Source organism: Hippopotamus amphibius, chromosome 12 (genome assembly GCF_030028045.1).
Source record: "Hippopotamus amphibius kiboko isolate mHipAmp2 chromosome 12, mHipAmp2.hap2, whole genome shotgun sequence".
NCBI classification, from domain to species: Eukaryota; Metazoa; Chordata; class Mammalia; order Artiodactyla; family Hippopotamidae; genus Hippopotamus; species Hippopotamus amphibius.
In genome coordinates this window covers 11,302,881-11,446,632 of record NC_080197.1, presented here as the reverse complement: position 1 = coordinate 11,446,632, position 143,752 = coordinate 11,302,881, and the positions used below count along the sequence as shown (strand labels likewise).

Here is a 143,752-nt window from a genome sequence, read left to right as displayed (position 1 = left end):
GGAGGCAGTGGCTGTTTTCTGAGAGGTTGTTTTCTGATCCACAGGAAACAAATGTTGCATAGGCAAGCTAAAAGATCCCCACTGCAGAAATCTTCCTGGAGAAGTTGACTTGTAATCCGAAAACTCAAGGATCAACTGGAATATGCTGGGTGACAGGGAGGAAAGGAGCAGAAAGGGTACTCTTGACAGAGGTAACAGTATGTACGAATGTCTGGGCAGCACTGCTTGTTCCAGAAAGTGTGAGAGATTTACCCTGACTGAAGCTTGCTGTAGGAGGCGGGAGAGGAAGAGATGAGATCAGAGAGAAAGGAAGGATGCCTTTAGGGAACTGCGATTTTATCCAGCCCCCTCCTACTCCTTCCCCTACCTCCCCAACCCCACCCACTCCAGGGACCATGACTCAAGTCATGGGGTTTTCACACACTCCTGCTTCAAGCTTGGCAGTATTTATATTTAAGGAGATGTGTCATTCATCAGCAGATCGTGTCACCCCACTGAAACACTCTGTGGGTGCCCGAATGTCAGTTGATCATCAACAATTAGACCACAAATCTTCCAGGGTTTCACAAGGCGAAGGAATTTCAGCTTGAAAATCAAGGGAGTGTTGATACATACAATACAGTCCGGTGCATAGCACACAGATGTGCAGGCGAGTTTTACTCGACTGGGAAGAGGGAATCACATTGTAACCAGGTCTATAGTCACCTTTTATTGAGTGTGTCCTGTCTTTAGCAGCCGCGCCTCCTTTCCTCCTCAGAAGAACCCTGTGAAGGAAATGCTTCTGCGATCCCCATTTCACAGATGAGCACTGAGGCCCAGAACTTAAGAGATCTGCCCTAAATTTCATACACATGATCCCTTTTTAATCTTCACAATGGTCTATCCCCATTCCAAAGATGGAAGACTCAGGCCCAGAGAAATGAAACGGCTTGTCAGAGTTACACAGAAAAAGTAAGGAGGGGAAGTGGGGGTTCATAACAGCTGGTGGGAATGTTAAATGGTACAGCCATTTGGAAAACAGTTTGGCAGTTCCTCAAAAGGTTAAACACATAAAAAGGAATGAAATAATGCCTTTGCAGCAACATGGATGGACCTAGAGTGGAGTAAGAAAGACAAATATCGTATAATATCACATATGTGGAATCTAGAGAAATGGCACAGATGAACTTATTGGCAAAGCAGAAATAGAGTCACAGATGTAGAAAACAAACTTATGGTTATGGGGCGGGGGGTGGGATGAAATGGGAGATTGAGATTGACATATATACAGTACCTTATACATTGGGTTGGCCAAAATTTTGTTCAGTGAATGAATACATTGTTCAATAAAGTTCTTGGTGAAAATGAAAAATGTGTCTTTTATTTTTACTTAAAACCAAATGAACTTTTTAAAAAATATTTATTTATTTATTTATTTATTTATTTGGTTGCGCCAGGTCTTAGTTGCAGCAGGCGGGCTCTTTAGTTGTGGCTCACAGGCTCCTCAGTTGTGGCATGAGAACACTTAGTTAGGGATCTAGTTCCCTAACCAGGGATTGAACCTGGGCCCCCTGCATTGGGAGCTCGGAGTCTTAACCACTGCACCACCAGGAAAGTCCCCAAACGAACTTTTTGGCCTACGCAATAAAATGGATAATTAATGAGAACCTACTGTATAGCACAGAGAACTCTACTCAGTGCTCTGTGGTGACCTAAATGGGAAGGGAATCTAAAAAAGAGTGGATATATGTATATGTATAACTGATTCTCTTTGCTGTACAGCAGAAACTAACACAACATTGTAAAGCAACTATTCTCCAATAAAAATTAATAATAAAAAAAGATTAAACATAGCATTACCATATCATCCTGAGGCAGGTTAATAACAAAAGCAGGAAAGGACAAGGCAAACATAAGAGAATGCAAGCCCCAGGGAATAAGTAACTTATGGCCTCTTTCACAAGGTCCTGCCATGGGCAGCGCAGACATCTGAGTCAAGGAGATAAGGAAAAACCTAACGTATGTACTCTGGCTTCTGTACCTTGCTCCTGCATAGATAAGCATAGCTATAGGCTCCCAAAAAGCGCGGGAACTGGTCTATAAAAGGAGAAAATTTCCTTTGGTTCGGGGCTCAGTCTTTGGATGTGAATCCACTCGGCCTGTACCGGTACAATACACATTGCTTCCTGTATTGTAAACCTCGGTGTCCTGCCTACCTCTACCGATCCCTCCAACAATCCAGCCATTCCACTCCCAGGAGTACACCCAAGAATGGAAAACATACAACCACACAAAAACATGTGCACATAGGTTTATAGCAGCACTATTTATTGCAGCCAAGAGTAGAAACAAGCCAAATGCTCAACAACTGATGACTGGACAAATCAAATGTGATAGAGCCTTACAAGGGAGTCTTAGCAATAAAAAGGAAGAAAGCAGTGGCACATGCTTCAGCATGAATGAACCCTGAAAATGTGCTAAGTGAAAGACACAAAGGAGCGCATAGTATATGATCTCATTTACATAAAATGTCCAGAATGGGCAAATGTATAGAAAAGAAGTTAGATTAGTGGTTGCCTAGGTCTGGGGTGGGGGTGGGGGAATTGGAAGGAAACAAGTAGTGGCTAATAACGGATAAGAGATTTCTTTTTTTTAAAATAATTAATCAATTAATTTATTGGCTGTGTTGAGTCTTTGTTTTTGCGCGTGGGCTTTCTCTAGTTACAGTGAGCAGGGGCTACGCTTTGTTGTGGTGCAAGGGCTTCTCATTGTGGTGGCTTCTTTTGTTGCGGGGCACAGGCTCTAGATGCACAGGCTTCAGTAGCTGTGGCCCTCGGGCTCTAGAGCACAGGATCAGTAGTTGTGGCTCACGGGCTTAGTTGCTCTGCAGCATGTGGGATCCTCCCGGAGCAGGGCTCGAACCCCTGTCCCCTGCATTGGCAGGCAGATTCTTAAACACTGAGCCACCAGGAAAGTCCTAAGATTTCTTTTTAGGGTGATAAAAATATTCTAAAATTGTGGAGATGGCAACATGGCTCTGAATATATTAAAAACCATTGAACTGGACACCTTATATGGATGAATTATGTGGTACATGAATTATATCTCAATAAAGCTGTTAAAAAAATTAAAAAAAAAAAAAGAGGATGGACCTGTGGACTGTGACCGAAACCACCACTGCTGTTTGAACGTCTGCTCCTACTATGTGCTTAACTTGCCTGAACCAACAAAAGAGGGAAAGGAGACAGAATATAATGGAAAAGTCCACAGGCATTTCAGGTATGGCTGGATCCAGGATTCAAGTAATGTCAGTGGGGCTTTGTCACACTCAGCTGTCAGGCCTGTATTGCCTTCCTTCCCAAGCAGGTGACAAAGATGGTCTCAGTAGCTCTAGGCTTCTTGGCTCTTATCAACCCCACCACCCTGGGGAGTACTTTTTTCTACGTAGTTTTAATAAAGGTTTGAGGAAGGGTTCTCATTGACCTGGCTGGGGTCATCTTTGAATTAACCACCATGGCTAGCTCTGATGGGCCAGGACTACTGACATGACCTACCCCAGAGCCAAGGGGCCTGGTAAGCTTCACCCAAACCACATGGTCGAAAGTGGAAGTGGGTAAATCCCCAAAGGAAAGTTGGGATTCAAGGCAAGTGCAGGCCACAGATGCCCACAGCTTTGGAGCACCATCGCTACGCTGCCCAAGTTTGATTCCTGCTTCCTCCGTGTGCCACTGTGACCTTGGCAAAGTTCTTAACCTTTCCTTGACTCAATGCCTTCATCTATAAAATGGAGATAATAGTGTAACCCTCATGGGACTGCTCTGAGGCTCTGAGGCTTAAATGAGATGAATTCAGTAAATTTATACTTGGGGGTGTCTCGCACACAGTGTTCATTACATTATCTAATGCTATCACACACGTGCTATAGAGCCATCGCAAGTTACCCGTGTCACTTTTGAGACAGCAAGAAAGTAGATGATAAAAATAGCAATTGCTGGTCAAATAGGAGTTTGGGGGCAACTATGAGGAGATGGCAAAGGCAGCCTGGGGACTTCTGAGGGACCGGATCAGAGCATCCGCAACAGTGTTGTAATGGCTCAACACCCACGCCCCACCCCCCAGACTGTGAGCTCCCTCTTTGATTTTTAGTGGTTATGGGTTTTGAAGTTCATGCAGCTTTAGAAAAAGAACACAAACTATAAATATGAGATAGGTAAGGAAGTATTTGTTGACACAAAAAATAACTTATCTCAAATTATTGGATACTTGGAGAGTCCAGACCCCTTTTTCTGAAACCTCTTTCGGCAGTTTACACAGAAATGCTTCCCAGTTGTACCCTGGCTGCCCCTCACTCACCCCGGAACACTCAAGAACTAATACCTCCCAGTACTCGTAAATCATGGTCAATCTGCCTTTGAACCCAATAAAGATTTTTCAATAAATGTTTGTTGAATGACTAATGTGTCACACTGCTACACCCCTGATTAGTCTTCACAATGGACAATCCACCCCACACAGTAAGAGTCAGATGCTTTTTTTCTTCTTTTAAACAATAGAGATCCTGCCAAACTGACTTTGAGGCCTCTGAGATGAGACTGACCTGGGTTAATTCCTGGTTCGTGGTTCTGCCTTGGGTGAATCACCTCCCTTCTTCGAGACTAAGTTTTCTCCTCTGTGCGCAATGGGCATAGTGGAGAGGAATAAATGAGAATTGTCTGGAGTGTGTAAGTAGTAACACAGTTCCTAGAACAGGTGACTAGTAAATGAACTTTATTTTTCACTTTTTAGTTATTTATTTGACCAGGTAATACTTCCAAAAAGTACAGAAGAGTGAGTCTCCTTTCTCCCTATTCCTTCCTCCACCCCAGACGCAACCACAATTACAGGTTGCAGGATAGCTTCAAATTTATAGAAATATTGCAAGAATAATTCAGAAAATTCCAGTACGCCCTTTAGCCACATTCACCAATTTTTAATATTTTGCCACATTTGTTTTATCATCTTCTCTTTCTTCACATGAATAAATTTAGTTATTACTAACATTTATTTTTTGAAACCATTTGAGAATAGATTACATACATCATACCCCATTTACCCCTTAATATTTCAACGTATCTTTCCTAAGAACAGGATATTACTTTATGTAACTAAGCATGGTTACCAAATCACGAAATTTACCTTGATATAATACTTTAATCTACCATCCATATTCCACCATATTCCAATTTTGTCAATTGTTACAATAACATCCTTTATAGCATGCTGTTTTCCAAGTACAGGATGCAGTTCAAAACCATGCTTTGCATTTAGTTATTATGTCTCTTTAGTTTTCTTTAATTTGGAATGATTCCTTAGCTTTTCTTTGTCTGTTTTGACATTAACACTTTTGAAGAAAGCAGGCCAGTTATTGCATAGAATGCTCCTCACTTGAGATTTTTCTGCTTAACATTGCTGTGTAACAAATTACCCCAAATTCTGACGGGACAGGAGTTCAGAAAGGGGGTAGAGGGGAAGACTTGTATCTGCTTATATCTGGGCCCTCAGCTGGAAAACTCAAAGGTGAGAGGCTGGAATTATCTGAAAGCTCATTCACTCATGTATCCGGCAGTTGATGCTGGCTGCTGGCTGGGGTTTAGCTGGGGCTGTTTGTTAGAACATCTACACGGGGCCTCTCCATGTGCCCTGAACTTCCTCACCATAAGCTGGCTGGGATAGAAGGGCAGGCACCCAAGCAAGAGACAGAGAGAATGGAGGAAGCCATGTTGCCTTTTTTTTCTTTTTTTAATTTCTTGGCTGTGTTAGGTCTTCATTGCTGCTCATGGGCTTTTCTCTAGTTGTGGCGAGCAGGGGCCACTCTTCCTTGTGGTGCGAGGGCTTCTCATTGCAGTGGCTTCTCTTATTGCAGAGCAGGGCTCTAGGCACTCAGGCTTCAGTAGTTGCAGTGCACAGGCTTGGTTGTTCTGTAGCATGTGGGATCTTCCTGGACCAGATCGAACCCATGTCCCCTGCACTGGCAGGAGGATTCTTTTTTCCTTTTTTTTTTGTTGGATTTAATCTTTTTTTTTTTTTTTTTTTAATTTTGGCAGGAGGATTCTTAACCACTGTGCCACCAGGGAAGTCCCATATTGTCTTATATGACCTGGCCTTGGAGGTCATGCAGTGGCACCTTCACTGAATTCTATTAGCTTAGGAAGTTACAACGTTCTGCCCAGGTTCAAGGCCAAGGAACGTGAACTCTACCTCTAGATGAGACACGTCGATGTCACTTCATTAGAAAAGTATTTGAGATGGGACACATACTGGTGTGACCATCTTTGGAAAATACAGTCTGCCCCAGTGTGATTTAGGTTATGCATCCATGGCTGAGATATGATTTAAGTGACGTTGTATCTTTCTCAAGATATCATATTTGGAGAGACATGATGTCCATCTGCCCCTCCTTAGTGATGTTGACTATGATTTCCTGCTGAAGGTATACTAGTTCTCCTTGAAACTAATAAGTAATCCACTGGAGGGACACGTGAAGACCAATGAAATATTTCATTCCTCATACATTTCTCTGAGGCTTCAGATTAGCATTCATTGATGATTTTTGCCTAAACCAATCTATGGTGGTTTTTAAATACTATATATATTTTTATGCACATAAGTATATACATTTCTGCACTTCGGATTTGTTTGTTTTATTTTTTTGTAAAAATTTAGCTTGGAGTGCATTCCATCTGGATACAATCTTTTCCAAGTGCAGTTATTATTTCAGTAACGATGAGTCAATTTTATCTTCACAACAGTTGCTCTTGCTCAGTTCCTTTGGTGGTTTTCTCCTTGTCTCTCTGACCTTGACCGTGTTGGATGTGCCCCACAGCTTAGTCCTCAGATACCTTCTCTCATCTAATCTCCTGCCTTAAAATACCATCTAAACACTGACTTGCCTGAATGGATGGCTTCAGCCCAGACCTCTGTCCTGAACCTCAGAGCTTAATCTCCATCTGCCCCTTCCACATATCCACTTAGAGATCTGACAGCCTTCTCAAAATGAACATGCCCCAAATCCAGCTCCTGACTTTGTCCTCACCCAAACTGCCCCATCATGGTTCTTACCATCCTAATGTCTCCTTCATCCCTCTATTTGCTCAGGCCAAATATCTGAGCACCATCTTGGATTTCTTTCTGTCTTTCACCCCTCACATCCAATCATCAGCAATCTTTTTTTCTGGCCACCCCAAGCAGCTCGTGGGATTTTATTTAGTTCCCTGACCAGGGATCGAAGTGGGGCCCTTGGCAGTGAGAGTGTGGAGTCCCAAGCACTGGACTGCCAGGTAATTCCCCATCAGCCATCTTTTTGGCATCACTTTCAAAATACATCCAGAATCCAGACTTCTCTGTTGACACCATCTCAGGCCAAGCTACCAGCATCTCTCACCTGGATTATTGCAGCAGCCTCCTCACTTGTCTCCTTGCTTTCATCTTTTTTCTCAATAAGTTATTCTTAAAACAGCAGCCAACGTTAAGGTAGAATCAGATCATGTCCCTTCTCTGCTCAAATCACCCCAGTGGCTTCTTTCTCACTTGGAGTAAAAGTCAAATCCTTATCCTGACCGCCAAGGCCCTGAGGGATCTTGTTTCCTGCAATTTCTCTGAGCTCAGCTCCCTACTCTCCTCTCTGGCTGGGATGTTCTTTCCTCACATCCTCACCTAGCCTACTCCCTCTTCTTCAAGTCTTTGCTTAAATGTCTCCTTCTCAGGGAGGCACTCCCTGAACATTCTGTTTAAAAAAAAATTTTTTTTTTAATGTGTCAGTATCTTATTTTATGATCTAGCTAGTCAATAAGCTTTCATCACTTAATTTAATGCAACTCTAGAATTTCAAGTTACTAGAATCTGGAGAGACTATTTTAGGTAGACATTCCTAAAGCATAATTCTTCTTAATAGAGTTTATCTAAAAACCTCTTATCTCATTTACATTTTCTTTCCTTAGAAGTTTCTTTACATCAAGTTACTTTCCTTGCTGACAAATATATAACAGATATAACAAGATTTTATTTAGCTTATAGTACACCTAGGCACAATAATATATATATATAAAATTATACTTAATGTTGATGACTCTAAAACATGCCTATATTAAACCAACAAGCTTAAGCCACCTTCAATACCAGATATAAGTTTAGTATTGAATTTTTCAGATGTCACGAACCTGAAATTCATTCTGGCCAGATTATTTTCTATTTCTGAGCATTTAACAAGCGCTTAATTAATTTTTTAAAGCAAATTTTTTTAAAACCAATTTTAGAGCTCTTTTATGAATTCGTTTTTGCCAATGCCATACACCTACAACACACATGTAGATACATGTGAACACACAGACAAACAGAGAGGCCTCATAGTTCCCATTCCAAAATATCAGCACTGAGTCAGGTACAACATAAAAGCCATCAGTTACAAGGGGGTGGATTCAAATTGGCTTCTAGCAGATGGAACAAATCAAAGTCACCTGTCTAGATGCTAAACCCTTTTTACTACTGTTGATAGAAAAGACATTTAGGATTTCTATTTATCCTCGACAAGTCAAGTTGTAAATTACCTTTTTTTCAAATCTGCATTTAAAAAGAGCAGAGATAAGGGTTCCTTAGAGGACCAGATAAGATATTTGCATCCCAAAGGTACAAGCAAATTCCTCCTAAAATGACTTTGTTTCCCCTTTGTTTAATAGTTATAAGCATCTTAAGATAAATGGGGAAGGTTCTGGGAGTGGTAAAAGAATCAGTGGGCTTTGGATTATTTTGGGAGCCACAATTAGATCAACAAACAAACCTTAATACCAGGTGTTAATTTGATACTGAATGTCCCAGTTCACGTAAACCTGAAATTTATTTAGCTTAATTTCTCTTCTACTTAGAATTGTTCCATCTGTAAGCATCTATTTTTCCTTAAGCCAATCAAAGAGATCATTTACAAATTAACCTCAGCAACAATATCCAAAGACAAAGACACACCCTGAGACATACTTTTACCCAGACAGACACAAGAGATCTCAAAGCTTCATTTTCTAAACTTAGTCATGAATTAGATATCACAAAATAAAAACTCACTAGTTTATAAACAGTTGGAATAAGAAAAATTTTAAAGGGCGGTTTCCAGTTTTTTCTCTTTTTCAATCTCAGGAATTAGAGATGGTTTGGATAAGATATTTGTTCCTGAGAACTCTGGTCTCAAGGCGGAGGGAGAGAAAATCAGGTTCTCCTTAGTAGAACTTATTCCCTTAGGGTCAGAATTCTGCAGAGAATTTTTTTTTCTTCAAGTTAGCTTCTTCTACTGGTTGGGAATTAAATGCAGGTCGATTAAACCTTCGACTGGCATTGTGTACTTAATTCATGCAATTGAAGTTTCATAATTTTCATAGATACCCCCTCCTTTCCTTTTTTTTAAAAATGGTTTCGAAAAGCTGGTCTGATGTAGTTTCAAGTAATTAATTGCTGGTTTCCTACAAAGAAGTCACTCTATGATTTCCTCTTTTAAAAGCTTCTAGATACTGAAACCATGCACCTCAGATTGGAACTTGAACCCGCATGCCAGGACTCGAACCCAGCCTAAATCCAGATTGGGACTCGAACCCAGCCAAAACCCTGATTGGGGCTTGAACCCATGAGACCGGGACTCAAACCTGGCCAAAACCCAAGGTCTTCCAATTGAGATCACACACCTGGTTTCAGAACTTAATGAAGCTCAGGTTATTGATGTCTCACCACAGAAAGAATTCAGTGAGAGACAAAATGATAGGTAAGAAGTTTATTTAGAGAGAAATACACTCCACAGACAGAGTGTGGGCCATCTCAGAAGGTGAGAAAGGCACTAGGGTATGGGGGTTGTCAGTTTTTGTAAGGGTGGGTAATTTCATAGGCTAATTAGTGGGCAGAGTGTTCCAGAATTGGGCCACCACCCACTTTTTCATCCTCATTGTGGAACTGTAGCGGCACCTGGAAGTTGACTTGTCCACCATCTTGGACCCATTTGGGTCTAATCAGTTTATGTCCTGTCCTCAGGCTATGTCATTCTTTCAAAGGTTGTGCCCTGCCCCCTTCCCTCCTGTTTCAATACCAAAGTAAGCATTCCATTCAGTCAGTTTGATCTTATGGCCAGCTTTTTTTTTTTTTCTGTGCTTGCAAAAATATTTTTTGGAATATCAAAAGAACCCCAATTTTGTCATTTTAGGTTGAGATCTCCCTTAATATAACTTTCCCAATTAAATAGGTACTTGCAAGTATAAGTTTTTGTATGTACATAAACCTGGCTGGGGTGTTAGAAAGAGGCTGGCCTTCTGACGCCCCATGTTTCTGTGAGAGGCTCTACTTGCCATTTTAAAGTTGAATTTGTCTGGGATAAAACACACTAGTGAAATTGTGTGGTGGGCCAGTGTGCTGCCTGTGAGCTTATCTCCTCTAGGCATCACCCCAGAGTCATTTCAGCTCTCTTACACACTTCTATTTCTCCCTTCGGTAGTCTAAGACCATCACCAGTGCTCGGGTCGCTGAATGGCCAATTCTTATTGTGGCCCCCGGAGGGCAAGTGTTTTAATTAATGAGTGGGTTTCCCAATGGGACCACTGCACGGGTGTGAGGACTGTGCCTCCACCACTCCCGTAAATCTCTCAGTTGCCTGAGAGAGACGTACTGGCCAGGAGGAGTTCTTGTCCCTTGTCTTCCGAGCAAAGCTCTCATGTAATATCTTCACTTTTATCCTGACAAATTCTATTAAGGCAGCCGAACTGAAGAAAAGCGTCAGGTCAGCCTCTTACCTAACCACTCAGTGCAGACCACTCAGTCTCCTACAACGGAGCAAACCCTGGTATTTTTCAAACAGGCTCCCCCAGGATCTTTCACCCTGTGGGTATTCCTCAGTATCTTTCAATGGAGAGCCCCACCCAGTATTTTTCCACTGGGTGGATATTTCCCTGATATCTTTCAACCAGCCGCCCCTACCCCACCCCCGCACAAAGTATCTTTCAACTGGGAGGAGGCAGGCACCTGCTACAACCCCAGATAAAACTCAGGGTCATCAACAAATACGGGAGATCCGAGAACCAGGAGACACTTACCCAAATTCATCTGGACTCTCCGAGGAGGCAGATGGGCTCAAGGGGCCTCTGCTGGTACCAAAGCTCTGGTTCCTCGTAGAGTTCAGGCGAAGGAGAGACGTCCACTCTGGGTCCCTTATTCGTGGTCGCCAAAACTGTCGATTTAAAAAAAAAAAGCATAATGTGAGAGCTGCGAGTTGAGTTTATTTGGGGCAAAATGAGGACTGCAGCCCGGGAGACAGCATCCCAGGTAGCTCTGAGAAACGGTTACCACTCTGTTAAAAATTGCAACCCCCGCCCCCCCCCCCAAAACTTGTCTTACATTCTGTATCTCCATCTCTTCTTAGTTTTTCTCCAGAGCATCCATCACCATCTCACATACTGTATCTTTATTTATGTATTGTCTATCTCCTTCCACTAATAAGTCAGCCCCAGGAAAGCAGGGACCATGTCTGTTTTCTACGCAGACGCAGCCCCACTACCTAGCACAGTACCTGGTGGGTGCTCAATTAACATTTATTGCATGAATGAATCAAATATCTTTGTACCAACCACAAACCCTGTCGAGAGCTACATAGGTGGTGTCTGGATTCATGAAATGAAGACTGAACAGCACGAATCCCCCTTGTAAGATCAGTGAAATGAGGCTGCTGTTCCGGGTGGCTTATTGAAGTTCCCCTGTCTAAACAAGTCTCTCCCACAGTCCAGGAGCTGATAACATGGGCGGTCAGGCTGGCTGGCACCAGACTAGACCCGGATGTGGTGATCAGGCCACATCACAGGGGAAGGGGAGCTTTGTGGCCAGAGGCTCCAGGGGTAGGCGCCAAGCTGAGCATTTGGAGGGGAAGTGGAGGCCTGTACCTCTAGCTGAAACAGAAACTGTGGTGGCTGGCAAGGAAGGATGCCCCGGCCTGTGGCCCCTCCGCCACTGCCGGCTTCTAATAGACCACAAATATTTTGGGGGGGGGAATTTTTTATTGAAGTGTAACATACATAGAGAAAAGTGCACACACACAAGTGACAGCTCAATAAATTTTCACAAATGCAACGCGCTAGGGTAACAACCCCCCAGAGCAAAGAACAGAACTTTTCCCATGCCCTAGAAGCCCCCTTCTAGTCTCTATTGCCATCTCGAATGGTAACCATTACCCTGCTATCCAACACCGATGATTATTTTTACCTATTTTTGAACGTTATGTGTTAGCATAATACAGCACTGATTCTTTCATGTATGACTTCTTTGTACAACATTAGGTTTTTCAGCACCAGCCTTTTGACCCTGCCTCTTCCTTCACAAGCTCAGAGTGGGAAAGGGGACCTAATAATAACTCACTTTGCTGCTGGTTTCAATGTGCCAGCAATTCCTTGGAGCCTGAAACCCATCTAGTGGGCTGGAACTGTTACTGCTTGCATTTCACAGATGAGGGGCCTGAGGCACAGCCAAGTTAAATAATTATTTTCCCAGCTAGTAAGTAGAAGAGTTTACATTTGAACCCAGGTCTGTCTGATCTCTGAGCTCATGTTCTTATCTATCGTATACATTTCTTATCAATAAAATGACCGTTTATTGAGCACCCACTTTGGGCTAGACATTGTGCTTGACCTTTACATTCATTGATTTCCCAGTCCCGGCATGAGTAATATGCCTTTATCCCTGCTTGACAGATGATGAAAGCAGGATTCAGAGAGGTCACACAGCCTAGGAAGGCACAAAAATTAAACCACACTGTATCGATTCCAAAGTCCAGTTCAGGGTGGTATCAGTACCCAGTATTTACGCGCTTCTTTCAAATATACCTACTGAGGTTTTCAAAGAAGAGACAACAACAATAGCAGTTATCTTTTGTAGAGCTTCTGTGAGCCAGATGCTTTGGGCAAAGATTATGAATGATCCCCCCCAATATCTGTCCCTGCCCCCTCTTTCCTAGTAAGAGAACACCTGATTCTTAGCTGGATACACAGCTTCCCACAGCTTGACCACATATCCCAGGCTTCTTTACAGTGAGGTGGAGTCATGTGACTAAGTTACAGCTAATGGAAAGCTCCTCCCCTGCATATCCCCTGGAGCCACTTCTGGGTCCTGCCCTCCACGAGGAATAGGCAATGTTCTTCCCTTCACTGTTCCCTTCCAGCTGGCTGAAATGACAGACATCGGTGTTAGGGAGCCACCTTGGACCATGTGGACAAGGATGCCTCTCTAGCGATGGAGGAGAAACAAGGTAGATGGAGCCAGGCCCCCCACTCCATGGAGCCATGGCATCCTAGCCCTTCAGCACTCATACCCACTCAGATCCAAGACAGACTTAAAAAAGAAATTAAAAACTGCTCTTTTCACTGAAGGATACATTTTTAAATGATTAAAATGGTGAATTTTGCATTATGTGTATTTTATCTCGATTACAAAAACAACTTTTCCCTTGTAAGCCGTGGTTATTTTGGGTCTCTAGTTTGTACTCTAATATATAATACCTTATATTTATAATCTTTATTTCTCAGATCAGCCTCAAGAGAAAGGGAGTATGGTCTTTCCTTCATGGTTGAGGGACTGAGGCTCAGAGCCAAAGGGATTGGCTCTAGATCAGCACCAGAGCCCACCCTCTGTTACCTGTTCTTTCATACTAGGGACTGGCAAACTGTGGCCTGTTGGCCCCTGCAGCTGAAAATGGTTTTAACATTTTTAAAGGGCTGAAGAAATGAGAAGGAAGAGGTAGAGAAGAAGGAAGAGGAGGAGGAGGAGGAGAGGCATATGAAACAGAGACCTTAAGTGGCCTGCAAAGTCTAAAATATTTACTATTTGAGCCCTTACAGGAAAAGCTTGCTAACCCCTGAATTAACACCATTTTTAACAGACTCTTAGTTTCTCTGCCTGGGAAGTGGGAGATGAAATATGTATTTAACAAAAGCAGGAAGATATGTGTTAGAGTCACACAGGCCATGGATTGAAAGAAGAAGCTAGGAAGGGAGGATCTAAAGGGTTTGCACTGGATAAACCAACCCTGTTTATTAAGAGGCCACAGGCTCCTGATGGAAAGATGCTGGGTTAAGACAGGAAGCTAGGTTGCTGCTGTCTAACTGAATGTCCCTGGGCAAGTCCCTTCCTCCATGTGGGTGCTAATTCTCATCTGCACGTGGAGAGTTTGGACTACCTCTGTCCTCTTGGTTTGGATACCTACTCAGTATCCAATTCCCCATCCTCTGGTAACACATTTCCCTGGGACCCCCCTTCCTTACTCCCTGTCCATATGAAGCATATGGGGCTAATTCCATCCTTGGCTCCAGGGAAGGCCAAATGCCCTAAAGCAGCCAATCAACACCTCATCCCTCTGCCCACAGGGACGGGTTCAGGGATGGGCATGTGCCCCAAGTGGACCAATGAGTCAATCCTCAGGTTTTTTATGGAGTCATTGGGAAAGCATTGTTTTCTTTCTGCTGTGCTAGACCAATATGAAGAGAGTCTGAAGCTCAAAGGTGGCCACTATTGAGAGAGTAAGAGAGAGACAGAGTCCTGATAACTCATGAGCCCCTGAATTTAGCTGTACGTGAAGCCAGCGTATCCCGCGACATGTTATCCTCCATGAGCCAATTGCTTTGGTTTGTTTCAGTTTTTGTTTTTTGGGGTTTTTTTTTTTTTTTGGTATAAGGCACTGTAGCAGATGCCGTTGATCCTCTGCCCGTATCCCCTTGGTTGGCAATCATTGTTTGGAGGCTCAACGACCTTATGGCTTCCAATGCCCAGCCCCTACACTCTCTGTCTGAGGGCTTTGTCCCCCGTGAGCATTTAGTACAAACAGACTGAGACTGCTGGGGGGTTCACCCTCCCCAACGACTGACGGGAGTTAGTGGATAAATACCCCGACTCCCTTGCCCACTGAGTGGGCAGTTCTGAAGTATGTTCTACTCTGTGTCCCAGGGTCCCATGGTGGGGTTGAGCCTCCCCTGCTCAAAGTGAACACTTGCTCAGTAACTCACCTTATATTGGCTTCTTTCCCTTCCTTGTCTCAGTTGCCACGTCCCCCACCAGCACTTCCCAGAATCATCTCCCAAATGAACTACTTGCACACAAACGCTTGTCTCAGATCTGCTTCTGCAGGAACCCAACCCAAGCATTTCCTAAGATCAGTTTTCTGTCACTCACAGCCAAAGATGCTCTGGCTGACATGTAGTTTAAGCCTTCTTAGAAAATATCTGGCTCATAGCTATAGTTTTCTAACATGCTTTTCAGCTGAAAAGCAGTACATGCACTGACCTATGGTGGCCCCCAATAAGAGAACCCCTGCCCCAATGGCCCTGGAACAGCTTGGTGATACCCCCTGCTCGCTCCCTCTTCCTCACACATCATCCTTTCCCCGAGCCCAATCATTCCGAGGCTCCTGGCAGCTTCCCTGGCAGTCCTAGGAGACAGCCGCAGTTCTCTTCCTACAGCTCCCTTTCATCTACGAGGTTTGCCAGTGATAAGACATTCCACGTCATCTTCCTGTCCCTGACCTTTGAAAGAAAGGTAACCATCTAGGGCTTGTGACGTTACTACTTGGGGATAAAAGCAGTGGGAACAGGGAGGTTCCTAAGAGGTCAGCACTCATTCAACCAATATTTATTGAGTGCTTGCGCAAGGCACTCCAAATTGCAAACAGCAGAACCAACTAGAACCAGCTTAAGCAACAAGGGATTTATTAAAGGTATTAGGTGGTACCACAGATGCTAAACAATCCCCGTATAGCCAGCAGTATCAAAGCCAGGAGAAATAAACAACTTCACTGCTGAATTTTTCTAACAGAAACATCTCTGCTGCCTCTGCCACCTCTGCTCAGAACTTAGGGAGCTATGGGCTGGCAGCTAGAACTCCTCTATGATTCCCTAGAAAGTCCAGATATCTCACCATTGTGCTTGCCTAAAGAGTCCACCACTTGGCATCCCCACAGCTTTTTTCTGCCTCTAAGGCTTACCAGGGGAACCTGGGCCACATGAATCACTCCTGCTTCAAGAAAGTCTGGGAAATCTAGTTTTTCACTTTCTAGCTGTTACAGTGCAAGAAGCCACATTACAGGGGGATTGGGACAAGTGTTGAGGGAGCCAGTCTGTAATGCCTGCCACAGGCCACCAACAGTGATAAAGTCAGAAAAGTTCCCTGCTTTCCAAGAGCTCACTGTTGAGAGGGGGAGACCAACACTAAAGAATCAATTCCAGGAAGGATAAGCATTACTTAAGGGATATATATTTTTTTAAGTTATGATAACATAGACCAGGGGAACCTAACCTGTTCTAACAGGGCCTCCTGAAAGAGGTGTCATTGTACATGATTGTGAAGGTGTTTAGAGGCCAGCCAGGTAAAATAAGAGTAGGAGGAAACAGCATTTCAGGCAAGGAAAAGACGTGCAAAGGCCCAGAGGCAGGGAAGGTGAGGGGTATGGGAGGAGTTGAGAGAAGACTAGTTGACTGGAGAACAGAGAACAAGGGGAAACAGAGGAATGAGATAGAGGGGGGTGGGAAGGGAAGAGACCATGAGCTTGTCGCCCATGTTGAGGAGTTCAAACTGTCTCCTAAGGGCAATGGTGAACCACTGAAGACTTCTGAGCAGGGCAATGACATAATAACTTAATATTTATTGAGCACTTATTCAGTGCTAGACCTTTTCCTAAGCTTTCAACATGTATCATTTATTGCATATTTGCAATAATCCTATAGGTTAAGTTCTATAGACCATCAGCAAGTTTGTCGGCCCCTCTATGCCTCAGTTTCCACATATACACAATGGGAGTAATAGTAGAATTTACCACAAACAGTTACTGTGAGGATTATGATGAGGGTTTAGCACATGGGACACTGTGTATGTGTTAGCTTTTGCAACACATGTTACAGATGAAGAAGCTGATGCCCAGAGAGATTAAACAACTTGCCTGACATCACACAGCTAATGAGCGATAGGATGGACAGCACAGGGGTGGAGAGGCTGGGAGAGGCTATTGAGCGTGGAGAAGCCACTTCCGGACCACCCGCTGGGGCCCACAAGGTCAGCCTCTGTTCTGATCGGTTGGCGCCTGGGTCCTATTTCAGTGTCACCCCTGCTATTACTATACATATAAGGTTGTTTTGTGACTTTAATATTTACATAAATGGTATCACATTGAGTGCTACCATTTATGTAAATGGGAGTTTCTTTTCTCATTCAACATTATATGTTTAAGACCCCTTTAGATATAGTTTACTCACTTTTACTGCTCCCTGGTATTCCTTTATGGGGATATGTCACAGTTTATTATACCCACCCAGCCACTGACACCTATACTGTCAATACCACTTCTGGCCTATTATGGGTGAAGCTACCACACCCATCCTCACGGGTGTGAGAGCTTCTCTAGGGTGGATACCTGGAAGTGTGATGGCTGGTCACAGGGTGCATGCCTTTCAAATGCCAGGCAGCAGTGTATGGAAGTTTCTGTTTCCCACTTCCTCACCAGTAATAATACCACCATCACATACAGCACTAAGAATATGCCAAACACCTTTCTCAACATTAACATGAAATAACTCACGTAACCTGCTACGAAACTTTGAGTTAAAGACAATTATCATCCCCACCTGACAGAGAGAGAAATGGAGGCACAGAGAGGTGAAGTGACTAGCCCCAAGTCACCCAGTTAGGTATGGCAGAACATGGTACGAACCCAGAGAGGCTGGTTCCAGAGCCTGAGCTGTTAACCATTCCTCTACAATTGGGTGGATTTTGCTTTTCAAATTGTTGCCAGGCCACAGCTGTGAAATGTCTCGAAGTGTTTTAACCTGCATCACCTGCTTTGGAGAGACTTTGAGGCTCTTGCCATGGATTCGTTGGTTAGTCAGGTATCCCCTTTGGAAAAATGACTCTTTATAGACTTGACTGCCCCTGAATTTCTGATCTTCAAAGCAAGTGTTCCTGGAAGCCAGAACTCCAGGCAGGGCCTGGCATAGATTGGATGCTTGGTAAAAATGCTCCAACTAACTGGCAGTATCTCTCACCTGCCCTTCCTCCCAGAAGCCTGATGCTAATTAATAAAGTTTCTGCTTGGATTACTGGCTGATCATCTGCGTTTTGGGCACATGGGCAGCTCCCTGTCCCCAAACCCACTTCCCCCTCTGTAATCTGACTCTAGTCTACCTCCCTGACCTCAATCTCCTTCGACTCCCCTTCCTTTGCTCCTCATGAACCCCACTGACCATCGTCCTATCCCTTCGGTCAGCCAACTTCACTCCCACCTCAGGGCCTTTGCATATGCTATTCCCTCTGCCGGGAACACTCTTCCAGTGGTGGCTCCATCTCATCCTTCTTGCCTCGGCTCAAATGCTATCTCCTCAGAAAGGCTTTCCAGACTCCTGTGTAGAGGTAATAGAGGTACGAAGGGACTAAGCATAATTGTCAACAATTATACAGCTGGAGTAGTGGTAAGATTTTAAAATTATGTTATCTTACTATGTGCCTATATTTCCATTTTTTTTTTCTAAAATGGTGATATATTCCCTACGTGAATTTTTTTAACCCAAATTTAAAATTAATTAACAGCCAATCTTGAAAGGACAGATGAGTTTCTGGGGCTCTATTTCCCAATTCTCCTGGCCCAATACTTCGTTAGGGTTGAAATAAGATCTTAGCATTTTGCAGCCTCAGGATTTCCTTACTCCTTAATCTCACTCCTTTCCTCTTCCACTTGACTATTATTTGCCCTTGGCTCTGAATCATAACCCTGAAAGGAAAGTCTCAGATCCAAAAGCCTCTCTGCTAAACAATTTCCCCTCCCTTCTGGATCTGCAAAATGGGGATAATAAAAGCACTTACTTCACAGGGTAGTTACGAGGATTCAGCGTCATGGTGCTTAAAAAAATATCTAGCAAAAGAACGGGTGCTACTGTGTGGAAATCACACTATGAGATGAGATTGGAATCGGACAAACCTTGGATTAAAGCCTGGGTTGCTGCGTGACCTTGAGCAACTCACTTGATCTCTCTGAGCTTCAGTTTCCCCATCTGTGAAATATTTAAAAATCCATGCTAAGTCCATTAGCATGCCTTTTGCTAGAAAGAAGAAGCCAATAAAACTCAAACTGGCTTAACTAGAACAGGCTATCCTGCTTCCCTCGCAGGATGTGCAGGTCAGGGCAACTGTAGGACAGAGGTAGTTCTAGCAACCTAATGATGTCATCAAGGACTCAGATTCTTTCCATCTCTCTGTTCTGACGTCCACAGTTTCGGCCTAAGGCTGGTTCTCCTTGTCATCATAGGATGACTGCCAAGAGCTATCAGGGCTACAGGCATCCTTTCATGTCAAGTGGGAAAAAGAGGGTCACTTCCAGACCATCTCCCCAGAGAGTGAGGAAGAACTTTCCAAGAAACTTCTGGCAAACGTCTCCTCACTTCTCATTGGCCAGACTTGGGTCACATGTCCATTTCCAAACCAATCTCTGGTAAGGGGATGCAATTCTCATGATTGGCTTACATTAATTGGGTCCCAGGCCTGTGGCTGGGCTGAAATGGATATCAAGCAGTCAGCTACAGCTGTCTACTACACCTGCCTCATAAGGGTTGCAGGGGGATTGAAATGAGATCGTGCTTGGAAAACCTAGCACAGAGTAGGTGCTCAGCTAATAGTAGTTCTTATTTATAAGTGATACTATTATAATTATCAGCATCATGATCATCATTTGGGGCTTTTGCATCAGACAGACTTCAATTAAACACCAGTTCCTCCGCTTCTTAGCTGTGTGGTCTTGTGAAAGCTGTTAGGCTTCAAATCTGCTCTGTAAAATGGAAATGGTAAGTGTTCCTATCCCGTGTCATTACTGTGTGGCAGAAAGTTAATGTTCAATCTGTGCTGATAATGCTGTGTTTTTTTTTGTCCTTCCCAGTAGCAACTTGGGTGGTCTTTCCCTTCCTCAGTAGATGTGGTCCAGGTGAGGGAGACTCTCCCTTTTGGCTCCAGGAGTGGATGTGTTATCCTCACCTGGATTCCTGCATCCCTTAGGCCAATGTGATTGGCTCAGGGAAAGCATGTGATCCAAACTGAACCAATGATAGGCAGCTCCAGAACTTTGCTGGTGTTGCCAGGGGAAGGGGTGTTCTTCTCTCCCTACGATCACTGAGCTGGGAGGACAGAAGCTGAAGATGTCTCGGTCACCTCATGGGAAGAGCCTGCCTGAGAGTGAAGCCAACACAAGGGAAAGCAGAGATGGGAGATTAAGGGAGGTGGAGGCTTGCTAACACTGTTTAGCTCCTGAAAAGTTCCAATTATATCACTGAACTTTTCCTTACGTGAGCCAATAAATTCTCCTTTAAACTAGTTCGAGGCTCCGATACTTGCAATGATGAGTTTGGAGTCCAGCCCAGTTCAGCTGATGTGGGGAATCAGAAAAGGAGATAGTCCTCTGAGGGCAGGACCATACCTGCCTGAATCAGCTTAGTGTCCTGAGAATTTTTCCCAGGCCAATGCGTAGAATAGAACTCTAGAAATACCTAGAGTAAAAAAGCAAAAACAGTCTGATGAGCATCTCTCTGGACTTCTTCTCTGTGCTTATAGTAAACAGATGCACAAACACACACAGAGGAGTATGTTTTACAGAAGTGGAATCACACTGTATGTCTTCAACTCAAACACCACCTCCTTAGAGAGGCCCTTCATGACTGCCCCATCTAAGTAGCTCCGCCTCCCTCCCACTCTTGCATTGAAACTGTGCTCCTTAGATTGGGACTTGAACCCACACGGCAGGGGCGGTGGCGGGGGGGACTCAAATCCAGCCAAAACACACGGTCTTTTACTGAGATCACATGCCTGGTTTCAGGACTTGGTGAAGCTCAGGTTCTTTTTTTATTTTATTTTTTTTAAGAACTTTTATTGAGATACAATTGACATACAATAAACTGCATATATTTAAAGTGTACAATTTGATAATTTTTTTCTTGTTAGTAATGTATGTATAGCAATCCCAATCTCCCAATTCATCCCACCCCAACACCCCCCACTTTCCCCACTCGGTATCCATATGTTTGTTCTCTACATCTGGGTCTCCATTTCTGCCTTGCAAACTGGTTGATTTGTACCATTTCTCTATATTCTACACATATGTAATATACGATATTTGTTTTTCTCCTTCTGACTCACTTCACTCTGTATGATAGTCTCTAGGTCCACCCATATCTCTACAAATGTCTCAATTTCATTCCTTTTTACAGCTGAGTAGTATTCCGTTGTATACATGTACCACATCTTCTTTATCCATTCATCTGTTGATGGACATTTAGGTTGCTTCCATGTCCTGGCTATTGTAAATAGTGCTGCAATGAACATTGGAGTGCATGTGTCTTTTTGAATAATGGTGTTCTCTGGATATATGCCCAGCAGTGGGATTGCTGGGTCATATGGTAACTCTGTTTTTAGTTTTTCAAGGCACCTTCATACTGTTCTCCATAGTGGCTATGTCAATTTATATTCCCACCAACAGTGTAAGAGCGTTCCCTTTTCTCCACACCCTCTCCAGCATTTACTGATTGTAGATTTTCTGATGATGCCCAATCTAACCGTGTGAGGTGATATCTCATTGTAGTTTTGATTTGCATTTCTCTAATAATTAGTGATGTTGAGCAGCTTTTCATGTGCCTCTTGGCCATTCGTATGTCTTCTTTGGAGAAATGCCTATTTAGGTCTTCTGCCCATTTTTTGATTGGGCTGTTTGTTTTTTTGATATTGAGCTGAATGAACTGTTTATATATTTTGGAGATTAATCCTTTGTCTGTTGATTCATTTGCAAATATTTTCTCCCATTCTGAGGGTTGTCTTTTCGTCTTGCTTATAGTTTCCTTGAAGCTCAGGTTCTTGATGTCTCATCGCAGAAAGAATTCAGTGAGTGACAAAGTGATAGGTAAGAAGTGGATTTATTTAGAGAGAAACACACTCTACAACAGAGATTGGACCATATCAGAAGATGGGAGTGGCACCCAAGTATGCCATTGTCAGATTTTATAGGGGTGGGCAATTTCATAGGGTTATGAATGGGAGGATTATTCCAGCTATTTTGGGAAAGGGGTGGGCGTTTCCAGGAATTGGGCCACTGCCCACTTTTTTTTTAAGTTCTTTATTGGAATATAATTGCTTTACACTCTTGTACCACCTTTTGAGGTACACCAAAGTGAATCAGTTGTATTTATACATATATCCCCATATCCCCTCCCTCCTGTGACTCCCTGTCCTGGCCCTCTAAGGCATTACCCATCATCGAGTTGATCTCCCTTTGGACATGGAAGCAACCTAAATGCCCATCAACAGATGAATGGATAAAGAAGATGTGGCATATATATACCAATGGAATATTACTCAGCCATAAAAAGGAATGAAATAGAGCTTTATGTAATGAGGTGGGTAGACCCAGAGTCTGTCATACAGAGTGAAGTAAGCCAGAAAGAGAAAAACAAATATTGTATACTGCCCACTTTTTGACCTTTATGGTCAGCCTTGGAATCATCATGGTACCTCTGGGTGTGTCCTTTAGCTGATGTGTTATAATGAGCATACACTGAGGCTCAAGGTCTAGTGGAAGTCAACTTGACCACCATCTTGGACCTATTTGGTTCTAATCAGTTTATGTCCTGTCCTTGGGCTATGTCATTCTTTTAAAGGTTGTGCCCTGCCTCCTTCCCTCCTGTTTCAGCATCATAGCAATTTTCATTACCTAAATTAACTTACTTTGTTTTCTTGTGCTCTCTTTCTCTTCTTCCAGAATTTCTCCTCTGCAAGGACAGGGGTTTTTCTCTGCTCACCACTGGTACTTCCCTAGTGCCTTGAACAGAGTGGCTAAGTATTCGATACCTACTTGCTGAATGAATATCATTCTGTAGTTGGTTTGTTTATTTTCACTGAGTGGTATAATCACAAACATCTTCCCAGGGTAATAGATATGAATCTGTCTTGATCTTTGAGACAAATGCATGGAATTCTGTTGACTGGATGGGCCATGCTTGTTTCCCAACCTTGTTGAATGACTGTGAGTAAAGTAAATGGCCAGATGAAGCAGAGGATGCGTATGAGTCAGTACCTCCTCCCCTGCAACAGAGTCAGGCAGGGGGAAGGAGAACCCACCCAGCCTTTAACAGGCTGATTCACAGGGAGAGAAGTTAAGCAAACAAGGGTAACTTCGTGTTCTATCAAGAATTTCCCAGGCAAAAACAGTCCTCAAACACAAAAGGCGAGGACAGGCAAATAACTCGTTGACTGCCGCTGCAGTGGAGGATGGAGTTGTTTATTGTTCCCCACCCCCGAATGGAATTAAGTTAAATTTTTTTCTGGTTACAAAAGTAGTATTGGCTTATTATTATTAAATTTTTCAGACAATATAGCAAAGCATGAAGAAGAGAGTGAAAAACAGTTATAATTTTAAAGCAGTTTATAAATTATCTCATAGATTTTTCTCAATGCACAGAAATAATGTTTAAATCTGAAAGTCCCTTTGTGCTAATTTTTTTTTATTAAACAGTAATAGCTAAGGCTCATCGAGTACTTACAATGCTTGTGCTAGTTGCTCTCTGTGTATTACTTCATTTTATCCTAACAATAGTTCTGTATGATAAGCGCTATTATTAACCCTACCTTACAGATGGGGAAACGGAGACCCAGAGACGTAAGTGTTTCAGCCAGCCTCACACAGCTATAGGTAGTCAGGCTGGGATTATACACAGGTAGCTGGCTTCATAGCCCATGACCTTAACCACTACACTACATTGCCAAGGCAGAGCACAGACCCTTTCCTAAGTTAACGTCCACAGATGTGAGTCATGATTTTCTGTGTCTGCATTACTCTTCTGTTGATGAACAACTGGGATGTTTCTACTTTTCACCTATTAGGAAACAGAGGAATTTCCCTTTTGGTCTTTAAATGAGGTTAAAACAAACAAACAAACAAAACTGTGGTTACATGTCACAACAACCAGTATTTCCAACTCAGGAGAAGCAAAAAAAGGGGTGCAGGACTTCCCTGGTGGCACAGTGGATAAGAATCCTCCTGCCAGTGCAAGGGACAAGGGTTCCATCCCTGCTCCAGGAAGATCCCATGTGCCACGGAGCAAATAAGCCCGTGCACCACAACTACTGAGCCTGTGCTTTAGAGCTCGTGAGCCCAAGTGCTGCACACCTGAAGCCCGTGTGCCTAGAGCCTGTGCTCTGCAACAAGAGAAGCCACCACAATGAGAAGCCCGTGCACCGCAATGAAGAGTAGCCCCTGCTTGCCACGACTAGAAGAAGCCTGTGCACAGCAACGAAGACCCACAGCCAATCAATCAATTAATTAATTTTTTAAAAAAGGAGCACAGCATCACTTGGAAGCAGTCACCCCATTAGGCACACATATATTATCGGGGGGGGGGGCATTACTTCTATTTCAGAAACATCCAAATATGTACCTGGCATGGTTCTAAGACTTCATGAATTAGTTCATTTAAATATAATGAACTAGTTAACATTATTTTTGGATGAACTAACTATATAATTAGTTTCTAAAAATAATACTCTGAAATGCATACTGGGGAAACTGAGGCATGGGGAGGGTAACTTGCCCAAGGAGACAGAGGTAGTAAGTGGCAGTGCTGGGGTTTGGACTCTGGAAATTTGACTCCAGCATCTGGTTTCTTAACTCCTATTCTAACGGGTCTCTCAGTCTACCCACTGGCCCAAGTGATCCAACCAGCCCTGGGGTCCTCATAGCAAGCCTGCATTTAGCAGGGCATTGTAGGCAGCAAGGTGAATATCTTTTTTTTTTCTTTTTTTTTTTTCTTTTAAACTATATCTAGCTCAGAGTTCTTAGGTCCTAAGTCCATGCAGGCTCTGCTGTGTTCCATTCTCAAGGTCTCACAGGCTGAAGTCTAGATGGCAGCTGAACTGCATCCTTATCTGGAGGCTCTGGGAAGAATCCACTTCCAGGCTCATTTAGGTTGTTGGCAGAATTCAGTTCCTTGTGGTTGTAGGACTAAGGTCCTGATTTCCTTGCTTGTTAGTCAAGGAGGCTATTCTCTGTGCAACCCGATGCCTCTCGTATTCCTTGTCCCATGGTCCCTTCCACTTTTTATTTAAGGTGATATCTTAATTGTCCCATAGATTTGTCTTGAATAAGAACCAAAGGGACAGGGAAACCCCTTAGAAACAGGTGCTCAGTTGGGACTTTTGGTTCAGTATTGGTTGGGGCCCCTGTGCTGGTGTGAAGTGTCCCTTTCTGGAAAGAGCTGGATCATGTCTGCTGGGCCAAGTAGGGGGAGACTTCCCCAAACCAGCCCACTAAGTCATGGCCCATCACCCTCCTTGGGGATGCATGAGGGGAGACTTGAAGGCTACTTAGGAAAAAAATAAAGATTGGAGAGAGTTTCCTTGGAGAGGATTTTTTGTGCTACTGTGTGCATAACACAAAATAGGTGCTTAATCCATATGTAATGACTTATACCAGCACTATTCTAGGTTTTAGAGCTTCTGAGAGTCTAAAGGGGATGACAGATAATAGGGAAGCAAATGCTTAAAAGAAACAGAATATTATGCTAAGTAAAAGAAGCCAGACACAAAAGGGCCACATATATGATTGTATGTATATGAAATGTTCAGAATAGTTAATCCATAGAGACAGAAAGTAGATTAGTTTCTACTGCCAGGGGATGGTGGGGAGGGGAGAATGACTGCTAACAGGTGCAAAGTTCCTCGTTGGGGTGATGGAAACGTTCAGGAATCAGACAGTGGTGATGGCTGTACAACATAATCAATATATTAAAAGCTATTGAACTGTATGCTTTTGAATGCTGAAGTTTATGTTATATGAATTGTATCTCAACAATAATTTTAAAACATTTTAAAAAGAGAAAAACAGGATAATTTCACGCAGTGATATGTGCATTGAAAACAAGAAAGTAAAATGTTGCAAGAGATAGTAGCTGGTTGGGGCAAATGGGCAGAGTGATTCCTGTAGGCCTCTCAGGGGAAGTGACATTTGTGATGGAACCTGAATTATGACAAGGAGGCACTATATAATTATGCAGAAGAAAGAAGGTGAAGGGTCAGCATGTACAAAGGCCCTGAGGTGGGGATGAGCTTGGCACATTCGATGGGCTAAAACCCACTGAGCTGAGGTGCAAAGGAAAAAGTACAAGAGAAGGTCAGAGACCCCTGCAGGGGCAGGAAGCAGACCAAAGTGGGCACTGTAGATAACTAAGAGGACTTTGGGTTTTGTTCACAGTAAAATGGCGAGCCTTGGGATGGTTCTGAGCAAAAAGGTAACGTCATCTGATGAATGCTTAAAAAGGACCACTTGGACTGCCACGTAAAGTAAATAGCAGGTGAGTAAAAGTAGAAGCATAAAATGTATCAATAAGTAAAGCCCTCTGACACTGTGCTGTGACTAGGAACACTCAGTAACTGCCAGTCATCTTTCATAAACTAGAAATATGCCAGCTTGTCATATTTATTTAAAAACAGGAAGTCAAGGCCATGGTTATTTGATATTTCTGGCTATGACATTACTTCACCTCCCCATTCTATGAGTCATCAAGCTCTGTCAATTATTCCTCCCCCGCCCCACTCCCCTTCACCTTTGTATCCTTTTCATTGTCCCCACTTTGAGACTGGTGACAGATGGAAACACTGGTTTCCAGGCTGCCCCCGGGCAGACCTTTTTTTCTTTCTCCCTTTAAAAAAATATCATATTTTTTCTTACTTCATGCCATATGTCATTTGCAGACAAAAAAATATTAAAATAATAAGTAAGGAAAAGGGGGAAAAATACCCATGGTCCACAATGCAGAGACAACCATTACCAAAACAACATTGTAATATATGGTATGCCTGTCCTTTTTTATTTTTTGGTTTTAGATTTTATTTTATCAAGGTTATACATGCACATGAATTGAAGAACCAAATTTTCTAAAAACAGAAGTCCCCACTGCACGTTTTCCTCCCATTTCCCCCTCCCAAAGGCAATGACTTTGACTGCTTTTAGCTAAATTTTTTATGTTTAATTCCATGTCTCTAAATGACATGCTTCTATTGATTACCACTTCTAAATTTTTCAGTTTTCAGAATAATCTGCTTTCCCAGTAATCTGCTTTCCCAGTCTAGGATATGAGGGTTCTGCTCTCTTTCCTTCCTTACACTTGGCCCTAGCACATACGTATATACTCTTCCCACTCCTCCATCCTCTCATGATAGGTATATAGTAATTTTGATGAGATCAATATTTACTATTTACATAATTGTGACTATGTAAATGCCATTCACCAATGAGCACATTCACCAATGAGTAAATTATGAGCCATTCACCAATGAGCACATTCACCAATGAGTAAATTATGATGTTCTTTTGCTTTTACCCACAGCATTTTTTTTTTTTTTTAAGGCACATGGGCTTAGTTGCTCTGCAGCATGTGGGATCTTCCTGGAGGTGGGATCGAACCCGTGACCTCTGCATTGGCAGGCGGATTCTTAACCACTGCGCCACCTAGGAAGCCCTACCCACAGCATTTTTTTTTAGGTTGATTACTATCTTATTCTCTGTCCCTGCCCCAAGATGACCTAATTTTCTCAGTATTTGTTATCAGTTCAACTCCAAACTCTTTGTTACTGGTCCAAGTATCCTCTCAACTCCTTCCAATGGATCAAAAACTCCATGTGGGGACTTCTCTGGTGGCACAGTGGTTAAGAATCCACCTGCCAATGCAGGGGACACAGGTTCGAGCCCTAGTCTGGGAAGATCCCACATGCCGCAGAGCAACTAAGCCTGTGTGCCACTACTGAAGCCCATGTGCCTAGAGCCCATGCTTAGCAACAAGAGAAGCCACCACAATGAGAAGCCCTCGCACTGCAAAAAAAGAGTAGCCCCCGCTCGCCGCAGCTAGAGAAAGCCTGCACACAGCAACAAGACCCAACGCAGCCTAAATAAATAAATAAATAAATAATAAATACATAAATAAATAATAAATAAATAAATAAGAAAAAATCAAAAACTATAAGAAACTCTATGTTTTCACTTTCTTAAAGCTCTCCCTGGAGCCCTCAGACCTGCTGGAATCCAGACCTTTACCCCCTCTGGTGTACAGCTGTCATCCTAGGATGTCCCTTCACCATCATCTGGGGATTCTGTCTGCTTTTCCCTTGTGCTGGGTTTCTGTTTCCTGGGTCCTGTGTCTTATTCTTCCTTGTCTGACCACACACACACACACACACACACACATCCACACACCCACACCCATCCTTTTGGTGTAGCCAAAAAGTACAGCCTCCAGTAAATCCCTGAGAAAGGGTGTGGGAAGTAGAAAGTTTTTGACTTCCTATATCTGAAAATGGTTTTATTCTATCTGCTCCCTTAATGATTGTTTCGCTGGGTATAGAATTCCAGGTTGGAAATCATTTTCCCTCAGAATTTTGAAGGCATTAATCCACTGCCTTCTTATGTCTGCATTTTGGTGGACAAGTCCAAAGTTATTCTGCTCTTGATACTTTAAAGTGACCTATTTCCCCTTCTCTTTGCAAGTTTGTTCTTGGTATTTCAACATTTCACAATGATGTTCCTTGCTATGGACCTATTTTTATCCAATGTGCTGGGCACTCAGCAAACACTTTCAGTCTAGAAACACATGTCCTTTAGTTCTGAAGAATTTTTGTGAATTATTTTATTGATGATCCCTCCCCCTCTGTTTCTCTTCTTTCTTGATAAAATGCCTGTTTTTCAGATGTGGGATTTTTCAGACTGGTCCCCTAAACAACTTATCTGTTCTCTCCTATTTTCCATCTTTGTCTTTTTGTCCTACTTTCTGAGACAAACCCTCACATTTATCTTCCATCTCTTTTATTAAATTTTTAATATCTCTGCTTTTAATTTCCAAGAAGCCCTCTTTGTTCTCAAAATATTCCTTTTTTTTAATAGCATCTTGTTCTTGCTTCGGGGTAACGCTCTGAAAAGTTGTTTTTGACTTTTTTTTCCCTCTTCCTGCATTGTCTCTGTTTCCTCTACTTTTTTTTGGGGGGGGGGTACACCAAGTTCAATCATCTGTTTTTATACACATATCCCCGTATTCCCTCCCTTCCTCGACTCCCCCACCTTGAGTCCCCCCCACCCTCCCCGTCCCAGTCCTCTAAGGCATCTTCCATCCTTGAGTTGAACACCCTTTGTTATACAACAACTTCCCACTGACTATCTGTTTTACAATTGGTAGTATATATATGTCTGTGCTACTCTCTCACTTCGTCTCAGCTTCCCCTTCACCCCCCGCCCCCCCCAAACCTCGAGTTCTCCAGTCCATTCTCTGTATCTGCGTCCTTGTTCTTGTCACTGAGTTCATCAGTACCATTTTTAGATTCCGTATATGAGTTAGCATACAATATTTGTCTTTCTCTTTCTGACTGACTTCACTTTGTATGACAGACTCTAGGTCTATCCACCTCATGACATACAGCTCCATCTCATCCCTTTTTATAGCTGAGTAATATTCCATTGTATATATATGCCACATCTTCTTTATCCATTCATTTGTTGATGGGCATTTCGGTTGCTTCCATGTCCTGGCTATTGTAAATAGTGCTGCAATAAACATTATGGTACAAGTTTCTTTTGGGATTATGGTTTTCTTTGGGTATATGCCCAGTAGTGGGATTACTGGATCATATGGTAGTTCTATTTGTAGTTTTTTAAGGATCCTCCAAACTGTTTTCCATAGTGGCTGTACCAACTTACATTCCCACCAGCAGTGCAGGAGAGTTCCCTTTTCTCCACACCCTCTCCAACATTTGTGGTTTCCAGATTTTGTGATGATCCTCTAGTTACTTTTATCTATATGTTTTGGTCCCAATTTTTTGTTTAAGAGGGTATCCGCTGATGTCTGATATTTCTTGATTTTCTGTTCTTAGTTAAGATTAGGGGATCAAGAAGCTGATCATTGTGGTAAGTGGGCTGTTGCCATTGAACTGGGCCATTTGTTGGGAACCCCCTGATGTTAAAACACCTTTAGGTGATTCCTCTGAGTCTAGCCAGATTTTCTGGAGAAGACTCTTCCAGTCTCCTACCTGGAATAGAATGGCGTGGGAAAGACCACTAAATGCAATTTGCCTGGCCCCTGGATGTGAGCAATGGGGCCAGCTCTGCAGATGTGGCAAAGGGCTGGAACAGGGTATCTCAGCATGCAGGCCCCAAAATGGCCCCCCAAAACATATCCATGTTAAATTCCTGGAATCTGTGAATGTTACCTCCTTTGTGAAAAAGGGTCTTTGCAGGTGTGATTAAGTTAAGGCTCTTGAGGAGATAGTTCTGGTTCTGGGTTATTCAGGTGGACCCTAAGTGCCATCACAAGTGTCCTTATGAGAGAGAGGCAGAGGGAGATGGGAAGCTTGGAGGAGAAGACAGTGTGAAGATGGAGCAGAAAGAGATATGGCCACAAGCCAAGGAATGCCAACAAGACACCAAAAGCGGGAAGAGACAAGGGTGGATCCTCTCCCAGAGCCTCTGGAAGGAGGAGGGCCCTGCTGACACTTTGATTCCAGCCTTCCTGCCTCCAGCACAGTGAGAGAATACACTTCTATTGTTTGAAGCCACACAGTTGGTGATAATTTGTTACGGTAGTTCCAGGAAACGAAGACACAAGATTTCACTTAATCCTCCTATTTTCTTCTTTTTTTTTTTAAGCTCTTTATTGGAATATAATTGCTTTACGCTCTTGTACCAGTTTTTGAGGTACACTAAAGTCAATCAGCTGTATTTATACACATATCCCCATATCCCCTCCCTCCCGCGACTCCCCCCCACCCTCCCCGTCCCGGCCCTCTAAGGCATCACCCATCATCGAGGTGATCTCCCTTTGTTATACAGCAACTTCCCACTAATCCTCCTGTTTTCAATATAGTACCTCTGCCCTAAAATGTGCCGGGGTCCCCAAGTCCAGACCCACTCTTCTACAGTCTCCAAAGAATAAACCTCCAGGCTTTTGCCAAGGTAGATGCCCAGTTACCTAGAGTCAGGTTGGGGCTGGGAGGATCCACAAATCTGACTGCTCCTCAAACAGACTTTGAGGCAATTTCCTTTATTTCACAGCCTCCTTTCTGCTGCCCACTTCCCTCCCCAATTTTACTTTCAGGCGTACCTGGTGCCACCAATTCCTGAGCCTTTGGGAGGGATTTTGGGGATAAACCAGGTTGGCCTTGACTTGCCCCACTGCTGCCTGAAGACTGGGTTTTCTCAGTTCTGCTGATTAACCCATCTGCTTTCTTTTCTCCAAAATGTTCTCACTATTGTCTCTTCTTCTGTTCTCTAGTCCTTAAGAGTTTATGCCTAAAAAAAAAAAAAAATCCCTTTATTGTCAACCTAGTGGAGCCAAAGGGTATAACAAAAGTAGAAGTCCAAGTTTCACTGGCGCTGTTTTCCCAGAAGTCTCAATGGGCTAATCTTAAAATGACGCTCTTTACATCTGCTGAAATTCCACATCCTCCTTCCCTAGAGGTCCACGCCTGACACATCTCTCCATTCCCCATGCCAGGAATGGGGCCTGCCACATGGTAAGCATGGGGATTATTTTTTTAATAGGATCATCCTCAGCAGTTGTTACCAAGTGTGATTACCATACAAAATTCTTTTTTTTTTTCCCAGGCCACACTGAGTGGCATGCGGGATCTTAATTCCCTGACCAGGGATCGAAACTGTGCCCCTTGCAGTGGAAGTACAGTCTTAACCACTGAACCACCAGGGAAGTCCCTACCATAAGAAATTCTTGAAGGGAGTAGCTTAGTTTGCCCAGATGCAGAAGTGGAGAATTAAGACAGGGAAGACAGAAAAGTTAGCACAGGTTATGTTATCTGTCAATTATATCTCAATTTTTAAATTGAGAACATAAACAGTCTTTTATATATATATTTTATATATATATATATTTAAAGAGAACATAAACAGTCAATTTCAGGACTGAAATCAATATGTTGTAAACGTCACAGACACAGAAAACAAACTTGTGGTTACCGAAGGGGCGGGGGGAGGGATAAATTAGGAGTATGGCATTGACAGATACGCACCACTATATATAAAATAGATAGGAGGGACTTCCCTGGTGGCCCAGTGGTTAAGAATCTGCCTGCCAATGCAGGGGACAAGGGTTGGATCCCTGGTCCAGGAAGATCCCACATGCTGCGGAGCAACTAAGACCGTGCGCCACAACTACTGAGCCTGTGCTCTACAGCCCATGAGCCACAACTGTTGAGCCCATGTGCCACAACTACTGAAGTCCATGTGCCTAGAGCCTGTGCTCTGCAACGAGAGAAGCCACGACAATGAGAAGCCCAGGGCACTGCAACAAAGAGTAGCCCTCACTTGCCGCAATTAGAGAAAGCCCTCGCGCAGCAACAAAGGTCCAATGCAGCCAATAAATAAATTAATTAATTAATTAAAAAATAAAATAAAATAAAATAGATAGGAAACAGGATTTAGTGTACAGCACAGGGAAGTATATTCAATATCTTGTAATAACCTATAATGGAGAATAATCTGAAAAAAATTTATGTATAACTGAATCACTTTGCTGTATACCTGAAACTACCACAATATTTATATTAACTACACTTCAATTAAAGTATGATTGTAAACTTGTTCAGAGTTTCATTTATAAACTATATTTTAAGAGTACGTATTTTTTATTAAAATACAATTAGGAAGAAAGTTATTTTTGGCATTGTCTATTGTACAGAATGTTAACGTTTATCAAAGGTATTCTTTCATTTCCTGTGTATGCAAAGCCTCCTACAATCTTTACAGCAAATTAAATGTATATAGAATTTAAATAATATACGTAAGAGTTAATATATAAACAACAATATTTATACTCTAAAAATTAAAAATAAACTTTTCCAATTCTCCCTGTACTTCACGAAAATTATTCATGAATTAGACAATGAAGTAAATCTCTGTAAAGTCATAAAAGCATAAAATGTTTAGTATATACTACCAGGTAAAAATATAATAAAATTGGAAACAAATAACAACGATTACATTAACACTGAACAACTAGGAAATTCTAAAATACTCCCTAAGTAAATCTTATCTCAAAGAAGAAACTACAATGGGTCAAAATTCATGAGATACCTTCAAAGCAGATTTTCAAAACAAAGTTAAACTCCTGAATGTTTATATCATCCAAGAATAAATACATAAACACACACACACACACACACAGAGTCCTCCCTTGGTATCCTTGGAGCGTTGGTTCCAGGACCCCTCATGGATACCAAAATCCATAGATGCTCAAGTCCCTTATATAAAATGGTGTAACATCTGCATATAACCCAGCACATCCTCTGGTATGCTTTAAATCCTCTCCAGATTACTTTAATACCTAACACAATGTAAATACTGTGTAAATAGTTGCCAGTGCACCACAAATTCAAGTTTTGCTTTTAGCAAATTTCTGGAATTTTTTTTTCAAATATTTTCAACCTTCAATTGGTTGAATCCAAGGATGTAACCCAAGGATATGAAGGGCTGGCTCTGTGTATGTGTGTGTGTGTGTGTTTTCAAGTGGGTCACCGTTGTGGACAGCTGAAGCTTAATCTCACTGGGGGTTCTGGGAAACTTGTCCCACCCAAGGGACAGAAGAGTGGGGGTGTTTATGCTCCAACTCTTTCCAGTCACTGGTTGAGGGCTGTTCTGGGAGGAGTATCGCCTCCCCAGCACAGCTGGCTTGTTGTGCTGAGAGGAAGCCCTCAGGCAGCAGGAAGACCCTCCAAAACATTATGAGCAGGCACCAGCAGAGTTTGGTAAGGGTAGGGGAGAGCAAGAATAAATTCAGATTCCCAGGCCTCATGCCCAAGATCCAGTAGGTCTGTGATAGGACTGGAATCTGTATTTTTTTCACAAAATCTCTCAGGTGTCCTGTTGCACCTGACTCCACTGAATTCTACAAGCCCAATATTTTCATTTGTGCCTGGTAACTCTAGTGCCTATTACCTGCTAAACAGCCAGGGCCAGATTAAAACATTATCTCAACAGGCTTTAAAAAATTATCCCCAACTATCCCCCATGTATAAATGAATATGAAACAACCTAAATGATAACAACAAAAAAATACAGGGAAAGCCAACACAGGACTTATTTTTCCATGGCACGGTAGGCAGAACAGTGCCTCCCAAAGACATCCACGTGCTGATCCCTGGACCCTGTGAATATATTATGTCACATGACAAGGGGCAATTAAGATTGCTAATCATTTGACCTGGAGTTGGGGAGATCCTTCTGGATTATCTGGGTGGGCTCAATGTAATCACAAGACTCCTTATAAAGGAAAGAAGGCAGGAGGGTCAGAGTCAGAGATGAAGTGATGACCAAAGCAGAGGCTGGAGCGATGTCACTGCTGGCTTTGAAGATACAGGATGGGACCACAAGCCATGGAAAGTGTGCAGCCTCTTAGAAGCTGGAAAAGGCAAGGAAACACATTCTCCCCTAGAGCCTCCGAAAGAATGTACCGCTGCTGACACCTCGAGTTTAGCCCCATGACACTTCTAACCTACAGAATTAGAATAAATCTGTACTGTTTGGGGAAAATTCCTTGCAATAAATCCCTTAATAAATATCTCCTATTGGTTCTGTTTCTCTGATTGAAACTTCACTGATAACCACTTGGTGGTTATCACTTCGATTCCCTTTTTTTAAAAAAAATATGAAATACCAAATTTGTTCAAAAGTTTTCATTGGTACCTATTTTGCTGACAGCTTCAGCATTTTCTAAACTCTGGGAACAGAATGATGAACAAGATGTCAAGTTTCCACATGTGTGAAATTAGGCTAATCAGTGTACCTCATCAGGTTATTAAAAGGATTAAATAAATTACTAGCATAACGCAGTTGGAATAATGCCTGGTACAGAGTAAGTGTTCAAGAAATGCTCAAAGAGATAAAGGACAGAAGAAAGACAGGAGAAAGAGAGAGAGACAAGCTCCCTGCTTTCAAGGAGCTTATATCCTAGAGGGGGAAATGGATGATAAATTCAGGAAGGAAGGGAAGGAAGGAGGAAGTGAAGGCAAAAAATATCTGATAGTTATAAGTCTCAGAAACACATTTAAGACTAGACCGGGATTTGGCAGCCCGCGGCAGGCCAGACCCAGATTGCCAACTGTTTTCATATGGCCCGTGAGCTAAGAATGGTTTCTACATTTTTAAATGGTTGAAAAAACAAAAAAAGAACACTTCATGACATGTGAAAATCATAAGAAATTCAAACTTCAATATCCAGAGAGTGTTACTGGAACACAGCCACGCCTATTTAAATTGCTGATGGTTGCTTTCCCACTGCAGTGGCAGAGCTGAGCTGTTGCCACAGATCAGAATGCCTACAGGGTCTGAAGTATTTACTGTCTGGCTCTTTACAAAAAGAGTTTGCTGACCCCTGCTTTAGACTGAGTGGTCAGGGAGGGCCTCCCTGAGGAGGTGACATCTAAGCTGAGACCTGAATGGCAGGAAAGAGGAAGATTAGGGGTAAGAGGGCAGAGAACAGAGAACTAAGGCAAGAGCTTTCTCTCTAACCTTACAACAGCCTTCTAAAAGAGGGGATCTCTCAAAACTGTGATGGGGCCCTGAGGCTCTGAGGGTGCTGTGGTGTCCCAGGGTCAGAGCCCACAGGTCCCGAGTCGGGGTAGAGAGCAGGACTGCCTGGCACCAGAGGCTGCCCAGCCTGGCATGGCGCACGAACCCAGGAACTGCATGTTGAAAGGCTTTATTTGCCTTCCTGGGGGCAATGTCCAGGGATTTTAGATTGTTCCCAGGAATAGGTGAGACGGGCCTGGGCTTGGCCCACAGTCCCGAAAGCAGGTGTTCTACAGCCCCCTGGTTGGCAGCAGGTCCTCGACTGGCACAAAGCCCAGATTTGGCCCTGAGAGCAGGATCTGTGGCAAGGGCAGTGGGTGGCATGGCAAGTAGAACGGGGCAGCCCTCAATGAATTCAGAGCCCTGCTCTCATCCTGACTGGCCCACAGCCTGCAGTCCGATGCAAGGAAGCCTACCCCCAGCCCCTGGGAACCCAACTCCAGCCAGGTGGGGTTTTCTGCAGCTGGAAGAAGAGTGACAGCCTCAAGCTCTCAGTTAATAAATGTGGCTCAGGGAGAACCCAGTTCTCAATCCTTTATGTGCCAGTTCATTCCTGCTAGGCTCTGTGCTAAGGGAGCAAAGTAAGCTGTTAGTCCCATTTTGGAGCCAGAGAAATTAAGGCAAATTGAAGAGCAACAGGGGGTACTGGTTAAAAACTAAGACTCTGTACCTGAACCCCAGCCTCAGTATTTTCCAGCTGTGTGACTTCAAGCAAGTGGCTTGACATCTCTGTGCTTTAGTTTACCACTGACGATAATCTCTGCCTGAAAGAAATATAAGGAATTAAGGAAACAATAGCCCGGCACCACACCCACAGGAAGGACGACAAACATCGGCTGATTCTGAGCCCGTTCTCTCAGTTCTGACAACAGCTTTAAGAGGTGTTGGCTTGGCAGAGGACTCTGTCTTTGAGCCAGACAGATCTCTTCTCCACCCAGTTCCTCAAGGGCCAAACCTTGACATCATCCTTGACTTCTCTCTTTCTTTTACATGCCACAGTCTATCAGCAAATCTTGCCTTCAATACCCACCCACAGTCCAACCGTTCCTGCCATATTCATGGTATCAGCTTAATCCAAAGCGCCATCAGCCCTCACCCAGATTATTGCGAAGTCCTCCTAGCTGCTCTGAGATCTTCCATCCTTGCCCCCGCCCCCAACTCTCCACAGCACTCCTCTTTTCAAAAGCCTTCTGTTTCCTAACACTTCTGGAGTTAACTAACAACTTTTTTTAATTTTTACTTTTATTGGAGTCTAGTTGATTTACAATGTTGTGTTAGTTTCAGGTGTACAGCAAAGTGAATCAGTTATGCATATACATATATATACTTTCTTTTTTTTAGATTCTTTTCCCATATAGGCCATTACAGAGTATTGAGTAGAGTTCCCTGTGCTATAGAGCAGGTTCTTGTTAGTTATATATTTTATAGATAGTAGTGTGTCTATGTCAATCCCAATTTCCCAACGTATCCCTCCACTCCTTATCCCCTGGTGACCAGAAGTTTGTTTTCTTCATCCATGACTCTACTTCTGTTTTGTGAGTTCATTTCCACCCTTTTTTAAGATTCCACATATAAGTGATATATTTGTTTTTATGTGTCTGACTTACTTCACTCAGTATGACAATCTCCAGGTCCATCCACGTTGCTGCAAATGGCATTATTTTCTTCTTTTTTATGGCTGAGTAATATTCCATTGTATATATGTGCCACATCTTCTTTATTCACTCTTCTGTTGATGGACATTTAGGTTGATTCCACGTCCTGCCTATTGTAAATAGTGCTGCAATGAACATTGGGGTGCAGGTATCTTTTTGAATTATGGTTTTCTCCCGGTATATGCCCAGAAGTGAGATTGCTGGGTCACATGGTAGTTTTATTTTTCGTTTTTTAAGGAACCTCCATAGTGTTTTCCATAGTGGCTGTACCAATTTATGTTCCCACCAACAGTGTAGGCGAGTTCTCTTTTTTCTACACCCTCTCCAGCATTTATTGTTTATAGATTTTTTTGATGATAGCTATTCTGACTGGTGTGAGGTGATACTTCATTGTACTTTTGATCTGCATTTCTATAATAATAGTCATGTGCAGCACCTTTTCATGTGCTTTTTGGCCATTCGTATGTCTTCTTTGGAGAAACGTCTATCTAGATCTTCCGCCCATTTTTTAATTGGTTGTTTTTTTGATATTGAGCTGCATGAACTGCATGAGATTAATCCCCTGTCAGCTACTTCATTAGCAAATATTTTCTCCCATCTGAGAATGAAATTAGAACACTCCCTAACACCATACACAAAAATAAACTCAAAATGGATTATTTATTCAAGGATCATTTTACTCTTGAGTACTTACTATATGCCAGGTACTATTCTAGGCATTGGAGATAAAACAGAGAACAAAATTTCTGCATTCAGAAGTTTACATTCAGAAGGAGAATAAATGAATATATAATCAAAACATAATGTTAATATGTTTGGTGTTATGGAGGGAAATAACGTAGGGAAGGGGAGAGGGCTTGGATTTTATTTTTTATGTTTTTTAAATTTATTTATTTATCTATTTATTTATTGGCTGCATTAGGTCTTTGTTGCTGTGTGCAGGTTTTCTCTAGTTGCAGCAAGTAGGGGCTACTCTTCGTTGTGGTGCATGGGATTCTCGGTGTGGTGGTTTCTCCTGATGCGGGGCAAAGGCTCTAGGTGCACAGGTTTCAGTACTTGCAGTGTGTGGGATCAGTAGTTGTGGGTCTTGGGCTCTAGAGCACAGGCTCAGTAGTTATGGCGCACAGGCTTAGTTGCTCTGTGGCATGTGGTATCTTCCCAGACCAGGGATTGAACCCTTGTCCCCTGCACTGGCAGGCAGATTCTCAACCACTGTGCCACTAGGGAAGTCTCGAGGACTTGGATTTTAGATAGGGTGGTCCGGGAAGGCATAGTGGACAAGGAAAGGGCAAACAAAAAGCCCGGAAGAGGGAAAGGTAGGAGCCAAGGGGCAACTTAAGGGATGAGTATTCTTGACTAAGGGCTCAGCAAATACAGAGGTGGAAGTGTTCCTGGTGTGTTTCTGGTACCCCAAGGCAGCCACTGTGACCATAGTGGAAAGTGTGTAGGGGAAAGAGAGGGGATTGACTTCATAAGGGTAAAAGCGGCTGGGCTGAGTCTTGCAGGTTCTCCAAGTTTTTTTGGTCTGATTGAGATTGGAAGCCAGTGCACATTTTGAGCAGCACAGTGACTAGAGTTTAAAAGGATCACTGGGGCCACGGTGTGGAAACGCTTAAGAGACTACAGCAGAGTCAGAAAAGGGGTATAAGCAGCTACCACAGCTGCTGAGATACGATGATTTCCACCAGGAAGGGAGCTAGCAGCTGAGGTGGTGTTAAATCCAAAGGCCTCATAATAGGGAACCAGCTGCCCGATGGGGTCCTCCCTACCCCTCCAACCTCACCCTCGTACCTTCCTGTATCCCCAACCACAAAGACCACTGCTAAGCACATACAAGCGTCTAAGGAGTATTTGTTGAGACAACACAAGCAAATGATCTATCCCTATACCACCATCATCTATTTTAACAACAGGCATAAAGTCAGAACTCAGTAAATCTTTACAGATAGAATACCGCACAACTCTGCAAAACCCAGGTGGCTAGTCCTCTTCACAGCTGGGGAAAAATGAGACTGGGTAACTACACCCCTAGAGTCGCTCTGCGCAGCTCACGCTAGAAGCTTCTTTCCCAATTTTAGCGCGGTGAGTTCCTGGACACTGAAGGAGCCTGCTTTCAGGGTGAGTCACAGCGACCTCACAGGACTTTCCCCCAAAACGTCCCTACCCCGTGGAAGTGAAAAGCTGGATCCTCGTAGGGTCAGAGAGCCAAAAGACATAGGCCACACACACATCTCGAGGGTTCCCGGGGTTCCTCCCACGCGTCTCCTCCCACCCTCGGGCCATAGAGACGAAGGGACAGAAGTGCCGCCCTCGCGCAGCCAAGACCCCGCCCCCCGTTCGTCGGCCCGCCCGCGCCTCCAGCGGAAGCCGGAAGCAAAAGCAGGCCCCACTAGCCCCGCGGCTCGGTGGTCTCGGAGGCCTCGCAGGATTGGGGAGAAGATGGCGGAAGAGGAGTGAGTGGGCTTTTCGCGGGCGGCGGAGGCGGCAGGGCTGGGCCCCATCGGGTGACGGCGAGCATCTCAGGCAGCCCTCCTGCCCCAGAAGGCGGAGCTCCTTGTGCTGGTTGGCCAGGACTGACCATGCTGGCGCCTGCGAGGAGGGCGGGAGGGAAGGGCCTGGGCCGTGCAGCCTCCTTGAGGTTGGACCCTCTGGCTAGGGATCCGCCGCCCAGCGTAGATCTCGAAAGCCGTCTTGCAGAAACCACAACCCAAATTTCACTTTCCCAGTTTTCGGTCATCTGCTGATTACGCAGCGCTCCGCCGCCTCCAGAAAGTCCGCCCCTACCCCACCCCCGTTACGCAGCCAGTCACATCCTCCATTGTAACGACCGTTTTTCATGTTTCCTTCACTGTGTTTCATTTATTTATTAACTGGTGGCCATCTGCTTCAGGCCCTGGCCACATGGTAGTGAAGGAGGCCGACCAGGGCCGCTCTCAGGGAGCTTCCATTCTAGTGGAAAAAGACCATAAATAGACAAGATGATTTCAGTGCTCTGAAGGAAGCGGAATGGTGTTGGGGTAAGGGGAGGCTTCTTGGGAAGAGGTGACGTGCCACGTGAAACCTCAGTGACCAGAAGGAGGGATAGGAGAGGAAACAGCAGGTGCAAAAGGCCAGAAGCAAGAAGGAGCTTAGTTCCTTTTTGAGGGACAGAGAGAAAGGCTGGAGTGTGGAGAGCAAGGGAACTAGCCGTATAAGATGAGATAAAGGGGGTGGTGGTGTCTCTGTCTTCCAGGTGCTTCAGGGGAAGGACCGTTCTTAGTCCATCTACATACCTGCCAGGCAACAGCATGTTATAATGCACCATCTATGTTTGTGGAATGAGTGTGTAAAAATTAAGGAAACAACCCCGTGGTTGAAATTTGACTTTCTCTCCTGACAACTTTTCATATATGTCTTTGGCCTGGTGGTCATTTCGTTTAGTCAGCTTACTTATTGAGGATCTTCTCTGTCCCAGACGCTAAACTGGGCCTCAGCAGCGCAAAGTAAAAGAGGTGGTATAGCCTGGTGATTTCAAGTTTGGACTCAAAGCTTGATTCTGCCACTGGCTAACTGAGATGTGCAAGTTTTGCAACCTCTCTGAGCTTGTTATTCATAGGTTAAAAAAGAGAAAGTAGTGTCTACCTCAGGCTTGTTATGCCTATTCAGTGAGAATTTGTATGTTACCTGGAATGAAGCGGTACTCAAAACACATTAGCTGTTATAATCACAGTAACAATGATTATTATGTCAATATTACGCTAGTTTACAGTCCCAACACAATGCAAGGAGATAGCTGTGAGGAACACAACCATGAGCTGGAAGGGAGTATTACAGAGGGGATTACGTTTGGGCCTTTTGAACTCAGAGGAGGTTTTTGTAAAGTAAGGTAGGGCATTCTGACCAGATCAACAATTGGGCAAATTCAGTGGCTCCTTCAGCTTGCAGATCAATCCAAAGAAAAGAATGTGAACTGAAGGAATAAAGGTGCTTAGTAAATAGTGTTGGAATGTGATGAGACTCCAGTGTGCCTCCCTATAAATCCCGCATTAAGTGCCACAGAGCACGCAGCTTATGGTTCTACACGGGCCTGATTCCCCCTTGTCCCTCTCCTCTAAGTGGTTGTGTTCAGAATACCTGAGGTCACTGGTACCATCGTGCTGCCTGCAGGCAGGAATTTGCTTAATCAGTTTCTTCCGGAGGCCTGCCTCTTGCTTGCAAGACTTGTGAATCCCATACAGCTCTGTGCCAAGTTCTCGTGTGTGTGTGTGTGTGTGTGTGTGTGTGTGTGTGTGTGTGTGTGTGTGTGTTGATAATTTGGGGCCCTTTTTCCTCTATCTAATTCTGCTGCTTTTTATGTTCTCCAACAGGTTCCCCAATACAACTCATGAAGGTTTCAATGTCACCCTTCACACCACCCTGGTGGTCACGACGAAGCTGGTGCTGCCGACCCCCGCCAAGCCCATCCTCCCGGTGCAGACGGGGGAGCAGGCTCAGCAGGAGGAGCAGTCGAGCGGCATGACCATTTTCTTCAGCCTCCTCGTCCTCGGTGAGTGCAGGGCCTCGGGGGATGCGTGCGGGACACCACCCTCTGGCATCCTGAGTGTCTGTATGCGCTGTCTGTGTGGTTAGCCCTGTGTCAACCGCTGTGGACTTTGTCAGTCTTCCTCCCGTTTGGTTTTCACTTCAGACGCTGAAGGTCAGTGATCAGTCAGTTCAACGTCATAACAGGGTACTCCTTTTTCTTTATAAAATCATTGAGCTTAGCACTTCTGAAGAGCCCTTTATATAATATCTTAGACATCCTTTGGAAGAATTAGAGAATTTTTGATCTAGAAAGAAACCTTGAGTTTAGTGTATTTCAGACTCTGCTCATGAGAGTCTGTGTGTGTGTGTGTTTCTGTGTAGGCGCTGGTGGTGGTGGTGGGGGGGCGGGGGGTTCAAATGGAAGAGCATCCAGCTTTCTGACCAGAGCAGCATTTTGTCTCCTACCCATTAGACCTCCATGTAGTTAAGAGAAGTAGGCGGGCCTAGTTGCCCTGAGGCATGTGGGATCTTAGTTCCCTGACCAGGGGCTGAACCTGAGTCCCTTGCAGTGGAAGGCAGATTCTTAACCACCGGACTAGCAGGGAAGTCCCTACTTAGTTAAGAGTTTTGCTGTGAGTAAAAGATCAGACACCCTAGCCCTAGCACACTGTTTTCCTTAACTTCCGTCACTCCCATTAACCATGGTCGTGACTTTTGCCATCTGTGTACCACCAGTGCTGTTGTTAACTTATGTAATATTTTTCTTTAAACGGATTCACGCTCACAAACTTAAAATCTCATTTTACTCAACCTCCTCCTTTAATAGGTAAGGAAATTTAGGCTCAGAGAGGTTAAATTATTGACACATCTGGTTTGGGGGAGACTAGAGACTAATATCCAGGTTGCCAGACATCAGCCAAGAAGTTTAGATAAAAGGCAGTAACTTAGTCTCCCAGTGACTATGGACATTAGACAACTATGTGAGACCAGAAAACCCAGTTGAAACTGCACAACCGTTTTGGGTCAGCTAAGGAAGAAATAGCTTCGAATACGACCCTCCAAACTCTTGTTTGAAGAGTGAAGTTGGCACATTGACATTTTCTGCTCCTCTTTAATGATACCAAGTCATATTTCTAATTAGATCTTTTGAGAAGAATGGAAGGTACAAAAAATGGAAAAGTGCAGAGTATTTCTCTCATGGCTACTGGGACTGCTTTTTGGGAGGGGGGCTGTTTGTTTTTTGGTGTTTTTTTTTTTGAGGAAAAGTGTAACTTCTCTCACGTTTCTATTCAGACTCTCTTAATTAAGTGATTTTAATAAGATAGTAATTTTATTTAAAATCCCAGGACTCATCCATGTCTTTCATAGTTTTTAAAAACCTTTTAAAAGTTGAATACTGAAAAAGTATACAAACCACAAGTGTACAATGTTCATTTAGATTTCATATCCCCAAGTAATTTTTTATTCTGTCAATGTAATTGAATTCTATTTCTAGGGGATTACTTCAACAATCAAGGACTCTTGTTTTCTTTTTTTTTTCCCTTTTGTTATAATAGTTGAATACAAAGAAGAAAAGCAGTTCTTTCCTTGATCAAGAAGTCTTTAGAACCTGAACCCTTAATTTTGAAAGAGTATTATTAGTCTATTTACATTGTTGGCAGCATGATATGTAAAAGGCAAGTTTTCGGAAAAAAAATTTCTGGTTTGTAATCAGTTTTTTCACAGGAGGGTGAAAAAGATAAGACTTTCAAAGTAACTTTCAGGGTGTGGAGCTTCTAGGATTAGCTTGTGCGGGAGATCACAAAACAGATTTTTATAATGCGCTTTTTAATCCAGACAAGATCCTGCCCAGTGTTAGTACATCTTTGAGGCCAAAAAGGGCTGAACTGTGTTTAGTTGCACTGCATTTTTCTCTTGGATTGTCTTTTCAAACAGATCATAAACCTATACTTTAGAGTCACACTAATGTCAGATGGTTTCTGTTTTCACCTAATCAGTTGATGAGTTGGTCAGCATGCTTCAGCAGAATGGAATGCTTCCTAAGTAAATTTGAAGGCATTTTCCCCTCTGTTCTTGTATGTCAACAAATTATTATGTATCTTGTATATTTATTCCTGGTTAGATGTCCAAACATGTTGTGGCCTGTGTCTAAACCTAATAAAGAAAAAAAGTGGCTGTTAATAGGTACCTTGCCAGCTCACTAAATACATAGACTAGTGAATTGAGGGAAATGGTCCACAGATTATTCTAGACTTCAGGAACTCCTAACCTGGAATAGATTTACTGCTTTCGTTTACTATTTTAGCCAAGCCAACTTTTGTGTAGAAAGGATGCCAAAACTGCAGTTACTTTTGACTTTTAGAAGCTTGAAATCAGTTGACTTAACCCTTGCTGATCTTTGACTCCACAGAGACAATGGTGCGTCATTGTTATTGACTTAGAGTGAACTATTAGCATCATTTGACACATTTTATGGGCCACTAAATTTAATGGAGTCGTTAAAATTGACATGTCTACATTTCAATATATTTTCCATACTTAAAACTTTTGACAAGAAAAAGTGGAAACAGATTAACTTGTAGTACTGGTACCCTCCATATCACACAGAAGTCTTTGTCCCTTCTTGCTCTGTTTTTTTCCCAAGTGTACTTGAAAACATGCACTTGTATGTGTATATGTACATGTGTATATTCATAAGCACACACACACCAACAGGCACGTATAGTTTGGAGTTTGTTTTAATATAAGTGCGGTCCTATAACTTGCCTTTTCATCTCACAGAATGTCATGAATATCTTTCCATGTTAGTGCTTTTTGTATCTACCTCGTTCTTTTTTTTTTTAAGAAAAAGGATGCGTATGTGGTAAAAGAAACATAAAATTTACCATTTTAAAGTGTACAGTTTAGTAGCATTTAGTATATTTAGAGTCCTGGGCAGCCATCACTTTAACTAGTTCTAGAACATTTTCATCAGCCCAAAAGGAAACCCAGTTCCTATTAAAAGCAGTCGCTCCCCATTCTCCCTCCCTTCAGTCTCTGGTAAACACTGTTCTGCTGTCTGTAGGAATTTGCCTATTCAGAATATTTCATACAATTAGAATCATACAATATGTGGCCTTTTATGTCTGGCTTCTTTCACTTGGCATAATGTCTTCAAGGTTCGTCCATGTTGTGGCCTGTGTCAGAATTCCTTTCTTTTTTATGGCTGAATAATATTCCACGTGATGTTTATCCATTCATCAGCTGATGGGCATTTGGGTTATTTCCACCTTTTGGCTATTGTGAGTCGTGCTGCTGTGAACATTTTGTACAGGTTTTTATGTGGGCATATGTTTTTATTTCTCTTGGATACATACTTAGGAGTGGAATTGCTAGGTTAAGTGGTTACTCTGTGGGTAACTTTCTCAGAAACTGCAGAACTTTCCCACAGAGGCTGCACCATTTTACATTCCCACCAGCAATGCACAGGGTTCCAGTTTCTCTCCATCCTTGTCAACACTTGTTAGGGTTAATTATAGCCATCCTGTAATTGGGTATGAAGTTGTAGCTCATTGTGGTTTTGATTTGCATTTTTCTAATGATTAATGATGGTGAACATCTTTTCATGTGCTTATTGTCCATTTGCATATCTTTAGAGAAATGTCTATTTAAGTCTCTTGCCCATTTTAAAATTGTGGTGTCTTTTTGTCTTTGAGTTGTAAGAGTTCTTTATACGCTCTGGACCCTAGACCTTTGTCAGACGTATGACTTACAGATATTTTCTCCCATTCTATGGCTTGTCTTTGAAGATCTTTTTAGCTGAAGACCATTCCCTGATGTTGATCATCCTTACATGTAGCTCTCTGCATTGATAGACAGTTTTCTCTTTTGCTCTTAAAGCTGCAAATAGTTGTGTGATTTATGAGAATAAACTGTAAAAATTTTTCAGTTGGTGCAAAGAAAGAGTAGAAACTGATTCCACTCCTTAGATCTATTTTCTGTCTACCTGTGTGTTCATGGGCCTGCCTTTTTAGACAGTAGGCGTTCTCACTGGTTACAAGTTGTGCTTCTGCACTGGAACTTTTTTCTTGCTGTTAGTATTTAGTATAGGATTTTTCTAACTAGGCTAAATATTTATAATAAAATAACACCACAGATTGATAGTTTAAAGCACAGAATGAAAGGAGGACAGAATTTCTATATTTACAACTGTTTCCTTTCTCCTGCCACCTGGTGCTTTTTGGTGGGACTAAAGATAATCTAATTTGTCAGTGTGGGCTCTGAGGGTGGCCAATTCACAGCTGTGTAGATTGTTTAACATTTCCTTTTACCAAAAAAAAAAAAGCCAAAACATGTATTTTCAGTACTAGCAAGATAATACTGTGGTTGATGAGATGGCATACCGCCTAGGTGCCTAGTACAAGAAAAAGACATGCACACTAACATTTGGGCCTCGGAATTACATTTAGGAGTTATCTATGTGAAAGTATGCTTTTTTTTTTTTTTGGTCCAGAAATACGTTTTTCTTTCAAATAGTTTTGCATCTTTTTGTTTCTTTTCTTTCATGACAGTGCGCCTCTGAGGAAAGTCAGACATTCTTATTTTGCCGATTGAGGAATGAAGGCAGCGGGGAGGGAAGGTGGTAGGTGCCCAGGATTAAGGGCACAGGGTAGGAATCAAGCTCAACTCTGAGGCGCCCACCAGTGGTAGGACCTCTCTAAGCCTCTGCTTTCTCATCTTTAATCAAAGGAGGCAGTGGTGATAACAGCTCGTTCAGAGCGGGTGTTGAGGGTCAAATGAGACAGCGTTTGGAAAGTGCTCAGTGCAGTGCCTGGCTCATGGGGAGCCCTTGACCAGTGGGAGCTCCAGGACCCAGCTGGGGAGCAAGCACCCCATCTTTAGGTCTCTGATGTTATCACCAAACTCGTATGAACTTTGTCCTGTTTTTTAAAACACCCTCACCTGCTTGTTAAAAGAGAACTGATCACGTGGTGGCAAAATACTTGTGTCAACACATGTTCTGTTGCAGCTCTATTCATATAAAAGTGATTGATTTCGTTGACTTCCTCCTCACCATTGAGGACCATTTCTCAGAATCAGGGAAATGTGAATAACTTTAAATGGTTGTATAAGGTTTAACAGCTTAGCATAGAGGTAGATGTCTGTTGCTCTTTCAACAACCAGAAAACAAACTAGTTCAGGCATATAAAGAAATATGGAGAAAATGTAGTGAACACCATGCATCTACCTCCAGGTTAAGAAATAAGAAATTGAAAATACAGCTGAAGTTTACTGTATCATTGCCAGTTGTCCATCTCCCTGGTGGCCTGCCAGAAATGACTGCTGCCTTGGACTTGGTGTTTTGTTGTTCATAGTTGGGCTGTTTTAACAATGTCTTATTTTTTCCCACAGCTATCTGCATCATATTGGTGCATTTACTGATCCGATACAGATTACATTTCTTGCCGGAGAGTGTTGCTGTTGTCTCTTTAGGTAAGTGCTTACTGGTGATCCTATAATGAAAGCAGTAACAATACCATTTTTTGAGTGCCTCCAAAGTGTTAGGAACCACAAGAGACATGGTGTATAGCTGAGCTTATTTCACCGTCACTGCACGCTGCCATGAGGGTGTTATGATCCCATTTTACAGATGACGACACTGGGGGCTCAGAGAGGAGTGATGACCTCCTAAAGGTCATGTAGAAGCCTCTCTATACAGCTTGAGAGCCCTTTCTACTTTTAGAACCACCCTCAGGGCACATCCAAGGCTTTCATCTGTTTATTATGTTGTAGTTACTTTATTTCTAGTTTCCAGTTGCCTACCAATGGGATTTAATTTTTTATCACCACTGCTTTATAAGTTAATTTTATATATAAAATTATATATACTTTGTAAGTTTTCTTTGCCTTGTACATCTGGTTTAGTATATTTAGAAAGTCTTTCCCAAGATAGTGATGGTTTAGGCTAGGTTTGGAAATGAACATTCGCGCTGTTCATTCTAAGGTCTACTACTAGGCTGTGTTGTCACTCGACTAAGGCAAGTAATTGACCGTTAATTCATAGAATCACTGAATTTTACAGCTGGAAGAGACTCTCACTTTAAGGTTTAGGATGGAGAAATGACTCACTTTAACGTCAGTCAGATCTAAAGTCTTCAGAGAGTGTTCCATTCTACCTCACTTGTATATCCCTCTTTTGTTTCCTGTGGCAACTAACTGTTAAGATAATTAGCCTCTATTTAGAGTGTATGAATCACAGTTATAACAGTCGAGCTCACATGCAAGTTCATTGAAGTGGTTAACGAAGGAAGAAGCAGGGACCTTACTTTTCAGTAAGTATTAAAATCAAGATGTGGGTGGGAAAGTTTAAGGGATAGTAAATAGGGTTTCACTAAGGTCAGCTAAAGCTTTCATCAGCTTATTATATTGTCGTTATTTTTACTAGTTTCCACTTGCCTACTGATGATATTTAATTTTTCCTTATCACCACTGGTGCTTTTTAAGTTAATTTCCTTTGCCTTGGATCTGATTTAGTATAGTATTTAGTATTTTTCACAATATAGCGATGGTTTAGGTTAACTTCAGACATGAATGATCAGACTCTGTTCATTCTCCTTCCCCCCGCCCCCAGCGCCAGCATTCCTACTACTCTCGTTCAGCCCCTCCTGTATTTTCCCTGGATTTCACAGTACTACTCAGTGCCAGGTTCTGGCCTATGAGCTTTCACGTTGCCATCTCATTTAAGCCCCATAACCCCCAGTGATGCCGTATTTTAAGCAGGACATACCACTGGATAGTTTTATCTTCAGTAAAGAGTTGGGAATCAGTTTTACTCAGAGTTCCTGTTCTCTATTGAGCAGGCTCTTCAGCTGTACCTTCTGGTAGATTCTAACAAATTTACCTAACAAGAGCCTTAGTGCTCTAAGAAGAGGAGAATCATTCAGTAACATTCCTTTCCTGATATTAGGCACGTTGAAAATAACCTATATAGCTAATACGTATTCTTCTGGGGCATTCAGCAAAGACTTAAAAAACCACTCCATGGGGCTTCCCTGGTGGTCAAGTGATTAAGAATCCACCTTGCAATTCAGGGGACGCTGGTTCAACCCTGGTAGGGGAACTAGGATACCACATGCCGTGAAGTAACTAAACCCATGTGCCGCAACTAGAGCCCAAGTGCTGCAAAGAAAGATCCCATGTGCTGCAACTAGGACGTGATGCAGCAAATAAACGTTAAAAAAAAAAAACTCCAAGGAAGTTATAGTTTTGTGGTCAGTTTACATAGTTTCTTAAGAATAAGAACTATAGTTGGTATATATTTAGGTATTGTGCACATGGAAATTAAAGTGGTGGTTCTTACAATGTGGTTTGGAATGTCAAGTTCCTCACTGTCTCTCTCTCTTTTTTTTTTTTTTGCTTGCTTAAAAAATCAGATTTTTAATAGAGGTAATTTTGATTAGATGGGTGAAAATAAAAGCTGCCAAACTAGAGTCAATGTAGAACCTCACTGTCTCTTGAATGTTTCAGTAGCTGCAGGTCAGTGAACACCAATACTTGTATGAGGACTTAACAGCAGACATTGGTGGGTGCCTACCCAAGAGCCATTTCCCCCTTCCATGAAAACAGAACCCTAGTTTTGACCCAGTGTCTTGCCACTGTGCGCTCAAGGAAGGTGGGCCCCTGCAAGTCAGGATTGGTCTTTGCTATCACGATAATTGCACTCTTTTACCATGATTGTTTGAGAGGAGTGGAGGCAGCGGGCAGTGTGAAACCCAGGTCTGGCCAGTGAGACCAAGGGGAAATGTGCTGGGATGATGAGTTTTGGAAAAAATTTTCCTCTCTGTTAAAAAAGAGAAATTTCCCCTTCCTTTGATGCTGTTATATGAGGATGTGATGCCTGGAGCCCTGGTAGCCATCTTGCAATCACTGTAGCTCAAAGACTAAAGCCAGAATGCTAAGGCTTGCCAAGGAGACAGATGGGAAGCCCAGATTCTTGATTGCACTGTTGTTTTGTTGAGTTGATAGCCCTGAAACTACCTATCTCAGAGCTGCCTCCTGTATGAGATAATAAACATCTATTGTGTAAGCCATTTTTAGGCAGGTGTTCTTTTATTTGTAGAGGAAAACTTCTTAACTGATATTAGGACTCTTCCCATTCAATGGACAAAATCAATTCAAAAAGATTCAAAGAAAACAAATTGGTGAGGGTGGAGTTGCACACCCATTGGCTCATGGCACCAAAAAAGCTACAGGCGGTGCCTGCTTCAGACTTTGCTGGATCAAGTCTCCTGGACTCAGTTTTTCTCCATTTCTCAGCAGTGCTTCCCTTTGTTTTGGGTTCACTCTCAGGCGGGCTCTCTCCACTGGTAAGACTTGACAGCTTCAGGCTTGCTCTCCTTACAGTAGCAGTCATGGTGGGAAAGGTAGCCTCCTCTTCTCCTTGGCTCCACCAGAAGTTGTAGGATGAACTCTGACCAAATGGCCACCCCAGAACTGGACATGCAGTGAAGCAATGTTGGGGGTCAGCCGAGGCTCTCCGTCCACAAGGTTCATGTCTTCTCTGATGTTGCACAAATAACTGTAGCCTGTCCAGCCAGGTCTTGGGAAGGGGCGATGGAAAGTCAGTCTTGCTTTCAGTACTTATTTGCTAACTCAGGTGATTGGAATGCTAAGAACACTTCTAGGGAGAGTCCTGGGGTCCAGAAAGGACTTTTTGTTATATTAGAGGACATTTGGTTAGAATTTAGAAATGCTGACAAAGCTATCAAAGTAGTTCTGTATTTCATAAAGCTATGCACATGGAAGGAAAACTTTTTTCTCCTACTGGAGCAAAGTGTAACAAAATATTGAGATATCCACTGTTTCAAGAATTTCCATCTTTTGTGCCAAAAAAGAATCTAGATGAAGCTGCCAGAGAAAATGGGGTTTTCATTCTTTCAGGGATAAGCTTACCTAGCCTACTTCTTCTAACTAGAAGTTACTTTTTTTTTTTTTTTTTTTTAAGAACTTTTATTGAGATACAGTTAACAGACAATAAACAGCATATATTTAGAGTGTACAGTTTGGTATCCCAATCTCCCAATTCATTCCCGCCCAACCCTCCCACTTTCCCCACTTGGTGTCCATGTGTTTGTTCTCTACATCTGTGTCTCTATTTCTGCCTTGCATTTCATCTTTCATAGTTGTTAGCATTTGCCTTATGTATTGAGGTGCTCCTATATTGGGTGCATATATATTTATTATTGTTATCTCCTCTTCTTGGATGGATCCCTTGATCTTTATGTAATGTCCTTTCTTGTCTCTTGTAACATTTTTTATTTTAAAGTCTATTTTATCTGATATGAGTATTGCTACTCCAGCTTTCTTTTGATTTCCATTTGCATGGAATATCTTTTTCCATCCCCTCACTTTCAGTCTGTATGTGTGCCTAGGTCTGAAGTGGGTCTCTTGTCGACAGCATATATATGGGTCTTGTTTTTGTATCCATTCAGCCAGTCTGTGTCTTCTGGTTGGTGCATTTAGTCCATTTACATTCAAGGTAATTATTGCTATGTATGTTCCTATTACCATTTTCTTAATTGTTTTGTTGTTGTTTTTGTAGGTCCTTTTCTTCTCTTATGTTTCCCACTTAGAGAAGTTCCTTTAGCATTTGTTGTAGGGCTGGTTTGGTGGTGCTGAAATCTCTTAGCTGTTGCTTGTCTGTAAAGCTTTTGATTTCTCCATCAAATCTGAATGAGATCCTTGCTGGGTAGAGTATTCTTGGTTGTAGGTTCTTCCCTTTCATCACTTGAAATATATCATGCCACTCCCTTCTGGCTTGCAGAGTTTCTGCTGAGAAATCAGCTGTTAACCTTATGGGAATTCTCTTGTATGTTATTTGTTGTTTTTCCCTTGTTGCTTTTAATAACATTTCTCTGTCTTTAATTTTTGTCAACTTAACTACTATATGTCTTGGCGTGTTTCTCCTTGGATTTATCCTGCCTGGGACTCTCTGCACTTCCTGCACTTGGGTCGCTATTTCCTTTCCCATGTTAGGGAAGTTTTCAACTAGAATCTCTTCCAATATTTTCTCAGGTCCTTTTTCTCTCTTGTCTCCTTCTGGAACCCCTATAATGCGAATGTTGATGAGTTTAACATTGTCCCAGAGGTATCTTAGACTGTCTTCAGTTCTTTTCATTCTTTTTTCTTTATTCTTTTTTGCATCAGTGATGATCACCATTCTGTCTTCCAGGTCATTTATTCACCCTTCTGCCTCAGTTAATCTGCTGTTGGTTCCTTCTAGTGTATTTTTCATTTCCGTTATTGTGTTGCATATCTCTGTTCGTTTGCTCTTTAATTCTTCTAGGTCTTTGGTAAACTTTTTGATCTTTGCATCCAGTCTTTTTTCAGTCCTGGATCATCTTCACTATCATTATTCTGAATTCTTTTTCTGTAAGGGTGCCTATCTCCTCTTCATTTAGTTGTTTTTGTGGGGCTTTATCCTGTCCCTTCATCTGGTACAAAGTCCTCTGCTTTTTCATTTTCTCTATCTTTCTGTGGCTGTGGTTTTCAGTTCCACAAGACGAAATACTGCTGATACTGCTTGATTCTGCTGTCTGCCCTCTTGTGGAGGAAGCTATCTAGGAGCCTCCTGTGTGCTTCCTAATGGGAGGGACTGATGGTGGGTAGGGCTGGGTGGGCGGAGCTCAGTAAGGCTTTAATCCAGTGTGGTGGGCGGAACTCAGTAAAACTTTAATCTGCTTGTCTGCTAATGGGTGGGGCTGTGTTCACACCTTGTTGGTTGTTTGGCCTGAGGCCACTTAGTGCTGGAGCCCACAGGCTCTTTGGTGGGGCTAATGGCGGACTCTGGGAGGGCTCACACCAATAAGCACTTCCCAAAACCCCTGCTGCCAGTGCCCCTGCCTCCTCGGTGAGCCACAGCTGCCCCCCCACCTCTGCAGGCAACCCTCCAACACCAGCAGGTAGGTCTGGTTCAGTCTCCTATGGGGTCACTGCTCCTTCCCCCTGGGTCCTGGTGAGCACATTTTTTTGTGTGCCCTCCAAGAGTGGAGTCTCTGCTTCCCCCAGTCCTGTGAAGGTCCTGCAATCAAATCCCTCTGGCTTTCAGAGTCTGATTCTCTGGGGATTCCTCCTCCTGTTGCTGGACTCCCAGGTTGGGAAGCCTGATGTGGGGCTCAGAACCCTCACTTTAGCGCGTTGACTTCTGCAGTGTAACTGTTCTCCAGTTTGTGAGTCACCCACCCAGCATTTATGGGATTTGATTTTAACGCGATTGCGCCCCTCCTACCATCTCATTGCAGCTTCTCCTTTGTCTCTGGATGTGGGGTGTCTTTTTTGGTGAGTTCTAGTGTCTTTCTGTCGATGATTGTTCATTAGTTAGTTGTAATTCTGGTGCGCTTGCAAGAGGGAGTGAGTGCACGTCCTCCTACTCCGTCCTCCTACTCCGCCATCTTAATCTAGAAGTTACTTTTTAGTCTGCAGTCATTTAGATATTGTTGGCCTTCTGTGTTAAGCATTTGGAGTTCCTAGGAAATCATTTCTATACAGAAAAGGACTATCTGTACTCTGAAGGCACACTTCCGCCCTTCTGTTTTATTGTATTTTCAAATGAATCTGGAGACTTCTTTTATTCTTTATAAAAACATAGTATCAACATGAAGTTCTAAAGATATTTCCTTGGCCCTGTTCAAAGCTTTCAGATACTTTTTATACTTAGGGAATTCTGTAGTTTGGGCCTTTTTTTAAAAAATAATTTTTTTTTTTTGCACATGAATAGCTGTGAAGAAGAAAAGTCCTTTTCGTTGACAACCAGCTCTTTGTATCTTGCTTCCTTGTCTTCCAAACCATGGGTAGATACACACATATCCATCAGATGACTTGACTTGGTTTGAGTTTCAATCATTTTTTGTGTTCTTTACTTTTTACTGTTCTTTCCATGTGTTAGTAAAGTTCGCATATTTATTTTTATTGGCCATATAGTGCAGACTCACTGTTCATATATTTTGGGCTGAAATTGATGAGGAGTGAAAATGAAATAGTTGTACTGCCCCCGTCCTCTGTTGTATAGAGCAAAAATAGGAATAGATTTTTTTTTTCATAGTCATACTTTATTGTAGAGTGAGGAAAGGCCAGGATGGGGTTAAGGATAGAATCTGACTACAGATGCCAGGGTTTAGCCTGAATACTGCTGATAGTTATAAAAAACTTGTTTTAACTTGTAACTGGATTTGATTGAGTCATTGAGTAACTAGGAATACACAAATGTGCTTCCTTGTCATAACCTGCCTAACTGTATTTGTCCTTTTAATTGTATTAACTCTCTCGTTTTGACTAAAGCATTGCAATTTTTTTTTTTAAGAGTAGTGCTCTTCACTATTTACAATAGCCAGGACATGGAAGCAGCCTAAATGCCCATCAACAAATGAATGCATAAAGAAGATGTGGCATATATATACAATGGAATATTACTCAGCCGTAAAAAGGGATGAGATGGAGCTATATGTTATGAGGTGGATAGACCTACAGTCTGTCATACAGAGTGAAGTAAGTCAGAAAGAGAAAGACAAATATTTATTTTACTTTATTTTTTATTTTTTTGGCACACAGGCTTAGTTGCTCTGTGGCATGTGGGATCTTCCTGGAGCAGGGATTGAACCCATATCCTCTGCATTGGCAGGCAGATTCTTAACCACTGCGCCACCTAGGAAGCCCGAGAAAGACAAATATTGTATGCTAACTCACATATATGGAATCTAAAAATGGTACTGATGAACTCAGTGACAGGAATAAGGACGCAGATGCAGAGAATGGACTGGAGAACTCGAGGTTTGGGAGGGGGCGGGGGGTGAAGGGGAAACTGAGATGAAGCGAGAGAGTAGCACAGACATATATATACTACCAACTGTAAAATAGATAGCCAGTGGGAAGTTGTTGTATAACAAAGGGTGTTCAACTCGAGGATGGAAGATGCCTTAGAGGACTGGGAGGGGGAGGATGGGGGGGACTCGAGGGATGGTGGGGGGGGCAGTCGAGGGAGGGAGGGAATACGGGGATATGTGTATAAAAACAGATGATTGAACCTGGTGTACCCCCCCCCAAAATAATAAATAAATAAAAAAAAAGAGTAGGGCTCTTTTTGTCCATGGGGGTTTTCAGCGGAAGCTGATGAAAATAATCACTCAGTTCCTGAGTTGTTGACTAAAGGTAATTCTGGAAAAAAGCATAATTAGTGATTATATTCTGATTGTACTTAAGTGCTAGAAAAAAGTTTTTTTTAAAGAAAACTTAAAGTGAGAATCCTGACTGTAACTGCAACAGCTTTCATGACTGTTTAGACTGTGAGAGTCTAATAGTGGCGCAGCTCGAGCTGTCCCATGGATAACTCTCCCGGAATCTTAGGTACTTTGATTTTTATTAGAGAAGAAACAGGCATTCATTTGTTGGCATTAGAGCAGCTGTCTTAGAAGTAGAGGCCAAAGTTGGTTGTCAAATTGACAAAATGATCACATTAGACGCTAAGGATTTTCCAGGCTGTCGCATTCCAAGGAAGAGTGGTAGCACAGACTTTTAGCCCCTGTGTTTCTGGAAACATGGCACAGAGGTGACAGGTTATTCTTGGAATGTCTTGTTGCTCTTTTGCTGCCATTAGCTAAGTGTGTGCTCTGTGTGTAATAGTGCGTGCTTTTGCTTGGAGTTTTGCTCTGACTCTCCTAGTTTTACGGTCGTCTGCTCTTGGCTCTGCGTTTTTTCATCTTAAAGTTGTATTTTATACTTAAATCTCTTAGATATGTCAGAATAGTGAGGTAGTCTAAACTTTAAAAGAAGAAATATTGTTGGGCTTCCCTCGTGCCGCAGTGGTTAAGAATCCGCCTGCCAACGCAAGGGACAAGGGTTCGATCCCTGGTCCGGGAAGATCCCACATGCTGTGGAGCAACTAAGCCCATGCACTACAACTACTGAGCCTGCGCTCTAGAGCCCATGAGCCACAGCTGCTGAGCCCACGTGCTGCAATTATTGAAGCCCACGCGCCTGGAGCCCGTGCTCCACAGCAAGAAGCCTGCACACTGAAATGAAGAGTAGCCCCCACTCTCCGCAACTATAGAAAGCCTGTGTGTAGCAATGAAGATCCAACACAGCCAATAAATAAAAATAAACAAACAAAACAAAAAAACCTATGAGGATAAAAAAAAGAAAGGTTGTTAAAGGATTTCATTTGGAAACTTGCTATATCTGGGCTGACTTCTATAAATTTCCTCTTTTACTACATAAATGTTCTTAATGGAATAGAAAGGGATAACATTCCACTGGAAAAGTAAGCTACCTTAAAAACAAGATATATAAACAGCATTTCCCTGGGAAACAGACAGCTCTGAGGTCCTGATTTTTATCTTCCTGGCAGGTCTGCTGTCTTTCAGAATACTGTGTTTGGAGTATCTATTTCAGTATAGGTAGCAGCATCAAGGACTGGATTTTCAGAATTACCTTGTTATAGTGTAAGTGATTCATGATTATAGGTGACAAAACGTGCTAACAATATTTTAAAGTATTTTCAAAAAATCATTTGTGGTTAAAAACATATTACATAAGTAATTATATTCCTTTCCGCCTTGTCATGTAGTAGCAGGCCTGTCTCCTCGTGGTGATCAGGGTTAGTCATCCCTGCTAGTGTGGTAGCCTGTTTCTAGGCCTGCTGATCTGTTGGCACAAAGAGCCTGAAGTGACCAGGCAGCAGCCATTGTGACTCTTACTTTGTGAACCCTGGTAGAAATGTCTCCTTCCGGGACCCAGGTCCTTTCAACGCACCAAGCCTAAAGTTTCAGGCTGAGGAAGCAGAAATCCTCCAAGTAGGAATCCCCACTTCTAAGTGAGGCCCTGAGAATGATGTTGAGTGATGTACCCATCGTGTGCTATACCCATGTTTGCCTGTTGGGGACGTACCACCCTGTAATGGCCACTGGTTTCAGGAGGATACCACATCCTGGAGGAGCACTCCATTCCTCATAGGATGTCATCTCCAAGTTGGTGCCTCAGCTCCATCTTTAAGAGGCCATTTACCACTCTGACTGACTGGCAGCTTCTGGACAGGACCATGTGGTGTCCGAGTCACATGCTCAGTTCTGCACCTCCTTTGCCATGAAGTGAGTCTTTTGGTTTGACACGTTGTTATGCATTATCCCACTTTGGTGCTCAGACACTTATGGACCCTTGGAAGGTGGTGCTAGCCAGGAGACATACCAGCCAGCATACATGTCGGTCTCAATCAGAATGAACTGCTGCCCTTTCCAGGATGTAATTGAGTTGCCATGATGCAGCTGGCTGGCCTTCTCAAGGGATGGTACCACACCAGCTGATGAGTGTTGGTCTCTGTGGCTGTCCAGTCATACATTCAGCAGTGGCAATGGCTACAGAGCAGCCTTGGTGAGAGCGAGTTCATGCCGTAGGGGCCCGGCACAGCTTCCATGTCTGCCGTCATGGCTACTGTGTTCATGAGCCCATTGCACAGACACTGAAGTGGCCAACATCAGAGGCTGGCTGAGTCTTTCAGGAACCACGCGTGGGCTTTTTTTCTCCTCTGTCAGCTGGTCTCAAAGAGCTCCCCATGAGGCGTATGTAGGAGCTGAGCTGAGAGAGAGATGTTGCTGTAATAGCTGAAGATGACACGGAGGTCTGGGCCACAAGTAAAGCATACTCTGATCGCTAATGTAACACTTTCATCTTAAAATGGATTGCTCCTGGGCCCACCCAGCCTTATGGTAGGTTTGGCAACCCAGCTTGTGAAGGATGATTCTGGCCAGCTGGGCACTTGATGTCCCGCACTCAGATGCTCTGTCTCTTCCATGGCCCAAGAGCCTGCCAGGAGCTGTCTGTTTTTTTCCCTCGGGAGTTTGAGTGGTGTATGGTTCTCTTCTGCAAATGGCATGACCTTGCTCCAGAGCCCTAGGGATCTATGCTCAGCAACCCTCCTACTGGGGCTTGCTCTCCTCCCTTCCTGCCAGATACTTCCAGTTCCATGGAGTCTGCCAGATTGTATGGCGAAAGCAGTAGAGTTGCTTGAACTGCACATGACTGTTCTTCTGGGCCTCACTCAAAACCATCAGCCGCTCAAAATCCAATAAATGGGTCGAAGCAGTTTTCTCAAGTGTGGAATATATTGCCTCCAAAGCCTGGAGAAGGCCTACCAAGCATTGTGCTTGTTTATTAGGGTAGAAGGTACAGACCTTGTCCTTTACTTGGAGGCAATGTCTTAGCATGCTCCAGACCACATGACCCCTGAAAACTTCCCAGATGGGCAGGCCCCTGAAACTCTATCCTCTAAAGCGTATGTGTCTTAGTAAGACATCTACTTGCCACTTCATGCTTATGGCGGAAATAATAGCGTGATGTTATCAGATCTGCCCTAAGATCACACCCACGGTTTGGCTTTCTCCCTCCCCAGTCTGTTTGACTCCCTCCCTTACAGATTCACTCCTGAAGAGCATCAGATTAGCGTGATGCCAGTAGTGGACCAGTGTGTTGTCCTGTGGAATGTCCATATGGTCTGTGTCCTTGGGAACTATGTTATGACAGGAAGCAGGAGTTAACCTAAGGCACTTGCCTCATTTGGGGCATCTGTGTAATCTTGAAATAGCCTGGGAGCTCTGTATCCCTGCAGAGTGGTGGGGACCCCTTCTGAAGGCCTAGAAGGTCCACGGGAGCCTGAAGATTAAAGGTGCTTGTGTGTATCTTCACAGGCACCCCTATCCCACGACTGAGCCCCTATGCTTCCTTATCAGGGCCCTGCTAGGAGAAGGCGTAGAAGATTTGTCTTCTTGAGTTCAACTTTCCTTTGCAGTTTAGACCTGTGCGTAGTCTTCAGCTCTAGAGGCCCTTCAAGCTGCAGGAGATGAGGGTCTTTTTCAGTGTTGCCAAGGAGGCCCTCTGACTCTCACCCTTTGCTTTAAGTTGGTGATTGAGCCTTTTGTTTTCTCATTTCAGAACGTTGGTGGCACTCAGCAACAACCACAATTCCATTTTTCTTATTATTATTTCTGCCATAACCTCTTTAATACCAGAGATACCGCATGAGCCCGTGCCTCCCCCACCAGTGTCCCGCCCCAGTCCGCCACAAGTGAAAGTCTTAGCAATGGCCCTGCTACCCCTGGTGAGGGACTAGCAGTATTTTACCTCCAGTGTTGGGGTCCTCTTTGCTGGGCAGCTGCCAGGTGGTCCAGCTCCAGAACCCCAGCCTCGAGTTTGCTTCCTGTGACCACTCCACTCCTGGAACCGGTGGTCTTAGGTTGACTCCCTAAAAGCAGGCTCTGAGACAGGGGTTTGGGGACAGGTAAGGTATTGAGGGCTGCTCTTCAGGAGTGAATCTGTAAGGGAGGGAGTCAAACAGACTGGGGAGGGAGAAAGCCAAATTGTGGGCGTGATCTCAGGGCAGGCCTAGCCTAGCCTCAGTAGGAGGGCTCTGGGGCAAGAACGCACAACAGAGCCTGTCTCTTCTTAAATCAAGGGGGCGGGACTTCTGTACCCCCATCAGTTAGTTATTGGCTGTGAGCTGGTGTGGGGCGGGCACAACTTCCATGATGAAGTGCCTCTCAGCAGCTAAGGGCAGGTTTTGGAGAAGCAGACAGCTGTGAGCAGTTAGCAGCCAACATGCACAGCAGCTCACACACATGGGCCCAGTGAAGGGGTCTGGGCGAGCCCCATGGCGTTTACCACAGAAGGCAGCTGATAAGCTTTTTACGAAATTAAAAATGCCCATACCCTTGGCCCAGCAGCCGCTCTTTCAGGAGTTTTGCCTGTGGATACGCTCACATGTGTGGAATGATGTACGTACTCGGATGGGAATGGCAGTGATAGCAGAAGCCTGGAAAACACCTGAGTGCCCATTACTAGGGGACATGTTATTGGATGGCACAGTGGGATACACTGCAGCCAGTAACAAAACAGAAAGAGTGAGGAAGCTCTTTATGTGGTGATATGCAATAGTTTGTAAGTGGTAGTGGTAAGTTAAAAATTTCAGAATAGTGTAAATACTCATTTACACTATTAGTGTAGTAAATTTGATGCTATTAATAAATTTGACTTAAAATTTATTTTATGTGTATATGTACATTATAACCAAGAAACTGGTAACACTGGTGGCCTCCAGGAATGAGAAAAGAAAACAAGAATGGGACGGAGACTTAAGTTTTCACTGCATACTTTCTTCTACCTTTTAAATTTTGTACCATAGGCATCTGTTACATAATCAAGTAAAACATAAAGTAATTCATTTTTTAAAAATAAATTTATTTATTTATTTTATTGGCTGTGTTGGGTCTCCGTTGCTGCACACGAGCTTTCTCTAGTTGAGGTGAGTGGGGGCTACTCTTCATTGTGATGTGTGGGCTCCTCATTGTGGTGACCTCTCTTGTTGCAGAACAGGGGCTCTAGGCGCGTGGGCTTCAGTGGTTGTGGCACATAGGCTCAATAGTTGTGGCACACGGGCTTAGTTGCTCCGCAGCATGTGGGATCTTCCTGGAGCAGGGCTCGAACCCGTGTCCCCTGCATTGGCAGGCGGATTCTTAACCACTGCGCCACCTAGGAAGTCCCAGTAATTCATTTTTAAAACAATTCTGGACCTGCTATGTACTAGCTCAGTGATGCTGGTCCTTAGCCTCAGTTTCCTTATCTGTAAAATGCAGGTGACAGTGCCTTCACTTCATAGCACTGCAGATATTAAACAGGGCAGTGCATGGAAATCACTTAGTGTAATGCCTGCCTGCTAAGTAATCAGTGTTAGCTGCTGCTATTCATGTTATTATCATTTATATTATTAGGGTTTATTACCTTGTAGAGTAGTGGTGAGAATGAGCTTAAATAATGTATATTTTATACAGTAGCACAGTGCCTAGTAGCACAGTGTGTGTGTTTCTTTTTAACACAATTCAAATAAATAAATGTGTGTGTGCCTACACACACACGCACACATATCTATATTTTAAAGGAACTAGGATCATGTTCTACGTACTGTTTTGTAACCTGATGGTTATACTTAATACATTTCATGCATTTTCCCGCACCACTCACATTCAGGAACACTCATTTTACAGTGGGAGAGGGAAGGGTGTTAGCAGTTCATAGCAGCAGCGGAGTCTCCCCGTGTCTCAGCATCAGGAGGTGGTAGAAGGCACCCAGGAGCGAGCAGTCCACTGTCGCTTGCCGGCCCTGAGCTGTTAGAAAAGGCTCTCTGAGCCTTCCTACCCAGAGCACTCTTGAAGATTAAAAACAATATAAAGTGACAAATCCTGGGAGAAGGGGCTCAGCAGATAACTATGAATTGCTCCTGATCCTTTGAATTAATCCAGTGGTATCCGTAGTGAGGTGTGTGTCTGAAGATCCTCAGGGGGCGAAAGGAGATATGAGAACTTGAAATACAGAGTTTTTGGCTGTGCCACACAGCTTTGTGGGATCTTAGTTCCCCGACCAAGGGTTAAACCCGGGCCCTCGGCAGTGAAAGCTCAGAGTCCTAACCCCTGGACGGCCAATGCCCTGTGCTATTTTAAAATACATTAATATAGTAGCACTTTTTTAATAATAATAAAATTAAAATTTGTAACTTGGAGGTGCACGCCCAAATTCTTTTTGCCAATAGGAATATACAAAATTGTGTCTAGGGTATTATTTCCAGGGTGTCCTGTTGTGTGGTATAAATTAGTTTCTCCTGTATACTAGATTGATTTGACCTAACTTTGAACCTCAATCTCAAAAGGTAAAGGAGGAGTTTGCCAGTTTAATGTTCAGCACCATAGTTCAGTCCTAGGACATTTCAACAGGATTACCCATGGAATGGTAATAATAGTAATAAATAATATCATATTGTATTTTACAAAGCTTTCCAGTGCCTCATAAACCATCTTAGGCAATAGGATAATCACTGATTCTCAGATGTAATTGCTTCATGTATAATTACAAAAGTGTTAATCATAGTATTACAGTTTTTGGTGTACATTTACAAAGGAAAAAGAAAGTTGAGGTTTAGTAGCACAGAAAAACACTAGCTTTAAAAATGAAATCTGAAATCATGAAGAAAGTTTCAGGTTCCCTAGTAATCAGGAATGATTACTGAGTGCAGATTGACTGGAAATGCAAATCGAAACCTTAAAGTACAATTTCTTTCTTGTCATATTGGCAGAAGTGTTAAAGTCTGGTGATTTTCCAGGGCTGGTGAAGATGCTTTGGTGCAGGGGTGTAAATCAGCACAGCCTCTTTTGAGGACAGTTTGGCAACATTTTCGGAGATAAAAATGCTCATGCCATTCACTGTCTCTGCCCTAGGGAGATACTCTTACATAAAGAGACACCTACAAGCATGTTTGCTGTAGCTGGTAATGGCAGATAGTTGGAGACAGCCATTGTTGGGAGAACATTAAAAAAACAGTAACTTGAAAAAAAAATTAAGGGACTTCCCTGGTGGTCCAGTGGTTGAGACTCCTCGCTGCCAATTCAGGGGGCTCGGGTTTGATCCCTGGTCGGGGAAACTAAGACCCTACATGTCCCGCAACCAAAAAAACAAAAACAAACAAAAATTAAGAAAGGGGAGAGGGGAGGGATAGGATAAATTAGGAAGTTGGGATTAACACATACACACTACTATATATAAAATAGATAACCAACGAGGACCTACTGTACTGCATAGGGAACTATACTCAAAATTTTATAATAACCTGTAAGGGAAAGAGTCTGAAAAAATGTGTATACATGTATATATACACCTGAAACTAATACAGCACGACATTGTAAATCAAGTATACGTCAGTAAAATTTGTAAAAAATCAAAATAGAATTTACATACAATAAACTTTATAATTTTAAAGTGTAGAATTAAGTGCTTTTTTTTTTTTTTTTTTTTTGGCACACGGGCTTAGTTGCTCCGTGGCATGTGGGATCTTCCTGGAGCAGGGATCGAACCTGTGTCCCCTGCATTGGCAGGTGGATTCTTAACCACTGCGCCACCTAGGAAGCCCAGTGCTTTTTCATATATTCACAGAGTTGTGCAACTATCGCCACTATCTTAATTCCAGAACATTTTTATCACCTCAAAAAGATACTCTACACATTAGCAGCCACTCCCCATTTTTCCCTCCCCCTTTCCCCTGGCGACCACTGACCTACCTCCTGTCTCTAGATTTGTCTGTTCTGGACATTTCACATGAATGGAACTGTACAGTCTGGCTTTTCAGTGGCAGGGGTGAGGGTGACTATTTTATTGAGATATAATTCACATACCATACAAGTTACTCATTTTAAATGTACAGTCCAGGGTTTTAGTACATTCACAGAGTTGTGCAACTATCACAACAATTTTAGAACATTTCATCACCCCGAAAAGAAACCCCATACCCTTTAGCTATCACCCCCAAAACTCTCCTCCCCAGCCCCGGGCAACCATTTCTGTCTCTGCAGATTTGTCTGTTCTGAGTATTTCATATAAATGGATCATAAAAGATGTCTTTTGTGTCTGGCTTCTTTTACTTAGCATGTTTTCAAGATTCATCCACATTGCAGCATGTGTCAGTACTTCATTCCTTTTTACTGCCAGATAACATTGCATTGTGTGGATATACCACATTTTGTTGATCTCTTCATCAGTTGGGTTGTTTCCACCTTTGGGCTAATACTGCTGTTATGAACATCCATGTACAAGTTTCTGTATGAATATAGGTTTTCTATTCTCCTGGGTAGAACTGCTGGGTCATATGGTAACTGTTTCACTTCTTGAGGAATGGCCAAACTTTTCTACAGCAGTTTTGCCATTTTACATTCCTACCATTGATGTATTAAGGGTTCCAGTGTCTCTATATCCTTGCCAACTTATTTTCCATTTAAAAATAATTGTAGTGGGGATGCACTGATGTCTCATTGTGGTTTTGATTTGCATTTCCCTGATGACTAATTATGTGGAGCATCTTTTTCTTGTACTTATTGGCCATTTGTATATCTTCTTTGGAGAAATGTCTATTCAGTCTGTGGCATCTTTATGCTATGCTGTAGAGCTGTTAAAAAGGAATGAGGTAGATCTATATGTAGTAATCCCTGATCTTAACACTGAACAAAATAGCAAGTAGTAGAAAGATACATTATAGGACTTCTCTGGCGGTCCAGTGGTTAAGACTGCACTTTCACTGCAGGGGGCACGGGTTCAATCCCTGGTTGGGGAGCTAAGACCCCACATGCTGCTGGTGGTGGGGGGGAGGGAGAGATACATTATAGTACCATAAATTTTATATAAATACACGCAGATGTGCCATGTGTTACATACACACACACCCTAGTATGTATGGTAAGTATAAGTGTATAAGAGGATAGAGAAGGATCTGGTAGTATGTTCCCCAGGCTTATCAAGATGGTTGGTTACCTTGGGGCAGGGAAAGAGAGCTAATGGGGGTGGGATTTCATCAAAAGGGACTTTTGTCTTATTTATAACATTTTACAAAATATTCATGAACTATTTGGTTAATAAAAAATTGTTTTGAAAACTCCTTAAAATATATACACAATTTTAAAAGATAAGAAAAAGGAAGCAACTGGGGATCTCTAAGAAAGGGGTTAGAATCAGTGCTTTCATGCCACATGGCAAGTAAATGTATAATTACTGTTCTGAAAATGTCATTGATCGTTGATTCCCTTTATAGCTCAGAACATTTTTGTCATTCCTTTTCTCAAAATTGTTTTATTGTTCTTTTACTAATATATAACACTACAAATAGTACAGAGGTTTATACAGTTAAAATTAACTTACCTCCTCTCTTCACCTCAAACCCCTCCTTCCCCACAGCAATTAGTGTTAGTGCAGCTTCTTTTCCTAATAAACTCCTATGTTCTTGTATTTTCTCCTCACCCCACCCAATGTGTGTTTCTTTAACTTTCTGTTGTTGATGGGGAAAAGCTCCTTCCCCTGTTGGGGTCTTTATCTTTAAGCATCTGTGACTGGTCCTCAGCCTTGCTTTGTACCACCCCCTACCAGAGATAACTCAGGTGGCTTTATTTTATAAAAAGCTCCCGTGGTGATTCTGATGAGGGTATAGGGTTAAGAATCATTTATCTAGTGAGTAACAGAGCAATCATAAATTGTACCCATGATGCTTCTTCGAGAATTATTTTTGGTAGGTTCTTTATGCAAGAGTACTGAGCCTGTCAGCTTTGTGGAAACATGCCTGAACTTAGATAGTCTGTTGTGTTCCAGCAGTTTCACAGAATTTCTAATTTGGGTTATTTTCAGCATTGGGGCTTTATCTCTAACTAAATACATAGAGCTGCCATCTGAGCCTGAGAAAGTGATCTGGAATTCCTTGTGGAAAATGGTAGGAATAAGGAGTACAAGGGAAAACTTAACTCTCTGCCATTTCACATCGAAAATGGATGGATATAGCAAAAAATGACAGGTGTTAAATCTTCCATGCCAGGCAGACTATCCCTAGGTGTTGTTTTGTAAAGCTTTTTTCCGCTCCCTCTACCACTCAGATTTTTGTAGACTTCATTATAGTATGTTTGCCTGAGATGCAAGTGAGACACTCATGTGATTCATAAAACTCCACACTGATTTCCATTCTTATGTTTTCAGACATAAAACTGCAGAAATCCATAAAAGCCATTTAGAGACGTAATAATAGTCAATCTCTTTAGAATAATGAACCTGAGTAATCTTTCCTATATCTTAAATTTTTGTTAAACTTTACATTTTCTCTTTTAGGTATTCTCATGGGAGCAGTTATAAAAATTATAGAGTTTAAAAAAGTGGCAAATTGGAAGGTAGGTTTACCCAACTGTTCTTTTTTTAACATAATTATAGTTTTTATTGGCTCTTAATTTAGTAACACTGATGGTTATGGTGGCTTTCTTATCATTCCTTGACTGTCAGTGAAGTTTATATTGTCCCATTAATTTTTTTTTTGGCCCATTAATTTTTTTTTTTGGCCCATTAATTTTTTAACATCCTGGTAAATTAGGGTTGATATCTTTACATCTGAGTTGTTTTTTTAAAAGATCTTTATTGGAATATAATTGCTTTGCACTGTTGTATACACCTGAGTTTTTTGAAAAAGCATAGATCTCACACCGTTTCAAGTTAACATAGGAGCATTCAATGCCATGTTTTGTCATTCGTTTGCGTTTTTATAATCTTAGGCTAACTTGCTGTATAAAGGCTCTAATTAGCATTAAACATTAAACAATGTTCATTGTTCCTAATTCCATTCTGAGAGCTGAGGCTAGTAAGACATATCAGCCCAGCACTGTAGACCTTACAGAATGCTTTACACACTGCAGCTTCTGTCGTTCTCATGACAACCATGGAGGTAGATTGACTGCATATTATCCGCATTTTTACAAATGAAGAAAGTGACCTCTGAGCGGTTGCGACATGTCCAGCACCGTGGAACTAGAGAGCAGTTGAGTTGGCTCTTGTGTCCAGACCCTCTGGTCCTATGTGTTTTATGTTTTCTCTGCCACACATGCTGTCATCACTTTGTGGATGTTCATACCCTTAACATCCACACAATGGTCATTAGAGTGTGAGCATCATCTTGTGGTCCAGGGACTGATGGAAACTGGAGTTTCAGCTTAAACTTCAAGCATCCATATTGCGTAGGCAGCTTAACAAGCGTGTAACAAAACGTTTTGTGGAGGGAAATAAAGTCCGTTTCTTTTTTTTTAACTTTTTTTTTTTATTGGAGTATAGTTGCTTTACAATATTGAGTGAGTTTATACTGCACAGCAAAGTAAATCACCTATACATATACATATCCCCTCTTTTTTGGATTTCCTTCTCATTTAGGTTACTACAGAACACAGTATAGTTCCCTGTGCTATACAGTAGGTTCTCGTTAGTTATCTATTTTATACACAGCATCAGTAGTGTATATATGTCAATCCCAATCTCCCAATTCATCCCACTCCAGGTCCATTTCAAATTATTAAAAGAATTGTATGGTTAGGACTTCCTTGGTGGCACAGTGATTAAGAATCCGCCTGCCAATGCAGGGGACACGTGTTCAATCCCTGGTCCGGAAAGATCCCACATGCTGCAGAGCAGCTAAGCACTTGTGCCGCAGCTACTGAGCCTGTGTGCCACAACTACTGAAGCCTGTGCACCTAGAGCCTGTGCTCCACAAAAAGAAAAGCCACCGCAGTGAGAAGCCCCTGCTCGCCATAACTAGAGAAAGCCCACTCAGAGCAATGAAGATCCAACACAACCAATAAATAAATTAATTTTTAAAAAAAGAAAAAAAATTGCATGCTAATTCTCTAGTAGAGAGGAGACATACAAAGAGAGGATTGCCATAATTAAAAAAATAAAAATAATAAAAGAATTGTATAGTTAAAATGTGTCACCTTTGAGCCCCTCCTACTTTGATGTGGCTCCTAGGTGTGAGGGTTAATTTCCTTGTGGAACTGTGGAGTATAAAGTTTGCAAAACAAGCCTCATAGTCTGATGTAAAATGCAATTTGAAACTGTTATAAGTAATGTTCAGGAATCGAGAGATTAGGATTGACATGTATGTACTACCATGCATAAAATACGTAGCTAGTGGGAACCTGCTAGAAAGCACAGGAAGCTCAGCTTGGTGCTCTGTGATCACCTAGATGGGTGAGATGGGGGACGGAGGGGAGGGAGGTCCAAGAGGGAGGGGATAGATGTATACATACAGCTGATTCACTTCATTGTACAGCAGAAACTAACGAAACATTGTAAAGCAATTATACTCCAGTTTTTAAAGAATGAAAAAAATAACATTCAGGATATATTGTATGTATTAAATGAATTCGCAGAATGTACATTGAGCTCCGAATGTTTCTTGAACTCCCCTCAGCTGGGAAAGGAGCTGGGCAGGCCCCACTGGAGCGTGTTGTGTATGAAGCTCTGCCTTCCTGCAGCTGCTTCAGTTTAACCCCCGCTCACAATGGCTCATTCTAGGGCAGGGAGCACAGACGGTACACCCTTTCTCTACTCTTAGACTGGATAGAGTCTGATGTGTAAATACCGCCCTCTAACTCATTTTGTTTGATTTAAAATCAATTGATCAAAATTGGAACTGATTTTAAAACAGTTTTAAAAAACATGAGTTTTATTTTAAGTATTATTAACCTATGTAAAATTCTAGAAATTTCCCATAAAAATTTGAACTTCTAGCTTCTCTGGAAGAAGCAGAAGCTCTCTCAATACCAGGCCCACATTCCACCCAGCAGAGATCCGAGGCACTGAGAGCAGCTGCTCCCCTGGGGAGCCATGTCGCCCCAGGAAGCCTGTGAGTTAGTGACCTCTGCTCTGAGCAGGAGGAGGAAAAGTTATTTTTTACTTTTAGTTTTATATGCTTCAGGGTTATTAAATTTATTTTTCAATGGATGTGTTTTCAAGATAAATAATAATAATATGTTTACTAGTATAGATGAGTGAACCACAGTTGCAGGGTGAATGTAATTAAGTGTCCTGAAGAGCTACCCAGGTGACCAGTGCTTGATCTCAGAAAAGGGTGACGTTTTGAGGCTAAGACAGATGGGCAGGCTTCCTGGAAGAGCAGGTGCTTGTGGAAAGCCAAAGCAGGAAGCAGGACCTGTTTGGGAACCGGGTGCTGCAGGGAGCAATGGGAGGTAAGAAAAACAGAGAAGTTGCTGGGTATTTTCTTTCCATGTAGTTCTGTTTCCAGACTGTCCTGCCGGGCCTGCCTTTTGCCAATATTGTCATGTGCTTAATATACTTCTTTAAAACAGCTTACTTTTTTATGTATGTACATTTTTATAACAGTTTTTTAAAAGCTTTTATTGTGGTAAAATGTATGTAACATAAAATTTAGCATTTTAGCCATTTTTAAGTGTACAATTCAGTGGCATTAAATACATTCACAGTGCTGTTTAATCATCACCACTATTTCTAGAACTTTTTCATCATCCCAGACAGAAACTCTACCCATTAAACAATTCCCCATTCCTTTCTCCCTACTTTCTTTTCTAGTTTCTATTTTTTTTTAGTATTTTCTGTTTTTTTAGTAGCCCCTATTCTACTTTGTGTTTATGAATTTGCCTATTCTAGGTACCTCAAAAAAATGGAATCGTACAATATTTGTCCTTTCGTATCTGGCTTATTCTATCAGTACTTAGTGTGGTGTTTTTAAGGTTCATCCACATTGTAGCCTGTGTTGTAACTTCCTTCCTTTTCATGGCTGAATAATATTCCATGGTAGGTATGTTCCACACTTTGTTTACCCATTCATCTGTTGGTGGGCCCTGGGGTTGTTTCCACCTTTTGACTATTGTGAATAATGCAGCTGTGAACATTGGTGTACTATACACATTTATTTTAAAGGAAACATTATATTACTGTTTTAAGTGGGAAACCAATATTGTTTTTATAAATAAATACTATAAAAACAAAGTAGTGCATTTGCTCACTGAAGCCTCTGAGGTCAAGCCTGTCGTCTTTGTCAAAAAGGGGGGTCAGCACATTGGAGAGAGGTTTAACACAGAAGCACCAACTGACGCATCTGACTTAATTGGGATTGAAAAAGAATCCGAAAGGGCTGCCTTTCTCAGTCTGTGGGGTCAGTGGTATTTGACACACATTGCTCAAGTACCACCTAAAATCACCTCAGACCACTTTAGGGGAGATAATTGCCCAAAAGAACTCGGGATCTTTCTGTAACACTGTTCACTGTAAGGTGGTGTGTGCATTTCCTCTGGCTCCTGTAACAGATTACCACAAATTGGGTGGCTTAAAACAGCAGAGATTTGTTCTGTCACAGTTCTACAGGCCAGAAGTCTGAAGTCAAGGTGTTGGCAGGGCGGCACTCCCTCAAGGGAGCGAATCCAGGCCCTAGAGGAGAATCTTTTGTTGCCTCTTCTGGCTTCTGGTGGTCCCAGGCATTCCTTGGCTGTGGCAGCGTAACTCCTGTCTCTGCCTCAGTCTGTCTTCACGTGCCTCCATTTCTGTGTCTGTGTGTCCCTCTCTGTCTCTTTTAAGGACACTCTCATTGAGTTTAGGGCCCACCCTAATCCAGTATGATCTCAGCTGGGTTCTTACCTTAATTCCATCTGCAAAGACCCTATTTTCAAATCAGGTCGCATTGTGCAGTTCCAGGTGGAATTGGGAATAGGGGACACTGTGAACCCCCTGTAGGTGGGTTTCCCTTTCTCCTCCCAGGGGAGGTTTAGTTTCTGAAACTTCCAGAGTCTCTACAGTGGCCCCAGCTGCACAGATCCATTGAATAGGTTGCCCCACAAAGCACAGAGATCGGCCCATTTCTTTTCACATGGCCCCAGTCTGAGTCATGAGCTTGTTATACAGGCAGTTATTTTAAGACTTAATAAGGCATTTTTCAGAAGTCATCATTTGCTTCTATTTTGAGCCTTTTTTGAATGTTATTTTAGTCTTTATGGTAACAGCTGTAGATTTGTAAGGATATATTTATCATTCTTTTGAATAGGGATTTTGACAAGTCAGACTGTCAAGATTGTGGCATAGAAATTTTTATATGAAAAGGGCATGATTTTGCAGTATTAAGTAGACTGCGTATTACCTGTAGTCATTTTGGTTTTGAGAACCAGTGTGTATTTTCCCCCAGTCCACCGACAGAGAGCTGTATTACTACACAAGATGAAATTATTATTTCATCCCCCCAAAGATGGCCATACTCTAAAAATACCTCTCACAATGGTACTTAATATTTGAATCTGAAAGCCTGGCAAGGGGCTTGCTTTATAGGCATGTCCCAACTTGCAAGGGCATCAGGTGAGGGCTGGATCATCAAATCAGATTTAGGAAAATGGCATAGTTGCCTGTGACAGGCAGAGAAAAGGCAGGGCTATTTTAAACATGAGTAGGGTTTACTCTTCTTCTAAGTGGATTGTTTTAGGGCTTACCGTTACCTTTTTCCTGGAGGAAGCCAATTTGTGGACTTGTTTTTGAAAGTGTTGTATTTGAGTTGAAATGTTTTCTATATTAAAATTAATTTTCTTTCCTTAGTAAAGAATAAAAAGCATATAGCTGTGTGTTTGGAAGCGGTTCATTCTCCTATTTGTTTTGCTGGTCACCTTTTAAAATCATTTGTCCTACATTTTTAAATACAGGTTTTGTTTTGAGGTATATGTATTTTTGTTTGTTTTTGTCATTTCTTTTGTTTGGTTTTGTTATCAGGTGGTGATTTAAACATTGTATGTTTCCACTGGGCCAGGTTCTAAGAGAACAATTACGTTGGTTCTTCATTGATGATTCTTAATCACACAAATTTCATGCCTCTGAAAATATCCACTTTGTATTTACAGGAGGAAGAAATGTTTCGTCCGAATATGTTTTTCCTCCTCTTGCTCCCACCTATTATATTCGAGTCAGGATATTCGTTACACAAGGTAAGACTCGGACATACGTTAGTGCTTTTGGTCTGAGTGTCTCCCTTGTTTGTATGGCAAGTTCCTTAAAAGTTCAGGTGTTAATTTAGCAGTGGTGGCTCTGTGTGAACAGCCTGGGGTGTGTGGTAGAAGCTGGACTGCCAGGCCTGACTTGTAGAGAGGAGCAAACACGGTCAGTGGGCTGCTTTCGTGGTTGCAGACAGTGTGGCTTACTAAACTAGTGTTTTCCATAGAGGGGTACTAGAAAGAGATGGCCAGAGTGATTTTAATGGTACACAGGTGTTACAGTGCCTCCTCTTGAACACAGACTGACCCATGTTAAGAGGACAGACTGTGTCCTGGGATGACAGGGACAGGTGCCCCAGGCCTATTGGTTCCCTCACGTCACCAGATCAGTGTCTCTCCTCTCAGGACCCTGCCCTGGGCCTCAACTCCCAGCCATTATCCCCTTTAAGCCCCAGTCTCCATTCCTTCCCACCTTCTCCCTGGCCCTGCTTCTGCTCACCAGACTGGAGCCCATCCTGCCCCCTGGTCTTCCAGCTCCTTCTGGCCCAGTCACCCACTCCCACAGTCGCTCTGCCCTTTCTTGGTTCCCTGACCCCAGAGAGCAGCATCGCTGGCCACTGCCCAGGTCTTTCTTTTGCTCTGGCATTTCTGGTCTCTGTCCTCCAACTTCCAGTGGGCCTCTTTCTGCCTGGGCAGGAGCTTCTCACTTTTAAGCCAGTTTGTGTATGTACCCGAGCCTTTTCCTTGTCTATGAGTTCTTTTTAAATGTAAGTGTATTTAAGTTTTAAAATAAAAAGGTGATTCAACTTAAGTTAAAATACTAGTACTACAATAGTTATTTTATAAATGTGATTTTAAAAAACTATGAAGGTTGGAAGGATTAAGATTTGACCTATCTTTGGAGAGAAGAAAGAGCCTGGACTTTGGAGCCAGAGAAACCTAGGTCTAATCATGCCCTGCCCCCTATAGGTTCCTTTTGAGTAGAGTAGAAATTAAAAACAAAGAAAAAAAGATCCCCAAAACCCTACCTCCTGGGTTGCTTTGAGATTTACATTAGATGAAAGAATGTATGCAAAGCACCACTCCCCACAGTAAATAATTGGTGGTGCTTCTTGTTATTATCTATTATAACATGACTAGTGTTAATAATAACATAAAAAACTTGAGAGTTAAATTTGTCATGAGAGTTTTGGTAAAAACATACAAATTAGATCTTTAATTTTCCTCCTGGATACTAAAGCAAAATTATTCTAAGATATTCAGTCTAGATTTTTTTTAAGTTATTATTTTATTGTGCATTAATCAAAAGAAAAAGTGAAAAGGAAGTTTAATATTTAAAAAATCCCAGACTTCCCTGGTGATGCAGGGGTTAAGAATCCGCCTGCCAATACAAGGGATACGGGTTTGATCCCTGGCCGGATAAGATCCTACATGCTGCAAAGCAACTAAGCCCGTGTGCCACAACTACTGAGCTCACGTGCCACAACTACTGAAGCCTGCTTGCCTAGAGCCCGTGCTCCGCAACAAGAGAAGCCACAGCAGTGAGAAGCCTGCGCACTGCAACGAAGAGAAGCCCCTGCTCACCACAACTAGAGACAGCACACACGCAGCAATGAAGACCCAGAGCAGCCAAAAAGATTAAAAAAAAAAAAAAGCTACACAAAAATTCACCAATTTAAAAATATATATATATTTTAAAAAATCCCCATCTTATAAACCGTTACTGACATCAGGTAATTGTTAAAAAGAAAACAAGAAGGATTTGAAGGTCAGTGTCCTTCACGCTTTCATTTTGTGAACAAATCTTGAAAGAACTGAGAGCAGATTATGAAAATACTTCAAAATAGTGCTGAAGAAAATGATTTGATTCTTTTTTTTCCTGGCCGCATCTCTTGGCTTGTGGGATCTTAGTTCCCCGACCAGGGATTGAACCCAGGCCCTCAACAGTGAGAGCATGGAGTCCTAACCACTGGACCTCCAGGCAACTCTCAAAAATGATTTGATTTTGACTTAAAAACATGACACTGGTTATTATATTAGCACGTGTAAAGTTTTTATTTTATAATTTTTTGGAGGGAGGGGAAATAAACTTATTCAGAATTTGAAGAAAGTAGTAATTTCTTCAGAGAAAAGTTTTCTGAAGATGGATTTCCAGCAGAAAATGTGACAATTTATGTGAAAGGGACTAGTGTGAGCTGAAAATGGGAATTCAGAGAGTTCCGTTCACTACCTACCCACTCCCAAAGGAGACAGGAAATCACCTTTGTTTTATTTTAATATTTCTGTATTTGCTGATATAAATTTGGACTTGGAATAAAAATTTCACTGTGACTATCATCAGTGGTATGCATCAGGTAGGCAGCTATTTGGTTCTTTAAATTATTAACATCATATAAAGAATAGAACATTTTTTTTAATTGGAATATAATTGCACCACACTCTTGTACCAGCTTTTGAGGTACACCAAGGTCAGTCATCTGTATCTATACACATATCCCCGTATTCCCTCCCTCCCTCGACTCCCCCCCACCCTCCCTGTCCTCCAAGGCATCATCCATCATCAAGCTGAACTCCCCCTGCCATACAGCAACTTCCCACTGGCTATCTGTTTTACAGTTGGTAGTATATATATGCCTATGCCACTACATTTTTTAAATTATGTCAGAGAGAAGCAGATAAATTTGCTTTATGTAGCAAAGGGAAGTTCTTAAAGTGGGGCAACTTGAATTTGGGTAAATTTTCAATATCCAGATTAATATTAGCCAACTACATAAGTTATATCAGAATTAGATCCCTATAAACAGACCAAGACTTAGTGTAATCTATTTTTTTTTTAGTGTAATCTGTTTTTAAAGAACAAAATTAAGCAGCTCTCTGCAAAGGAAAACTCATAGATGAAAGCCTTTTGTTTAGGAAAAAAAAACAAATCATTGTGTTTGCCTTGAGTTATTTTGCAGTTCTTTGTGTGCTAAAGATCGCCCGGCCAAAGTAATTGAATGGCAGATTACGGGCAGCCAAGTCAAAATTGCAAAAAATGAAGCAAAGAAAACTTCCTGAAGGACATAGGCTTAGTCGGCTGTTAGTGTTGAGCTGAGGACAGTCTTTTGAAGTCAGCTTTAAAGTCCCAGTCCCAGTGGTTAGGTCTCAGCGCTTTCACTGCCCAGGGCCTGGGTTCAATCCCTGGTCAGGGAACTAAGATCCCACAAGCTGCACGACACAGCCAAAAAAAAAAAAATATCAGCTCCTGTTGTCTATGGCTTGATAATTTCTGAGCGAAAAGTGGGATTCCTTGTCAAGGCCCACAATCGCGGACCATCAAAGTTCCCCAGCCTTGTTCCTAAGCAGAGTCCCCGGGATGCTAATAAATAGCTTAATTTTCTTAATTTTATGAAAATTTGAAACATGTTACCATGGTGCTTGGACTCAAATACTTTCTTTTAAATGGTATATAGATGGGAATATATTTTTATCTGTCATATTTGATGATGATACTAATAGAGTGAAATAGAATTGCTGGGCTTCCCTGGTGGCGCAGAGGTTAAGAATCCACCTGGCAACGCAGGGGACACGGGTTCCATCCCTGGTCCAGGAAGATCCCACATGCTGCGGAGCAACTAAGCCCGTGCGCCACAACTACTGAGCCTGTGCTCTAGAGTTCGCGAGCCACAACTACTGAAGCCCGTGCGCCTAGAGCCCGTGCTCTGCAACAAGAGAAGCCACCGCAATGAGTCGTCTGTGCACCACAATGAAGAGTAGCCTAGCTCACCACAACTAGAGAAAGCCTGCGCACAGCAATGAAGACCCAGTGGAGCCAAAAAAAGTTAATTAATTAATTAATTAATTAATTTTGAAAAATTAAATTGTTTAAAAGGCGTGGACTGCAAAAAGGAGTTTCTGATAGTATAACCTATTATCTTGACATTCTTTGTAGGAATGTACCTTTTCTTAATTAATTGAAAAATTATAATTATGTAAACTTTGGACTTTGATCAGACATGAAACACAATTAATTCCTTCAGTACCTATTCACTGGGCACCTTCCATCTGAAAGGCGTTATGCCGGTGACTGTGTTGCACAAGAGCAGGTGTGGTCATTGCCCCCTTTGAGCCTGCAGCCTAGTGGGAAAGACAGATCTCAAATAATTACATAAATAAATGTAACATTTCAGCCATGTTAGGTGCTACCAGGAGAGAGTCCCTGTGCACTGAGAGCATTGACTGGAATATGACTTGGGTAAGGGGTCAGAGAATGCTTCCCTCAGAAGAGTCAAAATGTCCTGAGATCTTCAGATGATTAAAGTTCACCAACCAAAGGGGAAGAAAGAGTGGTCCAAGCCCAGGCAGCATGTTGTGTTTGAAGAACAAAAAGCTACCAGTGTGACTGGAACCCAGAGAACAAAAGGGAGGTTAGAGGCCTTCACAGGGGTCCAACCATCCAGGCTTTGGTTGGGTGTTTCTGCCTTTTGAGTGGAAGTGGGGGTCCGAGTGAAGGCAGCACAATCAGATATGTCCTTTGCAAAGATGATTCTGGAAGCCCTTGGAGCAGAGGGCAAGGGCCAGGGATGGTTGAGACTTGTTAGAAGCTGTTGCAGTGGTCCAGGGGAGAGGTGAGGGCAGGTGGGCGAGGATGGTGGGGATAGCAGTGGAGAGAAGCAGGGAGATGTGAGTGACATGGGGAAGGCGAACGCCACAGGACTTGGCTCTGCATTGCATGTGGGGGTGAGGGAAGATGCCCAGGTCTCCAGCTTGCCAGCTGAGGTGGGTGATGGTGCTCTTTACAGAGAGTCAAGCGTGTGAGGAGGGCCAGGTGTGGGGTCCATGACTTCACTGACCGGACCAGCCTTTCTAAGCATTTCTCTCATTTCTGTTTTTCCAAACAGGGTAACTTCTTTCAAAATATTGGTTCCATCACCCTATTTGCTGTTTTTGGAACAGCAATTTCTGCTTTTGTAGTAGGTGGAGGAATTTACTTTCTGGGTCAGGTAAGGAAAACATCTTTGGAAAACTTTGAAAACCTTACATTCTTAGAGGTCATGCAGGGAAGTGGGGTAGGGACACCTCATGAGACCTGGGTTTCACAGTCAAGGTAAATGCTCTTCTGCAAAGAAATCCAAGCTCAAACGAGGCATAGTAAAGGCATGCTAAAGTTGTTTCTCAGTGTCCTCGAGAAGCTTTGGTGTCTGGAATTGAGTGAATCTTTTCATAATCCCCCAAAGTATTTGATTTTATTTGCAAACCAATATTGTCTTAAATTGGAATACCTAAAAATAAAGCAGAATATATACCATCAAGATCTCCAGATTATAACAGTATCAATTATGTTATCAGACCGAATCAAGGTTAAACACTTTCTTTAATAAAAATTTGCATTTTAAAAATCGAAGATGACTCTGAATGTCTTCACTCAGTTCCAGGCTGTTCACCTGTAGAATTATTTTCCCTGGATTTTCCACCATTGCTAAACCAATTCCCAGTGCCATCAACTGAGTGTTTTGTACTTTGAGTTCAAATGAACTGGAATTAATTAAACCAGAGCTGCCTAGGAAGGTAGTCTCTGTAGCTTTGCATCGTGTACATCTATGCATGTCACAGTTCTTTTCCAAATATGGTCAGTTGCAGAAAGTTTGTCCACCCCAGTTCTGCAAACGCAGTTTCAGATTCAGGCCTTGGGGTGACTGGCAGATTTCTCTTGTGCGTGTCAGATGTGTTTGCTTCTTTTGATGGCTGTCGGTAAAAGCCCTTCCATCTGATTTTCACCTTTACCGCTGCCTCGATGGCACCAGAATAAATCTGTCTTTCATGCAACCTTCTTCGTTGCTCACTTTCCAGTATCAAATGGGAATAAACTTTAGAGAAGAAAACTAGTTAATTTGGCTTGCAGATGTCATCTTTTTCATACTTTTGACGTATGGTGATTGAATGCATGCTTGCACTAAAACTTAGGAGTTTTGTGTATTTTTCAAGTGGTTTGGGAACTGAAGATTAATGTCCTTATTAGTTTGTAATAAAGCACTAATGGACATTTTAATCTTCTTGGCTGTTCTCCAGGGGGTTTTTTTGTGTCTTTGTGTTTGTGTGTTTTATTTTACAGGCTGATGTAATCTCAAAACTCAACATGACAGACAGGTAAACCTTTCATACTGTAACACCCATGTGACTACTTCTCAGACTGGGGAAAGTTTTCTCCACATTGATTCCTGGATGTGGTACTTCTCTATTCTGTCTTTTTGTTTTGCTGACAAATTCTGCTATAGAATCTACTCTGAATTAAATTGTGTCTCTGAAATGAATCAAAACTGTATTGAGGAAGTTTGAAGATATCCAGTCAGCAGGTTGCTGATGGAAATGACTGAGTTCCAGTTTTGGAGGGAATAACTCTTGGTTAGTAAACTGCCCTCTCACATCCATACCACACGCTGCACCATTGTCCCTTCATTATCAAGAATCATCTTCAACTCATTTCTAAGGCTTTTCAATGGCCATAATGGAAAGCTGTCTTGTTGATAGATTGGGGATGGAGTCAGGGGTGAGGTGTGAATCTTTACTCTGGGGTTCCCACCAAGGGGGTGGAGACGGGGAGGGGGACACAGGCAGGGCCAAGGGCTCTGTTGTGGGTATCCTCCTCAGGCGGAAGCCACTCCACTGGGCACTCAGAGCTGCTGTCTAGGAGCCCAATCCAGGAATTTCCATAATCGGCTTAGCAAGAAGCAACCTAAGCAGCTGTCTCTTGGAAGGTACCAGATCTAGTGCTGAAAAAGTGGGCGCACACAGTGTGTGACCTGGCTTCCCTCTCTGAGAAGCCCAGTGAGTATACAGCCTTGCTCTGTGTTTCTCTACCGGAAGCACTGGGTTCCGTCTTGTGGCTTGGCTGGGGAGCTCAAAAGTGGGACCCAGTGCCCAGCGCCTTTCACTGGGCCAGCCAGAGTTTACAGCCTTTAGCAGCAGCTTGCAGATTAGAATCTTGGAGCCCTTTGCATGAGAAATGTGCCTTTGTTAACATCAAGTCCCATCTCATTTTCTTTCCCGAGATATAAATTTCAAAGCTTTTGTTGTAACATAGTCTTGATGTATAAACAAGTAGCAGAAGTCACATTCCTGTTCCATAAGGAGCAGGAAGCAGAGCAGAACTGATGCCCTGCATTTGTAGGTATTTTACAACTGAAAAGAAATGCTCCAAACCCAGTGGATGTAAAGGAAGATGTCACAGCATTCAGTCCTTCAACCTGTTTTGGGGCAACCGGTTAGACATACAAAAAAATGCTTGATAAATCCTTGTGAAATTGAATGGAACCAGAGGTTGGGGTGCTCAGGAAGAGAGGAATAAAAGAATTGGCCCTTTAGGCAAGCAAGGGTAAGACCCAGGTGGAGTTTCTCTCTGTGTGTGCTGACACTTCCTTTCCTGTTAGAAAGTGACTGTCCCACAGATGAGGGGTGCTCTGGGGGGAATTAGCCAGCGGTCGCAAACCCACACAGCTGCATGGCCTGGCGGAACCCCTCACAGAGGGAAGCTGGCCAGGTGTGTGTCTAAAGGTGGTGGCAGTGGTGAACCAGAGAGCCCCCCCCGTCTGAAGGGGACAGCCACCTCTTAGCTCCACCTAGGATTCACCACGTGGGAACATGGGCCCAGGGTTGTCAGATACTTAATTTTTTTTTCCCAAAAGAGGCCAAGGTTCTGGATTTGAGTAAGGAATTTTCCTGTTTTTAAATGTTGACGACTTAATCCAGTTTTCAAAACACCATGCAGGTCAGACATGAGGCCCGTGGACCTCTGCGCTGTAGAAAACATAAAAATAACTTTGCTGCACGGAAGATTTTACTTTATGGCCTTTTCACTGAAGAGTTAATTCATGCCTAGTTACACCCTGAATTATTTCACCATCCCCGCCCATTTTTTTGTTTTGTTTTGTTGACGTTGCTGCCTTTTGAGATGATGAAATAAGAGAAAACACATTGTTCAGTTGAACTCCTGGCTTCTGGTCTTTTGAAAGACTGGGTCATAAGGCGTGAAGCAGAACAGCTGAGGGCAAGATTCGGTGACCGCTTAGATTCAGGCTTCTCCATGATGCAGGCCATTCATATCTCAGACTTTCCATGCTCACTGCCAGAAACAGTGTGCCCCAGTTTAGGTTCTCAACCAAAGCTGCCAGCTGCCAACAAACCATGGCCTCCCGGGTTGGCAGCTGTTTCGTGGAGCTACCTTTCCTTCCCCCCTCTCCCTTCCTCCTGCCTGCCTTCCCCCAGTATCTCTGGGCCACGTCCGGTACAGATCCTGAGAACACACCCATGACTCAAACGTGGTGCCCACCCCCTTGGCACTCACGGTGAGGCGAGAGGCAGGTGAAGCCCAGCTTGTAATGCACATGACAAGCTCTGTGAGGACAGGGCAAGTTCTGGGAACTGAAGTCTGAGCTGAGACCATCTTTTGGGGTCTGCTCTTCCGCTTGGGACCTGGAGGCTGACCTTGAAGGGAGCAGGCTCTTCTGTTTGAATTCACATTAACCACACTCACAGGGCGCCACCGTGGAAACCAGAATGCCAGATGATTGATGTGTGAAAAGAACTGTAACAGGCAGGACAAGCATGTGTCCCCTCCCGCCAGCACTTGTCTCCCTGAGCCCGGAGCCAGGTGATGATGGGAGGCCGCTGGTGGCGTACAGTGCACAGAGCACGAGCCAGTCCCCGGGACGAGTAGCTCCTCGTCCCTCCCAGAGCGCAAGCTTGGTGAGGGCGGGAAACCGGTGGGTGGTCTCTGGCTCACGCTCTGCCCAAGGCTCTCCCCTTGTGGCTCCTTGTTTTGCCTTGTATTGCGGGAGGGGTAGCCTAACCATTCTGCTGAGCTGGAAGGCAGGCAGTGCCAGGCGTAGGCTTTTGAGGGAAACGAGGGCTTACAAGAACTCTAAGGGGTGGGACTTACTTTGCAGTCCAGTGGTTAAGACTCGGCGCTTCCAGTGCAAGCAGTGAGGGTTCAGTCCCTGGTCGGGAAGCCAAGATCCCACATGCTGCAGGGCAAGAAAATTAAAAAAACAAAAAACAAAAGACTCTAAGGGGAAAAAGACAAATGAGCTGAGAGGATCATTGTCCTGGTTCTTTGGTGGCCGCCAAGGCCCCACGGGGTGATCTGGGCCTGCCTTCCTCCCAGCCTCCAATATCTCCAGCCACTTGCCCTCACAGTGCTGCTGCCGGGCTCACTTTTTGGTTTCTCAGGAAACCGGGCTTGCTGCACCTCAGAGGTAGCTTGCTCTGGTCCCTGTCCTAGGTGTTGGCTTGTCTGCCTACTTCTTGTCACGTAGGCCCATGTTTAAATAAGCATCAGCTCTCCAGAGAGGCCTTTCCTGACCACTCAATCTTAGTGGGCTCCACCCCCATCCCCCCACACCAGCCTGCCACGTTACTCTTTCTCTCATCACCCTGACTTCCTGTGTAACACTTGCCATTTTCTAAATTGGTCTTGGCCTCCAGGTATTGCTGTATCCAGTGTAGTGGCTAAGAGCACCCACTCTGAGTCACATGGCCTGTGTTTAAATCCTGGTGCTGCCACCTCTTAGCTGTCTGAGCTTGGGCAAGTTCCTTAACCTCACTGTCCCTCAGTTTTCTCCTACGTAATCAGAGCAACACTAGTACCATTTCATACGATTGCTGTTTGTTGAGTTACTATATGTAAAGTGCTTAGAACAGTACCTGGGATGCGGTGAGTGCCATGTAGATATTTGCTATTATTGTAAGCCTTGGGACTTCCCTGGTGGCACAGTGGTGAAGAATCTGCCTGCCAACGCAGGGGACATGGGTTCGATCCATGGTCCAGGAAGATCTCACATGCCGCGGAGCAACTAAGCCCATGTGCCGCAACTACTGAAGCCCGTGAGCCTAGAGCCTGTGAGCCACAAAAAGAGAAGCCACTGCACTGAGAAGCCCATGCACCACAACAAAGAGTAGCCCCTGCTGGCACAGCTAGAGAAAGCCCGCAGCAACGAATACCCAAAGCAGCCAAAAAAAAAAAAAAAGGATCCGCCTTCCAATGCAGGGGGCGTGGGTTCGATCCCTGATAGAGAAACTGAGGTCCCACATGCTGTGAGGCAACTAAGCCCAAGCCGCAACTACTGAGCCTGTGTACTCCGGAGCCCGCGTGCTGCAGCGAAGATCTCACGTGCTGCAGCTAAGACCCATCGCAGCCAAATAAATAAATAAATGTCTTTTAAAAAATATCTTAGTGCTTGAAACGTATTAGGCAATTAATGCAAATTTGTTGGAGGTAATTAGACCTTCATGGGTACTGGGGTGAGAGCTGCTGGCCTGGTGGGAGGCAGCATTGGTGTCAGTGTCTGCCACCCAAGCCACCCAGCTCCTGAAGCACCCTGGAGCTGCTGCTGACTTTCAGCACTTTCTTAGATGTTACAGATCTGGGTGGAGGCTGGCGTCAGTCACAGATGGCACTCTGGTGGCTTGGTGGCAAAGGGCAAAGCAGAGCTCAGACCCAGAAACACATGGGCCGTTTAGGGGAGACCCTCCAAACCACCATGGTTCCAGCTGCTCTGACCAGGAAGGCTGGGATGGCTGTCGTGTGTTTAAGCAGACGTCTCCCCTCTGGCATTGGACAAAATAAAGTCTTGGCACTTGCCGTCGAAAACCAGGCCATTCCTAACAACTCCTCGTAGAGCGGGCCTTTTACTCCTCCACCCACAGTGTCCATTAGCAGCTATTATAAGTGAGAAAAACAGCACCATCTTCTGCAGTTCCTTCAGCTACAGTGTGTGCTGTTATGTTACACTAAACACAGTCCTTGACTTTAACGTTTTACTGTGTGCACCGGGGGTTACGCTTTACAGAATCACCCCTTCCTTTTCTCCTCTCGACAGTTTTGCCTTTGGCTCCCTAATTTCTGCTGTTGATCCAGTGGCTACTATTGCTATTTTCAACGCCCTTCATGTGGACCCAGTGCTCAACATGCTGGTTTTTGGAGAGAGCATTCTCAACGACGCAGTCTCCATTGTCCTGACCAAGTAAGTGTGCTTTCTTCAAGTGACGGAACTAAAGGGCCTTGTGTCAGTGGGACAGATACTTCCATGCAGCTGCGTGTACAGTGGCTCGTCCTCTAGGTGATTGGTTCGCTGCTTCTCCATCTTTCTGTCCTGACAAGCCTTGATGTGCCTCAGGAATATTGTCAAGGCCTAGGGTGATTAGAGGAGAATCTGCCTTTTAGGATCTACCTTTTAGCAATGTTTTTGAATTAAGCCCAGGGACTGTTCCCTGGTGGTCGAGTGGGTAAGACTCCAGGCTCCCAACGCAGGGGTCCCAGGTTCGATCCCTGGTCGGGGAATTAGATCCTGCATGCCACAGCTAAGAAACCCGTGTACCCAACTAAAGATCCCGAATGCTACAACGAAGATCCCATGTGCTACAACTAAGACGTGGCGCAGCCAATAGAAATAAATAGAATAAATAATAAATAAATATATTTTTAAAAATAAAAATAAAGCCCAGCTTCTCATTGGCATCACCGGGGGTGCTTATTAACTGTAGCCTTCCCAGGTGCCACCCTCAGAGCTTCTGATTCAGTAGGTCTAGGGTGAGTCCCCAGATGATATTGAAGCAGCCACTTGAGGGACAGTGTTTGGGCAGCATCGTTCCAGACAAAAGTAGTCAACAGAGGCCCTGTCCTCCCACTTGTGAGCTGGTGTTGCTTTCCTTTTCCCAGCTGTGAGATGCGGTAGTGAAACTAATGGGCATCCTGCCTTAAGATGCTGTTGTGTGAAAGCTACTTTGGAAACTGCAGATTTTTTTTGTTTGTCCATTGGTATTACCGCCCTTGTTGTTGGGATCTGAGAAATTAAAGATGAGCCATAAAATGTCAAGAAGTCATTGGGAAAAGGAAATGAGTCCAAGTTCATCTCAAAACCATTTATCATATGTGGGGCTGTTTTCTTGCACTCTGAGGTTGGTGGTGTTCAGGTATGGGCAGGAGACCCAGACAGTTTTACCAAAAAACAGAGAAGGTACAGACAGTCAAAGCAACTGCAGAAAAGAGCCCTGGACAGTGTTTCAGAGATGGGCTAAGAGAGTTTTAGGGGCCATTACGTGTTCTGTTAAAGAAAAGTTTTTCCATTCACTGATTTTGGACTTGTTTCCTTTGTCTTGGGATTCCTTGCAAAGCATAACCACTCTGTGGTTTTCTTAAAAGCCTTACTATAGACTACATTCAGAATTCTTGTGTTGGAATAAAAGAACATTTTATCGTGGAAAGAACCCAGGTCTTGGAGTCAGGCTGACCTGGGTTCAGCTCCCAGTGATGGCCACTCATAGCTGTGTGACCCTGGGTCAGCTCCTTCACCTCTCTGAGCCACAGGTGTCTGAACAATAAAGTGAGGGTGATAATGCCTCGGCCTAGGATTGGATTTGAGGGTTGAGTAAAATATACTATTGAGGTAAATATACTGTGTGAAAAGCATCTGCCGTCAGTTAATATGAGATCCTTTCCTCCTCTGCTCCTGTCCTCTGGCTATGGTTTCATATATTTGTCCTGCTTTTGTCCTACTTTTGCAGGAAGAACTTACCAAATGTTGCTTAATTGAAAGAGGTGTTCAGCAGACCCTTAAACAAAACAAAAACATATGTATATATTCTAAAATAACACATATATTCTGCATATAAAATTTAGAAAACTCAGAAAGAAAAGAAAAGCATACATGCATTGTAACTGCCAAGAGTAATTACAGTTAACTGTTTGGTAGAAGGTACATGTATTTTATTTAGATGCGTATATACTGTATTATAACTTTTCCATTGAATGGAGTTGATGAAATAATCTTCTATAACATCATTTAACTAGTTGCAGAGTATTCTTTCTATGGATTTACTGTGATCTATTTGACCAGTTCCCTATTGTTGGCTTTTTCACATTTCTCTTGGCAAAAATTTCTATAGCTTTATTAGGAAGTTATCATATATCATGCTGTAAGATCTTTAAAAAAAATCTGATATTTTTTTCTTAAGTTCTGCTTTTTTTTTTTAATTATTTATTTATTTGGCTGTGCTAAGTCTTTGTTGCTGCACGGGGGCTATTCTGCACGGGCTTCTTAGTGCGGTAGCTTCTCTTGTTGCGGAGCATGGGCTCTAGGCACGAGGGCCTCAGTAGTTGTGGCACATGGGCTCAGTAATTGTGGCTCACAGGCTTAATTGCTCTGTGGCATGTGGGATCTTCCCGGACCAGGGATTGAAGCCGTGTCCCCCGTATTGGCAGGCGGATTCTTAACCGCTGCACCACCAGGGAAGTCCCTTAAGCTATACTTTGAAAGCTTCTTAGTTTTCTGGTTTTTACTTTTATCTCATGCCCTGGTTGTGCGTTTGAACACTTGTGATAAAGAATTTTGCCTAATTGGAGGTGACATCATGAGTTATTTTTATACATTAGGAGCTAAACTCAACTGCCTTGTCTCTAGTTTATTTATTTTTCTTGAATCTGTAAGAAGTAGAATCTTTTCTGAGCATTTCCAGTACTCTTTGCCACAAAAAGGCCAAAGGTTAGCAGATGCCTTCTTTTTAAAATGAGAAAGAATGGAGTCATTGTAACTAGCCACACATTCTTCCTGGAGGAGTACCTTTGAAGGCCAAGATCACCTATGATGGCAGTTCCCAAAACTGGATCAGTGGGCCACATGCATGTATGGTTTCCAGCCTTCACCTCCACTACTAGTTATACACAGGCTGGGGTAGGAGTCACTGACCTAAACCTCTGACCCAGATGGTTGTCCTGTGAGCCCAGAGGTATTTTCAGGTAGAAGAGGGAGATGCTGGAGAAAGGGGGCGTGGTGGGCCTGCCTTGTTTTTACACTGTAGGGGGGAGGTGTGGTCAGCTTTCCTTGGTTACAAGGAAGAATCACATCTTGTTAAGAGTGTACTTCATAAATGACCATTTTCAAAGTGATCTGATGATACATTTATCTTTGTAACTGAATATGTGAATGAATTACCCCTTTTTTAATGTTTTCATTTTCATAAGTGCCAGAAAGCTAAGTGTCTTCTGTTTCTTCATTAACCTTAATTAAATTATTTTTAGCTTTGATTCATTACTATGACAATCTATTCTTATAATAATTGTGGTAGAGGAAACCTTTTGTTCTCTCTAGCTGTAGCTAAAGCTCATGAAATGGATCCTGAAGCAGCATTGTCTTTTATTCTTTAAGGTGTGAGAAACATGACCTGAAAAAATAAAATGCACAAAATTTCCAGGCCAGAAAGAGTCCAGATTCTACCTTCATTTATCTTGAGTTCAGAAACCATTGGCCTCAGCCCTGGGTCTGCTGTTAACCGTTGGTGTAACCTCAGCCAGTTAGCCACTCTCTTTGGGCCTCAGCCTCCTTTGCATGAAAAGAAAGCAATGACACCAGCCAGCGTCCCAGCTGTGGTAGCAAAATGAGGTGAGGGCTGGATGCTGCACACATGGGCCACAGATCCATGTGGGGGCTCGAGGTGATCTTAGCATCAGAAGCACTGTCTCAGTAAGAACCTTGTTAGTTCCCATCTTTCCCCAAGGTGGGCTGTTAACCTGTGATCTGCTGGGAAAGAAAGGGAATGGGACGATTGAGGTGAGTTTAGAAAACTTTTATGTGAAAAACGTTGGTTTTCTTTTTTGCAGGACTTCTTAGAACCTTTATTATGTTATATTGTGCTGTGAATCACTGTGAAAGGCTGAGGTTATCTGACCAACCCACCCTTTTATCACAAATTATCCTGCTTTAAAATTATACCTGTTTTTTTCTTTAACTAAATTTATTTATTTATATATTTGTTTATTTATTTGTGGGCTGCATTGGGTCTTCATTGCTGTACACGGGCTTTCTCTGGTTGTGGTGTGTGTGGGCTCCTCATTGCGGTGGCTTCTCTTGTTTCAGAGCACGGGCTCTAGGCGCATGGGCTTCAGTAGTTGCGGCACACAGGCTCAAGAGTTGTGGTGCACGGGCTTAGTTGCTCCGCAGCATGTGGGATCTTCCTGGAGCAGGGATTGACCCCGTGTCCCCTGCATTGGCAGGCAGATTCTTAACCACTGCACCACCTAGGAAATCCCTAAAATTATACCAGTTCTTGAAACACTGATTAATGAAGCTGAATATTACTATTAACAATTCTTTGTTTTGTTTACTGATTCAGCAAAAATTTATTGAGTGTCTTCTGTGTGCCGGGCTCTGCTTAGGCCCTGGACATATGGCAGTGAACAAGGTGGACACAGGCGTGGTCCTTATGGAATGATTCACTAGTTCCGCATGCTGTGGAGGATTAGTCAGGCACCAGGAGAGCCTGTAAATGGGCTGGCCTGTGTGAAGGCAGGTGTCCCTGAGGGAGTGTCACCGACCCTGGGTTCTGAGAACAAACCAGAGTCAGCTGGAGCCCAGGAAGAGTGACATATGGCCTACAGGGAGGTGCCAGTGACATTGGGGCCCAGCCCGAATGAGGAGGAGATGGGATGAGAGGTGTGGTGGGAAGGAGTCAGGTTAGGCTCAGAAGACTGGGTTTCCTCCTAAAAGCAGCAGGAAACTGACAGTGTGTTCTGAACAGGCCAATAACCTCATCAGATGTGCATTTTCAAGGGATCAGTCAGGCCCCTGAGTAGAGAATAGGTTCTCCTAGGAAGGGCAGGATGTATAGAGAGAGAAGTCCATGAGGCAGAAGCCCTGGGCTGGAGGATAGTAGGGGAGGGAGGGAGCGAGGTGGATGGATTTGAGAGAAGGTAGAATCGTCAGGAGGAGGAGATTTCATGCGAATAACTGTTTTAATGGTATAATGGTTTTACCTTTGGGGATAAAACCAACAGTTGAATTTAGTGGCTGCTGACATTTTACTTTGCTCTGTAACAGTGAAAGGAAAGTCCTTTCAATTCTTCCTCCTGATGCCTCTAAAATCCCCACTCTAGGCCTTATCCACTGAGATTTCTTCTTTAGGAGGCTCCATTCTAATCTGACTTCAGGCCACAGCCTCAGTTTCAGGTTTTATCTCACAGGATCACCCACCTCCACTCCATACTGAAAACACTCCCTGTGACTCCCCAGGCCCTTCACAATGCAACACCTGCGCCTTAGCTTGGTTCCTCGAAAGCCTTTCATGGGGCCTGGCCTGTCTGCGACTCTTGCCTCACCTCTTACCTCCCCACCGGCCCCCTCCCCCCACAGCCTGTTCCTGTGTTTTATCCACAGTTGTGTGTAATTTCCTGCTCCTAGATGTGCTGCTCTCTGCCTCTGCACATGCTGTTCCCTGTGCCTTGGGTGCATTCCTTCATTTCTGCACCTGGTTAACTCTTCTCTATCCGAAATCGAAACCCAGCCCATATGTCATAGAAAACCTTCCTGGACCCCCACCAGTGTGAGTTAGATGCCCACTGTGTGTTTCCTGCAGCTCTTTGCTCTTTCCTGAGATGGTCCTAGTTCCCATCTTGTTTTTCTCCCTCATTAGACTATAGAGCTTCCTAAGGGCAGGGACCTGCTCTCATCTCTGAACCCCCAGAAACTAACACAGTACCTGGAACAAAGTAGGTGAACAAATAAATGTTTGACTAATGGGTTGAATGATGGAATGAATGAATGAGAGAATAAGCAAGAAAGAAGTTTTGAGTTCTAAGTTAATTTCTAATAATTTTGTCTATAACATTTTAACTTCTTTCTGTTTTTCGTTTATTTCCTAGCACAGCTGAAGGTTTAACAAGAAAAAATATGTCAGATGTCAGTGGGTGGCAGACATTTTTACAAGCCCTTGGCTACTTCCTCAAAATGTTCTTTGGCTCAGCAGCGCTCGGCACGCTCACTGGCTTAATCTCTGCATTAATATCCTTTTAATATGATGAACATGTGTGGCCGAGAAGATTATTCCTAATTACATCCATCTCTCATCCTTTTCTCCAGTTCCTTAAGGGGGCCAATTTTAGTCAAAAGTCATATTTAAGGAGAATTTTTATGCTTAGTTTTGGTTTGAAGAGTGCTTTAATTTAAACTCAAGGATTTTAAAATTTAACATGTGAAATTTAGGATGTCACTTTTCAAAGCTTAAAAAACATGTCCACTGGTTGAATATCAGATCTGACTTTGGAGACTTCTGGAGACTTCTTAGTTCCCAGGGTATGATAACCGCATCCAGATGAATTTCATTTTCCGCTGTCTCACTTTTCACATTAAGAAAATTGGAAATTAATTTCCTTTGAAAATGTCAGATTGAGAAAATCTCTATGCCACTGAAAGTATTTATCTGAAAGAACCACAAAAGAGACTTTGAAAGTGAGCTCCATCTAAGTTATTTGCACTGATTTTGTGGCTTAAAACCCATAAGCTTTTCCAGCCAGAGAAGCAAAGAGACTTGTTAAGGCCACCGACACCTTTATTGCTGTAGAAAATTTGTCATGTTTATAACAGGAACAGGCACCAGACCATTTCTGTGTGCACCTAAGCCAGTGTGAATCTCAGGGAGATGGCCACCTGGCCCTCCTCCACACGCAGTTTGTTTCACAGATGGCCAAGAAAGCCTCTTCTGCCTAAGACAGGCGTGTTTGTCTGCCATCCTGTTGAATTTTCCCTTCAGTTCCTATGTCCAGAAGTCTCAAGGTGCTGTTGAATCGGCTGACAGCTTCTCATATTGTACCAATAAACAGAATGGAAAAGAAAACTTTATCCAGTTCAGTATTTTCCTCTGTATTTATCTTTCTTTAAAAGGGCAGTGGGGCAGGGAGAGCATCTACTTGAATGAAGCCGAGTAAATGGGTGCTGTGTGCTCCAGCACAAGTGTGTGAACAGCATTTGAATACGTGGAAGACTCTCCTTTCACAGGAGCATGAGTTTATAAACATCCAGGAATAGGAGAGAAGGTCTTTCAAAGGGGCATTGATCCCCAGGGTTCTGGAAACCCGGTTAGTGATCTCATCTGATGTCGTCAGAGAAGTGGAAGAGGGACACGGCCCTGGAAGGGGCCTGGCAGCGTGGGCTGTTCTACAGCCTCAGCTCCCCACACCCACCAGCCACTGCAGCTCGCAGCCCTCCAAGTCAGCATTTCCAAATGAAATGACTCAGGGTGACTTAGGTTTCCCCTACCGTTTGTCTCAGGAATTTACATCTCTTAGTATTTTGTCAGATTCCCTTCCTTAAAACAGGAGTCTCCCTGCAAATAAAAAAAATCCATAGTAACAAATTTTCACTTGTTACCTTGAGATGTTCCCAAATCTTTGTATCCATTGTTTACCTTTTCTGTTTGGAAGACAGCAGCTTTGTGACTTCCTTGGATCCCCCATAAGTGTCCTTTGGTTCTTTCTCCTTGACCATTGTCCTGTACGTGCTGAAGCACATTGACTTGAGGAAAACGCCCTCCTTGGAGTTCGGCATGATGATCATCTTTGCGTATCTTCCATATGGACTCGCAGAAGGCATCTCACTCTCAGGTGAGTGACGGAGAGCATCGCAATAGTGCGTTGTCCTGCCTGGTGAACGGTTATGTCGATTGGGTCACTTTCAATCACAAGAGACAGTCACAACTCAGAAGAGCGTAAGTAATGAAGGGGACTTACTGGCTCTCTAGGGATCTGGATTTAGACCTGGCTGGATCCAGGAGCTCAGTGTTGTCACGGTCACCTTTTCTCTTTACTAGCCATCCTGTAGCAGAGATCAAAACATCTCTTCCAGTGTTGCCTCTTTCTCAGAACCAGCCCTCTGAAGGGCCTTTACTCAAAGGATGGGGTCAGACCGCCAAGGGCAATCAATCCCTCAGCCCGTCCTTGGGCCCTCGCACCTACTCATCTGCATTCTTTCACTGTAGTTTTGCCTTTCCTACAATATAAATGTCATATAAAGGGAATCAGTATGTAATCTTTAGTACATACAGTAGCATATAATCTTTTGTGACTTGTTTCTTTCAGTTATAATATTCTTGAGAGACATGACATTTCTGTGGTATCAGTAGTTTATACTGGTTTTTCCATTCACCATTTGAAGGACATTTGGGCTTTTCCAGATTTTGGCTATTAAATGTGCATATTTTCATTTATCCTGGATAAATACCTGAGTAAGTAAGGTTGCTTGGTCTTATGGTAGGTATATATTTTACTTTATCAGAAACTGCCAAGCGTTTTACAGAGTGACTGGACCACTTTACAGTCCCACCAGAATGTATAAAAGAGCTTCAGTTGCTTCACAGCCTCACCCACACTTACTTTTTAAAATATCTTATTTTATTTTATTTTTATTTATTGGCTGCGTTAGGTCTTCGTTACTGCATGTGGGCTTTCTGTAGTTGCGGAGAGCAGAGGCTACTCTTCATTGCAGTGCGCAGGCTTCTTATTGCAGTGGCTTCTCTTGTTGCAGAGCACTGGCTCTAGGCACGCAGGCTTCAGTAGCTGCGGCTGGTGGGCTCAGTAGTTGTGGCTCTCGGGCTCTAGAGCACAGGCTCAGTTGCTCCACAGCATGTGGGATCTTCCTGGAGCAGGGCTCAAACCAGTGTCCCCTGCATTGGCAGGCGGATTCTTAACCACTGCGCCACCAGGGAAGCCCAACAACACTTATTTTAATTTTTAAAACTAGCCATTTTGATCAGTATGTGGCAGTTTGATTTTGATGTGCCTTGGTGTGGTTCTCTTTATATCCCTCTTGGGATTTGTTGAGCTTCGTGGATTTATAGTTTTTGTGAGTTTGTGGCTTTTATCAAATTTAAGAAATTTTTATTGGTTTCTGGAAATATTTTTTTCTGTTCCTCTTCTGCTGTTGGACAGAATTCTCCTTCCCTCAGGTCACTATCTGGCATTACACATGGGTTCTCTGTGAGCAGCTCTTGCCAAGGAGGAAGCAGAGAGGACTCTGGCCATTTTTGCTAGAGAACTTTGTAAACCTTGGGGTCTCATTTGTTTTTAATCCCAAGCCAGTTCTCTTAGATAATTTCATCCCAGTATCTGCCATCCCGTGCCCTCTCTTATCTCTCCTGAATTTTGGCACTTACATAAACACTACCTGTGAGTCATTTGGCTCTAGCCTAGCTATTTTTACCTTTGTTTTTCTAAATCATTCCCCACCCCTTTGAGATGAACACTGAGTACCTGGTGGCAAAGATATAGTTTGTGCGTCCATTTGAAATTCATGTTTAAAACAAGGGAGTGTTTTTCTTGTCTTTTCTTCAGAGAGTTCGGGGTTTTCTATTTGTAGGGGTTTCATTTCCTTAGGGACCTCTGCTCTGCACGCTAACGGGGCCAGAGAGAGCCCATACAAACCTAGAACACACGGGTCCACCTCTGGGTGGCAGGCTGGCTCTGCCCACACTCTGCTGGTGGAATGTTCGTCAGGCAAGGTTTTCAGAGAAGAGGAGGATCACCCTGTTACTGTAAGAGTGCAAACGGGAACGGTGACTTTGGTGCCGTCCCCTCCTTCCTCTTTGTGCTCTGCTTTTCCTGACTGTCACAAAGGACTGAGTAAGTGGTTAGCAGGACCGCTGAACAGGACACTCTCCCTGTGAATCATTTACCTAAATCTTTGTGTTTAGAACACAGCGGTTTGGGGCACCTGACAGACCCGGTTTGAATCCCACCTCCACCTCTCATGAGCTGTGTAACCTCAGACAGCAGACTTACCCACTCTGAGCTTCCACTTCCTCATATGAAGTAGACATAATAAAAGTGCCACTCTACGGTTTGTGGTTAAGATTAAGGGGAACGATGCAAGTAACAGTCCTGACAGAGGTATCAACACGTATTACGGTTAAGGTGACCATGCGTCCTGGGTGGCCCTGACACCCTGTTTCGTCCCAACATGATAAATGAACAACATCCCCTTTCATTCTCAAAAGTGTCCTGGTTTCCACAGCAAATTAAATAGTCTCCCTAGTTAATATCCAGTAAGTATTAGCTACTCTCAGAGTCTGTTCTAATTCTATCAATGTTAACTATTTCTAGCATTCATTCAAGCCAGTTTTAAGGGCCAGTTTGCCCTCCAGCTCTAAAGATTCAAAGATGAATAGACCCCACCTTTGCCAGTTCAGACATCTCTGGGCTGAAAGTGGGGATTGGGGCAGTGACTCTGTCAAGGTGAGTCACAGAGGATGGAACTTTGGGGGCTGAAGGATGAATTTGTAAGGTCGATCAGGACATAACACCTTGTGTAATATGTTGGGAAGACGTTGACCAGAGATGGAATGTATCATACCACACTTGGGCACAGGTTTGTATCCAAGTAATTCCTTTGTAGCACTGCCTGTGAGAGGAAAATTGGAAGTAACTAAATGGTCATCAATAATGGGAAAGATGGTGTACGTTAGAATCCATTCTCACTATGGAATACTATGCAGTCACTTAAAAAATGAATTTGACCAATCTGTACTGCCATGGAAAGAACTCCAAGCTACATTGTTAAATTTTAAGAAAGAAAAACCTCCTTTCACTCATCCATTCAGTAAATATTTATTTAATGCCTACCCTGTGCCAGAGAACTCTGCTTGGTCTCGGAGGTACAGTAATAAGACAAGATCAGGTTTCTGACTGCAGAAGAAAGATAATAAGCAAGTGAGCAAACACATAGGTTGATTTCAGGTAGTGAGAAATTATGTGAAAAAAGAAGCCAGAGTAATGTGATAGATTGTCACGGGGGCAGAAGCATTATGAGGTAGGGGGTCAGGAAGGTGTCCTCAAAGGGGTGGCACCGGGGCTAAGACCTCTGTGGTGAGAAGGAGCTGGCCACGCGAGGCTCTGGGGAAGGAGTGATTGGCAGCGGGAACAGCAGGTGCCGAGGGTCCCAGATAGACCTGAGGGAGCTTGGCTTGCTCCAGGAAGAGCAGGAAGAGAGCATGGCTGGGCCGGGGGGGCCAGGACCCTGTCCCGCAGGGTTCTGTAGGCCTGGGAAGGAGTTGGAGCTCTTACACATGCAAAGCCAAGTGCCAGAGGACTTTTTAAAAATAAATCAGTGTGCCAATAATCCAGGCCATATCTGTAATTTGATCTTATTATGTTCTAAAGATAGATAAACTTTATAATGGCATGGTAAAAGAGCTGGCAATCTGCATATTGAACTGTTGAGAGTAATTACCTCTGGGCAGGCAGTGTGAATGGAGAGTCTTGTTTTACTCTTTACTTCTGAGTCTGGATGTTTTATAGCAGAATATCTTTATTATTGGGTAATTAACAAAGAAAACTGACTAGGGCCTGGCTCAGCCTTCAAGTACACTGTGTTTTACCCACAGTAAAGTTAAATGCAGTAGAAATTGTACATGGTACCCTTTCAACTCCTGCCTTTTGGACTTAAATCCCTTTACTCTATTCCTTGATTACATTTGAAACAGTGGATTGAACTGAGACTAGAAATGGGGTTCCTCCCTCCCTCTCTTCCCTTCCTTCCTTCTAAGAGGCTGACCATTTGCTGCACTGCTGTCTGCCTCCTTAAATGATTTTGCCTTCTGAAAGAAGTAAATGTATCAGGATTCTGCATTCCAGGGTATGTTTTAAATCCCCAGGCCTTTTCTCTCCAGGAGTGAGCCTGCTGGCACCATTTTCCCTTCGCTGTCTTTGCAGCCTATGCTGGGGGCAGCTGCAGTGGGGGAGGGTCGTCTCGGTGGTGAAGTCACCTGGGCTTACGGAAGGCACGTCGGGCAGCCACTTGAGTTGTCCTTGGGGCTTTTGCACCCATTGCTGACCCTAACTCTTTCCTTTAGCCCCCGGGACTTGAGAGTTCCCCTGACCCCAGCCTAGACTGGTGTGAAGGTCGTGGCTGGCTAGTCACTAAGAGGGCCCGTTTCTATGTGGCCCAAATTCAGCCTCCCGATGGCGTTTGTTTATCTATATAGAAAATTTTTAAACATTTGAATTAGTTGCTGTCATTAAAAGTTGGAAGATTTCCAGGAACTCCCTGGCAGTGCAGTGGTTAGGACTCGCTGCTTTCACTGCCAGGGCCCCAGGTTTGATCCCTGGTCGGGGAACTAAGATCCAATAAGCCGTGAGGCACAGCCAAAAAAAAAAAAAAAGGGTTGGAAGATTTCCCATAAGAAACACATTTCTGGAGTCTCTCAAAAACCAGAAGGAAGACTGGTCAGCACTGGGCCCCCATCCACAGGGCTGCTGTCAGCCATCTGTAGATGGGCTTGTGCCTTCTTTGCCCATGTGCCACGCACCCACTTGTCGTTTTTATCTTTGTTTTTATTGTCTGGCCCCTGAGGAGTTTGGGTTTCCAACCCCTGGCCTAGTGCACCAGACCAAAGCGGCCAGCCAGACCCTTCTGCACTGAGCCTGTCCCCTTGTTTCCCGGGGGGCAGGAAAGCTCCCTGGGGCTCTGGCACTGGCCTTTCCTGATGCTCCGTCCCAGGGGAACTTCCACATTTCACTGTCAGAGCTGACTTCCCAGAGCCTTTGGCTTTCTGGAATGGGTTTGTAATGCCAGACTCCTGTGGGCTGTGATGACCTCGCTCTGTGCGCGGAATGACAACGTAGGCGGAAGGCCACTCCGATTCACGACTTAAGTGGTTCAGGCTCCTCTGCAGGGTAAGAACTCTGAAGTCTCAGCTTTGCGATGAATTGATAACCCTTCTCGAAGCAGGCTGGCAAAACAGAGCCCTTTGAGAGCCCAGAAGCCAGAGCCATCTAGCATTGGATGGCACAGAAGGAAGAGAGGGCTCTCCCTCTGTGTCACCTCATGTTGCCTGTGGCGTCCATGGTTTGGGTGCAGAGTCAGGAAGGAGCATCTCTCCGGTCGTCGCCTGCAGGAACTTACTGAGAGGAGCAGATGAATCGAGGGGACAGCCAGAGGTGGTATTGCTATGTGTTTTATCGTGATTTCTAGAGTCTTCTCATTGCTCTAAAGTAGCAAGTAGTCTCCTGCCCTCTCCTTTCCCTTCTCCAGGCTTGTCAGGTGTGGCTTGTGGGCAGCATTGCTGGAATTTCCCTGTCTGGCCTCCTCCTTGTGAAAAATGAAAGAGCAAAGGCATTTGCTCTTTCCTAAGAGTGTAGGAGATAAAATGTTGCAGCTAGTGCTATCTCTCCGGCCATCAAATACCTATTGGGCACCACAGAGAGTAGGGTTTTCCTGTATTTCGTAAGGTATTGCTTATACAGCAACCTTAGCCGTTGAAACATCTCCAATGCATTTCTGTGCTTTTCACTCATTTTTAAACAGAAAGTTAGCCAGGAATCTGTTCCTACAAAATGGCAGAAATGAGTTAAATTTTTGCTTATAAGGTTTGACTTGGAAATCACGTATTTTGGCAACTTGTTTAGTGGCTTTGTAAAAATCTCAGCTTCCTTACATGAGGTAAAAACTTCTTTGCTGCTGCCTCACTGGGGAAACACTGAGAGGAAACCCGTGTAAGTGGCTTCAGCAGTGATTAGGGGCAGTGGACAAAAGTTGAAACTCAAATCCTGGGTACGCAACAAAAGTCGTAGACTCTGTCATGAAGACCTTTAAAGAAAAGACATCACATTTTTTTTTAATAACACATCTCTCTTTTCATATTGTAAGGTTAATTCGTGGTGATTAAGGGAAAATTCAGAATTAAAGTATGATGAAGTAAATCAAAATCCACCCATTCTCCATAGCCAGATTCTTATGTTTCCTTTCTCCCCCAAGAGTGGTTCACCTGCCCCCCTTATATCCATGAGTGACAATGACAGCTCACACCTGTTCTGCCCTGGTCCTGTGAAGGGCACTGTACATAGCTTCTGTTCATTACCCTCCTAATAGTACCATGAGCAGGTACTATTAGTCCCATTGTACAGCTGAGAAAACTGAGGCTTGGGGAGGGGAAGAGACTTGGCCCAAGGTCACCCAGCTGGTAATGAAGCTGCCAGAGAGACAGACCCTTAGCACTTCTCTGCAGCCTCTGGGAGGCCTCAGGCCTTTTTCTTAAAACACCTGGTATTAATGTTATCGGCTCCGGGACCCGCAGGAAATGTGAGGCATCATTTGCGTATCCCATGGCAAGTGCTTTTCTCTTCTGTTCACGTCTGTGCAGTTTGCCCCTTTGTCCCTCTCTAGGCATCATGGCCATCCTGTTCTCCGGCATCGTGATGTCTCACTACACGCACCATAACCTGTCCCCGGTCACCCAGATCCTCATGCAGCAGACCCTCCGGACCGTGGCCTTCTTGTGTGGTGAGTTCTGCCTCTGTGTGGTCCTGCACGGCCTACCCAGAGCTACTTGTTCTTCCTCACCCTGTCCCAGAAGTCCGCTGAGATTTTCCCTGGCAGAAGAGGCGGCAGAGTTCCTCAGAGCCAGACACCGCACTCCCTTAGCTTTTGTTTGTTACTCTGGCTTTCACATTCCATAAAGGAGACCTAATACCTAACAAATGGAACTTTCGATGCCTATAATTTTAAGACCAAAAAATAATGAGAACTGCTAATTATGAACGTTTGAGACTCTTGTATTTACAATATATGAAAGTGACATTTCCAAAAATGTATTCCTTGGACCCGATACTGATGAGAGTTAGGTGAAAAAAGACTCCATAGTCAAAAAGCAGTTTGGGAAATCCTGCGGTAAATAAAGTTTAATGTGCATTGTGAATTTCTAAGAGGGAGATAGAGTGACAGCATTTCCCAAACTTGTCCGTAGGACCCTTTGTTCACAAGAACATCTTGAAGGGAGTGTCGCAGGCACATCCTGCATTAGAGGTGTCATTGTTGGGCTGGGCGTGATGGCTGTTTCTCTTAAGCAGTTTCAGTTAAGCATCACGGTCTGATGAACCCACGTACATCCCCCTAATTTATACCTGGGAGTGAAGGAACCGCTCTCACACTGTCCTTTTATACCGGCCCCCAAGTGGCTGTGCCCTGCCTCTGGCATTTCGGTGGGCTGCCTCATTTCGAAGCACCAGTTCCACACTGTCACATGCTAGGACTCTGGGGCAGGCTGTGCAGAGACTTCATTCCACAGACAGGAAGGCTCAGATCAAATGACTTGAGCACTGTCTCATGGCTAAGAAGTGAGCCTGGAGGCCAGTCTGTCTCTTCTTGGCCCAGTGGGTATTGTTTCCACAGCACCTTTCTCAGAAAGTCGTGACTGAAGACTCTGACTCTCACCATAAAGGCATGTAAAGCAAAACATCCATCAAATGCTCCTGTGTACCCATCAGATTTTAAGTTTGGGGACTCGCCACTTCTGGCACAAATGTATAGAAAATGGGCCCTGTTGATGGGCATGTGCATTGATGCCATCTTTTTTGGAGAGTCATTGCCAACATCAGTGTGCATTTAAAAGGCACATGCTCTTTGACTCAGCAATTCTACCATCAGGCATTTAGCCTGAGCACAGGGATGTTTGTTGTTGCTTTTTCAGTATCAGAAATAGAGACATTCTAAATATTCATCAAGGATTCGTTAAATTAACCATGACATATCCACATAATAGTATTCATGCTGCCAGGGAAAAGCATTACATAGATCTGAATGTGTTCTAAATGAGCTAACTTAGAAAGATGACAAAAATATTTGATAAGAAGAACATTCTAGGCAGAGAAGAGTAAGCATACAGTCCAGCTTGTGGACATGTTCTTAAAGGATACACATTCGAAGAAAAAAAAAAAGTTCCTGAAATGTTTTAAAACAGCCTTGATATTTTTATGACGCTCAACTTTTAAAATAGAGTCTTTGTCTCTCTGGCTCTAAGGCTATTCTGGAGGATGTCACAGTTTAAGCAAGGAGCCCTAGTGCTAGAAATTTATAAGGTGCTTTTTCTTTGGATACACAAGTGACTGCTTGTATAGCAAATGTCAGACTCTCTTTGACTTGTGGAGTGGAGCCAAGAGTTGAAATGTATCTCTTCCTGCAAATCCTGCAGGGTGTAAGTCTTCTTCTAAACTTTGTGGCAGCATTAAATATGTGAAGTCAGTGATTTGGCTTTGTCCACTTTGGCAAGGAAGTTAACAAAGGGCCCTTTCACACTAGTCACGTGGTGTCTGCAGTCATTTGCTCTGAATTTTTGCCACTTTGCCACAGTCGGGATCCCTGCTAATCATAGTGTTCAGCAAGTGGACAGATTCTTGTATATCATCGTCCCTGGGTGGGAGAGTATTTATTTGCATGGGTATTTGACAGCTGGCTTGTTAAATTGGGAGATTCTGAATGGCAAACACATATTGCTTGTGTGATAGAAAAGAATGAGAGAATCAAAGGACGAGTTTGACCAAGGTACTGGTTGCAGGATTTTCCAGAAAATAAGCAAAGTGTTATACTAGATTCTGATTTACTTCTGAATGTTTGCTTTCATAACAGCCCTGTACTGTATTGGAAGAAAATAGTTGAGGCTGAATAATCCATTCTTTGGTTTGTTTCAGAAACATGTGTGTTTGCGTTTCTTGGCCTGTCCATTTTTAGTTTCCCTCACAAGTTTGAAATTTCCTTTGTCATCTGGTGCATAGTAAGTATTTTCCTTGTTTTTTATTTAATTATTTATTTGTAGATCGATAACCACATATTCTGGATTCATTTATGTAACTGTTAACTGGTCAAAGTCAACAGCTACATAGGCAACCTTCTGTTTAAAGTTTCTTTTTGTTAAACAATCATTAACATACAATAAATGGGACGGATGGAATTGAGTAAATAAATATCCCCAGGAAAGAATTTTTTTTTTTGGTTTTAATTTTAAGTGGCCTTGAATTGTTATAATCTTCTTTAAAAATTACCGGTATTTTCAGGACTTCCCTGGCGGTCCAGTGGTTAAGACTCCGAGCTTCCACTGCACGGGGCACGGGTTCAGTCCCTGATATCGGGGAACTAAGATCCCACATGCTGCACGGCAGGGCCACAAAAAAAAAAAAAATTACCAGTTTTTAACATTAGGTAGTAAAAGCAGATTTCAGAATTAAATGTGTAATTGACCATAACCATGTAAAAACAGCATGCATAGAACAATGCAAATATGTAAGAATATACAGCCAGATGTTCACAAATCATCCAAATGGGGATGATTTCTTTTTCTTTTCTACTTTTCCTGGGAGATTATAGTGAGTATACCCAATTCTTACTGTGGTTGCCTTCAAATGTGTCCATTTATAAGCATGACCTTGGACACTTGTTCAAGGTAAAGATCACGAGGCCCTTACCTCCTCTGGAGATTCATCCAGAGGAATCATCATCCCAGGTGATTCTTACCATCAAGAAGATTTGGGAAACAACATTATAATTGGACGGGTGGGGGTGGTGACAGTAGGAGACAAAATGTACCTTTGAAAAAGGACAGTAGAAGTTTAATCATTTGTATTAAAATCAGATCTTGGGAATGGAATGGGAGAAAAGTAAATGTTTCAACATTGAAAAAGAAAGGGCCAACTCCCTCAGGCATCTGATCAAAGTGACGGGACTGGCTAACATTTGGGCATTTAGCCTGGTGTTCCCAGGTCCCTCGTCTGTGTCCCTCCTGTGTCTGTGTCCCCTCAGTGTGAACTCATCTCCCATAGGTCCTCCTGCTGATTCATCCTCCCGTCCATAATTTGATCTCTTTGTTGTCTTTTTAGATCCTCTGTGAAGGCACTTAGAAAGCACACCTTGTTGAGTTACCATAATTCATCTTGAGTTAACTTTTCATTACCAACTCGACTTAAAACATAGCTATTGAGAGGGAGGCTTTTTTTTTTTTTAATCACTGTCACCTGCCATGTGCAAACCGGTGAAGCTTACCTATTTGGCATATGGGGAACCTGAGGGAGAGAGGATAAGGAACCCTAAGGGAAAAGATGTTTTTCCTTGCAGTCTGGGTGCTTCTACCTTAGTCAGCACGAGCTCATTGCTTTTGTCACTGTTACCTGTCCTCCAAACTCAGGTTTCAGGACAAGAGAACAGCAGCAAAAGTCTTTTACAGAAAGTATAATAGCCTTTAGTGTGGTCACTGGGTGAAAAGGGCCACATTTGGTCAAATTTGAAACACAAATGTGGGGTTGGAGGATTCGATTTCAGTGGTTGAAACAGGGAGGTGGCAGTCTCAACCACAGGCTGGGAGGGGATGAAAATGAAGGGATGCCTGGGGTGGTAACGCACTTCCCCCTGAGCACCTGGTCAGTCTGGCCCTGCCGCTCCTGGAGGCGGCCTGTGCCGTTCAGATGGATTACTTTAGACTCAGTGGTCAGGGGCGTGGGCTTTGGGGACTGAGCCAGGTTTGGGACTTGGCTCCACCACTTCCTGCCTGGGTCAGCTTGGACCAGTTACTTAATACTTAACCTCTCTCTGTCTCAGTTTCCTTCTCTCTAAAATAGAGACATAATACCTACCTCATAAGACCTTTGGAAGGATGTAAATTTAACAATATAATGTATATAAAATGCTTGGAGCATTGTCTGGCATGTAAATGTTAGATGATTGGGGTAATTATTGTTGACTAGACCTTCCAAGGCACACAGTCCAAAGCACACTCATTTCATGCTGGTTCAAAGAATAAACTTAGAGCCTCAGAATGTCTATGTGTATTGTATTCTGTTCAGGTTAGTTATGGTGAGAATTGAGATGATGAAAATGGAAGTAAATTAACAAGTAGTTCTAAGAAGCCACTTAGCTAAGATTTAGACTTTACGTAAAGCTATATTTTGTTAACATTGACATGCCTGGGACTTCCCTGGTGGTGCAGTGGTTGAGAATCCACCTGCCAATGCAGGGGACGTGGGTTCGATCCCTGATCTGGGAAGATCCCATATGCCGCGGAGCAACTAAGCCTGTGCACCACAACTACTGAGCCTGCGCTCTAGAGCCCTCGAGCCACAACTGCTGAAGCCCACGCACCTAGAACACATGTTCCGCAACAAGAGAAGCTACTGCAACGAGGAGTAGCCCCCGTTGGCCACAATTAGAGAAAGTCCGCACACAGCAATGCAGCCTAATTAATTAATTAATTTTAAAAATCGACATGCCTTTGGAGATGCTTAGGAACCAAAAGCCATGGCAAGCAACTGGCTAGACAGGGTGTATGTGACTTCCTGTTAGAACCTACCTGTGCATTCGCCTTGCTCAGGGAGCAGCATTTACGGACATAGGTAGGCCCTTCTCAGTCTTCGCTCCTTTCCCTGAGGAGTGGGGTCCCCACAGGAGAGGCAGGAACACCTTGTCTGTCCCTCCAGAGCGAACCCATTAGAAATTAGTACAGGCCCGTCCCACAGTGGAGCACCTCTGGAGAAGCCAGATTGCCCTTAAATTAATCTCTCGGTACTACTACGTGGCCTCTTGGCATTACTAAAGCTGTCATTGATACCTTGTTAGTCCTCTCTTTCTGACAGTGGAAGCATAAACATACAAAGCTTTAATCCTTTCCTGGACTCAGAGGAACTGGCATCTCGTGGGTTTCTGCCTAGCATTGAGTTCATGCCTTTGATGACAAGGGGATGCTGCCTTGATCATGGGTGTGTTACCAGGCCTGTGTTAGCTTCCACAATCTTCAACTCAAATAACCAGAGGTTTCTGTGTTAAGACTTAGTTTGTTGCGTTAACAGGTGCTTGTGCTGTTTGGCAGAGCGGTGAACATTTTCCCTCTCTCCTACCTCCTGAATTTCTTCCGTGATCATAAAATCACCCCGAAGATGATGTTCATCATGTGGTTCAGCGGTAAGTCCAGCCTTGAATGAACCGTGGAGGGAAGATGCATGTTATAAAGATGCAGGCCTTGCGGAGAGTGCACATGGCTGTCCCCAGAGCCCTTTCAAAACGTGCGTGCCTCAGTCAGCCCCAAGTTACACGAGCGCCCGTTTAAGGGCACCTGCTGTAACCCAGGCCCTGGGCAAGGCCCTTCACAGGCGTACCCCTCCCCGGCACGTAAAGTGGGTGGAGCATGTCTGCTCTACAGATGAGGAGGCTCGGCTCAAGGGCAAAGGACTTGCTCGGGATGGAGGGGCCCCGGGAGGCAGAGCCAGGATTTGCCCTCCTTCCCTCCACTGTTTCCTGGACGACAGGGCAGCCCAGGGCAAGGTGTGCGCAGCGCCCCTCCCACCTGCACACTGTCTAGGCTGAAGCAACAGGGGGCTCAAAATCAAAAGGTTAAGGTTTAAACTTTTTTGTACTACAGGCTAGATTTGGATTTTTTTTTTCATTCAGTCACTAAGTTCTGATAGTTTGACCATTTCAGTCTCTGTTCAATCCCATATTCCTCTACTTTTTAAAGAATGGAAGTGATTCCATACATCTTTGGCTCCTAAAGAACTGGATCCATAGACATCTTTACATTTACTTTTGAGCAGTATGTCCAGTTCCTTGTGCTTTCTTGTTTAAATGTTATAATTATAGCACTTCTCTGTCGGTCAGGGTAAAGCAACATGCTTTGTAAACTGGGTTTTTTTTGGTTTGTTTTAATATTTATTTGATTTTACGGGGTCTTAGTTGCAGCATATGAACTCTTAGCTGCGGAATGTGGGATCTAGTTCCCTGACCAGGGATCGAACCTGGGCCCCCTGCATTGGGAGCACAGAGTCTTAGCCACTGGACCACCAGGGAAGCCTCTGTAAGCTATTTTCTCTCCAACAGCGTATCTGTAAATTCCTTGCAGATTTATCTTCATTTTCAAAAGCCCTCGTTTAAAATAAATAGATGTATGTGTGTGACAGGTATAGGTAGGTAGGTGTGTGTGTGTGTGTATAGTAAGAAAAACTTTTTTCTTAATCTTTTCTGCCTGCGAAGGGAAAAAAATTGTAAAGTAGTTGATCCAAGGTCTTGAAAATCTGAAAGAAAATCTAAGATATGTATTAGGCATTTGACAACGTGTGTGAGCACTTTGGGGGTGGGGGGACGTGGGTGGTGGTTCTGGGTTCCAGGCATCCTCAGGCTGCCCAGGCCTCTCTCCACCCATTCCGCCCCCTTTCTGGGATCCTCAGCCTGTCTCCCTGGCTCCTCCATCATTTCAACAGTTGAAGATTCTCCTTTCCCAGCAGAAAACCAACATCTTCAACCGAAACTGCTACTCCTCATCCCTTCCAGCTGCTTCCCCAGCTCTTTGCCATCGTGGCCAGACTTCTTGAGCAAGCTTTTCTTGCCCATTTTCTCCAGTTCTTCACCTCCTGTTCTCAGGGCTGGACTTGGCCTTACCCGGGTCACCGGCAGCCTCCCGCAGCCAGACCTGGTGGGCACTGCTCAGCCCTCACCCCCCCCCCGCCCCCCACCTCCTCGGTTTGGGGCTCCTTCCTCCCACCCACCTGCCGTCTGACTGGGGGTACCCTCTTCTCCTCTTCCCTTGGCCTCCGGCTATACTCTGGTTTCCCCCCTTTTCCCTGGGGTCTCCTTGGGCTCCTGTCCAGCTCCCCCTCTGCCTTTACTGGCACCTCAGTAAATATTGGTTTCCTCAGGACTCAGCGTCAGACCCACTTCATCTCCTGCACTCTCATAAGCTCACCGGTCCTGTGGCCTCAACTTCCATCTGGTTCCCACCCTCCCAGAGCTGTTTCCTCTGACCAGGCCTTTCCTCTGAGATCCAGACTCTGGTGTCTAAATCCTCCTTGGATGCTGTGGCGCTACTGCGATCTCGTTGTCTAGGACGGAACTTACCTTCCTGCCCAGGCTGCATGTTTGCCAGTGGGGCCCCCCCTTCCTTCATAGGAAACAATGACATGTTTTATAGCAGGGGTGTGGCTCCCTCCTACTAAGTGTCTGCTGTGTGCACATGCTCTTTTGTGCCAAGGCATTTCATCATCGGGCCACCATCACGGCAGGCCCTGTGTCTAGTTCCTCGTCCCAGCTTGGGAGGCCCCGGGGGAAGCAGAGGGCCTGAGGGTGAATCCAAGAGCCAGACTCCTGACCCCATGCCCGGACCATTGCACAGCAAGCCTCCTAGGACCCGGGCATCCTCCCAGCCCTTCCCTTCCCCGATCACCCCACTTCCCCTCGCTCCTGTGACTTGTTGCTTCCACTCCCCATGTCTCTCTTAATTCCACCTCCTGCCCTCCGCCCCACTGTGTCCCCATGTTGGGTCCGGGCTGCAGCAGCCAGCCCCTCGTCGTGCTGTGATGCGCCAGCCTCCGCGTCTGGGTCAGATCCTGTAACGTGTGCTCCACGCGCCCTCCCTTCTCCTTCAGGCCCTCACCCTCGCACGAATCTTTGTTTGGCATCTCTCCTCCCTGCTGCTCTGAGAGCTCCTGTCCTCTCTGTAGCACCAGGCAAGCCAGGAAGTTCTTTAGAGAGAACATGCCGTTCCCCAGCTCAGTCCATGCCCCTCAGTCCAGCTAGCAGCCTCCCAGGGACCAAATCAGGAAGTAAGGGAGAGGCCGTGATGCAGTTCCCCGTGCCGCTGGCCACCACAAGGGCAGCGTCCTCAGATACAACGGGCATTGAGCAAGTGGCATTCTGTGCTGTTGCCAGTGACGTGTGTGACCCTGGGAGGACACCTCTTTTTCAGTCTCGGCCCCTCATCTGTGCGCTGTGAGAATAACAGGACCAGCTCTACAGGGCTTCCTGTGACGATCGGGTGAGATCTTGCACGTGGAGCACGTAGCACAGGGCCGGGCACACGTGGGGAGGGCTCATCTGCACCAGCTGTCACGTTTCTGAAACGTGAGTGCTGGGCTTGATGCATCCTCAACACGCACATGCCTGGCGCTTCACAGCCCGGACAGGTCACCTCACGCCTGCGCTCTGCCGCCCTGCAAAGTGGGAACGGAGGTGAGCTTCTCCCGGGCCCCCCTTCTTTGCACCTGCTTTTCTCACATCTCAGAGCCTCACAAGATGAATTTGAATTCTCCAGTGGGTGCGTTAGAATGTTCAGCCATGGTGCCGGGCTGGGCCCGGATGCCCCGAGAACCGCGGCCTCCTTCCTCCGTCCCTCTCACTCCCTTCACTGTCGCCCAGGCCTGCGGGGGGCCATCCCCTACGCCCTGAGCCTTCACCTGGACCTGGAGCCCATGGAGAAGCGGCAGCTCATCGGCACCACCACCATCATCATCGTGCTCTTCACCATCCTGCTGCTGGGCGGCAGCACCATGCCCCTCATCCGCCTCGTGGACATCGAGGACGCCAAGGCGCGCCGCAGGAACAAGAAGGACGTCAACCTCAGCAAGACGGAGAAGATGGTTAGTGCCTGCCGGGTGGGCGGGCGGGGCAGAGGGTGGGTCCCCGCTCACTGCCAGGAAATGGGAGAACAAGACATTTGAGGATTTGAGGATGCTCGGCCCCTGTACACACACGCGCACGGCACACGCACATGCACCAGCTTCCCAAATGGACCGGGAGGTTGGACTCAGGGTCTGAAGCATGGCTTTTTGGGATGGGTTGTCTGCCTGCCTCTTGAAGCCACGGAGGCGGTGGCATGGGAACGTGGGTTTCTGTCAGACTCTCCCAGTAACGCTCCCCTCCTGCCAGTAGCCACACCTCCCTATCGGGCTGGGGCTGGGAGGAAAGTTTCAAAATCGCAAAATGACAAAAATCACATTATTCCCCAGCATTTACTAAAAGCCTTCTCTTGGGGATCGAGAGGGGGAAAGTGCTCACAGCGGCTTGGAGGGTCACGGGAGAGGGCCCTCCACCCAGGACAGGCGAGGGCATGATTTGGGGCCAGAGGTGCCCAGGGCCAGCTGCAGTGAGCCCGAGGCCCCAGACCCCTCCCCGCCTCCACCTCCTGCAAGCCGCCCTCCTGCCCTGAGTCACTGTGGTTGAGCCTGTCCTGCCCTGTGTTCCCTCAGGCCCCAGCTGAGCCCTGGCCTCTTGTCCCGCCTTCCTGCCCCACCCCCTGCACCACACACACATTTCCAGAAATGCATCTTTTTCTAGTTCCCTTGTTCGAGGCTATCAGTAACTTTACTCAGTCATGGAAAGCACAGAAATCCTCAACTAGAAGAAGGGGAAAGGGGAGGTGGCCCACTTCTCAGTCTGGACAGTCCAGTCTGGGCGGATCTTGGCCTCCAGTCTCTGCCTGGGCCTCTCCAGCCAGGGTTGTGCTACTGGGGAGAACCTTCAGATGACCTCCTGCTGGGCTGGCTTACAGAACTTTCCTTACTCTCAGTAGCGCTTCTCCTCCCACCCCATCCACCAGCCTTCTTGTCTGTTTTTAACCAAAGCTCAGGTATAGGTTCTCACACCTTTTAGTGGGTGTCAGAGTTGGTGGAGGGCTCCAGGGTCTCACAGGTCTGGGGTGGAGCCCAAAGAGTTTGCATTTCTAACAAATCACCAGGAGCTGCAGCCACACGTGCCTAAGCACAGCTCTGATAGGACCAGGGTGTGTGCTCAGGGGGAGCAGCTGCTGTTTAGGCCATGTTTTCTGTGGCACCTACGCTCTCCTTGGACTGTCTCCTGTCTCCCTGATGACCTGCAGGAAGCAAATGGTCTCATGATCCCCATTTTGCAGATGAGAACACTGAGGCACAGAGACCAAATCACACAGCTGAGGTCACACAGACTTTTTTTTTTTTTTCCTTTTTTTTATTTCTCACACAGACTCTTAACCCCCACACTTGCCATCATTGGTCCTCAAGGTGGGGTTCCTGGACCAGCAGCATCAGTGGGAACTTGTTAGAAATACACATTCTTGGTCCCCATCCCAGACCTGCTGAATCAGGAACTGCAGGTGGGCCTAGTGGGCCCAGTGTTTTGTGGCTCCCCAAGTTCCAGGTGGTTCCGAAACCAGCCAGAGTTTGAGAAGCACTGCCCCACAGCAGGGAAGTGCCCTCCCCGACCCTCCCTCTCTCCCACCTCCTACACCCCAGGTACACCTGCGCTTGGGGGTGGGCGTGCAAAACTGCATTTGGTCACCCCTGCAGAGAGTGGGTGGTCCTTCCCACCCTCCCTCTCCAGATCCCGCCAGGATCGTTCCCTCCCCCTCGCATCCTCTTGACCAGGAAATGTCCCCAGAGTGGGCTGCTGCAGGCAAAAAAAACACCAAAAGCCGCCTCCCTTGTTCAGTTCGCTGGTAGAGAGGCAGCCTAGGACAGCTCCCAGCCTGGCTGCACACGACAGCCACCTGGAGAACTTACAGACCAAGCCCCAGCCCGGAACTTCCGACTTATTCACAATTCTGACTTTCTTTCTGGATGTCCGTCATGTTCTTACACACCTTCCCACCTCCCTACAGGAGGCCCCTAACAGGGTTGGGGACACAGGGGCTGGGGGTGAAGAGCTGCAAGGTAGGCTGGATGGTGTGGGGGCTTCCGGGAAGGTATCAGCTGACCACCCCTCGGCTGCCCTCCTTCCCCATGCAGGGCAACACCATCGAGTCGGAGCACTTGTCGGAGCTCACTGAGGAAGAATACGAAGCTCACTATATCCGGCGGCAGGACCTCAAAGGCTTCCTGTGGCTGGACGCCAAGTACCTGAACCCCTTCTTCACGCGGCGGCTGACCCAGGAGGTGGGACGCAGGCCAGGGCTCCCTTGCCTTCCACCCTTAGGACCTGCAGTGACCAAGAGTAGGGTGGGCAGGGAAGACCCGTGTGTCGGGTTGGGTGGGGGCCTCTTCCCACTCAGCTTTCTCCTCTTCCCAGGCTTGAGGGCTCGATATGCTTGTAGGACTCAGCATCTGCTGTTTTTCCTTTGCTGCCATATTTAGTGCTAGTTTAGTAATAGGCTTGGTAACACAGTTTGGTTTTCCTGGATGATAGACTTGGGGCATTGATCAGCTACCAAATCTGAACTGAGGAATTTCAGACTTGCCAGGGCCTCGGACAGTGGCCCAAGGCTCAGGGCTTTTGCTCCATCCCTCCAGGCACCGCTGGCCTCTGAGTGGCAGTGAATGACACAGTCAAGGCCCAGCTTGGGCCTGCTTTGCTGAACCATCATCCTGCCCAGTGTAGGGTGGGGGTGGGGCTCTCTGAGCTGCTCCCCCGCTTTGATCCTGAGCCCCACTTTCCCTCCCTCGGCTTCGCTGTCAGCGTGTGAGCTCTTACTATGAGCCAGGCACTGGGCCACACGTTTCTCATGATTGCTTCATTTCATTCTCCCAGCAACCCATGCAATAGATGCAGCGGGTTGTCTCACTTGACAGCTGGGGAGACTGAGGCCCAGAGAGGTGAAGTGACCCCCCCCCCCCCCGAGATCACACAGCCAGTACATGCCAAAGCTGGGAGCAGAGCCCAAGTGTGTGTGATTCCAGAGGCCAAGTTTTTTAACCTCATGCCCTCCTGCCTCCTACACCTGCTCCTGGGTGACACCTCCCGTTGCCTCCTCCCCCACAGAGAACAATCCCAGCTTGGGATTAGTCGGTTCACACTTTGAACTTGCCCATGGCCTTGCACTCTGCCTCCCGTCTCCTCCCACAAGGTACAGAGCAGCTCTCCCTTCCTCGACCCTGACCCAGACCAAGACCCACTGACGGGCTTGCTGTGTCTCCCGCCCCAGGACCTCCACCATGGGCGCGTCCAGATGAAAACGCTCACCAACAAGTGGTACGAGGAGGTGCGCCAGGGGCCCTCGGGCTCTGAGGACGACGAGCAGGAGCTGCTGTGACTGAGTGGGACGCCGTGGCTTCTGAGCAGGCGGGGCTGTGGCGCTACCACCAGGCCTCCCCACGGCTCCCAGGACAGACACCCAACAAGCACCCCCGTGGCGCATGCATTTGGCAGCTCTTGGGGTGGATGGAAGCAGGGTGACGACAGGCCGCAGTCATCTTAACCCAGGACCTCCCAGGCCTTTGGAGCCAGCTGGCTGCCCTGAAGCGTCCTCTCCCCCTCTCCCCGCTCCACTGGGCCGGCCCTCTGCTCTCGGGTGGCTTCCCAGCCCGCAGATTGGAGGGACCACCTGTGGAGGTAAATGTTTCCTTCTGCATCTGCAGCCGGGGAGCAGTCATCTGTCAAGCCGAGGTGCCTGAGGGAAGTCCTGCTGTGGAGCCCTGGGCAGGGTGTCCCGGGAGCGTGGTGCACAGTGGCCGCCTTCCCAGCCACTGCCTTCATCACAGGAGCCCCTCCCTGCTGGGTGGGGTCAGTACCAGCAGGGCAAGGCGCCAGCCTCCGCTTCCCTGTGTGTCATCAAGGTGCCTCCGGCCTCGGCAGCAGCATTCCCATCTAAGTGGCAGGCTCTGAAACCTTGAAAACCTCACACTCCCCTTCGTGTTGTCGCTTGCACTTCCTGAAAAAGAGAAACCTTTTTCTCTTTACCTCTGATTGGCACCTCTCAGGCTGTCTCCTGGGTGGCAGGCAGCTACTGCCCTTCTCTGGGAATCTTGTGAATGTTTACACTGGAACCAAGTACGAGGGCACAGGTACCTCTCTAGAGCCCCATTGGAAGCCGCATCCTTGGGTTTTGGGGGGCATGAGCGAGCCTATTGTGTGGGGTCAGAGCGCCCTCTAGAGGGAAAACTTGGAGGCACAGGGTTTATGCTGGCCAGCAACTGCTGTCTTTGAATTCAGTTTAAATTCATGCACTTTTACAAAGTAGTGAGAGCCTAGCAGTCCCCTCCCTCCCTGACCTCCATTCCTTACTCAGTGGTCCTTGTTTCTTCAGAGGCCTCTTTTCCTGGGCTCCGCCCGCCATTTACCTTCTGCGCCATCACTCCTCATCAGCATCTTTTTCTTGCCCTCCCCCAGTTCTCTACCATCTGGGGTCCCTTTTGTCCCCCATGCTCCTCCTCTGCCACCTCGCCCCACCCGTCCCCAGATGCATCTGAGCCTCACCTGCAGTCCTCGAGCAGCCCGTTACCAGAGTGCTTGCATGTACTCTTACACACACACACACACCCACCCCTGCCCCGGCCCCTGCGCCATCTCGAGGTGAGGCGCTGCCAATCACGTGCAGATGAAATGGAGTTACTGACTTCGCCGCATCCAGCCCCCTCACTGGCTCGTTAACAAGTCTTTACCTGCTTGCTTCTGCCCATTGACAGGCCCCTGGAAGTTACTATACGCAGCTCAGGATCCCAGCTGAAGCCTTGGGACTCAGCACCCTCTGGGGTGGTTTAATTCATGTGCATGTCCTTGGTTATGTTTGGGACACAGTGGGCCAGCGTGGACCTTGGGCTGGCAGCAAACATGTTTCCATCTTCTCAGCCTCAGGCAGCATGGCTCTGGAGTCCCCGAGGCCCGAGCTCTCCCTAACCCTTTTCCTTTCCCCAGAAGTGTAAGCGTAAAGCCAGTTAGGCGGGAGGTACATGGTTTCCTTTTTATGCATGAAAAGTAAACTTGTACTTGATAGAGCTAAAATAGATCATTTCTTTTCGTAATCTCCCACCTTAACCCCATAATTTGAGCCAAATAGGATTACTTTACTTCACCTAATATCCTCACTGGAAGATTAATGCCATGCACAATTCCAGTCTCCGTCTTTTCCTGTTTCTTTTTAGTGGAAAAGTAAGAGAAGAGGTCAAAGGGAGGGACCTTTGTGCCTACCTGGGGCGGGGGGCGGGGGCAGGGACCAGAGACCAGATTGTTCTCTCATTCTCCAATTCATGAGTAACTTACTTTCCCCCAGAAATTCAGAATCTGGTCTCCGAGGTGTAAGTTGCGTTATAAACTCAGTAGCTTGCCAGAAAAAAATTGGGGGGGTGGGGGAGCTGTGAGTTCATAGATTGAATAATGAAAACAGGATCTCAGTTCAGACTGCCCTCTGTCACCAGGTCCCACCTTGCCTCCCACTTTTAGCTGAGACCTGAGAATGACAGTAAGTAGAGAAGCACATGGGGGCTCGGGGGAAGATCCCTAAGGCTTGGCTGTGTGGTGGTGGTTGTTGGGGAATCTCCTGGCCTGGACCAGCACCAGCCTGGATCGCCCATGAACTGCTTCTACCCTCTGCTGGCCAAGTGGGGGTTTGGCAGCATGGGAGCTCATTTCCCTGCTGAAGAGGGTAGCCCGAGTTCCTCAGCAGTCTCTCTGTTCACCTTTGAACAGACCAAAGCCCATCAAGAGATATTTTTCTGGTGCACTTTTTTCAGATGTCTTTGCCTGAGAATCAAAAACTTTTGCTGTCTACCTTTAGCATTTCTAGTAATTCTATCGTTTGGGGCAATAAATGCCTAGAAGGTTTAAAAAAAATCCAGCATAACTATAACTGCACACATGCTGTCTTTTAGGCCTAGGTCATGGGACAGGAGAACTGTAGCACCTAGAGAAGGGAATACTTTAGGAGTGCAGGCTGTAAAGTCAGTAAATGCCTTTGGGGAAGCTGGTTAATTGGCCAGTGAGCTCTGAAGACATGCTGTGCTGGGGCGCTGGGGAATCCTGGAGTAGTAAGCCCCACACCCCAAGGCTCCCCCCGCAGCCCCTCCACAGCAGCTCCTGCGATTTTTAACTTCTTGAAATAAATCACTTTCTGCAGCCCTGTGGTGGTCGGACGCCTGGGAGTAACCATACTCAGAGGCTTGGAGTGTGAGGCCTTACAGGAAAAGAAGCTGGCTTTTCCTAGGTCCCCAGAGATCACGTTTGGGCTGAGCTGGAACAGAGCCAGGTGGAAGGTGACTCAGTTCCATCATCTGGTGTTCAGACACTCAGCCCAGGGGCCCTCCCCGGGCCAGCCACCTCTTTTCACACAGTGGCTGACGTGAGGCCAAGGGCCCAGAATGTTGGTAGCCCCTGAGTACCCCAGGTCAGCCTAGAGAGGCCCTGATGTGCCTGCAGATTCCTTTGCGAGCAATGGAAGATGGAAAGGTGAGTGAGTGGGGAGACTTCTCTTTCAAGCCCATGTCAAAGGTGGCCTTATGGGGTCTCAGGTCCACACTCCCACAGGGGTCCACACATTTGGCAGAGTCCCCAGTGGGGAGGCCACAGCCAGGATCACTCTTCTGCTTTGGTGGCGAGAGTGAGGGTGGTGCAGGGTGGTGACTGTCTTCTCCTCAGCCAAGTCAGGACCATCAAAGGCGCAGGTGTCGCTTAGGGTGGCTCTGGCCTTAAAACCGATCCCTGATTGTGTGAGGAGCAGTCTCTCAACAGCAAGTCAGTTAAGGACTTTAAATGCCCCCCCCCCCCCCAAAAAAAAAGGAAAGATCCTTTGCTCCTTCCCCAATTCCCTCCAGAATGCAGGCATGTGTTTCTCCTGCTGGGTGGTGGGTAGGAAACCAAATCTGAAACGTTCTGACAGAGCAGGCAGAATCATTAAGAAGGTCTTCTACCAAGAGCCCAGTCTCCGAAGCCCCAGGCAGTATGTTTTAAATGAAAACATCACAGTCAGAGTAAAGACTTTGAATAGGCAGCCACACGCCCTTCCACTTAGTCTCCTGTCTGTGTTTTTCACATAGATGGAGTTATTATAGTCAAGGACTTCTGCCATCATTGCCCACATGACAAAAGAAGGAAGACTTTCTAATTCCCCCAGCCCACCCCATTTCACCCATTCTCACCCCAGCTCACATAACCCCTAATGCCAGAGGGAACTTTCCTACCCAGGAGCTGGTTTTCTCCCAGCTGCTGCACGTGAGCGGCGTGGCTTCAGGGCCAGCGAGCCGAGTGCTCGGAGCACAGCTGCGGCCCCCGTGGCCGTGGGATTGACGGGGACTGTGCGGTTTGGTGGTCAAAAGAGAAAGGTCATCTGTCAGCGCTGTGGACCTCTGTCCGGGAGCCGATCAGCCACGTGGAAGAGCCACTTCTCCAGGCCCCAGGGCTGCTCTAAGGAGCCAGGAAGGCTCCTTACTCACTGGGCTGCCTTGAGGTTCGTGGCTACCAAAGGCTTTAACGTTTTCTCCAGTACAGCTCCTGCAAAGCTTGATTTATTCAAGATTAATCAGAATCTTGTATTCTTTTGAGTAATTTTCTTTGTAAAAATGAAGGATTTTTTTAAGTACTGCTTTTTGATGTAAGGACTGTTGGGAATGTCAGCCTTGTTCTTTTGTCCTCCCCCAAGTAAGCTGTGAGAGGCATTTGTTAGGTCCTGCTTCCTGAGAAATGATGTGCTGCTCTTCTTGGTGGGGCTATGGATTGGGGAAGGGAAGGCAGGTCAGAGGTGGAGGGACCTGCAGCTGCTCTGCTGGAGCCTCTGCCTCATCTCACTGGACTCTTTAAAAAATTTTAAAATGGATGGGAAACAGTCATGTCACTGGATACTTATTTAGAAATAAAAATGATGCTGCTGAATCAGAGCCACTTTCTGTGTTTGTGTTCCGTGGCTTTGCACACGGCATGGGTCACACCCCCCTAGATGCGGCTCTGTCAATGCCTGTCCGGCTCTCCCGGCCAGAAGCCTGGCAGAACGCAGTGGTTAGTGGGCAGAACGTGGGCTTTGGGGCCCATTTCCTACCTCTGTCCCTGTTGGGCTGCACCCCGCAGGCCCACAAGCCTTGTAGTTGCCCAGCCTTGAGACAGAAGAAAGCCCAGAGACAGTGACAGACATCAACAGTTTGTTGGACAGAAGGTCTTAGAGAAAGGGTCCTGGAGCGACACCCCACCCACCGCATGCAGCAGCCGGTGGACAGGACACAGCAGTGGTCTTCACTACGCCAGGGAGGGGGAGGCTGCCGTTTATAGGGGGGGATTGATGTCAGGTGGGCTCAGTTACCAGGAGCGAATTGAGCCCTACAGTTAAGAGGCTTGGATAGTCATGTGAGGGAAGCAGGGGATGTGTGGAGAGCAAGAGAACAGCCATCTTGAATAGCCTAAGCATACAGTCCCTCAGTGAGGAGGACATGAGGCCAAGCAGGAGGGCTCAGCTTGGGCCAGACTCCAGCCTGCAGCCATGGCTGCTTCCTCATGAATGCGAGGGACTCGTTCTCCCTGGGGCTCACTGGGCCAGCCACCCTCCTGCCCCCTGGGGTTGCAGACCCGCCCCTGGTGGGCCTTTGACTGAAACCAGGCTCTGAACCCGCACGGAGTTGAAAGGTGGTGGTGATATCTGTGGAAAGTCTTGAGGTTTGGTTTGTTTATACCCTCTCATGCTTCCAAAAGGCATCCCACACTGCTCATGGAAACAGGTGCAAACAAGCAATCCATGTGATATAAACGAAACCAGGCAGGAGAACCTGTCCTGACCCCAGGCACAAGCCTTCTGGCAGGAAGGCCAGAACTGGAGCTGTTAGTTCCTCTCAACCCTGCAACGTGTCCCCACCTGCTACCCCCTCCCCAGGCCAAAAGGAGGAAGGGTGGCGGGAGAATAAATCACATCCTGGACCCTTCCTGTAACTGGACTGCCAACCGCACGCCCAGACCAATGCCTGCCAGCGTCACGCAAGGAACCGGGTCGGGGAGCAGGGCCTGGGGGAGGCACACGTGGCCCTCAGCTCCCTTCCCCCTGTGACAGAGACCTGGGTTCAGAGAAGGATTTCTCCACACTAATGAAACCACGCAAGTGTGATGACAGGTGGCACTGGAGTGACAGGGCCTCTGGCAAATATAAAGCAGAATCTTCCCAGGCCACCGATGGCTGCAGGGGAGGCTGGGAAATGGAGCTTTGCTAGCAGAGTGTCAGCCTGGACAAGGTGGAGCCCTGATAGCACAGGTTAGCAGAGCCTAAGTGGGACCGACCGCAGAGGGAGCTGGGTATTTTCATTTGCATTTCAACCTTCTCAGCATCTAGAGAAAGTACTCAGGGTGAAGGGGAGTGAATCAGGGAGGAAGTATTTTCCTTAGAGGCCAGAAAGCTGCAGGGGAGGGTCACACACAAAGTTGAGGGCCCCATGATCTCCACTCAACCCCCAGCCATTTCTGGTCATTCCACTCCCCTGGCCTGAGAAAGGTGAGGAGTGGGCCTCTGACCTGGTTCCAGCAGGAGAGTGAAGCAGCGTCTTAGGGAATTTCCAGGGCTGTTTCCTCACAGTCACTCAAAGAAGGGAAGCACCCTCTTCCCATCGCCTGGCCTTTGCCTCTCATTATGTGAGGATGCAGTGCTCAGACCTGCTGCAGCAATTCTGAGACAAAGGAAGGCCCTGAGTTCTTGATACTGTCAGACCAGTGAATTAACCAATCCTGGAACTGACCTCCAGTCGGAGCTCATGGGAGACAGTACGTGTTCTCGCTGTTGATGCTCTTCGGGTTGGGTTTTATGTTACAACAAAAATAACCGTAACTGATAGAACTTCATGAAGTCAGACAAGCAGATTCTCAAACAACATATATAGCATCAGCCTCCGAAAATTAAATTAATGATGTGTGTGTATATAAGAAAAAATCTGGAAGGACAGGTGCGAAGTTTAAGAGAAATTTGGTCCTGAGTGGAAGGATAATGGGTAAATTTTAAGATCTTGTCTGTATATATTTTCTGTTTCTTTCACGAAAAACTTTTATTCAGTAATAAGGAACACACAGCGTGTTATCTTCACTTTTCAAAACGTGATTACAAATGAAACCAGAACTAGAGAACCAATGAATTGAATAAAGAGATCTGATGCTATTTCAAGAGCGCTAGGGATGCTACAAATGAATTTATGTACAAAACAGAAATAGACTCACAGCCACAGAATACAAACTTATGGTTACCAAAGGGAAGGGGGGAGGGATACGTTATGAGTTTGGGATTAAAATATACACACTACTATATATAAAACAGATAACCGACAAAAACCTACTGTACAGCACAGGGAACTATACTCAATATCTTCTAATAACCTATAATGGAAAAGAATCTAAAGTATATATATGTACAACTGAATCACTTTGCTGTACACCTGAAACTAACACACATTATAAATCAACTTTATTTCAGTAAAAAATTTTAAAAATAAAAAATAAATTTAAAAAAAGACTTTTAAAAAGTGAGGGGAAAAAAGAGCATTGGGCAAACAGGAAGTCTCACCATGCTGTGGTGAGAGTCTAAATTGATAGAATCACTTTGAAGCACCTGGCAGTGCCTAGTAAAGTTAAAGACACCTGGGACTCTTCAACCCAGCCAGTCCTCTCCTCAGTTTAAGCCCTAGAGAGTGAGGAGGGGCAAACTACGGCCTGAGAGCCAAGTTCCAGCCTGCCTCCTGTTCTGTACCACCAGAGAGCTGAGCCTGTTCTTAATGTGTTTGAATGGTCAGAAAAAAATTTCAAAGCAATATTTCATGACGTGAAAATTATATGAAATTCAAAGTTCAATGTCCATAGATAAAGCTTTTAATTTTTTAATACAAAATTCATGAAAGTTTGTTTTCTTTGTTCTATAAGTACCTTCTATATATATATATATATATATATATATATATATGTACACACACACATATATTTATTTACAGAATATATACATAAATATATATATATATGTTTACAGAAAAAGTCTGCCCAGCCTGCCTTAGGGAAATTCTTCCATACTCATGCATACTCAGGAGACGCCTACAAGAATATCTACAATAGCAAATTACTGGGAACGAGCTAGTCATTTCCCACTAGCAGAATGGATAAACAGTGTGCAGTAATGTAAGGGATACTGTACAGCAGTAAGAATGGATGGATGGATGGATGGATGGATGGATGAAACTACAACACATCAACATGGATAAATCTCAAAACGTTGAGGGGAGAAAGAAAGCTGCAGATGAATAAGTATAAGTACATACAAAACCAGACAAAATGATGCTGTGAAACAGTGGTGCTTAGGGATGCGGCCAAGTGTAGCTGAGTGTGAAGAAAGGCTGGAGAAGTCAGCCCCAGGATCCAGGGCTCCTCTGGGGTGGGGGAAGGAAGGTGAGGATCCGCATTTGAACTGTATGACGCCCACCCCGGCTTCATCTGTACCCCTGCTGTTTCATTTCCTAATGGCACCATGGGCAACCAGGAGTTAATCTTATGTGCGAACTTGCAAAGGCTTCCCATGCTCTCTGAGCCTTAGTCCTCCCCGCTCTGTGGTGAGTAACTGAGACCCTCTCCGAGTGTTGTCCCAGGTGACTCCCTCCTACCAGAATCAGGTCTAGCTGTGGCAACAAAATCAAAACCAGTAGTGGCTTCCCTGGACCCTTCGAGAACCAGGACTCTCAGTGTGGGAATAAAAAAGAAATGAGGTTGAGCAAAAAGCCTATGGTCCTGAATTTTAATTTAAAGTATAAGTATGAGCTGATGATGTGTTTTGTGTTTTTAGAGATATAAACCTGTTCCTAGCTCTGCTCACTGAAAAGACCTAGAAATAGTTACCAACCCAGTGGCAGTGAGCACCTTTAGCTCTTCGACTGTGGTCTCCAAGTGTCACTTCACAGTAAAAGGACCCAGGGCTCTTTGGAGAAACGTTTGATTCCAGGACTTGGGCAGGAAATGTACAAGATGAACCTGGAGCCCCTTGTACATACCAAACAATGAGGAAGAAATTAAAGGTTTCAGGGTCAGGTCAGGACTCAGGAGCCAGCTTGAAGCGGTTTCTACTGAACAAAGACAGGAATTTGAGCATCAATAACAATAATAATGTAATGGATTGAAATACTTAAAATATACTGAAATCAATGAGTTCATAATAATATACTTTTAAAAATCAGTCACTGTTGAAAAAAAAAAAAAAATCAGTCACTGTTGGACTTCCTAGGTGGCACAGTGGGTAAGAATCTGCCTGCCAATGCAGGAGCCATGGGTTCGATCCCTGCCCCAGGAAGATACCACACGCCACGGAGCAACTAAGCCCGTGCGCCACAACTATTAAGCCTGTGCTCTAGAGCCCGTGAACCACAGCTATTGAGCTCATGTGCCACAACTACAGAAGCCCATGCACCTAGAGCCCGTGCTCTACAACAAGAGAGGCCACCGCAATGAGAAGCCTGCGCACCACAACGAAGAGTAGCCCCCACTCGCTGCAACTAGAGAAAGCCCGTGTACAACAATGAAGACCCCACAGCCAATAAAATTAATTAATTAATTTTAAAAAATCAGTCACTGTTGAGGGGTTCTAAGCCATCAACTCATTATTCTAAGTAAAAATAAAGGGAAAGAAATAAGCATCTATCGCGCTCCCCCCCCCCTTTTTGGGGGGCCATGTGGCATGCAGGTCTTAGTTCCCTGACCAGGGATCGAACCAGTGCCCCCTGCAGTGGAAGTGTGGAGTCTTAACCACTGGACTGCCAGAGAAGTCCCTATCTGCTTTTCTTAAACTATATCACTGGTAGTCAAATAGTAGATGAGGAAAGTTTCTTTGTCTTTAACTTTTTAAAAAAAATCATAGATTTATAGGAAGTTGCAAAAATAGTACAGAAAGGTCCCATGTACTCTGTACCCAGTTTTTTCCAGGGGTAACATCTTGCACAACTATAAAGCAATATCACAACAAAGAAACTAACACTGGTACAATCCATAGACCTTGTTCAGATTACACCAGTTTTACATGCTCTAGTGTGTGTGTGTGGGTGTGTGGGTGGGGGTGTGTGTGTGTGTGTGTGTGTGTGTGTGTTTAGTTCTATGCAGTTCTGTCCCAGGTATAGAGTTACACCACCACAGAAAAGTTTCTTTTTATAGAATTATTCTAGTTGCCAAACAAGGAAGACTAGAAGCGGAATATCTCCATTTTGCAGGCTCCGATTAAATAATGGATCTAAGCACTAACAGCCCTTAACAGCTATTAATATCCCAAAGGGAGAGAACCCGACATCATGTGCCTCCTGATGAAAGAAGACAACATCTATGAAGTATTCTTACAACAGCAACAAAAATCAAACCCACATCTGAGCAAGCCTCAAAAGTCAACTACCATGTGATACAGCACATTAATGGGATGAAGCACAAAGACCACATGATCATCTCAATGAATGCTTAAAAAGCATTTGACAAAATTCAACACACTTTCATGATAAAAACACTCAACAAAGTAGGACTAGAAGGAAACCACCTCTACACAATAAAAGCCACATATGAAAACACATATGCCACAGCTAACTTCATACTCAGTGATGAAAGACAAAGTTTTCCTTTTAGAAGAGGCCAGGATGCCCACTCTTGCCTCTTCTATTAAACATAGTACTGGTATTCTTAGCCAGAGCAATTAGGCAAAAACAAACAAACAAACAGCATCCAAATTGAAAAGAAAGAAGTAAAATTATATCTGTTTTCAGATGACATGATCTTATATGTAGAAAACCCTAAAGATTACACAGGCACGCATACGCGCATGCACACACACACGTTAGACCTAATAAATGAATTCAGCCAAGTTGCAGGATACAAAATTAACACACAAAATCAGTCGCATTTCTATACATGAATACTGAACAATCTTAAGTGGAAATTACAAAAACAATTCCACTTAAAATAGCAACCAAAAGAATAAAATATTTATGAGTAAACTTAACCAAAGAGGTGAAGGACTTGTACACCAAAAACTACAAAACATTGCTGAAAGAAATTAAAGAAGGGACTTCCCTGGTGGCGCAGTGGTCAAGAATCTACCTGCTAATGCAGGGGACATGGGTTCGATCCCTGCTCAGGGAAGATTCCACATACCACGGAACAACTAAGCTTGTGCACCACAACTACTGACCCCATGCTCTAGAGCCCGTGAGCCACAACTACTGAAGCCCGAGTGCCTAGAGCCCATGCTCTGCAACAAGAGAAGCCACAGCCACCACACTGAGAAGCCCACACACTGCAATTAATAGTATCCCCCCACTCGCCACAACTAGAGAAAGCCCATGTGCAGCAACAAAGACCCAACTCGGCCACAAAAAAAAAAAAAAAAAAAAAAAAATTCCCTCTGGCACATTAGCACAGAGCGGGGATAAATCCTAAAATTTATATGGGATCTCAAGGGACCCTGAATAGCCAGAACAATCTTGAAAAAGAACAATGTTGGAGGCCTCACACTTCCCGATTTCAAAAACACATTACGTACAAGGTGACAGTAATCAAAATAGTGTGGTACTGGCATAAAGATAGACATATAGCCCAATGGAACAGAATAGAAAGGCCAGGAACAAACCCTCACGTATGTGGTCAAAAGATCTTCAACAAGGATGCCAAGACCACTCAATGGGAAAAGGACAGCCTCCACAACTGATACTGGGAAAACTGGATACCCAAATGCAAAAGAATGAAGTTAGACCCTTACCTTACACCATACACAAAACTGAAAATGGATTAAAGGTCCAAATGTAAAATCTAAAACTAAAAAACTCCTAGAAGAAAACAGAGAGAGGTTTCATGACAACAATTTCTTGGATATAACACCGAAAGCAAAAGTAGAAAGGGGGAGCACAGCAAACTTTAAAACTTCTGCACATTCAAGGGATGCCCCTTCTCTGCCACTCAGGCAGCCTCACCCACACCCCCCGGGTCCCTCCCCACTGTGAAAGTCCTCGAGCCAGTTTCCCATCCCTTCACCTGCCTCAGCCTCATTTGGGGGCTCCCCGAAGTCAGTGAGTTGAAGGCTGTCCCTGGGATTCCTAACTGGCAGATCCTCCAGGCACAGGGATTTCTCAGTAACAAAGTTCCCTCCTATGACTGAATTTCAGTTTCTCTTTCCTTCCTGGCACAGGTCAGGGCTCACCTGGTTCTGTGACTGGCCCCACCCACTCATGACTTTGCAGTCAAAGTGGAGATTCCTTTTTCCATTTGCCTTTTCAATTTATACACATCAGCTGGCATTGCCCACAGAGGCTGGCTAAAAGCAGGGCCATGGGGCCAGACAAGCAGTTGGGATTTAGCCATGGCTTCAGCTTGGGTCCTGGTGTTGGTGACCATGATGCTGGACTTGGCCAGAGCAGACCCTGTCCCCATGTCCAAGCCCACCACAACCAGGAAGGGCTGCCACATGGGCCAGTTCCAATCTCTGTCGCCACGGGAGCTGGAGGGCTTCAAGAAAGCCAAGGATGCCTTGGAAGAGTCGCTCTCGCTGAAGAACTGGAGCTGCAGCTCTCGCCTCTTCCCCAGGACCCGGGACCTGAGGCAGCTGCAGGTGTGGGAGCGCCCTGTGGCCTTGGAGGCGGAGCTAGACCTGATGCTGCAGGTCCTGGGGGCTGTGGCTGACTCATCCCCAGGGGTGTTCCTGGACCAGCTGCTGCACACGCTGCGCCACATCCACTCCAAGCTTCAGGCTTGCATCCCGACTCGGCCCACGGCAGGATCCCAGTCCCGGGGCCACCTCCACCACTGGCTGCGCCGGCTCCAGGAGGCCACAAAGAAGGAGTCCCAAGGCTGCCTCGAGGCCTCTGTCACGTTCAACCTCTTCCGCCTCCTCATAAGGGACCTGAGAATTGTTGCCAGTGGAGACCTGCCTGTCTGAAAACCTGGACCCAGCCCCACCTCATCTGGGACCCCTACCTTATTTATACACTAAGTCCCAACCCTGCCTTAAGTTATTTCCTCTCATCCCTTATTTATGAAGCTGCAGAAGAAATGTTTATTTTTCTACTTTTGTACAATATGTTTACGTAAACAGTAAGGAACTGGACAAAAAGAAGAGCCAACTGCCAGTCTTCAGGAGGCTGAGAGAACAGAGGAGCACAATAAACAACAGAAGGGGCTGCACTTAGCAAACTTTAGACTCTGACAAACTCTAAGGGACAAACGATATGGTTTCTTCAACAAATACATTTCACGGGAAAAAAGAGAGAGAAAGGGTCCTTCTACAGGGACAGCCTTTAGGATAAATGTGGCTTAAAGATCTATCCATTGCAATAATGTGAGACCTTATGTGGGCCCCAAGGCAAACACACTGTGAGTATGCATGTATAAGACAACTGGACCTGGGAACAGTGACTGGATATTTGTTACGATTAAAGGAACTGTTATAAAAAATTTAGATGTGATCATGGTATTGTTTTAAAAGTCCTTGTCTTTTAGGTACATGTACTGAAATGCTCACAAATGAAATAGATGTCTAGAATTTGCTTCAAAGGAATTTAGGAGTGGGGGAAGTGGATGGACACGTACAGAAAAAAAATCAGGTTCACCAGAAGTTGTTAACCGTTGAACTACTGAAACCTGGGTTCAATGTACATGAGGCATCATTACAGTAGGCTCGTTTCTTTTGTAAATAAAAAGTTTTCTAAAATGAGCAAATGGAAAAAATGTGGTTTAAGCAAGACAGAAGTTTATTTCTCGAATATGAAACTCTGAAGGTAGGTGGGGCAGGCCAGGTACCATGGTGGCTTCCTAAGCATCAGGGACCAGGCCCCTTCAGCTACTAACCGTGCCCCCCTCCCCCCCCCCCACCCCCCTCGCTTGGCCTTCACCTCAGAGTCTCACATGGCTGCTCCATTCCAGCCAGCACAGCTAGGATGGGAAGGACAAGCTTCTTTCTTTAAAGGACATGTCTTAGGGCTTCCTAGGTGGCACAGTGGTTAAGAATCCGCCTGCCAATGCAGGGGACAGAGGTTCGATCCCTGCTCCAGGAAGATCCCACATGCCGCGGAGCAACTAAGCCCGTGCACCACAACTACTGAGCCTGCACTTTAGAGCCCATGAGCCACAACTATTGAGCTCATGTGCTGCGGCTACTGACGCCCACGCGCCTAGAGCCCCTGCTCCGCAACAAGGGAAGCCACGGCAATGAGGAGCCCGCGCACCACAACAAAGAGTAGCCCCCACTCACCGCAACTAGAGAAAGCCCGCGTGCAGTAACGAAGACCCAACACAGACAATAAAAATAAATAAAATAAAATTAAAAAAAAAAAAAATAAAGGACATGTCTTAGAAGCCACACATAGCACTTTTCCATCCTAGGGAACAGACATAACCATATGACCATGCCCGGCTGCAGGAGAGGCTGGGAAAGGCAGTCTTTATTCTGGATAGCCAGATGTCTAAAACCCAAAGCTTCTATTACCAAGGGAGAAGGGGTGAGCAGAGATCAGGGTTCAATTGTCAGTGTCTGCCACAGCTCTTATCCCTCTGAACTTGGTAATCATGCGTGTGGCGTACCACAAATTGGTGCTCACAGCTGGCAGCAAGGCTAATGTTAATGTTGTACAGCTGGTGGGCCTGATGTTTAAATATGCTTGTCATTTACATATACAAATTAAGCAATCTTCTGAGAGTCTCTGCTCCACTTTAGATACAGGAGCAAGTGTCTGGCTTCCTTTGCTCTCCCAGGCTGGGTGTTCACCTCTAGGAAGCTGCTGTTCCTGGTAGCCAGGATGGCAGTGCCATTTCTTATGCTGTCGCTAAAATCAAACCCAGCACCTGGGCCTTGGTCTGGTCCAAGGCCTGCATATTTGTTCAGCCAGTGAGTGAGATGGAGAAAACTGTTCAGCCTCTTCCCTAACAGCTACAGCCTCGTGGGGGCCAACCCCACAGAGTGGTCAGCATGGTGGCACAGACACCCCACCAGTGCATAAAGACAGGATGTCCCAAACCACAGCTGCTCTTATACCACCCTTAAGACTTTTTTTTAAAAACAAACTTATTGGACTTCCTAGGTGGTGCAGTGGTTAAGAATCTGCCTGCCAATGCAGGGGACATAGGTTCGATCCCTGCTCCAGGAAGATCCCACAGACCACAAGGCAATTAAACCTGTGCGTGACAAAAAAAATAAATTTATTTGTTTAATTTATTCGCTGCGTTGGGTCTTCGTTGCTGCACACAGGCTTCCTCTAGTTGCTGCAAGTAGCCACTACTCTTCATTGTGTACGTGGGCTCCTCATTGTAGTGGCTCCTCTTGTTGCGGAGCACGGGCTCTGGGCGCGTGGGCTTCAATAATTGCGGCACTATGTGGCTCATGGGCTCTAGAACGCAGGCTCAATAGTTGTGACGCACGGGCTTAGTTGCTCCGTGGCATGTGAAATCTTCCCAGAGCAAGGCTCGAACCCGTGTCCCCTGCATTGGCAGGCAGATTCTTAACCACTACGCCACCTAGGAAGTCCCCAAAGGCTTTTGCCATATATTTTGCTTTTAAGTCAACTTTCATTATTTATTTATTATTTATTTATATTGAAGTATAGTTGATTTACAATGTTATATTAGTTTCAGGAAACTTCATTTTTAAAAACACCTTAGGGCTTCCCTGGTGGCGCAGTGGTTAAGAATCCACCTGCCAATGCAGGGGACACGGGTTTGAGCCCTGGTCCAGGAAGATCCCACATGCCGCAGAGCAACTAAGCCTGTGTGCCACAACTACTGAACCTACACTGTGGAGCCCATAAGCCACAACTACTGAGCCCACGCACCACAACGACTGAAGCCTGCATGCCTAGAGCCCCTGCTCCACAACAAAGAGAAGCCACCACAATGAGAAACCTGCGTACCGTGACGAAGAGTAGCCCCACTTGCCACAACTAGAGGAAGCCCGAGCACGGCAATGAAGATCCAAGGCAGCCAAAAAATCAATAAATAAACAAATAAGTAAATTTAAAGAATAAAAAATATTGAAACACCTTAAACTGATTTTTCAAGTACTCCCCTATCATTGGAAAAGTAGCATGACCTGCCCTAAATAGAAGGGAACTGAAAACCTAAGATTCTGCCAAAGCTTCTGAGCCTGACGCCTGCTTTCTCTGTTAGAGACAAGCTTGCATTACACTGACCAGGATCCTCCTTGAGGTATTTTTTTTTATAAATTTATTTATTTATTTATTGGCTGTGTTGGGTCTTTGTTGCTGTGCACAGGCTTTCTCTAGTTGCGGCAAGTGGGGACTACTCTTCATTGTGGTGCGCGGGCTCCTCACTGCCGTGGCTTCTCTTGTTGTGGAGCACAGGCTTCAGTAGTTGTGGTACACGGGCTCAACAGTTGTGGCTCACGGGCTCTAGAGAGCAGGCTCAATAGTTGTGGCGCATAGGCTTAGTTGCTCCGAGGCATGTGGGATCTCTCTGGAGCAGGGCTCAAACCCGTGTCCCCTGCACTGGCAGGCGGATTCTTAACCACTGTGCCACCTAGGAAGTCCCTCCTTGAGGCATTTAAATGGATCGAAAAAATTTTTAACAGGATTAATTTCTTTCACAACATCCTTCAATGTTATTTAACTCCTGTCAGTCACCACCAACAATCATTTCTCCTGGAGTCTGCAGTCCCACTCCTGGGAAACATGGTGGAACCCTGAACACTCTGGTTTCCCTATCTGTAAGACAGGGATCAGAACCAGATTTATGTTATCTTCTAGGAGGACTGAGACTGTTATATGAAATCATGAATGTAAAGTCTCAGTGTATAAAATGCCTGGCTCACAGGATAAGCACGTAAATACTGGCTGTTAATATTTGTCAGTTCCATGGAGGAGAAAATGTGAGTCCTGTCACTAAAGAACAAAATATGGCTAGAAAAAAAATAAACCAACAACAAAAACCCACCAAAAAACCCAAGCAACCCAAACTTCAAAGCAGCAGGGAGGGACATAGAACCCCAAGCACTTCATTTAACAATGGAAGACACTTTATTATTTTTTTAAATCAACTCTCAACATTTCAACTCTTGGTGGAAATCAAATGCAAAACATCTGCATTTTTAAATTAGCATATATTTATCTCAGTCACAGCAACCTCATACAATAAGGTACACACCAAGGAGCATGGTGATAGCATTTCCTATTCCAGTCCACGAACACAGTATTTCCGTGATGATACACACACGGGACTTTCTCTTCCAGGACAAGTTAGTTATTCCTGCTTTTGTCTGCTGTGTAAGTTACGTGGCATCACGGTTGGTTAAAAGTTTGTGTAGTGCTAGAGCAGTCTGGAAATGGAAAACCAGAAAACTCAGGAGTAGGATAGGCATTGACACTTCTGAAATGTGAAAAGGAAGAACATCAAAGATGAATGCCTCAGAATGGATGGGCCTCAGTAATAGTGTTGGTTGAAATTCAGCTTTATATACACATTGAATATCTACATGTGATCTACTAGATATATAGAAAAAAGAGCCATAGAAGATTTTGAAAACCTTAAAATCTCTCAACTGAGTTGGAACATCAGCAAATTCACAGTGGCCTCAGAATTCAGCTAGATTTAAATCTGCTCAAGAGCTGAATACCTCCTTCTATCAGAAAATCCACTGCATGTAAATCCCTATGACATTCTGTACATCACAAACACTTATGGCTAAAATATATTGTTAGTTCACACAGAAGCAGTTTTATTTTCAAATTCTTGCCCCACTCCTGCTCTGCACCCCAAAAGGGTCAGTAATTCACATGAGGAGTTTAAAGGGGCTTCGGATTTGGAAGCGCTGAGGCTCGGCTAAGAGTCTCAGGAGACGTGTCTGATGGGCGCACGCCGACTCCTGCCCACTTTTAGTGCAAAAAAGGTTGCAAATGTCAGAGGAGTTCTGGAAACAGGTGAAGAGAAGAGGACTGAGATGGAGGGGTGGTGGGAATCCCAAACGATTTTCCTTCTGAATTGAGACTCAAGAAGTTTGCAGTGCGAGGTTCCCGCTCAGCAAGCAGCACAGACCAGGCTGGAGATCCACAGGGCGAGGTTCCTGAATCGTCACTAGGTTGTCACAGTCTGCAGGCGCATAGACCGCTCGGCCTGGACTAACCCCCTAAGTGCGCACTGGAGGTAGGTGTTAGAGATTTATTGAAGGGAAGACAGTGGCTCTCCACCAACTCAGGGGACGTGTCTCTGTTCCTCCTCTGCCCCTGCCATCTCCACTCTACCCTCGGGCTGTGGCGCGTGGAGGATACAAGTGGAGGATACAAGTGGAAGGGCGTGAGCCCCTCCCCTGGAAGACTAAAGAACCTGGGGCATTTTTATAAATAGCTACATCATTAATGTTTTAACCACTTTGAAACACACAGCAAGTTGAATATTTATTTAAAAATAAATCTCAAAAATATCTATTTACAGTAAAGTAAGAGAAGGATGTGCAAACAACAGAAAGGAGGGAAAAGTCAGTCCCACTGTGGAAGGTCCACACTTCAGAGCACGAGAGCAAAGTTCACAAACCCCATGGCTGAACTGAGCTGTGGAGGCAACAGGATGACATTCAGCAAATCCTGGATTCCGGTCACTTTCAACAGGTAGAGAGGCGGGGAAGTTGGGCGGGAGGTGCCGGTGGAGATCCTCATGTTTGGGAAGGGGTGGTAGAGGGATGAGCCAGTAGATGAGGCCCGGTGTGGCAGGAGGGCTCATTTCACAAGCCAACAGGCCTCTAGCTCTCCGCTCCAGGTGGGCATTTGGAGGGGACCTGGAGGGCCCTTCCCAGTCCAAGTTGGCTCTGCCATGGGAGTGGTCAGCGTGGCAAGAGTCCCAGAGATGGAAATCCTCTTTAAGAAACAAAAACAAAAAAAAAGGAATAGGGAGTGGAGAGATTAGCAAAAATGAATCTGAACGGAAGTGCCACCCTCTCTCTTGCCAGGCGACAAAGCAGCCATCAGTTGAAATATCTGAGTCAATAAGGGAACTCCCACATGGTGCAGCCGGTCCCACGATCAATACATTAACATTTCTTCCCCGTGAATCCAGAAAGGTCAGTGGTGTAGCCCTTGTAGCAGGGAGGTGAAAGCTCGAGTCTATCTGTACACGAGATGGGAGAACTGGGTGGACTTGTAGTTCAGCTGGTTGTTGGGCATGAACTTGTGCAGCTCACTCTTTTTGCAGCAGGGATCATAATGGTAGGCGCTGAGGCAGGCGTCACAGGAGACTTTTGAACACTGGGTGCAGGTGTTGGTGGCCCCTGGGCGGTTACAGAAGCCACAGCGGGAGGTGGCTGTGGGGGAGGGCTTGGATTTTGAGTGGAGATGCGGCGGCCGGTCCAGGCCCTGAGTCTGGCCTACATACTTCTCCCGCAGAGATGACCCGTGGGCCAGGCTGTCGTGGGCAGAGGCCTTGCTGGGGAAGCCGCTGGGCTTGGAGGCTGGGGAGCAGGCGAGCAGGCTGTCGCAGCGGGGGCAGAGGGAGGCGCTGCAGGACAGACCGCAGTTTTGGCACTTGGAGAGGGCGGACTCTTTGGCAGGGGGCGAGCGCTTGTGGTAGACGGGGTGGGCGTCGTTTCTGACCACCCAGACATCTGGCCGCAGGGCGTCCTGCCTCCGGTACGCGGCCCTGGGCTCCGAGTCTGTGTACAGATCCACATCATCCTGAGCGGAGAAGTACGGGCCACGCAGCAAGCCAAGGCCATTGCTGGGGGAGGCAGACTGCATACTGTCCGGGCTGCCGTGGGGGGAGCTGGACATGGTCAGGAGTGAGGGTGACGGGCGGATGATCTCGTCCTTGAGGTCGTCTCCCAAGTCTGCTGCCGCAGGCTCCTTCCGCAGACTCAAAGAGGCCTTTAGGGGCGGCTTCCGGCTCTCCCAGTAGCTGTCATAGGTGTCCACCGACCTCGAGGGCTTGGTCACGCGGGGCTTGTAGTAGTCCTTGGCTGCCCGCTCGCTGGCCGACTTCTGGAGCACCACGCGGGCCATGGAGGCTGCCAGGTGCTCCCGGCCCTCGGCCCGCCGCCGAAGGGCGTCCGAGCAGCCGCACACGTCCTCTGCGCTGCCCTTGCGCTCGCTCACCACGTCCAGCTCAGAGTAGCCCTTGTCCTTGACTTGGGAGTGGATTTCCAGCATCTGCTCACACTCCACCTTGGCCAGAAAGAGTTCAAAGGAGACCATCTTCACCTGGAGGGTCTCTACTAGCTCTTTGAGCTTGTAGGCAGTCCCCAACTCGGGCACATAGCCCATGTAATTCAGGATGGCTCGGATGTCCTCTTCCAGTAACGTGGACTTAACGTAATAAACAAAGGGCCCCGTGTAGGTCTAGGGGAAGGAAGTGGGTAGAAAAAGAGAGGCGGGTTTTTGTCTCTGAGACGTACAATGGAGACTGCATCAGGGTGCATCCCGTCAAGTCTGGACTGGAGCGCGTGGCGGGGGGGGGGGGGGGGGGTCTCCGCAGCAGCGTCTCACTGCGGAAGGCAGGGGCTGATGCTTCCCAACAGCTCAGCGCACAAGCCTGAGGGAAGTGACACGCGCTGCATTCTTCAGTGTGAGGAACAAGCTTTCTACATGGGGCACAGCGGCTCTGCTCCTTGAAGAGGAGCAGGGCAAACACAGGTGAAGAAAGGGGACTGGATTCGAGGCAAGACACCCAGGAGCAATGAGAATATTCCTTTCTGGCATTTCTACCAAGGTGTGAAGAATATGTTAGACTTGCCTGACTTAGAAACTCCCCTGAGCCATCACCGCCTTTGGAATGATTCAGAACCTCTGTCTCCAATTCATCCTCCTCCCTCCTGTTTTTCTCAGCTTGCGTGGACACCTGCAGCAGCCTCCTAGTGCCTCCCCAGCCAACTCTTGCCCCCCTACAGTCTACAGCAACCAGGATTCTTTTCCAACGTAAACCTGACCCCAGCACTGCCTGCTTCCCAGCCCCCTTAGAATAAATCGCAGCCCTCTGCCCTGGGCTCCGAGGCCCTTCACAGCCACATGCTGCCCACCTTTCCAACCTCACAGTTGCAGATGTGAGAAGCCAGGGCTGGGGAACCACTTAAGAGATAACACCAGGCAGAGGGGCCAGGTGGGCAGCCATGGGGGCAGTTCCCGTCGTTATCTCAAAGGCAGTGGGGAACCCGAAGGGCCCACGGGCAGAGGAAGGATGTGATTAAACTGGCAGAAACCCTCTCCAGATGGACTGGAAGGGGCGAGACGGGAGACCGGTATGGAGGCCCGACCCCGGACCTTACCTTGATGCTTCTGAATTCCTTCTTCCACGGGTAGAGGAAGAGGTTGATGCCCACCGTCTCGAGCACGCTGAAGGCGCAGTGCAGAGCCCGCAGACTGGAGGAGCTCAGCGAGCGCAAGGAGCTCTCCACCACCTCATAGAAACGGATCAGCCGGAATCGATAAAGCGGATCCACCTTGTGCAGGCTGAGTAGGGTCGAGGCTGTAACCCGCAGGGACTCATCACTGCCAGGCTGCTGCTTGCTGGGGGTGGTGTCCACTTTGCCCTCATGGAACTGCACGTACTTCCAAAATAAGTCATCCTTATATTTTGCATCCATTGAACTGTGCTTCTCCATCCAGTCTGATCCAGGGACGGGGGCTACCTTATCTCCTCCATGGCTTCTGAGTTAGAGGCAGGGACATTGCTAAAAGCAGTGACATGTCGCCTGCCTGGACCAGCAGAGTGCTCTGGAAGGGGAAGAACAAGAAACACATCATTCCTCAAAATGGTCCACATCCCAGCTTGTGGCTGCTGAGGCCAAACAAAAAACAGAGCTGGCCGGAGCTACCCCAGCACCACCAGCCCAGGGCCCTTTCTGCTCATTCAATACATTTACTGAATAGGTGCACTGTGTTGTAGGGGAAACAAGACAGATAAGGTCTTTAACTTTGCTGAGCTCACAAATGAAAAAATAGGATTAGGGGCACCGAACCTGGTTTCATGGGGATGGGGGAGTGTTAAAAAGCCCCTGAGAAAGTGATGGTTAGACCCAAAGGATGAGGCTTCGGCAGGGAGGAAGGCCCTGAGCTAACACCATCAGTGTGTACATGTGCCAGGTGCTTACGTGGACTAACTCACCCTGTCTTCTTAAACGACTCCAGGAGGTAGGTGCTACTGTTCTCCCCATTTTACAAATGTGAAAACGGAGACACAGACACATTAAGAAACTTGCCCAAAGTTACAGGACTATTAAGAAGCAGAGCTGAGACTGAAGCAGGCTGGCTCCCAAGTCCAGCCCCTTAACCACCACACCCGGCTTTCCTGAGGCCGGAAGGAGCTTGGCATGTGAACACAAAGAAAGCTAGTGTGGCTGAAGCAGGGAGAGGAGGGGAGTCACAGGAGATGAAGCTGCCCGCATAAGTGGGATCCAGATCCCTGAGGTCTCAAAGAATTGTACATTTTATTAAAAGAGCCACGTGAAGCCCCCGAAGAGTTCACAGCAAGGGGGAGAGGGACACGACTGTATCTGCAATTTTAAAAAAAGACCACTTTAGGGACTTCCTAGGTAGTGCAGTGGTTAAGAATCTGCCTGCCAATGCAGGGGACACGGGTTGGATCCCTGCTCCGGGAAGACCCCACATGCCATGGAGCAACTAAGCCCACGTGCCACAACTACTAAGCCTGTGCTCTAGACCCCGCGAGCCACAGCTATTGAGCCTGCGTGCCTCAACGACTGAAGCCCACACGCCTAGAGCCCATTCTCCACAACAAGAGAAGCCACCCCAATGACAAGCCCACACACCACAATGTAGAGTAGCCCCCGCTTGCCACAACTGGAGAAAGCCAGTGTGCAGCAATGAAGACCCAACGTAGCAAATAAGAAAAAAAAAAAAGACCACTTTGGCAGCTGACTCCTGGAGAGTGCCTTGGTTTTCTGTTTGTGTTTTGGGGCCATGCTGCAGCACATATAGCATGTGGGATCTTAGTTCCCTGACCAGGGATCAAACCCGTGCCCCCTGCAGTGGAAGTGTGCAGTTCTAACCACTGGACCACCAGAGAAGTCCATATCTGTCTTTGTTTTTTATGGTTCACTGGCGGGAGAGGATAGAACACTGTGAGCTGGGACACACAAGATTTACAACTCTTGCTGTCTCCTTGGCCACATGTTAGTAGAATGTGTACAGACCTATCGATACTCTTAGTGCTATGATGCTGGGAGCAAATCTGGATTCATCGAGGGATCCTGCCAGGCCAGGGGAGGCAACACAGCACTGGGGTTACACACAGACTGCAAAGCTGGACCTCCTGGGTGTAAACCCTGGATCTGCTTTTCTAGGTTACTTGGGCAAACTATACTCCACCTGGGCCTCAGTTTTCTCAACTGAAAATGGGGGTTAATAATAGTTTTTATAGTCCAGAGTTGGTGGAAGGATTATATGCCATCAGTATAGAAAGCGCTTCAGAATGCCAGCCCAAAGTAAGCCCTTGATACACACAAGTGGACATTCCTGGTGTCTGAAGGTACTGTACCCTTCAAGCATCCTCAAGGAGGTAAGATCAGAGTAAGGCAAGTATCTCAGACTAGGGGGTGGATATGCATTTTCACGCTCGCCTGTCCTGCCTTTCCTGACCACAAGCTCATGGGTGCAAGGACTGTGACCAAATGACTCCATAGGGGTCACAGTGCCAGGGCAGGGTACGTGTGTCATAAATACCTGCTGTCTGAGTGGGGGGTTGGGGGGTGGCCCTCCTGGCTGTGGGAAATGGTGAGGGACCAAAAAGAAGCTGCAGTGGGATGGGCGAGACTTGTGGAGTCCTTTAGCAGATCTGAGCTCAGCTCAGAAGTTCTTAGGTGGCCAACAAACACATGAAAAGATGCTCAACATCACTAATCATCAGAGAAATGCAAGTCAAAGCCACAATGAGGTATCACCTCACACCAATCAGAATGGCCATCATCACAAAATCTGGAAACAACAAATGTTGGAGAGGGTGTGGAGAAAAGGGAACTCTCCTGCACTGTTGGGATTGTAAGTTGGTACAGCCACTATGGAAAACAGTTTGGAGGTTCCTTAAAAAACTACAAATAGAACTACCATAAGATCCAGTAATCCCACTACTGGGCATATACCCAAAGAAAACCATAATCCCAAAAGAAACATGTACCATAATGTTTATTGCAGCACTATTTACAATAGCCAGGACATGGAAGCAACCTAAATGCCCATCAACAAATGAATGGATAAAGAAGATGTGGCATATATATACAATGGAAAATTACTCAGCTATAAAAAGGGATGAGATGAAAAAAAAAAAGAAAAAAAAAAAAAAAGGGATGAGATGGAGCTATATGTTATGAGGTGGATAGACCTAGAGTCTGTCATACAGAGTGAAGTAAGTCAGAAAGAGAAAGACAAATATTGTATGCTAACTCACATATATGGAATCTAAAAATGGTACTGATGAACTCAGTGACAAGAATAAGGACGCAGATGCAGAGAATGGACTGGAGAACTTGAGGTTTGGGAGGGGGCGGGGGGTGAAGGGGAAGCTGAGACGAAGCGAGAGAGTAGCACAGACATATATATACTACCAACTGTTAAATAGATAGCCAGTGGGAAGTTGTTATATAACAAAGGGTGTTCAACTCGAGGATGGAAGATGCCTTAGAGGACTGGGAGGGTGAGGATGGGGGGGACTTGAGGGAGGGTGGTGGGGGAGTCGAGGGAGGGAGGGAATACGGGGATATGTGTATAAAAACAGATGATTGAACTTGGTGTACCCCCCCCCAAAAATAATAAATAAATAAATAAATAAATAAAGAAGTTCTTAGGGCCTGTGAGCCTGGCAACTATCAGGAAGCCAATAAAATCACCCATGTCTCAATAAGCCACTCCTCTGGCTTCTCCACAGTTTTGGTGAGACACCCAGGGGTCTTAACCGTAGGTTGAGGGGTAAGACATGCAGGAGAATTAGGGACACAGAGAGGCCACCTTCTCCCACCCACTGCCCTGCCAAGGAAGCCCAAGGCTTCAGGAACAAAAAGAATAGGCCTGAAGAGCAAACAAATCCCCTTGGGATCAAATTCTACCTCCTGACCAAGGTCTCTGTGATCCTCAGAGCAGTCTTTCCCTTCCCTCTAAGGGAAGGACCCTTCTGTCCACTCCTTAAACAGATCAAGCCCATTTCTACCTCAGGATCTTTGTACATGTGTTCCTTCTGCATCTTCTACCTTTGATTCCTCCCGTCGCTGGCTCACTCTCATCATTCAGGCCTCAGCTCAAACGTCATCCCTCCGAGGCTCTCCCTGACAGCCCCAGCTCAGTAAATCCCATTTGCCCTGGCCCTTGTTATTACATTTTCCTGGGGTAATCACCATTTGAAACTGTCAACTTTATTCGTTTACTAGCTTCCTCTCTTTGTCTCCCCCCAATACTCAGTAAGCTCCACAAAGGCAAGGACAGTGTCTGTTTTGTTCACCATCATGCCTAGCACGGCACCTGGCACATAGTAGGTGTTTGATAAAACAGGCAAAACAAATAATGCAAAACATGTAAGCATGCATGATGCTTTAGTTTCTCATTTAGCTCTCCCCAGAATTCTGGGAGACCAGTGGGAACGAGAAGAAACCGAGGCTCCATGACGTGACCTGCTGTATATAGCTCAGGGTTAGGAAAAGGTGGGTCCCAGATTCCAAGCCTGACCTCATGACTTGAAACCTGTGTCCCTCCCACCACCCCATGATTCCTGAGCTCAGCAAGTATGCAGCGCCTACCTTGTGCCAGGCCCTAGCCTGGGGGCAGTGGGTAGGGGACAGTAGGGCACAGCAGTTGAGAAGATACAGCTCTGCCCTGAATTCTGGTTGAAAGGGCTTATGCCGAGTATCAAAGTATGTATGTTCTCTTAAAAAAAATAAAACTGCATTGCAAACTGAGAGAAGACATCACTGTCCTTGCTAAAAAAAAAAACAAACAAAACAAACAAACAAAAAAAACCTATATGCATTTACTAGTTTTTATTTATCCAAAAGAAGCTTCCATCCAGCCTCTGGCCCCAGGGACTGTTTTTAAGTACATGTGAGAACAATTTAAACAGAGGGTCATCAAGCCTCCTAAACACTGCTGTGATTTTTCTCCAAAGAAGTCAGCCTTGAGCCAATAGAGACTGATTTTTTTTTTTTTTTTAACAAAGTCAGCTACCCTCAAGATCAGCGTCTGCTGCTCTGTAATCACACCACAGTCCACACCCTTGTTTGTGGCTGGCAAATAAACAAGGAAAAGGGATCCAAATAGCCCAGATGGTATTCAAAGTCCTAAAGTCAAGGATAGAAGAATCTTGAACGTAAGAAGAATCTTGAACCAACCTAGATAGGTGAGGAAACAGGTGACAGAAAATGAAAGCTAAAAGATAACTAAGGAAAGGAGAGAAAGAAACTAACAATTATTGAGGCCCTACTATGTGCTAAGCTTTGGGCTTGCCACTACAACTGCATCGCCCAGTTTAATCCTCACAATTCTATGAGGAAGCAAACCAAGGCTCAGTCACTAAACAACCGGCCCAACAGAGCTTGAAAGGGTCAGGGCTGGAATTTGAACTTGGGTTGGCAGGCCCTGCAGCCTGTGCTTTTTCTCATTTATCTCGCTCATTTGTTGTTATCATTAGCACCATTCATCAAGGGATTAGTACATAAGGGCCCTCTGCTAAGCGCTAAATGAAAATCAACTAAATCCACACAACAACCCCAAGGTTAAAAAAGAAAAAAACTGAGGCTCAGAGGGGCCAAGTCGCTTGCCCTAAGTCACAAGGCTAGGAAGAATTGGCTCTGAGATCTGAATCTAGGTCTGATGTCAAAACCCTGACTCAAGCTCTGAGCTGCGCTGCTTTTCGGCAGAGTTGTCCTGCTGCTGGACAGCTCTTCTTGAAAGGGCTCGGCTAACTCAGAACGTCCTATGGCAGGGCCAGCAGAGTTGAGTTCTAAAAATTCCTGTAGTAGCAAGATTCACATCTTCTCACACAGAAAGGGACTGGAAGAGCCACAAATCTATTTATGACGTAAGCTCAAGGGCCAAGAGGAGAGGCTGACCAAGAGACCGGCCAGTGGTAAAGTAGCTGACATCATCCCTCCTGAATTCATTTCTGAGAATACAGGCTGCATTGTAGCTGGTCATAGCTGGTTTCTCTTCTGAGCATAGAGCAAGCAATTTATTCCTAGCACTCTGCAAGAACAACAAAAAACATGCTCTCTGCAAAAACAGCGTGGTTACAGGAGACCAAGGCAGCGCAATGACAGAAGCCGTTAATTTCTCCAAGCAACCCAAGGATTGGAACGCCAAGACGTGCCAGTCTGGCAGAAAAAAAAAAAAAGGCACCGTGAACATCCCTAACAGAATCAGGTGGGTGCTCAGAGCCAAGAGGCCTGGTCAGCACGTCCTGCACCCACAATCTGGGCCCCCCTTGAAAAGCAAAGCAATGTAGAGAGAAAGATTGCTGTCAGGAAGGTGGTGGCTTTTTAATTATTATTTTTTAAACACCGCAAAGGAAAGCTGTATTTGTTTAAAACCTCACTAAGTGGAATTGAAAGGATTCTGGATAGCAAGGCATGAGCTTGGCTTTACCTCAGCTGGCCCATTCAAGCAGAAACATTCCCTAAGCAGCATTTGAAGGCGCCCCCTCCCTGCACAGGCAGAAGCTATTTTGGTCCCGGCATCGCCCCAGTCCACAGGTTTACAGATCCCTGGTCTAGCTTCAGGCAGCTCAGAGTTCCCTTGGCCTCCAAAAAGCAACAAGGGGAGGGCAGATCAACCCCCTCCACCTCCGCACTCCATTCCTTTGCACTCGGAGCCCGAGGCCCCGAGACACATCCTAGGCAACCTTCCACTAGCTGTGAAACGCCAGAGGGTCCCCACACCCCCACCCAATTCCAGAGAAATTCAGAGAGAAGGCTTCCAAACCTCTGAAAATAACCTCAGCCATGCTGAAATTGGGCTTCCCCTGTGGCAGCTGCCACTGGCAGAGGGGCTCTTAAGCAAGGAGGTTCCCCTCCCCGCAGGGACAGAGGCTGGTGACTGCTATTCCCAGCCTGATAATTCCTACAGCCTCTGAGCACCACATCACTTGTGAAAAACACCCTAGTCCCAAACTCAGGCCCTCCCTACGGGTCTGTGAATGACTTAACAGCAGCTATCATTTATTGGACACCTGCGGTATGCCTGAGACTGTGCTTCACATGCATCTCACTTCATCCCCACCATGGCACTAACAGGCAGATTCACTCCCCATTTAACTAATCAGGCAACTGAGGCTCAGAGATGAAGTGACTTGTCCAAGGTCACACAGTGAGTACAAACTCCGGTCTGCCGCCAGAGCCTGGGCTGGGACCACCGCGAGGTAACTGCTTCACGGTGGAATCGGGGTGTCCTCCTGCCGTGTTAGTCGCTGAAGAGGGGGTGTTCCTCCCGAGCTGCCCTGAGCCACCCATAGCCAGTCCCAGGCGTCTGCGAGGCAGCCCTTGAGGGAGTGGGGATCCTGAGGACTAAATGGGCCCCCAGAGCGCCGAAAAGGTGGGCCCGCCCGTCGCCCCTGCCGGCCGCGAAGGGACTCCGCTCCCGGGCCGGCCGAGCCCCGCCGAACCGGGCGCCCCCTCCGCCCGGGAAAGCCCCAGAGGCCTTTTCCGCCTTCGGCCGCCCCGCACTCACCCCAGCACTGCCGCCGAGGACGCTCCGGCCGAGGGGAGCAATAAGGAGCCGCGGCCGCCGCCGGAGCCGGGCCCGGCTGGGCTCTCGCCGCTCCGGCCGGCTGCAGGGACCCAGACCAGTACCCCGGAGCCGCGGCGACCCGGAAACACTCGACCAGGAAGTGACGTATATCGGAGGCGGGTCCAAAGGGAGGCCGGGCCGCGGCTGCGCGCTGAGCTAGGGAGAGGCCGATGCTCGCCGGCGGTGGAGGAAGAAGCGGGAGGTAGAAAAGTGAGCAGGCAGGCCCCAGAATCCCGCTTTGGGGCTTAAAGGTCGGCTGCCGCGGCTGGGGCTAAGACCCGGAAATAAACGGGCCGGAAGTGACGCACGCCCTCGGTCCCAGGATGGCGGCTGGCCGGGTTGTCATGGGAACCGGTCTGGAGTGGGGAGATGGTAGCTCGGAGCTGCGATCTCAGATTGAGCGACCCACGGCCTCCACTTCCCGGTCTTGCCCCTCGTCGAGATGATCTGCGAGCTGAGCTCCCGACCGCGCCTGACCAGAAGCTGACAGTTCAGTCCCTCTCTCCCATTTTACAGGCGGAAATACCGAGGCTTAAAAAGGGCAAGTGAGGTGCCCAGTATCGCGCGAATCCAGCCTTGAGAGAACTGTTGATGTTACAGGCTGTATTTAAGAGCGAGGGTTCCAGCTTTGCCTTTGCCACTTACTAGCTGCATGACCCTGGGCTAGTTATTTAACTTCTCTGAGCCTCAGCTTTTTCACCCGTAAAATGCAATAATAATATATCGCCTCCTGGGATTCATGTGAGAATCAAGTGAGTATGGAAACCGCTTATTACAGTAGTTGGCTTATGGTAACAATCTAAATACACTTTGTTTTTAAAGTCTGGTTAAGTTGGGAACTCCCTGGCCATCCAGTGGTTTAGGACTCAGCGCTTTCACTGCGGAGGGCCCGGGTTCAATCCCCGGTGGGGGAACTGAGATCCCTCAAGCTCTGCGGCACCGCCAAAAATAAATAAATAATAAGTAAATAAAATAAAATCTGATTAAGTCAAAGGAAATGTCTCTCAGCCCTCAACTTCCCTGAATGGAAACCAGCCTTGGGGAAGGCCAAACCAAATATTGCCTCCTTGCTTTGTGATTTCACCAGACACCTGCAGTGTAAACTACACTGGCATAAATGCTGGTGGCTTGTCACTTCACTTCATGGATTTGCCTCCCACCCACCACGTTGGCCGTGAACTCTGCTTTGGTGGTTCACAGCTCATTGAATCGCTACTGCTTGCCAAGTGACTAGCACATACTCAGGACTTTGTTGAACATATTTACCATTGAGCCACTCATTCTGTCTTTCTAACTTACCCCAGATATTTATTGAAGACTCAGAGCCCACTCCATGCCAAGGTGTCTTTCCCCAGCATGATCTTGGCTCCCTGTACCTACCATAGTCTTCTACCCCTCTGGGCTCTGTGCCTCTATATGCTATACCCTGGGTATGCGTGTTCTTCCTTTCACCTCTTCCCTTCCTTGTTTTCTTGGCTTCCAGCCCCAGCTCAGTCCTCACATCCTTTATGAAGCTTTCTCTGATTTCTCCAGGCAAAGACACACCTTCCTCTGGTTTCCCACCCCATAACACTGTCTTTCATAATTTGTTTTCAGCTCTTACTATATATATATATATATATATATATATATATATATACTTAAGCTTGACACCCCCACAAGTCCTGGACCTCCTTATTTATCCGTGTTTCCCTTGAGCTCTACACATGTCTGATCAGGAGGTGCCCAAAAGATGTTGCTTGATTGCAGGATTCTGTCTCTCAGCCTTGGTGTCCCCAGCTAAAGTCAGTGGGTCTCATCTCAAGAGTCAGTGACATAATACATGGGAGAGCACTTGGAAAACCAGCAACCTGCTATTCAAACAGCAGCAATTACTATATTTATCTGTTGCTGTCTGAGCATCACTTAAGGTCTTCATGTACTTCAGCTGTTATCAGCTCATGTTTAAGCGCCTGTCTTAATCACCTGTAAGGTGATGGTGTTTACAGGACTTCCAGATGAGAAAAACTGTCCCACCCAAACTCTGTGCCTTTGCAACAACTCAAAATTGTCCTTTGAAAACTGTTGCAAGACTGCATGAGGCTGCTAATAAGTCCCTAACAGCTCTGTGGTTCTGTGACAGCCAAAAAGAAAACAGATTTTTAAGAAGGCTTTACCAGTAGGAAACCCTGATCATTGATCAGAAAAATACCAAAGTCTCTGAAGGGAGCCATGTTTCTCATCTTTTAGACAGGGCTGGAGGCCTGAGATTTCTCTGCTTGGTGACGTGGAATCACGGGATCATTGTTTTCAGATTTTATTACATAATGATTAGCAGATTATGTAACAGTCATGTGACAATGATTAGGCACCTCTACTCTCTAAGAGCCAACAACATGAACCATCTACCTACTTCTTTCTATTTTTTAGTGTTTTTTTAATCACAAATGTACTGCATGAATTCTAATGACAGACATGTACAGAACAAAAACGAAAAAGAAAAGCAAGCCTATGACCCATCAATTTGATTTCTTGGAATCTGGAAGAGAAAAAGCCTAAGTGCACAAAGAGACTTGTTGCATTATTGTTTGTAATGCAGAACCAAAACCCAAAAACATTGTAAATGTCCATCAACAGGGGAATGATGTAGCCACAGTAGCCATAATGACTACTATGTATCAGTTTAAAAGGATGATGTAAACCTACATAACTTTGCAAGACAGATTTTGGAAGGAAAAAAGAAAGACATACCCTGAAATGGAAAACAAAACATGAACCGATACTATATATTTTCTAAGAGTGCCTATGTATGTATGAAGCCAACTGGGGACAATAATGCAAATATAGATCATGTTTTTTAAATCATTATGCAAATACATATTATATTTTTATTAATATCTTTTTCCCCTAGAAGTCAGTTAGCTCTGTGAGGACAAAACTAGTATATGTTTTACTCACAATTATATTACTACTACCTGCTATACTACACTACCCCACACCCATTAGAGAGTTCAGAGGCATTTGTTTCTAATTGAAATTTTCATTGAATGCCTACAGTGTACCAGGATTGATGTTAGATTTAAGGGGCATAGACAGACACAAACAAGACAGATACAGCCCTTGCCCTCAAGGAACGTACAGTCTCCTTATCAGAAAGACAATAAATTGGGAGTAGGATGAACTAAAACCCAATAATGCAGGATAGAAGGTGGTGAATGTTATGAGAGGGATAGAGAGCTTAGAGAATGGAGAATTGACATCTGAGATGGCAAATTGGGGACAGTCTCAAGGAGGAGGTGGCCTTTGCACTGGGCTTTGAGTGAGTTGGACACGGAAGCATGTCCAGCTTTCCTTCCAGCTGGAGGGAAGAAAGCAATCAAAAGTAAGGACTGGAAATCGAAACTCAACGGCCTACAAACATATAAGGTGGGCGTAACTAGGTACTAGAGTACCATCGTTTCATACTCTATAGTACCAGAAATTAGCAGTAATATAATACAATATAGTAGCTGGCTCACAGTAGGCATTTAATAAATACTTTAGTGAGAAAACAAAAGCTGTTGAACCCCTGCGGTCCTCCAGATGATTGTTGCCAATTTCCCAGCTAATCGTTATCAGACATTCAGATTTCTGAGGAGCTAAAAATCCAGATTTTTAAGTGAAATTTCGCAATTATAAACACTGTGTAAATATATCAATACTTCCTAGTTCCGTCTACTGAGGGAGCCTATGAGAAATGACACCGCTGTAAAAAAAAATTCCCTTCCCTGGCAGTCAATTGATTAGGACTCCATGCTTCCACTGCAGGGGGCAAGGGTTCCATCCCTGGTTGGGGAACTAAGATCCCACAAGCCATACGATGTGGCCAAAAAAAAAAAGAAAAAGAAAAAGAAAGAAAGAATGAAGAAACAACACTGCTGTAGCAACAAGCACTGAGCACCCAGATCTTGCTTTCTAAATAGTCTCCACTAAAATGAACCAGGGCTTTTTGGAGAAACAGCTGATTCTCAGAGCTGGGCAGGGAAATTACAGTGTGAGGCTGGAACATCTTACTGAGCCAGAAAGTAAGGAAGTGCCAAAAGAAAAATGGGACTTGTGAAAAGAAGCCAAAAGGCCTGAGTTCAGATCCCAGTTCTGCCACTTTCCAACTATATGTGACTTTGGACAAACTGGTTATCTCTCTGGGCCTCAGTCTCCTTAACAGCACAATGGGATTAATAGAACTAATTGCCCCCAAGGATTGAATGAGCTAATACAAGGTGCCACTGCAGAGTGGTAGTTCAACACAAGCTAGCTAAGATTATTTTTGACTCAGAGTCATGGGGCTTGCTAGGCTGCAGTATACCGTAGGCCTCAGATGTTTGGGCAGCATAATTGTGCTTGATGTCATTCTGCTCAGTCCTGGGCACCTTGCATTTATGTTGCTCAGAAGAGTAGAATTTATAATATCCAGAATATATAAAGAACTCCTACAATTCAACAACAAAATGACAACCCAATTTAGGGATTTCCCTGGCAGTCCAGCAGTTAAGATTTCAAGCTTCCAATGCAGGGGGCATGGGTTTGATCCCTGGTTATGGAACTAAGATCCCACATAACATGGGACAGGAAAAAAAAAAAAAAAGACAACCCAATTTAAAAATGGACATGACTTGAATAGATGTTTCTCCAAAGACATACAAATGGCCAATAAGCACATGAAAAAACACTCAACATCATTAGTCATTAGGGGAGTGCAAATCAAAACCACAATGAGACACACCTTCACACCTACTAGGATGGCTATAATGAAAAAAAAAAAGGAAAATAACAAGTGTTGGGAAGGATGTGGAGAAATTGGAAAACTTGTACATTACTGGTTGGAATGAAAAATAGTGCAGCCGCTGGGGAGAACAGTTTGGTAGTTCCTTGAAAAGTTAAACAGAATTACCATATATGACCTAGCAATTCTAGTCCTAGGTATATACCCAAAATAATTGAAAACAGGCAGTTGAGCAGAATATTGTACACCAATATTCATAACAGTGTTACTCACAATAGCCAGAAGGTGGAAACAACCCAAGTGTCCATCAACATATGAGTGGATAGGGACTTCCTAGGTGGCTCAGTGGTTAAGAATCTGCCTGCTAATGCAGGGGACACAGGTTCGACCCCTGCCCCAGGAAGATCCCACCAAAAAAAAAAAAAAGAAGAAGAACATATGAGTGGATATACAAAATGTAGCATATCCACACAATGGAAGATTATTCAGCCATAATAAGGAGTGAAGTTCTGACACATGCTACACCTTGAAAACATTGTTACATGAAAGAAGCCAGTCACAAAAGGACAAATATTATGTGATTCCACTTATATGAAATGCCTATTATAGGCCAATTCAAAGGGACAGAAAGTAGATTAGACATTACCAGGGGCAACTGTAATACCCATTTTTCAGTTATAGTTCTTATTGGATCTTACTGGATCAACATTGTTGGTACCTTATTACATGGCTGACCCTTGATATAATACAAATTGTAAAATGCTGTGGAAAAGCAATGAGCTGGTGGAGTAACTGATGAACCACAGTTTTCTGGAAGCAGCCTTTTTACGTGGTCATCCCCCTGTGTCTTTCCTGTTTATATCCAAATCATTCACTGCCATAATTCCAACACCTATCAGGATACCTGACACATAGAAGTTGTTGGTTAAAGAGATATTTACATTGCCAGTGTCACTCATGTGAAAACGCCTTGCAATCTGAGACTATGTCCTTTTTGTTTTTGGGGTTTTTTTCCAGTCTTTTCTTTTCTTTTTTTTTTTTCCTTTTCGGTTTTTACTTCCATGCTAAGTACAGTACTCCATATGGGGTAGGGGCAGTAAATGTTAAGGAACTGTAAAGAACAGAGGAAGCCATGTTCACCTAGTTGGGCCAGGCCAGGTGAGCCTGTGAGGTACTCCTACGCCCCCTAGTGGTGCAGGTGGGAATTCCTCCGGGCTCTCTCTCAGACATTTGGCCATCTTGAAGAACTGGCTGAAATTGAGATGAAATTATCTACCCATAGATTAATAAATGTAGAAATGCATACTGGTGTAAATTCTTCCTACTTTAGATAAGCATAGTAATAACTTTTAAATGTGACCTGAGGCTGAGAGGTAGGACTCTGAGGGTTTCTTGATTTGAGGGCTGGAGTCCTGTCTAATTCATCTCAACTATTCTCCCACAGGGCCTAATGCACCATTGTTTACTTTTTACTTAAAAAGTAATGCATGAACTTGATAGAAAAGTTTAGACAATACAATAGGGAAGAGAATGGCAGGTAAGTCTTGCTGCAGGCCTAGAACCTAGGCCCCAGGCCCTCAGTTTCCTTTCCTGATAATAGCCACTTGTACTAGATTCTCTGGAATCCTTCCAGTAGGGTGATCAACTCATTCTGCTCTGCCTGGGACTTTCCCAGCTTTAGCACTGAAAGCCTCACATCCTGGGAAACCCCTCAGCCCCAAGCAAACTGGGATGGGTGGTCACCTTACCTTCCAGAGACATCTATTCATCATACACAAATACACATATCAGTTGCCTTACTCAGCATCTTGGTATTATTTTAATTAAAACTGTATTTCAAAGATCATTCTTTATAAGCTATATTCATTTATATATATATCAGCTATATATATTCATTTAACAAATACTTATGGAGTTACCTACCATGTACTAGGTACTGTTTTAGAAGCTGAATATACAGTAGTAAACAAAATGGGCAAAAATCCCTTTCCTCATGGAGTTAACATACCAGTAATTATCTGTTGTATTTATTTACTCACTTTGCTATTATGACCAATGCTGTCCTGGACATTTGTGTGTACGTATCTTTCCCGCACGTCAGTGTGAGTTGGTCTATAGCAGCACCATCCACAGAACTTTCTGTGATGCCAGAAATGTTCTCTATCTGCTGTGTCCAGTATGTAACCAATAGCTACATGGGCTGTTAAGCTCTAA

At 45.0% G+C, this 143,752-nt stretch overlaps 3 protein-coding genes and 1 non-coding gene across 5 annotated transcripts; 2 read left to right on the top strand and 2 right to left on the bottom strand.

Moving 5' to 3' along the window:
• Positions 1–39,649: 39,649 nt before the first annotated feature.
• Positions 39,650–108,490, top strand: SLC9A8 (solute carrier family 9 member A8). Of its 2 annotated transcripts, XM_057700978.1 has the most exons (16): positions 39,650–39,746; positions 41,640–41,818; positions 47,188–47,268; positions 65,494–65,552; positions 71,058–71,141; positions 76,028–76,129; positions 77,239–77,273; positions 82,001–82,144; positions 87,814–87,952; positions 89,445–89,550; positions 96,104–96,220; positions 98,404–98,486; positions 101,545–101,656; positions 104,879–105,099; positions 107,221–107,367; positions 108,354–108,490. In XM_057700978.1, the coding sequence occupies exons 1-16, from the start codon at positions 39,733–39,735 to the stop codon at positions 108,459–108,461; spliced, it is 1,731 nt and encodes a 576-aa protein (XP_057556961.1). In that variant the 5' UTR covers positions 39,650–39,732; the 3' UTR covers positions 108,462–108,490. The 2 variants fall into 2 exon arrangements, with proteins under 2 accessions (XP_057556961.1, XP_057556963.1); XM_057700980.1 differs by lacking the exons at positions 39,650–39,746; positions 65,494–65,552 and having other exon boundaries at positions 41,765–41,818.
• TRNAG-CCC (transfer RNA glycine (anticodon CCC)) lies at positions 102,466–102,538 on the bottom strand. Its single transcript has one exon. It is a non-coding gene; the product is annotated as a tRNA-Gly (tRNA).
• Positions 108,491–120,455: 11,965 nt separating the features above from the next.
• On the top strand, positions 120,456–121,031 carry LOC130833797 (interferon lambda-1-like). The gene has a single exon (XM_057703833.1). The coding sequence runs from the start codon at positions 120,456–120,458 to the stop codon at positions 121,029–121,031; it is 576 nt and encodes a 191-aa protein (XP_057559816.1).
• A 4,110-nt stretch (positions 121,032–125,141) lies between these two features.
• SPATA2 (spermatogenesis associated 2) lies at positions 125,142–136,875 on the bottom strand. Its single transcript, XM_057703832.1, has 3 exons — positions 136,738–136,875; positions 129,342–129,789; positions 125,142–128,418 (listed from the first exon to the last, which is right to left on the bottom strand). The coding sequence occupies exons 2-3, from the start codon at positions 129,675–129,677 to the stop codon at positions 127,192–127,194; spliced, it is 1,563 nt and encodes a 520-aa protein (XP_057559815.1). The 5' UTR covers positions 129,678–129,789; positions 136,738–136,875; the 3' UTR covers positions 125,142–127,191.
• Positions 136,876–143,752: the final 6,877 nt, after the last annotated feature.

Excerpts from the sequence above, each read along its gene's own strand:
- SLC9A8 (XM_057700978.1), top strand. Across the intron at positions 76,130-77,238 it reads GAATTTACTTTCTGGGTCAG|GCTGATGTAATCTCAAAACT; the intron begins GTAAGGAAAACA and ends TTTATTTTACAG. Across the intron at positions 77,274-82,000 it reads AAACTCAACATGACAGACAG|TTTTGCCTTTGGCTCCCTAA; the intron begins GTAAACCTTTCA and ends TCCTCTCGACAG.
- LOC130833797 (XM_057703833.1), top strand. The coding sequence starts at position 120,456 with ATGGCTTCAGCTTGGGTCCTGGTGTTGGTGACCATGATGCTGGACTTG.
- SPATA2 (XM_057703832.1), bottom strand. The coding sequence starts at position 129,677 with ATGGAGAAGCACAGTTCAATGGATGCAAAATATAAGGATGACTTATTT. Across the intron at positions 128,419-129,341 it reads AGGAATTCAGAAGCATCAAG|ACCTACACGGGGCCCTTTGT; the intron begins GTAAGGTCCGGG and ends TCCTTCCCCTAG.